At 36.9% G+C, this 144,179-nt stretch overlaps 1 protein-coding gene across 3 annotated transcripts; it reads left to right on the top strand.

Annotated features, from left to right (window-relative positions):
- Nucleotides 1-29,343: 29,343 nt before the first annotated feature.
- On the top strand, nt 29,344-119,903 carry FUT9 (fucosyltransferase 9). Of its 3 annotated transcripts, none has more exons than XM_032683650.1 (2): nt 29,344-29,537; nt 117,895-119,903. In XM_032683650.1, exon 2 carries the CDS (start codon nt 117,903-117,905, stop codon nt 118,980-118,982), a length of 1,080 nt encoding a protein of 359 aa, XP_032539541.1. In that variant the 5' UTR covers nt 29,344-29,537; nt 117,895-117,902; the 3' UTR covers nt 118,983-119,903. The 3 variants fall into 3 exon arrangements, with proteins under 3 accessions (XP_032539541.1, XP_032539537.1, XP_032539540.1); XM_032683646.1 differs by lacking the exon at nt 29,344-29,537 and adding an exon at nt 30,311-30,362; XM_032683649.1 differs by lacking the exon at nt 29,344-29,537 and adding an exon at nt 96,025-96,098.
- Nucleotides 119,904-144,179: the final 24,276 nt, after the last annotated feature.

Raw genomic sequence — 144,179 nt, 5'->3', positions numbered from 1 at the left:
CGCAAAATGAGAGCATAGGTTCAGTTTTAGAGGAAGGATATTTAGCCCGTTGCTGAGTTGTGGAAGAGCTAGTTGTTGCATTTAATCCATTGCAGAAGATGTTGATGGGCTAGTCTTAAACATGCAGCTGTTGGGTCACTGACTCTTTATTGTACAAGCTGTCTATATGTCAAGTTTAAGTCTCACACAAAAAACAGTGACATTGATGCTAAAATCCAGCAATGGGTAATGTGAACTAAAAGTTTTCATCCTGACTCAAAAGAATTATTTAAATATCTATTCAGAAAATAACATCTTCCACGGGATCTGAAAAAGCAGCAAGTGTGAAAAGAAAGGACTAACAGAGATGCCCTTGTGCTTTGCTCAAGGAATAGGAGTTTCTCCCAGATGAACCCAGTGAAAAACTTAGCTTATTTCATTAAAATCTGAGGCGAATTTGGAGTTTGGAATTGTTGGGTCCCATTCATTTGAAACACCCTCATCAAATTGTTATCCCATCAGTGAGTGTAAGAATTCCTGTTTTACAGATAAGTCACTTGTAAAGCGTTTCATATTTGGCATTTGTATTATAATGCACATTTCAACATCCTCTTTTCCGTAATAGTAGTCACTGACTTCCTGGAACTTCGTGACTTCTTTTGTTAGAGGACAATATGCTGTATCTTTTTGCTGACACCAAATTTATCCTTGTTAGAGCATTTTAATTTTTTCTGTAACAAAAGAAATTTAATTTTTTCTGTGGTCACAGATAGCCTCTTAGCTACCAAGCAAGCTTCATGGACATAGCCCAAGCAGATGGGTCTCCTGAAAATTGAATTATGTTCTTAAGTTATTGAGTAGTAGTGCTTTTATAGTAGTCTAACGGCACGAGAGAGACAAGGTTTATAAGGAGAAGCAGTATTTTCTATCAGAATAATTCATGTAATGGTGAAAAAAAGTGATACACTGGGGGCTCAGAATGCCTTAAAATAAATATCTTTGAATGACCAGTAAAGAAAAGAAGAAAAATAGAAAAAAAAATAGAAAAAATAACAATTCTTAAGAAGAAATATGTTAAAAAAAAAAAAAGGAACACTAATATGATTCATCTGTCCTTGTCTATTCTACTCCCTTACGCTGTACTCATTTTCATGATATATTGGAACCTGTGTTTAGTTTGTCAAGAAATAAGACTACAAAACAGAGGCATGGAACTAGATCAATCCAGGTCACCAGGTCCAGTCATCATTTTGTCATTTAAACCCTTTCTTAAATGTATCTTGCCTAAAACTGATTATCCTCCTTTCTTCCCCTTTTCCAGTCACAAAAGAGTGCCACAAAGTTTAGAAACTTGCTTCTAAATTCTACCTCAAATTGAATGATAGGTCATTTTTGACACATTTATCTTGTGATAACATAGCTGAAAATGCTTTTGCCTTGCCCAAGTTGGTGGTTGACTTTCTTCTGTACTTGTAGAGACCAATCATATCTGGCAGCATTTTGCTCACCTAAATAATCCAAATTTTTATCTTTATCTTCTTGCAAGAAATACATTAATTTTCCTGATTGTCTCACAGCCTGTTGCTATGTCTGCTGTACTTTAACATAATCTTTATTAAACATGGGCACCAGAACTGGGTATGCTACTGCTGTCTCTATTGACCTCTTACCTATCTGTCCTGACTTGCTGCATCTTACAACTTCAATCGTCTTTTTTTGCATGACCACATCACATCAATGATTCATAGTCATCTTGTGATTACTAATACGCTCAATATATTATACATTTGTCATGTGTTGTTTGTTCATGCTCTGAGTCTTTTCCCAGGAGGAGAAGCATGTCCAGAGATGTGTCAGGCTTTAGTGGCATTTTACTTTTTATGTTTTACCCTTTGTTCTGTCGTATGTGTCACTGCATGTTTTTATAATTGATGTCTTAATTTTTCCATTTGAATGAAAAGGTGAGGACATGGGTAATTGCTGAGAGTTCCTGAGCAGTTAAATCCAATGTCTCAGACCAACCACACAGAGATTTCTCTTTCACACAGAAAAATTTTGTCCCCAATGCAGAGTGTTGAAGAAGCACACTTGTTGACCATGGTCTTAACCTGATATCCTGGGATGGCCATTTAGGTACTTTGGCAATGACGTGTCACCAAATTCTCGAAGATATAGACAGAGATCTAACATGAAATAAATACTGTTACAGCCCACACAACAGCTATGAGCTGCTCACAGAAGCTTTATTAATGTAGAAAATAATATGTAGTATTTCATACCACCTGTGAAGACTTCATACCTTATACTCCAATACAGCCATATTGCCTTGATACAGTTAAGAGGAGAGGAATGCATAAATTACTACAGTTAAATAATTCTGAAACATTCTGAGACATTTTTCAGTCTCTTCGGTGAGAACTGATATGGTTGGTCACGCTTAAAGAGGTAGATCATTGATTTTGGCATGAGTAAAGGTTACAGAAAGAGGACTCTGTTATCGACAGAGAACAATGGCACTTCCTGTGCCATAGATAGAAGAGTCAGATGCTCTGAGCTCCTGGAAATGTAACTGAGAATGAAAAATGATTAGTTTCATCTTTTTTTTTTTTTTTAATATAAACCTCTGTTTTCAAGGAACATAAAAGCTAATCAAATTTTCAGATGATCATCAACTCTGGAAAAAACATGAACTTTGATATTGATAATGAGGGTATCCATGCATAGAGTTCTTAATATATTTTTAATTGAAAAATTTTAAGTTGTTTCTGGCCAGAAAGAGGAGATTCACTCGGAAACTCAAAACAAGTTAAAATATGCAAAATAGTAAAAAAATACAATGATATGCAAACCTAAAATGAGATTATTTTAAAAATAATGAGCGAGGGGAAAAAAAAACCTCTTTAAAATGCCTTGACGGGTTTGTTTTAAATAGTGGGTGAATTATGCAGCCTGTTTTCTTGTTTTGTTAATGAAGCATCAGGACCTAAAATATATTTAGTGTTTCATGAATATGCAATGAATTGCTAAATATTTGCAATGAGGTTTGTCAGTGTGAACTTTCCTGAAAACTTACCAACCTGAACACTTAAAAATACTTTAAATCCCTCAAGAAGTCAAACACACGAGCTGATAAGCTGCTCTCTCTGCCTCAGTGAAGGATTTCTAGTGGTTTTTATTTTTTTGATCAGACAATGCAGAAGAGCAGCTACCATGGATGAAAGAGTTCATGACCTCAGTCAAATAATGTCTTGACCAAGCAGTAAATGGAGGTGTTCAAAGGTTCCCCATGTAGGTTGATAGGCTGATAGAACCAAATTGGACTTATTATTATTATAAAACACAGTTTCTTGTTTTGCAACTGCCACCCAATATGGGACCTTTAGTGCGCTCAGTGAGTTTGGAAACATTTTTCAGCTCGGTTAAACACCAATTTATTTATAAAAGACCAGTCATAAGTAGAACTAGACTAACTGCAAAACACTGTAAAATGGAAGCAATTTTGCAAGACAGAAAGAAAAAAAAAATCAGCCTACTTCATCATCTGGGAGCTCTTCCTTTTTTTTGGAATTATGACCATAGAATCAATGAATGGCTTGGGTTGGAAGGGACCTTAAAGATCATCTAGTTCCAACTCTGGGCAGGGAACCTTCCACCAGAAGTTTGCTCAGAGCCCCATCCAGCCTGGCCTTGAACATTTCCAGGGATGGGAAATGTTCTCCTCATACATCTTCCCTAGGCAACCTGTTCCAGTGCCTCACCACTCCTACAGTAAAGAAATTCTTCTTAATATCTAATCTAAACCTACCCTCTTTCTGTTTGAAGCCATTACACCTTGTCCTAACACTGCTTGTTCTTGTAAAAAGTCCCTCTTTATCTTCACAGAATCACAGAATATTCTGAATTGGAAGGAACCCACATGGATCATCAAGTCCAATCCTTAGCCCTGCACAGGACCATTCCCAAGAGTCACACCACATGCCCGACAGTATTGTCCAAATGATTCTTGAACTCTGTCAGGCTTGGTGCTGTGACCATTTCCATGGGGAGCCTGTTCCAGTGCCCAACCACCCTCTGGGTGAAGAAACCTTTCCTTATATCCAGTCTAAACCTCTCCTAATACAGCTTCAGGCCATTCCTTTGGGTTCTGTCACTGGACACTACAGAGAAGAGATCAGTGCCTGCCCCTCCTCTTCCCACACAAGGAATTCGTAGACTGCAGTGAGGTGTCCCTTCAGTCTCCTCTTCTCCAGCCTGAACAGACCAAGGGACCTCAACTTCTCCTCATACAGCTTCCTCTCACCATCTTTGTTGCCCTCCTTTGTACGCTCTCTAAAAGCTTAATATCTTTCTTATATTGTGGCACCCAAAGCTGCACACAATATTAAAGGTGAGGCCTCACCTGTGCAGAGTAGAGTAGGATAATCACCTTCCTTGACCTCTTCCTTGTAGGCTCCAAGCTGAACAGCTTCAACTCTATCAGTCTGTCTTCATAGAAAAGGTGCTCCAGCTCATATCTTCATCTTTTCATAAAAGGCCAACCCAAAGAGAATGCTTTTTGCCCCATCACTTGTTCAGCTCAATGCAGCACTGAGTCTCTCCCACACTTGCTTCAAAGAATGGTCAAAAAATTATCTGGCCTCACTCTCATTAGTAAAACTGTAATCAAAGTCTTTCAACAGTAAGTATTATAAAGTCACAGCAACTATATTTCAAACTGCTGCTGGTAGAAGTATTTTAAATTAGGTTCTGAGTCATATCAGGGCTCTGTGTAGCCACTCTCCCGGAAAGAAGCAGGTATAGCTGCGTTGGGTGCACTTCTGCTGCTGAAGTGTGCAGGCTGCCTCCTTATTCCATGCTCCTGACAATAGCTATTTATAGGCTGCAAATTGCAAGAGCTACTTAGTTACACTGCCGAAAGGGTGGGGAGCTTTAAGGAGAGCTGGAGTGGGGAGCAGTTATCCTGTCATCCATCCCAACCAAATTCCTCTGGGCACGTGAGGCAGGGCTAGAGATGTGATGCTACACAGGACAGTGCAATTGCTTAGATGACTGGGTAGCAAGTAGAAAGCTACCAAAAGAAGCTGCTCAAATGGCTTCAGAGTGTGCACTCCAGATCCAAGACCGGCATCCACCATTAGACAACATGTATTATGTATATCCCCTTTTCTTGTGGTGATGCCAAGTGCTTCATCTGACTTGGGAAGATTTCAGGGTTTTTCCTTTAGTGGCCGTGTGGAAAAGAGCAAATTTCATGGCTTTCTGTAAATTTCTATTTTTTTTTTCTTTTGCTTTCGATTGACTGGGTTAGCAAACATGAAGATATTAGGAGCAAACAAAAAAGATGGAGTCAATATGTCTAAGCCCAAGTCTCTTAAATATACGTAGAAAAAGAAACCAGCCTGAAGCCACAGCAACCCACTGTATCACAATCCTAACTAATGTTTTCAACCACATATTAAAAGTATGGAGACTAGCCTGTGATGAATCCCTAGCATGTCCAAGGGATTAATGCAAAACCTGCCATGTGTCACTGTTCACATCTGAACCTGATCTTTGGTATCCCACTGAGATTTGTACTGCTAAATTAGATTGGTTTTGATAGCAAATAGCAAACAGATGGTGAAAAAATCACCATACAGTGACTGTATTTAAAACTATTTATTCTTTAGTATGCTGTGATAGGTCTAGAGCTGTCAGTCGGGCATTTAGGGTACCTATGTACAAGCAGCTGTATAATCTATAATCAAAGGATATTCTCTGATGTATAGAGAAAATACACACAACAAGCTGACTGGAAAACAGTAAGAAAATTATGATGATGATATTGTAACCTGTGGTTGTAGCTTTTTGCAAATTGTGTTACGTCTTATCAGACAAGAATAATTTCAAATAGCAGAAAATATATAATCCAAATCTTGTTAGAAGATGACAGATGAAAGATAGTTAGTTGGTTTCTTTTGCATTCAAAGAGAATTTCAGGTTGTTCCTATCTGAGTCACTAAAATTTAGGTTTCTTGACACATACGACATCCTGGTAGAAGTCAATATCAAAGGTATTCGAGTGAAACCTTTAGTGCTTTCTCTTTCTGAACAGCCAGGGCAAATGATCCTTTTCGCATTTTCTGAGATAATTCTAACTAAATTTAGAGCCAACTCAGGTCTCCTGAATTCAGACTCAGAAGATCTGGTGGAGGAGAAAATACCAAACAACACCTGTAGACCGAATGAATTATCAGCATAGACCCTGATCCCATAAAATGTTCAGTGACATTGGTTCCTGTTTTAAATCACAGTAAGCTGTGATTGTTCAGTGTAATTGGCCCCAGGTGTCTGAGGCACAAGACTGCCCTCTAGTATGAAGTATTTCCATTTTGTCAGCACTAGTGCAATGCTAGAAAGCTGTGTAATTCTGTAGCAGCTCGATTCTTTGTACAACAGGAAGAAGAGAATGCTAATTCTTAGAAACTTATAGAGATTCAGGAACTGTTATAGTGGCGTTGGAAAAGAGTGTATTTCAGACTGAAAATATTTAGAGAGAGGTATCTATTTTCAGCTTTCTTTTCTTTTGGACAGTCTACCAGCATAAATTGCTGTGTCACAAAATTCATCCAGTTTATACACTAGTCCCCTAAAGGATATGGGAAAGATTGTGCCTGCTGTCCCAAAAGCTGTGAGCAAGCAGAAAATATTAGACCTCTGTTTTTAATGGGATGCTACAAATTGCCTTATATAACTTTAAAATATTCTCATGTATGAATCCATAAGCACTTTAAATATTTCAACTAGATTCCAAAAGTTAAAAAAAACCCCATGATTTCCTGTGGTTAAGTAATGTTTATTTGCAAGTCTGAGGGTCAGGGGTTGAAGGACAAAGTGTCAAAGGATTTACTTGAAAAATAGCATGTGATTATAGGCAATTTCCCTGAATAATAGGAATAAATACAGTAACTATACCACAGGAATACTCCCTTCTTGTTTTCAGGTATGTCATAAATCTTACTGTGGTACAGAAGCTTATTAATCAGAAAAAAACTAATAACCTCAGTGAGCATAGCCACTCCCCCTTGAATATCTGAGTTCAGATGTGATCAACAGTAAAATGAGTGGTCTTCCCTTAGGAAGAATGATGTGTGAAAATAATCAAGAGAATGATGATGGCATGCTTGTAAGATGTTTGTACCAATCACACCTGAGATTTAATTGCTTCAGTTTAAAGATATGAGGAATCTCACTGTCACTAAGGATGAAAAACATAATAATCACTAGCTGACAGCAGATCCTCATCAGATGTTTGCTATCATAGTGCTGCAGCACTCATTGAGGCACGTATTCAGTAGGAAAATCTTCCATTTATTGTTTTCTTTCACTGTTTCTGATTAGGCTTTCCCTTAAAACATACTTTGGTGTAAAGCAGGTCTTAAAAGAAATACAGCTAGACTGTGTTCTGCCTGGGCTCAACAGACCTGTGTCTTTAGTATTGCTAACACAGTTAGGCGAGTCCAGACTCTGAGGCAGATTGTTTTGTGATAATTGCCCAATGCACTGTGCTCCAGTGTGCCAGACTGGTAGATTGTCCATCTACAGATGAGATGCAATGACTAGAACTTGAGATATGGTACAGTAGTTTTGGAAATTCCTTCTATGCTGAAGTCAGATGTAACTTCAGACACTTTGAACAGTATGAGGAACTGCTGCAGTTTTTTCCATCTTCCTGGTGTATCCTGGTGCCATTCATCAACTTTCCCTTTGTCCTTTGACAATAAACTCTGTATTTTTTCACTGTAATGTAAGGTAGCGCTTCCATACAATGCCATCAACACCAAAAATTATTTCTCCTTGTGGTGGGGTATATTATAGTAGTCAATTATATTGTAGCATTCAGGGACCATTAGGAAAGATGTATATCCTTCTCATGTCTAGTTCAATACTTTGATTTCCAAAAGGTGCCAGAACCCTGCTTCACATAGGGAAATTATAAGTACTATGCCTATGCAGGGAAAAAAAAAAACAGATAAAAGATACTAAGAAATTTAGGGGAAAACAGAAAACAAGTGAAACATGAAAAGAAAATTTTACGTTAGGTTTTCCACACAGTGTAAGCAGGGAAAATATACATAATGGATTATTTTCTTCATCGCAAGCTTCTTATAGGAATGTCATGTATCAAAGCAGGAAAAGTGCATGCAAACATAACTAAAAAATAAAACTGCTAGACTGAGTGAATCAGTTTGGCAGAAAAATTCAAAATAACGGACAAACATTGCACTTGAGTCTAAAGATGATATAGGGTGTTTTATCAAGCATAAAGAATGCATCTTAAAGAGATGGAGACTAGTAAGATTTCTGTCCAACCAGGAAAAATTGTCTGAGCATGACCAGGGCAGAACTGTATGAAATCCTTATAACTATTTAACATTAGCAGTCAACAAAACCAGAGCAATAAAAATTACTGCTTCCCAGCAGGTGGCATTGAAGTTAGTGTACTCTAATTCACCTCAGCATCCTTTTGCAGTCTTCATAAAGATTGGTGGATTTTCTTACTGGAAGGTTTCCTCCTTCTCTTTGTGGAAGGTCTCTATTGAAAACCTCAAGGAACGAGAGAACAAAGTACGGGCTGACAGAAAAATTTCAAGATAAAACAAAATAGAGGCCAACAGAAAAATTTCAAGCGTTACAAAATGTTGCCACTCGACACTGTCTGGCTAAAAAGAGCCTTTTCTTTCATAAATGCCAGAGAAGGAAATTGTGCAACACAACAGAAACTTGGCTGTATCTTCTTTGCTTCAGAAGTCATAGCTCATGTTTTGCTGCCTATAAATCTGCTGAGAACTTGAGGGGGTTTTCTCTAGTTAGTGCATTCAATCTGCTTTTCTTGAAAAGCTTTGCAATTCTTAATAAATTCACCCTTTATATTTTCAAATTTATAGGAAAAATATTAACATGACAACTGACAAAGCCCCTTTAATGCTGTTAGTGTGAGATATATGGTGCAGTCCTGTGAAAGCACAGTGTGATAGATGGATACCGCACAGGCTTACCAGCAATCCTGATTTGTATGCAGTGATTCTGTCCTCATTCTGAGACTCCCACATTATGTCAGGGATTATGATTGTTCTGAGACTCATGATCCCTAGGAGAGGCATGCAGAAAAATATCTAAAAGTGCTACAGTGAGGCAAAGTTATGAAGGAACAGCTGGAGGGACCTGACACCAACAACAAAACAGGGAAAAGACAATCCCATAGGCCTCAGAGGGATAACTGAATGACATCCTCTGTCCCTAGCATTTCTGGTAATCTACCATTCTTTCTTTCTTGTCTATGCCACTGCAAATAATAACCCTGTCCTTAATAACACAGAAGAAATGTGTATTTGACTATTCTAATGTTCTCTAAATCATTCTACCTTCAACATATGTTTACTGCATCCTTGAAATTCTACTAGATGCTGAAAAATCCTGTTAGCTGACATGACCTGTTGTAAAGAAATCTTGTTTTTCCTTTGTGTTTGGTTAAATTTTAAAGTAGTTGCTTTAAAATGTGACCTGTATGGCTGTCACATAAATGGAATTGTTTAAATTTTAAAAGCAATTTACAAATTACTCTTCTGTACTCTATGCATTAGCTCATTAATAATGGATTTCCATGTGATACTTCCTTATTGCTTTGTTAATGGAAGAAATTTAGCCAGTTACTTTTCTAATTGTGACTTGATTATGTTCCAGTTTTTACAATAGACTTTCCTAAACTGAAATTAAACACAATTAGCTCTCTTCAGTGTCAGATCCCCTGAAAATGTGTGTCCAACTAGTATGGAAGGACTGCTGCTTGTGCATTCACACAAGAAGCTGAAAGCAGTCCAGCAGAGAAATTATGAATTTGGAAGGCTGTGTTTATTAGAGGTGAATACTGTAAAGTAGCCAGGCATACTGGCAAAAACTGATACTTTAATCACAAAACAGATCAGTGAAAAATATTTTTTCAAGGTACTTTGAGAGAGAAACAAAAATTGCGAAAGCAGACAGAGTTTAATTAACAGGGGAGTCTAAAATGTAGCTGTTGGTAAAAGTTAGCTAAGGCTAACTTCAAAGAGAATACAGAAAATTGCACAGATATACATATATTCTGACCAAAATTCTCTGCTAAAAATATTAAAATTGCAAATCAGATTTTCTCAAAAGCTAGGAAGTGATATAGATAAGGTTTCTGGTGGAAGCCTGTGTATATATTATTCAAAGGGTTTTCCTAAAGAAACATGCCTTATGAGTCTCCTCTTTTCACAGGATCAAGAAGGGATTCAGATATGCAGCACAGTGCTAACTCTAAGGCTTAAAAGGAAAGATTAGGCCACCACTGTAGAAGGTTGTTCTCTTCTGTATGGGTCACCATGCAGAGAGGGACAGAAATATGCAGTTGGCAGCTTGGTAGCAATTTGTAGCATGGCAAAGGAATATGTAGCTGGGTGATCAAAGAATTGTTCAGCTTCTGAAGGAGAGTGGTTTTGAGCTATTCTCAACTCATCTTCTGTTTAGTGTATCTTTATTTCCTACTCCTGTTTCTTCTGTCTCTTCCTTTCCTCCTCCTTGTCTGATCTCCTTTCAATTTTTAATTAATTTAATTTTTAATTAATTTTAAATTAATTTTTAATTCCCATCTTCCCCATGTCCAGTCAGTTAAACCTCTTTTCTATAGTTTTTCCTCATTACTCAGAGTTGATTGCAAACATGGGAACTCAGTTGCAGATTCTGGAGCCATACCACCACTGAAAAGGAAGGAGCAACAACAGACATTGGAACTTACAAAGAGGAATATCATCCTAAACATCTGAGTCCCCAGGAAAGGGGGAATATATCTATGCCTGGATATTTGAGGAGGCTGGGACAGAGACAGGGTTATAGCCAGGAGGCAACTAAGAAGCAGACTGAAAGAACAGCATATCTTCAGAGGATAGAAACAATGAGTTCTATCAAGCTTCAAAAGCTTTATAGTGTATTCAAATTAGGAGAAGTTTTCATAAAATCAGCAAAAAAAAAAAATCACGTTCCTTTTACCTCAGAAATCACCCTGACAAATGTCAAATTCTTGCTCCATAGCACAGAGACCTAATGAGATACCTTTAAATTGACTATCAAAATGTCCAAAATAATATGTCTTGTCCTCTGAAAATTACTGAATTATTTAAGCTAAAACTCTCCCAAATAAAGAAACACACAAACCAGCCCATTTGTAATATGAACACAAACGTTTAAAGTTTGTTGATATTTTCTACAACTAGAATGAGTCATAGGCCAGAAATTATCGGGAAACTTTTGCCATTATCAGGGGTATAACCTTGCCAATAATGCTGTAGAGGGAAAGGATTCATTACTAAAAGATGCAAAAATAACAACACCTCTATCTGTAGTATCTGCCTATCCTGCAGGACAATGCCTAACCCTCACTTGTAAAAGTAGCAAGTATCACTTTTTTTAGCTAAGCATCTGTCTTTTAATATTGATCGATAAAGACCTTTCTGATGTTGATGGTAAATTGTTGATTACTCTGATGATTCCCAAGCTCTAGGAAAAAAAAAATGTTGTAGAAGGGCTTTGTATGGTCCAAATTACAAAAAATTGCAAATCATAAAATATCAATGTATCTTTACATTGACATGTTTGCCAACAACACTCTCATTCTTTGATAAGTGCCAAAAGGATTATTTCTTTTTCTAATTATTTTCTTCATAATCAAAAAGATATTAATGCTACTCAACACAAGAAAAACAACCTTTGCTTTACCCAAACTGCTGGAACAGTCCAGCAGGTTGGTTTGTTATGGGTTTGATTGGCTGTGGTTTCATAGCTTTGATCAATAAACTAATTGAGCATTGTCAAATTGGTCTTCTGGGCTTTTACTCCTATTAGAAGCAATTCATACTCAAATTTGGAATGAACACACAGAGGAAAAAGGCACAGTGATGTCTCCTCTGTGAACAGTCTAGATGTACCACAGAGCTTCTCTGTCATTTCTCTTCATAGTTCATTCTGGAAGGATAAACACAATTTCTTTCTACAGCTTCCACTACCCTGATGTTGCTTACATTTTTACATGACTGTAGTGAAACTCTCTTTTTAGCCCTGCTACAGTTTTATACATGCTGTCCTGCTCTACTAGTGTTTGTCACCTACTTTTCTGATATGAATCCTTCATTGCCTTCCTGAAGCAGTGTCACATTTTTCACTTTCATTTACGAGGCCTTGCAAAACCTCAGTCCTCTGTTGTTTTCACTGTATGTTATTGTTGCTATACTATGCATGTGAAATCCAAATATAAGGATCAATAATCTTTGAATTTTGATTAAAAGGTCCAGGGGAGAGAATCATGTACATGAATTTTTTTTTTCCTAATGACTTTCTGTTGCATTGAGGTCTCTGAACTGCATTTAGAAGATTTTATGGGAGACTCTGCTCCAAGACTACTAGGACCTTTCCTTTCAGCTTCACTGTTGACTTAGTGTCTCCAGACCCTTACTTTAAAACAAATTCCAGCAGGCATGCGCAAATTGTTAAGTTCCAGTAACATTAAAAGTAAATACAACACCTTGAAATGCATATATCAAGGAAGGAATTCATATATACAATGTTGTGCCTTCAGCTGGTTCAGCATCTGTCTAGGTCTTTTTTCGTCCCACATACAGGTTTTTCTCACATTACCACTTATAACCATACAGAGTAAGTTTCTCTTGAGATATGCAGTCCATTGCATACTACTCAGAAGCTCCTTTGAGAACCATGTTAAAAGCACAAGGGTCAGGATCTGGGTGTGTATTTCCCTTTCCTCTGGTCCCCATTAATTCTTTTCTTGTCTGGGGAGCCTTCTGCTGTTTTGCATCAGATGTACACAGAGAGATTTTCAATCCAAAGAATTTTGTGTAGTACCGCAACAAAGAGCTATGGGCAGATCCTGCTTAAGTAATCAAAATAACAGCAAGATGAAACTAACCTTTAGGAAGTGCTCCATTAGCATTTACTCTATTAACAGCAAGAAGTTTTGTTCCTATGCTCAGCTAAGGCTTTAAAATACGTTAATTTTAATAATTATGCAGCAATGCTAAACTTTTTACGCTGTTCTAATGAAATGTGTGTTCTACTGCTGCTAATTGTGCAAACTTTCGAGTATAATATCATTAAGACTTCAGTTAATAGAGATACATGTATTAAAGAAATACATTGTATTTGTGTTTGCAAAGGTTCCTAGGCTTTGATGGTTAAAAAAAATATGCAATGTTGTGACTTCCCTGACAGCAGGAATAGTTCTTCAAATTATTTTGTTTAGGGTTTTGGGGTTTGGGGTTTTTTTTGAGAAGGAACATAATCTTTTGTAATTTGCACACTAAAGTCATGAACTTGCTGGAAGTTTCTTTTAAGATCACAGTTAGGAGGTAAAACTACTTCCGCAACTACCTTTTTTATCCCTCTGCTGTGCTTTTCAGGTGAGATAAATGTGACATCTAGCAAATGCACCCTGATGGTTTTGCCCACACTTACTGACTCCTCCACTAAAGAGTTAACTGGGGCTTTTGCCAGTCAGTACTACTACTATCAACAAATAATAACCTTTATTTTGCCTTTAGAAGTGATGCAAACCTAGAAGGGTTGTGATGGGAAGGCCCCTGAGTTATGCCCTGACAGAAGCACATTTACCATGAATGGAGGACATGAAGAAAATCAATCAGCTGTCATTACTTCTTCAGAAACATCCCATAATTCTTCCAAAGAACCAATAAGTTGTCCTGTAATTGACCCAATTGATGGGAAAAGATTCATAGGACATTTTAGACAAATACCAGTAGACTCGACCATCAAGGCATGTAAGCAAAATCAATGAGAACGTGGAAAAAATTTCTTGAGGAAATGCTTAAACCTATAGTAAACTAAACTATGTTGGTGCCACTCACCCAGTTTACTCTGCATAGGCTTGTAGACTGGCTGGCTGTGCTACACTTATTAGTATTTAAGCATCTTAGTAAGTATTGGCCAACATTTATCAGACTTTTCTCTTTGAGCATCTGGCAGCAGCTGATTAAAATGACTGAAGATCGGCATCTTAAAGTCAAAGTAGCATGTAATTGTCAAATAGGACATCAGATTTAGGAGTATATTAACACAACAAAGAGACCCAATGCATTGTTTTCTGTATGAGCTCAGAAGGCCTATATACTGTTCCAGCCTGTTTTTCCCCCTGCGTTGGGGAGGTGGGGTGCTTGATAGGGATAGCAACCAGGTAGGATTCAGTTGTGAATCCTACAAATCAGGTGTTTTTTGTTTTATTAATCACTCAAATCAACTGATAAGTAATATTAATAGAATAATTCTTGGAAGAATTGAATAAAATTATAACAAAAACAGACTGTTGCATATTTTGTATCTAAAACACATATTACATTTTTCTAAAGAACACGATGTTACAACATTAATCTAGGTGGATATTTCTCCCATAAGTTTAGGATTACAACCAGTCTCCAGTCTCGAGCTCAATAAGCCTGTAATGAGAACCAGTGTAATGCCCAACATATTAGTAAATCCATAGTTCTATCCCTTCTACATGTGTTAGCTCTTTATTAATGCATCAAACAGTTTCCCCTACAAACTGTTAGAAGACCAATAATGAACAAATCATTCAAGTAAGCCTTGCAGCAGAGCTTTGTGTTAATGATAATCATCAATACCTGATTTTCACTCGAGAAGAAATTCAGCCTATAAAGTTACTTGATTTGGGAAGCATTTGGGCAGCAGGCATTCTTGTTGCTTCAAAATGACAGCAGGGAGTCTGAAGCATACTGTTAACACCCTCTTGAGTAGACGTGACTACAGTTTCAACCTATTGAAATTCCTGCTGTGTTGCTTTGTATTTAATCACAATCTTTATTGGTATTTATTCATTGTAACTGTATTTTATTCATTTATTCACTTAAATGTTTATACAAAATTGAATATATAAAACTGTGGTGACATCTTTTATGAGCAACAAATAAAAATTAAGCCTGCTTGCATTGCATGTGCATGTCTATTCAACAGATGCCCTGTTATTGTTAGATGGATGTTTGTGGCAGAAAAAGAGCTAGAAGTATATTCTGTTTATTTCAGAAATAATTGGTTCTTAAAAGATTTTCAGTTTTCTATTCATCAGATACACACACATATGTTTATGCATACCCTCATTTTATAGTAAAAGTGTCATTTGTACTTTCTACAGTCAAGAATTCTAATTATTTGCCACAGTCAGAATTCTGATTAAAAGGAAGCATGAAAGCTCAGAGTCTTCATTGCTAAAAGTCAGACTATTTTCACTTCTGCCAGTCATAGCTACAGACTAGGGCCAGTATGGGCTGACTGAGAGTATGGCTAGTGTTTCTCACAATTCCGTCAAAAAAAAGAGTAAGTTCTTAAATTTAAATTACTTTGTGTGTGTGTGTGTGTGTGCGTGTGTGTGTGTGTGTTTTGTTTGGTTGGTTTTGTAATTTTTTTTCCATTTTCTGCAGGGAAATAAAACCAGCAAATTCTACTTGATGAGGCAGAAGCTAGTTTCCCATGAGTCTTCTTAAAGAATGAAAGGTCACAGATGTACTATCCCTTTTCGAATCATAGAATTCCATTTCTTTCATAGAATCATAGAAATCATTAAGATTGGAAAACACCTCCATCAAATTCAACCTTTGACCAAAAACCACCATGTCAACTAAACCATAGCACTAAGTGCCACATCCAGTCATTTCCTTAACACTTTCATGGATAGTAACTCCATTACCTCCCTGGGCAGCCCGTTCCAGTGCTTTATCAATCTTTCAGGGAAAAAATTCTTCCTAATGTCCAACTCGAACCTCCCTTGTGCAGCTTGAGGCTATGACCTCTTGTCCTATCACTAGCTGCCAGGGAGAAGAGGTTGACCCCCATAAGCAGTCAGAATTGTATTTGTTCGCAAGTGAGGTGGTCCGCTACTGGTAGGACTAAATATCGCCCAAAGGCATTTGGTCTTGTTACATCGAGAGCAGAATGTCTTTTTTTTCTGCCAGCCAATGTCTCGAACTGGTCAGTGGAGAGGGAGAGAGCATAATGAGACCCATGAATAATTTTTCTGCATGCAACTCCAGAGGCTTTTCTCTAACTTCTGTCATCTGGGAGGATGTGTCTGGGAATTGTTTCTAGCACAATTATTTCCTCTTTGTAGCTGCAGCACTCTGGCCCCTCATCAGAACAGACCTAGTACAGGCACAGTATTTATCTCATGTTTTATATGCTGACCTTAAAATAGATTTTCTGGGGAAAAAAATAAATTCAAGAAAAGGGGGTTTGGTCAAACAGCCTCTTCAGGCACCTAATTTTGAAATTGCCTTTTAGTAATCACTTAAAGACCCTCCTTTTTGTTAGCAAAACCTCTATAGCTCTTAATTACTTGCTTCTTGGCCACAGTGAATAGCTCTGTGTCTGTTTTGTGCCTAAAATACAGTGGGACACACAAGTATCATTACTGTTCCTTAGCTGTGGCGTTCTGATCTAAAGCATACAGTCTAACCACATGGCATAAACCCACAGAAGAAGACACCCCTGACCACTCAAAAGTAAACATATTCACTTTGCACTGGCTTTGAGCCAGGAACAGTACATATGAACTAATAGACCATAAATCTGAGCATTGGCTTCGAGTAAATATTTAAAGTATTTATAAAAATACGAATGACATAATCACCAGAGACTAATATTAGTATGTAACATCATATCCTATAGCTTGATAGCAAAGACGAGATGGCAAATGAGGGTCTGAAACTTCCACCTGCTCTATGAGTGGCTTAGCCCTTTACAAAAAGTTACTGACTTCATTACCTAAACCTGGGAAAAAATTAATCAGTGCACAAAGGTGTGTCTACCCAGATCGGATTTAGACATCTCTGTATCACAAAGAAGGAGGCTTGAAGCCAAGTTCTTCACTTCAACATCTCCTCCTAATTACCTTAGAAGTTCTGTACACTGAGTTTTGTGAATCCTGTTCTGACATACCTTCCCAGTCACTAAAGTATTTCTCTAATCCTTGTGTGGAAATTGTACTTACCTAACCTGTGGCTGAGGATGTTGATAAGTAGAACTGCAGATGTAGTTTGGCTCACTGGGAACCAAAATTCCCAGTGTGAGTCCAGGCCTAAGAGATTATCATTAAGCAGGGAAAAAAATCCTCTTTAAAATTCATGCAGTAATTTCAGGCTGATGGAACTATTTCTGAGAATTATAAATTTCTCCAAGTGATGGCGACAAGGACTTAAATGGCAATTAGAAGGAAGCTACACACTCATATTTTAGGGCCACTAGGGACCATTAAGCTCATCTAGTCTGACCTGCTGCCAAGTGCAGGCCAAATAATTTCACCTAATAGTTCCTGCAATGGACAAAATATTCTTTGCTACAGCAAAAGTTAGTGTTACTTTTAGATGAACAAGAATAATTCCTTTTCAAATTTAAAAAAAAAAAAGTTTTCACACTGCTACTATTTGGAAGATATAGTAAAAATATTATCTATAAAGAATCCGGAAGGACAGTAGTTTTTTGAAATAAGAAATTGAGTTGCACAAGAGGCTGTGAGTCTAGTGTCAGCCAAAGATGCATTTCTATACATCACTGAGATTTTAAAGTAGGTTAATTCTGGAGGTTGAAAGGGTTTTCCTAGTGATTTACAACAATATAACTTTGGACATATTCCAAAACCATGGCAACTAATATATAACTTTCACTCACTTAGTCATGCTTTGGAGCCAACTCAATGTCTAAAACACTCTCTAAAATACTGACCCACACAATGGACTATAAGGTGAACCTTTTATGACTAATATTACACTTACGAATAACTAAGTATTAAAGGTAAGAGATATCTTGAAACTCAATTTATATCCTACAAAAAATAAAGGAGAAAATCTTAACCTTAATACCTGGTACCTAGCTTTATAAAAAGAAGCTTTATTCTGCTGACACTTACACTGAAAGAAAAAAGTAAAGAAAGGAAAATGTTAGGATAATCAAAGAGTGATCATAAAATGGATCAAAATCATATTGCAAATATATATGTGCAATACATACAGTAGCTGAATATGAAATAATAATGGAGCAAATTTTATATTAGCACTTAAGTGTCTCTCAGAGGATCCAGTGCATAGGTCTGTGTCACAAAGAGATAGTCAGGAGACTGTTTCAGATGAGAATTTGGTCTATCAAACTGATTTGATGAGAGGTTACATGACGAAAGGATCAAAAATAATTGTCAGAGAAAAATTGCAGAGAAAAATGCTGAGGTCACTTGACTCCCTCCTGGAATTTGTTCCAATAAGCTGAGAATGAATGGAGTGTCAAAAACTTAGAGCTAACATAAGAAAATCCAATTACATTAAAGAAACTGTTGACCCTTTCTTACCAAAGCTTAAGGCTCAATTCTCAACTACCATATTGTACTCCTGTGAAACTTCCCTCATCAATAGTCTGTGGTAGGATAGAAGAAAACTTCTACTAAGTAACTCCTTTGTCACTCTTGATTTAGTCCAATGTGAATAACATAATACAGGAAGAAAAATAATTAATACTAAGCACAGGACCTTCTATCTTTGATTACCTTATGCATGAAGTGGTTTGGGGCATAAATTACAAATGTTACTCTCAAAATAATCTCTGGTCTCACCGATCAGTGAAACTGTCACCCTCCCCCATCCCCATCCTTGGTTTCTGATATGTCATAATTACCAATGGAGCTCAAAAGCTGTCATGGAGTATATTTACGAAAATTTCAAATCAAGCAAAAAGTCATTTGTACGGATGTGCCCTGCATTGAGACATCCAATCAGGTAGAAAGAAATGAAAAGGAGATGGCACTAAACTTTAGACAAGCTTGAAAAAAATTAAGTATGATGATATTTTGTATCAAAAATGTCTCATGGTTTGGCTGAGTAAAGCAGACTAAAGCAAAACTAGATTGCTTCACTGTGGAGTAGTGTAGTTCTGAGTAAAGTATGTGCATTTAGTGCATCATTGTTCTGTGGTAAAATGATGAACTTCTGTTGAGTAGATTTGGTTGGTAACAGAAAACAGTACAGTGAGCAGAAGATCCAAAAAAAAGTTCACAAAGAACAGATAATGTTCAATGAATGTCGATAACAGCCTTCTTTCTTTGACAAAAACACTAGTTTGCCTTTCTGAAATGCATCGGAAAGCATTCTTTCACTGTCAGCAGCCAGGAACCTAAGCTATTTTCATTGAGGCTTAATTTGTGATATGAATATTTTTTGTTAAAATATGTCAAATGAGGAGGAGAAAGTGTTATTTTCAATCCTCCAAAAACATCAAGAAATTTCAAAGCTGTTCCTCCAGCCCCTCTCATGAAGAGATTTAAGAGATGCCTGCTGAGTAGTTGTCTCAAACTTCCAAATCTCTACTCAGACTTGCAACCTCTTCATAAGGACTTACAATAATTTCTCAATAATCAGTGCCTACTTTAAATCATATTTTATTACTACCATGTATACCAAAAGAGTACTTTACAGTTTCACATCTTTAAAGATAACCTTCTTTTATTCAGGTGGAACGTGTAAAAACACACTTTTTAATGTTCCTGTGTACCTCCTGCGATATCTGTTCATTACTCGAGAGCAATAAATATTACATGCCTTGTATAGTGTTACAGCTCAAGATGGTATACAGTCAATGCCATCAGCTGGAAAGTGTTTGATCCCAGCTCAATGGTTTGCTAGGGATTGTGTGATCTTCAGGGATTTTAGAGACTTGCAATATTTGAAATACATAGAAGTTTTACAGAGTGCTTTGTCATGCCTGCTGAGTATTTTCCTGCATGTTGCATCAATTCACCACACTAACCAACTTATGGCAGTAAACAAGAGTCATTTAATTACTATTAATTACCACTTTCTTCTTCTGGATACAGATAGACAACTGCCAGTGACTTTAAAAAGGGGTACTAGTCTGAGCTTGAGTCTAGGATCTAATTCTGTGTAGCTTGGTTTTACTCTATTCCTTAACGGTTTGGCTGGAAGTCCAAGAACCTAGATCAGGTGTCTGTCTTTGGCTCCAGCAAAACTGTTTTATCAAAATGCTCTATCAGCATCCTCATGGCCTTATCTCCCAAATGCAGATGTTTTCATATACTGGAATACCCTCAGCATACTGGAGGTCAACATCAAAAAAGAAAACTACTCCATTCCACATGCAGCCTGGACAAGACTACACCTGGGAAGATTCATATGGCAGATCCACCAAATCAGTCTGCAAGATAGAGGTAACACACTAGAGCACTGCACATGTTGCTTGGTTTTCCTCTTTTAAATTTTGCAGTGCTGGCAGAGGTCACTATATACTATTATACACTATGGTCACTATGCATATGTGGAGCCAGAGTCTGCCCACACCATACCAAACAGGGAACCTATGTACCAGCATAGCTTACACTTCCCCCAGCAAGTTGCCTAGCAAAGATCTTCTTTCTCTCAGTTTTATGGCCCAAGCTGCATTTTTCTATTAATTTATAGCAAAGCTTGGGCCAACATTAGCCAATCAACTGAATCCTTCCTTTGAGTCATGAATTTAGACTAAAACTTAAAAAAAAAAAAAAAAGCCAGTCTAGTTGGTGAGATATAAATTCCATCTTGCAACTTCTACAGTAGGAATTTCACTCATGGAAATTCACAGGAAATTATTCAACATTAGAAATTAAAATGTTGGAGAGCTCATTATACTTTTAGGATTTCAAACTATATTGGATATTATGATTGGTACAACCCAAAGAGCTCTAAAGCTGTATCTTTACCATGATTAGTATGACGGGCTCAGGAACAGTGCTCCTCACCATTGGTAGCAGATTAATCATAGTGTGGTTGTAGCCTGGTCTCCAAAGATTAGATTCACCTAATCTAATTCTAGATTGTCAACTGGTGTGTCCCTGTAGTCAAGTAATTGCAGTATCTCCATGGCTAGTAACAGGTTACAGGCTTGTTAATAACTGCATGGACACAGGATGAGGCTTTTCAGACTCTCCTTGTCTGCTTTGGCCTTTGCCAGTTGTAAGGTTTGTTTCAGTTTACTTAGTTGAACTTGCAATTGCCTAATGACCAGGTGGACATTGCCTAATTTATTTTAACCTTTCTTAGCTTCGTATAATTTTGTGCTGCAGCACCTACTGCTGTTGTAGTGTTGGTATATTTCTATAAGTAATATGTGTTGGTCACAGGTAGCTTATTCTAGTGGTTAGTCTGTGTAGAATGAAATATCTTTGACTTCAGAATAACAATGTGGTGTAATGCAGGAGGAGGCATGGGAGCATAGGCCCAAGCACAGAGGCTTCAGGGCTCTACACAACTTGCCTGTTATCAACTTCTGAGCAGTAAAGGAATGACGCCTCTGGACCTCAATGAAACTGATTTTAGGAGCAACCAGTAAAACAAGTATCTGAAATATATAATATGCACTGTATAGAATAAATTCAGAAGTACTTTAAAATTGCAAGCTGACAAAGAAAGAGCTAGGTGTAGGATTAGTTAGAAAGACAAAAAAGCCCCAAATTTACACTTGATTGAGGAGGAAGAAACCATCAACATGGTTCTCCTCCTGGTGAAGGACTTGAGCTGCTGAGTACAGAAAAGCAATGGTATACAGTGACTGAGGAAAAAAAATTAATGAGTACAGATATGTTAGAAGAAGGAATTTTTGTAAATATTCAACCCAAGATATATGGGGACTGATTTATAAAAGTACTGAGTGCTCACATTTTTAAGTAAATTGTACTTGAGCTATGTTCTGGCTATACAAAGTGTTATAGCGCTAAGTATTCTGAAAATAAGCCTGCCAAGGGCCATCTTTTAAAGTATATTTGGGAACCTTCAAGTGGACCTGAGAAGTTGGATGCTTAACACCAGTGAAGAGGAGTAAGCATCTCCTTAAGCTAATGATCTCCTCCAACTAAATTGCCTACTTGCAACTTTAAAATTTCTAAAAAATCTATCTCCAAGTATGTGAAAGTTGGCAACTTAAAAGTATTTATATATTTGAGAGGGTTTGCCTAAGTCAATCAATCTGCGCCTCTCTTTAAAAAGGATAATAATACTATCTTGTGTCACAGGGCTTTCAGGAAGAAAAATTGAACTACAGGCTTTGAAGCATTCAGAAACAATAGTGAGAAAATTATTGAAACATCTTAGCATCTGATCATGGGCAGGTTTATCCCACAGCACAGTGTTTGCATAATACAGACAAAACATAGCTCAAGCTATAGGTAGTCAGGAAAATCAAGCTTGTGAAGAGGATTTTGAAGGATGAGATCTGTGTTTTTATTTTTCTTTTATTTTTTTAAGAATGTCTGAGTACAATTAAAACAAATTATGAAAAAAAAGTACTGATACCCTTAAGAAATTCTTCCAAATGTCACATGATTATCTGAGCCAGGGTGGTCTCAGCACCTTGAGAGACTTATTGTCAGGTTTGCTATCCTGATTCACAACCTACTTAGGTGTATCAAACTGAAGTTTAAAAGGTAACTTGATCACAATTCATAAAAATCCAGAGGAAAAGACTTTGGATATTTGGAACACTTTAATCGGAGAGACAGCAGCATAAAAAGATTCAGTTTCTGGATAAGTTGGAAGCAGAAAAGTAAAACTTAGGAAAAAGCCAGATTTTAGGAAGGACGGTAAATAATCATTGTCGCAGCCTACCAAGGTAAGTGCTGAATTTCTCATAACTAAGTCTTTAATTCTAGATCGAATGACTTTTCAAAGGATAGGATGCAAACAATAAATTTTAGTGCCAGATAGAAAAAAGGAAATAAAATTCCTACCTGCCAAGGAACATTGTTCTGTGATACACAGGCATCCAGACTAAGTCCTTGTCATCCCTGGGCTTAAAATGAATGTACCTATACTTGGCTGTCTTTCATGATGAACCAGAGATGGGCACATACCACAAGATGTACAGCATGCAGTCACTGAACTTAACATGCAGCACCTGTCTTTGTGCCATGTAGTGTGTGGGGCTTTTTTTCAGGACAATTAATTACAGGTAATTACTATGTATCTTTTTTTTAACATCATATATCTGCACTGCTCCTTAATAAGTATAAATTAAAACATTGCCCTAAACTTCTGTTCTATCATAAAATAAATAATAAACAGATCAAAGAAGAAGGAAAACTACATTATAGTGTGAAAATTGTTTACATTCAAGTTTTTCTGGTTTTTGCTTCTGTTGTCTTTTGCTTGCATTTACTTTCAATAATTTCAAGATGTATGAAGGTTTTCGATGTTCCAGAGACTATATTCCTCAACAAGGGTAATATAAATAATAAGAGTAGATTTTGTAACAGACTTTTTTTCCCATAATTAGACATAAATATATACACATATATATAAACGAATAATTGTGTGTCATTCATTTTGAAGGGATTGAATCCTTTTGTAGCAATCATAACTTTACATATGAATTTGTATATTTCTACAATTCAATGCAGCTTAAAAGATGGTTCAGAAACCCTGAAAGAGAACAAGTCACTTTATATTGGACATTCCCTCTGGGACATTCTAGTCAATTAAGAGTGGTCATAATTGAAATGGTAGCAACTGAAAAAAGGGGAAGAGAAATTTCTTGTGCAAACCACTTTGAATATATGGTGTTTCAAAAATTCACGTATCTATTGGTTTTCCCCTGAATAAAATTCCAGAGGGGAATTTAGAGTTCATATAAATTCAGTCAGTGGCATCTAGACTCTGATTGGTAACACATTATTCAGTTAGGTGTTTAGAGAGAACATGACAGGACCTAATCTTGCCACTTGTTATTTGTGCTGCAAATAGTCCTGTTGCATTCACAGGACTCAGATTCATCAGACTCAATATTTATATTCTCAATATTATTCAAATAAAAGGGAGGAAATAAATTGGAGGTGGCAGGGGAGTACTGCTTCTTTTCCAAATCCATCAGTTAGTTTTGCAAGAGAGATTTCCTCTCTCCACAGACCTTGCCTCTCTTATGTCCCTAGATTATCACAACCACAACAGCAATTATGTAAATTAGTACCTCTTTATTTTAATATTCTGGTTCATCTGCCGGTTTGGGTTTAGTAGTAGTTTCCTCCAAAGAGTGAATTAAACTGGAATATTGACATCCAGTGTGACTGATCATGTAATGCACCAATGGAGTTTGTCAGTATTAAAAATACATTAATTATTGTATGGATTTTACTGGAAGGGGTCTTTGTGGCAAAAATTTTAATCACCGTCTAAGCTGTTCTTCAATCATATGCACTCAGGAAAAGCTGAAACTTTTCCCAATACATTTTCTTAGAAGTTTCAATTTGTTATAGGCAAGTGGATTTTGTCACTACTCTTTCTCCAATGATTCATAAAGTATATGAGTGATTTTATGTATTTAACTTAAACCAGCATAAACAATTCAAAATACTCTCCTACTTGCTCTGCAAACTTGCAAACAATATTTAAACATTAACTTACCATTAACTGTCATGAAAACCTTTGACAATATGCATACTTGAAGTGGAAGTTTCCAAAGCACTAAGCGTTCTTTTTCACCACATCTCCTGCAGTCAACACAAAGACAGCTTCTCAAATCCCTCTGTGGGCTACTAACTCTGACTCGTCTGCATATACAAACTTTTCAGGGCTGCTTCCCACTCCGTTGCATATTTTCCTTACATCAAATGAATTTGACGCTTTCCACATCTCCCAGCTGTCTAGCCTATGTGATTACAGGATTTAGAGCTGATGCATTACCATTATTACTGGCTACTATTTGGAACCGTACTGGTGGACCATGACTCTGTTGTCCTATATACTCCAAAGTGTGAGAACAAAAAGATGGTTTGTGACTTCAAACATGTTATGGTCCTTTCAGACAAATGACTGAAGCCAGGAATCTTGGAGAAGAATGTAAAAGAAAGGTTAGATCTATAATTAATCATTAACAGTTGTAACAAATACTGAAGAAAAACACTTTGAGAGAACAGAGGATTAACATTCACATGGGTAAAAAGACTTCTAAAGCTTAATATGTCCCTGCAAGGACACTGTAAAATGAGTCACTTTGGAGTTTAGTGCTTTTATTTCTCTCCGTTAGTTTGACCACACATATACACATCAGCCTGGTCTAGTGGAAAATGTCCCTGCCCAGGACAGGGAGGGTTGCAACTAGATGATCTTTAAGGTCCCTTCCAACCCAAACCATTCCATAATTGATGCTATGTTTCAAATAGAAAACATGTTCATTTTTCTAACTGTAGACTCTGCAGAGCCTACAGACTCTACCAGACCTGCAAAAGGTGTATTTATATTCCCCCCAATGTTAGCAGTAAAAATGGCCAGAACAGCTGGGAGCTGGGATAATTTCTTCCAGTAATGCACTGACAACAGTTTCCATATTCTGCCACCTGAATCATCTGAAATTGAGCTTATGCCTACATTGTAGACTTCTGTGAGCATAGCTTTGTGATCCGCTGACATGAAAATGTCTTACAGAAGCTCCTGTTATAAGCATACTTGCATTTAAAAAAGAAAAGCTAAACAAAACCACCCACAACAACAACCCAGAGCTTTTATCTGTTAAATTTGTTCAGCTGTTTAGCTTGTTTAATTCAGAGGTAGTCAAATAAAGTATGCAATATATAGCTTTCACAAGATAAGCTGCATCCTTATTTGGAAAGGGTTACTGCAATGGTACGCTACTGTAGGAATAACTTTAGATCACACCTAGTGAAGACATGGCCCTTAGTGAAGAATTCTGTTGATGACGCACAAAACAGACTAGAGTTAGTTTGCAGTGTAGCTGTATTGACTTGGTAGGTAATGTTTGAAGAAATTGGTAGATTCTTTGTTCCAAACCCACCAGATTTATTACTGAATTAATAAAGAAACAAATCTCTTGATGGTTTTGTGCTCTTTTTTCCCCTGCATTAACTGAAACATATATATATGTATATATATAAATATATATATATATATGAAATATCAATGATATAGTACTGGTGCACAAAATAAGAGTCAAGGCAGGAAAACGGCAGGAGAAATCTATAATTAGAGTTTCCTCAGTACATCCATCTTCATTTATCCAAGAGGCCAAAGTCATTATTATTTACTCAAGAATCTCCTTGGAGAGTAGAACTGTAAAGATTTACTGCATATTATGAGAATCTGTAAGTATATTGAAGTTCCCTTGTTCAATTATTTGTCCCTTTTACATTTGATTAAAATGGGAAGAAAGTTATACCAGTCTCTATATGTTTGGTTTCTGATGATATCTTCCCTCTCCTGAGTTGTTCCTGTAATGGAAAAGGGATAACTGTATTTCATTTCTTCTCTCACACTTTCCTTTTTCACCTGCTGATATAAGCTTGCCTGCAAAGTTCCTTGCATTTGGTAAGAGAAGATGATCAAATCTGTTAAGAAATTCATTACAGGAAATCTTAACAAGACAAGTTATACTTTTCCCAGTCATCCTTTGGGCTCAGTGGGGCTCGAGGCTTGGATGCAGCAAACCGTGTCCCTTTAAAGATAGTGGTACCCCAGACAAGTCTGGATTCAAGAATGAAGTCCTTACTTTATTTTGGCCTGCTGGAGCAAAACACATTTTCAGGAGCAGTCCTATGAGTCATAGCGAAAAGGCATTTAATTCTAAATTTTAAATCTGATTATCCTATGTAATGTGAAACTGCTCTTTAGCAAAAAGTCTTACTCAATAAAAATGCTACTGTACACATACACACAAAAAAACCCCAAACAAAAAACAAAACTAAGCCCCAAACCACCCTAGTTCACCGTATATTACTTATTCTCACTTAATCTTTATATATCCTTGATAAAACATATAGACCAAGCAAAATCTATTAATAAAAAAACCTGTAATAAAACTCACTATCTATATTTCCATATGGAAAATATTTTATTTTATTTTGTCCAAAATAAACACATTAGCAGATAGTATAAATGTGCCTTAGAATAGAGACTTAAATCACTCAGGTATCAGACTTAAACGTGTTCGATCTGTTGCAAAGTAAAAACTGAAAGCATACAGTTCTATCTCAAATTCAAATACTATTAACATTTTGTGTTATTTTTTAAACTTAATCATACAGAAGGCCTTAGCCAGGATTCAGTTCTCATTTTACAACACAGTTCCCATCAACTACTCCTTGTCCCAGAACTCTGCAAACTTAATCAAGCCACTGCCACTGCTCTCATCAAGGTCATTAAGGCTGAATGCACAGCTCCAGGTACTGGTATTAGGCAATCCAGCTGCAGAAATAGTGCCAAGTTTAAGGCAAGCCATAACTAATGAATGTCAAGAACAGTAAGTCAAAGGATGATAGATTTTTAAATGATGCACTTAACCCTCAAGCCAACAATCAATTACAAATAGTGAAATGCACAGATTCTGAGTCCTCCAAAATGAATGCAGATGAAAAGAGAAGTCCTACCCCTGCAAACACTGGTGGGACTAAGTTTACGGAAACAACATCAGTGGAAGGGCACACATTTCAGTACTGAATGTAAGTTTTTGGTAAGTGCTTAAATGTTACTTTTAAAAAGTCTCACATAAATATTCAGATCATGTTAGGTAAAAAATATTTGTCTTTTTTTTACATGATTTTGATAAATATCTACTTTTGGAGATGGGGAACTGCTTGGGCAGAAGATTGTTTCTTTTGGTTTATTTTTTGTAATTTTGTTCTGTTTCTTTTGATCTTTATGGTATCATGCTTTTTACTTTTAAAATACCTATTAATAGCCACATGTTTTCCATTATGTGAATAAAACCTATTACTGTGCTCTCAGAAAATATTTTGGAACCTTCAGAAAACATCATAAGCATATTTCCAGTCTAAGGTGGCAAGCTCAGCAACCAACTTTTGCAAAGGCAGTTTATATAGGAATGGTATAATCACAAAAGGCTTACATTTTGTCTTCAATGAGAAAAAAAATGTTTACTGAAATTACAAAGGTTTTATAGATGAGATGAAACCTCATATCTAAGAATAAACCAGTTCAGTACAATGACTTTAAAATTTAAGGGTTAATATTTGTATTCTCTATAAGGAAAATGCTGCTATAATTTAGAAACAGATAAATCCTTGTACATAAACATAAATACTTGTACATATACATAAAGAGCATGCAAGAATCTGAAGCAAGCCCTGGAATTTTCCGAAGAACTGACCAATTTCCAACAAAATAATTTTGGTAAAAAAGCAGTTCTGTGGGCATATATGAGCTTGCTTTGATGCAGACTAAATTTGTAGTCAAAACTAGGAAACCTAAAGTCATTCATCTGAGAAAAGACAGGACCTCAATGGTTCATTTCCTATCCTGAATCTCAGAGAAAAAGTGTTTACACTCAGTCTCTCATTTCTCATTCTAACTACCAGGCTACTATTAGATTGAGCTCAGTTGCCCCTGATGGAGCCAGGTACTACGAACTACAGTGCAAGAGAGGAACAACTAAAAAAAGTAACTATGTTAAAAACTACATTAAATATACTAAATCCCTGCATTAACTATGTTAAAAAAAATAGAAGCCAATTTCTTTGCCACTCACACGAGATAGGTTGATGTCATTACTATACAGAGCCCAAACCTTTCCCACTGCCCAGTTTCCCTTCCCTTCCCTGACTACTTCCATCTTAAATGGGTGCTCAGATCTAATTCAAGGACTGTGATCAGAGAATAGAAAAACATGGAAAATTAAATTGTCGAGTTTCCTTGCAAGCAGTAATGGCTCAAAATGAAACACTGAGTTCTCCTACTGGCTTTACAGATGTCCAAAAATGGACCTGTAATATCCCTTCCCTTTCCTACTGTATTTGGTAGCTTGGTTGTGGCTACAGAGACCATAGGACATTCTCTAGCCAGGGGCTGTAACCTGCCTTGCTGTACATATTTTTGCCAGTTGTTGCAGGGAAATGGAGACAGGTCCCTGACCTTCTCTCAATAATTTTATGAAAAAGATGCACATTTTAGTAATTTTTCTTATTCCTAGGGAGTATTTTTTCTTGTTTCTGGGGAGTTCTTACTAACTCCTACTCGCTTTTACTAGAATAGTGGCACTCAGAAATACCTTCATGCCAACAGCGAGTGAACAGTGTTTTGAACCAATTCCCATCATGGTTACAGAAATATTCATATTGTCTTCAGTGAACTTTGGGTCAGGCCTCTCTTACTGAGTAAACCTGTTAGAAGACCAGACCTACAGTGACTACGGCACTTACAGCAAATCAGCAGTTTGAAATGTGGAGCTGTGTGGAAATCTACCCAATCTCTCTCTTCCCTGTCTTCACAAGTGGGAGCTGTTGATACCTGCAAGGCTTTTGGTACAAGGCAGAGCAGAAGAGCATAGTAAGTTAATCCGCAAGCCATTCAGAAACGTCTGGGACAGAGACACTGACACCAGGGAATCATATGCCTGCATTGAACATTTAGTAATTTGTTTACTTGGAGGGCTGGTAAGAACTGCACAGATGAACCTTGGAAGCAACTACTTGTAAGGTAAGGCTACTAATGTGCTCTAATAAAAAGCGCTACATTCTCGTCATTTCTATATCTTTTCCCCAAATGTACTCGCAGCAGTTTATCAAAATTATGTAATGCAGGGAGAGTTCAGAGGAACGATAAGGAGTTGATAGCCAGCTTTTGGTGCTCTTGTTTATTTGACTCACTTGATTTACAGGTCTACTCTTTACACAATGTACTCACTCTAAGCTGTTTTTTTCTTTTATTTTTAATGTTCAGATACTTAGCCTTGATCATAAATAAACATCCAAGAAGTCCTTTAGGTTTCAGGAGCAGGCTTGAAAGATTGCTTTTAAGAACTAATCCAGTGTATGGTTTGTTTTTCATATAGTCAACGATTATTGTACTCTATACGCTTTCCTCTTGTTTACCCGCCTTTTTTTTTCCTACCACAGCACCGTTTTGTTTCCTTCTGCCGCGTGGGGGAAAAAAAAAAAAAGAAAAGGAAAGAAAAAAAAAAAGAAAGAAAAAAAAAAAGAAAACGAAGAGCAGGATAGGAAAGCTCTAGCAGCGCTTTTTCTTTAGAGATTGGGGGAGGGAGTAGGAAACGGGGCTGGGGACCTTCTGCCCTTCAAAGAAGCAGGTCGCCCTTCCCGGGGGGAGGGGGGTCGTGTTGACTCGCCGTGGGGGCAGCATCACGCCTGCCGCGGTCCCCGGGCGTTCCAGGGACACTCTGCAGGGGAAGGCGCGGGGAGGGGACCGCGGAGGGACGGCGGCTCCGTGGCCGGGGGAGCAGAGGAGCTGAGGAATGGCGGGACGGATGGATGAGGGATGAAGGAGAACGGATAGAGGAATGGAGGGGTGAGGGATGGACGGATGGAAAGATGGAGGTTGAAGGAGGGACGGATGGGAGGATGTGGGATGCAGGGACGAGGGATGGAGGGAGAAGGGGTAGAAGAATGAGAAAATGAGAGCTGAGGGACGAAGGGATGGAAGAGCCGAAGGACAGAGGGCTGCAGAAGCCAGCGACGCGCTTCCCAGTTGCTCCCCCTCTGCCGCGCGCCCCCGCGCCGCTCCTGGTCCCCCCCTCCCCGCTCCGCCGCTGCGCGTGCCCGCGCCCGGGGCTGACTCTCCCTCGCATCCTCCTCCGGCGGCGGCGACGGCGGCAGCGCCGGGGATGGGCAGCGAGAGCGCGCCCAGGAGCAGCCCGGGCCCCGCCGCTCCCCCCTGCTCCCGCGCCCGCTGCTGCTCCTGCCCCGCCGCCCCCCGCACTCCAGGGGCAGCGCTGCCGCCGCGCCGCCCGCAGCCCCCGCCTCGGACGGGTGAGTCACCGGGCCCTGCGCCCCCACCCCGAAAAGCACCTGCCGTGCATCCCCCCGCTTCCTGCCTCCGCGCCCCCCGTCCCGGAGCGGCCTCGGGGATGAGCACTGGGGGAGCGGAGGAGTCGGGGGGGGGTCGCGGAGGGGGGCACCGCGCCCGCCCCCCCCCCCCCCCCCGGGAACAGAGGGTCCCGACCCGCGATCGCGCCCTCTCCGCGGGTGGGGGGTGGCTGGGATGTCCTGGCGGATCCGCCGGGATGCGGGGAAAGGAGCTCCCGCGCTGCCGCCCCTCCTGGGAGCTGCTGCCCATTCCCACAGGGATCTCGGACACGCATTGAAGCATAACATAGACACTCCGACAGCCGCGCTCCCCAGTCGGAGCCAGGAGACCCCTGAACCGCATTGCCCATACTCCCCGGCGCCAGGGGCGGCTCGGGGCGGGGGCAGCGCCTTAACTTGTGCAAGGGACTATTGGAAGGTGGGGAGGGAGGACCCAGCTCAGCAGAACTGGCGACTTCCCCTAAATCGCCCCGGAGGGAGGTGGTGGATAGTCCCGGTTTCCCTCCCGGGGCTGCCGGGTGCGGTGGAGCGCAGCCCTTCCCGAGGGAAACGGGGGCGGCTTCGGGCAAGACTCAGCGCTCAAATGGACTTTTGTAACGCTCCCCCCAGTAAATAATTAAATAAATAAAGTGGCGGTAGGGGACTAGAAGTCTGTGTTTGTTCTGCTTTCCCTGCCCAGAGTGCAAATGACGGGATGCTGTGGCTGAAAAGGGTTTTCTGGTTTTTATGTGTCATGATACAGACTGCTGATGGTAGCTAGTATAGTAACTATCTGTATCCCAATAGTTCCCTGTCGAAGCGTTGTTATGGCAGCAGCGCTCCCCGCTTCATTTATTGTATATCTCTAGCACACAGTAATGTTAAAGACCTGGAAACTGTCTAAATTAAAAAAAAAAAAGGCAAATAACCAACAAGTATGAACATAAGATTCACACTAAATCTTCACTCTCTTCTCCAGAAGCTGGTGCTGTGATAACACTTATGACTGGAAAATATCTTCCACACACACACACACAATTCCTGCTTTTTGTTAAATTTTGTTGGAATTTTTCCTCAGTTTTACCTCGTGGTTTTCTTCACGTGTTTCATCTCTACCTTTTCATAGTATTTTTTTCTGACTTACAGAGAATTCCTTAATCCTGCACTACTCTGGGTAAAGGGATTCACATACAAGGAATACACATCATTTGCAAAAAGGGAAACCTGGTAATTCTGTAGATCTAATTTTCTGCACAGGATGATGAGTTTCCTTCCTGTGATACAGAGAGGAATCTGTATGAGACTCATCAGAATGGTTTCAGCATATCTTACCTGCCACAGCTGATGGCAGTCGGAAACAATAAGATTTAAAGGTTATTGAGGAAGTAAGTTTTTCTGTCACCTTTAATGGTCAGCCTGTTCTCAGTCAAAACACCTATAGCTGTAAGGGGAACAGGCTGATTTTGATTTCAGTTTAGTCAGTTTTTTGAAAAGTTTAAACCCTTAAACCTTTGAGGAGGATGGATGTTAAAAACACATGAAATTGGTAAAGGGCTATATTACTTTTCAGTTTTTACTCTGCATTGTATAGGTACCATTTGCTGTCTTCAACCAGAGTTTGCCTGGGGAGAGATTGAGTAAATGATAAGGACACAAGATTCTGTCCTGGTAGTTCCTGCATTTTTATTTCTATCAGAATATGTGCAGACTGATATTGATATTGCAGAATGAAACGTTATTGAATTGAGGTATCTTGTTTTCACTTGTACATTTGAAATAAGTTTGGCTTATCATTAGGAAAGCAACATGAATGTGTAACTGTTCATTTAAGAATGAAAAATTACTGTCCCAGGGTGAATCATGTATTGAAACGAGAGGTTCAGGTTACATAGGTGAACTAAAATGATGTGGTGTAAATGATCTGTAACTAATTTTCATTGCTTATAATGAAAACAGGCACTCTTGTTATCTTCGAGTTGGAATATAGAAATGCTGGAAGAGAGGTGAAGACCAGCAAAATGTATATATTTAATGATGCACTAAAGTCTTGAATAAACATAAGATAATTCTGAGGAAATGCAAGCACATTTCTTAGTATAACTGGGGTCATGATTCTGGTCTCAGCAAAAGCAGTATGAGATTCTCTCAAGGCACTTCTGTGAGCAGAATCAAAGATATCTCTGCTAACCATTTTTGAGGAACCAGGACATGAAAAGATCATTTGTATTTTTCCCCATTGCCACAGCTGGAAGGATTTATTTTGTGTCTCGTATGGAATATTCCATACCTTACCCTTCCAAGCAGTACTCAGGCCTGTGGTTCTTACCTACCCAGACAGCTCAGCTGAGATGATTCTTTTGAGAAAGAATAATATATATATTGCTAGGGACAGTTTTATTGTGACCAAATAGTAGTCATATTTACTGGAAAAAAGTTTTGACTTTGAATGATATTTTCATATCTGATACCATTAATATCTCATATTAGGGGTTGGGAACAGCATGTTCCTTAAAATGACATTATTTGTTTTAAAGTTCTGATATGAAAGGACTAGATAAATTTAATCAAGTGGGAAAATAGATGTTTCCATCTTTAGTGATTTAAAAATATCCTTAGTGATTTAAAAATAACCTTAAGTTGTAATGAAGAAAAGACAAATTTGGACACTGAAGAGGGTTACAACTGGAGTTATTTGATACAAATGAACCAACAGATTGCACTTATTTAACACTAGACTGAGGTAAAATGGAACAAAAAAGAAAGCTGGCAGAAACCTGTCATCATAGGAAAAAATACAGTATAAAGCCTGAAAGACTGTTCAAAAATTACCCAAGAGACTCCAGCTTTAAGGGTTAGACTCCCTCTGAGGGGGCAAATGGAAAAAGCCCCATTGGCTTCAGTGAGCATTAATAGCTTGAGCATATTCTAAGAGAAGGGATTCAACTAAGTACCACAAGAATTTACAGTGATAGTTACTAAAACCAGATTAGAAATGTGTGGGTTTTCTTCAGTTAGAAGGAAGTCCTGGCTTCACTGAAAATGAATTGGAATCTATTTCTCTGAGGCTAAAATGTCATCCTGAGAGTAGTATTTCAAGTGATTTTGAAATACACTGCATGTTATATTTAATCTGGTTTTAATTTGTCTGATATTCTATTAAAAGAGGTTACCTTTGCCAAACTTGAGTTATTAATTAGTTATTAGTAAGCATTTCCCCTTTCTTTTTACATTTTTTTAAATGTCAGTTTTTCAGAAGTGGCAAGAAATACAAAACAGTCTTTCTGCAAGAGTACACTCAAAATCTGAATAATTCAAAGCCTGAACTGTCATTGTGCAATCAACTTTTTAATATGATCCTGTCAAAGTCATAAAAATAGAAAATCAAATGTGACATCATAGAAGACAGTCTATATAGCTGACATGACATATGAATGCTTTAATTTCTGCACGTTATATTTAGTGGTTAATGAAGATAGACTTCTTACTTTCCTCTGAGGAAACTCCTAACACAACACATTAAATGTTCAGAAAAAAAAAAAAAGGTATATTTTCATAAAAATATATATGAGTTTTGTGGAAATAAGTCCCTAATGTAAAAGAGGTGAGATCATTAAGGAGATAATTTAAAGCCTTCACTGGGAAACATAGAACTGAGATAATTTGTAGCTGATAAGAAAAATTATTGTCAGACAGAATTTCTAAAACATGGTAAGTTCTGGTAAGTTCTTGTAAGTTCAAGTAAGATCTTGACAAAGGACATTTTATTAACTGTTCCTAAGTAGTATGTACCTCTGTCTAAAGAAAGAGACTAAGCCACTCTTACCCTCAAAATATATAGTAATTTCTGTGACATCTTTCTGCTGTTCTTCCTCCTAAATTAAGTATATTTAATGCTAATAAAAAGTACCAGATTGGCAGAAATGAAAGATAAAACTGTTTTCACCCATCCTTTGTGGAGCACAAGAAGCAATAGTGCAGTATGGTGATTCCAGAATGAGCTACCATTTCAACCCAGCTTGGCTGAGTACTTGACATGGAGAAAATATTTACCCACTGAGATCTTCCAGGTGGCTAAGGACCAATTTGCTCCAGGTGGTCAACGAACTGAGGAAATTTTTCTGGAATGGGATTTTAATTGATAGCCTCAGCCTCTGTCATCCTCAAGGAAACCAGCCCTGGTTGTGACTCTATGGGGACCTGACTGGTTCCTATGAGGAGCTCAGCATCAGTGCTTTCAGAAGTGCCATATGCCTTTTCAAGATCTTCTAAAAAATGGAGTGAAATACCAGTTCATTACGCACAGGCCACAAACCACCTTTCAAATCTCAATGATTTTCCATCACTACTGCATGTTGGCTGTATTTGAATCAGTGAACTAGAGGTGAAAAGCTCCAAAAATGTGATTACCAGTCCCCTGAGACATTTAGTTCTTCAAGGATATCTTACTGGAAACACTTATTTGTATTTCAGAAACTGGAGCAGAGATTAATTAATTAATAACATACACAAATATTATTCTTTCCTAAAAAATGTTTTTACACTTTTTTTTTTTTTATTTTGTAGATATACTGTTAATTTCATGTTGCCAGATATTTGGTTCTGGTATACGTATCTGATCGATGAGCAAACAGCCTCACAGATTGTTGGTATTTCTTTAACATACAATACTGAATTTTTGATCCAACAGTACACAACGATTTAACCATGCACTCCCATACCTGGCTGAACTGAAACTCTAATACTAATGTTTGCAGTGTTGTTCCCCCCCCCCCAATATCTGCCACTAACAGATGAAATAAAAACATAAATGTAAAAATAAATATAAACGAAATAAACTTCTGTTATTTATGATTTATTTTTATGTAAAATGGCTTATTTTGTCTAATTTAAGCCTACTACTCTTTTGGAAAAACAAATCAACTTGTAACTACTGTAGCTGTTTTATACTACAGTCTAAATCTACTATGTAAGTAATTCTATTGAACTAAGAAAAGCCACCAACACTGAAAATGAATACTTAATTGATAATCCAGATGTTTTCTTCCTTTTTGTTTGTCCAGGACACAGCAATTTCAGACTGAGAAAGTGTGTTAGAGCTGAAACCACAGGAAAGCCTGTTTTCCCATCCCAGTGTTAGGTGAGAGGAGGCGAGAGGTCTAAACTTTGAAGGTCATTATGACATAAAACATATGCTTCCTTCTAAATTATTTCACTCATTGAGGCAATGACTGTGGGCTTTTTTAAATATGGAATGTTAGGGGGTTTTAATTTGTATTTGGATAGAGCCTTTATTTTTGTTTTGTTTAACTAATATAACAATCCTAGAAGATATTTTCTGCACTTTCTATATCACCTTCCATCACAACATTAGCTAACATTACAAGATTAATCATAATTTGTCCTATTAAAATGTGTAAATTAAAAATCTGAACAAAGATGGACGTAGACTTCTTTGTGATTAGCAAAAAACGCTATTCACTTTTGCATAACTCTTTTATTTGGCTGTTGATTAGTTTACTTTAATGCTCTAGAGTGAGTGATGTTTTAATATTCTTTAAGGAAATAACTAAAAAGCATAAATCTAGTCCAAGATTAAATAGAATCATTTAATACTTGATGTCATTCTTACAGATTTGAACTATGATTCAAGTTGAAGATCTGAGCTACTTAGAATGAAATCTGCCCATCGTTGTGATAAAGTAATGACTGAGGATCTTGTTTACATTTTTGTCTTTTGCATTTGCCCACAGTTCCTCCTGCAGCTTTTCTTTACACACTTTTTCACCCCAGATGAAAATGCAGGGTAGGAGTTCAAAATATTTTAAAGTATCTTAAATAATTAAGCTGCATTAACTGCCTAGATATATTCAAAGACTTTCTTCAAATGAGTCACCACATCTTATGAGGTCAGGTACCAACAGCAGTACCCAGAGCAGATTACTAACCAAGGACAGATGGATGCAGGTGGCAAGCAGACCATGCCAGACACCATGGGGTGAAGCAGACTCATAAAGCAACAAAAACAGTTTTCTCTGTTTATCAGGGTGACATTTCAAAGGTTTTTGAAATTTCAAATATCTCCTTTCGAAATGAAAGACAGAAATTTAGAAGTCCTCAAAAAAAAAAACCGTTTCTTCCACAAATTGTTTTGGATAGACCGAAATGTAAAACACTTTAATACACATACCAACATATCAGAAACAACTTAAGTATATCTTTTTTGGAGGTTTTTCTTTCAAACTAAAATTCAGCAAAATTATTTCAGTTTTGAGAAGCATAGTGATTTTAGTGGAACTACACATTCTGACAGAATGGGATTTCAGCAAAGTTTCTTCAGTGGCTTTACCTACAGAAAAAAACACATTTCTTAAAATGAAGGTGCTGCATGAGGGCATCAATCCTGAAATTGTTTATGTAGATGGAGAGCTTGAGGAGTGTGTGTATTCCAATATATTTGCTGATTGTGTACATCAGCTTACTCATGTGACAGGTACTGTGACTTTATCAGAATTAAGTCCTTGCTATTCTTTGGCAAAGCAGTGAAAGTCTTGGCTTAGAGGGAGCGGGTAGAACTGATGGTAGAAACTGGTTTGGAATTCTCCACTAAGGTTATTTTTCAATAGATATAATTAACACTTTGAAATTAGAATTGACATTAGTATTGGTCAATAATAGAAAATCCCTAATTTAATTTGAAAAACAGAAAAAACATAAAATTTCAAAACTAAGAATTTGAAATGGGAAATATTTTACGGTTATTACTGCTGAGTATTGTATTTAAATGGAATGAGAGAACATCCAACTACACTTAGAAAGCAATCAAGTTATTTGCTGTATGTTATGCTTGGAATAAAATTTATCACCCAAGGCTATCAACCTAGGCTATACCAGTTTTATTTTATTTTATTTAAGTTGACAATAGAAGATTTACACAAACTAGCTGCTTGAGACTGTTATTCAGCTGTTCTAAATATCCATAGATTAAAGGCCAATGTTTAAGAATAATGAAGTAAGATCGCTCTGACACAAACGCTAATTAGTTTCTTGTAACTACCAGACAAAAATAATTTTTAAGCAACCTCGTTTAGATGAATGGAGAAAAAAAATGCAATAGTATCCAGCAAATGCCATTTAGGAGCATAAAAAGTTTGCTAAGTCTAGAACTTGCAGTAATTAGGAGAGTTTCAAGTGCAAATGTCTGCCACAAACAGCATTCACCTCAAACAGCTACATTAAGAGACAGCTGATGTCTTACAGTAAGTATTAGGACTGATATTGTTGCAAGATAGGAGCTCAGGGAAGGGATTGAACTTCCCTTCTTGGATGGTCTCCACGCCTCCCCTACAGATCCTTATCAGCCAGCCTTTCTGCACAGCAGCATGCCTGGGGAGCAAAGGAATGACCATCTGCCCTCCCAGCAGAGCTTCCTGGAGGACATAGCCCAAATTCCCAATTGTTTGACCTTGCTGAGCCTCAGTGCCCTGGACGTAGCCTCCTGACCTGCTGGACCTCTAGCACTGGCCCGCGTGCCCACCTGCAGCAAGCTGACAGTATTTGAAGTTCAAACCAAAGAATATTTAAGAAGAAAGTAATGAGAAGATTTCAGAATAATATTTAAAATATTTTGACAGTTAAAATCCACATAGCCAGATGAAGTGTGCTTCCATAAGGCCCCATTGAGATGAAAAGTCTTTCCACAGGCATCCTACGGAAAGCAAGTGCAAGCAGATGACAGCATCTGTATTTTTTAAGCAGTCATAAAAAAAAGTATTAACAGCAATAATTACATCTGTGTTTTAGATCTTTCCAGACCATAGAAGTTTAAGACTTGCATTGCAAGTGGTATCAATGTATCGATGGGAAGGAATTCCAAATTGCTTGCACACTGGAATGAAATACAGCAGCACTGCTATGAAACTCAAGGCTGAGAATTTTTATACAGTTCATAGTATGCAGCATGAGCTTAAGAATAATTTAATTTCATGAAATCAGTGGAATAAATAGGAAGATCACTGCTATGTGTGTGTGCGTGTAAACTACAGTATGAAAGAATCAACTCCATTCAGTAAAATGTCTGTTGCACAGTTATCAATGAAGCACTCAGAAATATGAAAATATGGTTTTGTTTATGGAAATTTTGCAGTTTCACCACTTTTCTAAAAGAACAAAAACATCAATTGAATGTTTCTACAGATTAAGAAGTGGGTTTTTTTAAAGTCAATGATTCTGCTTTTGGTCAGTCGGGTTGTAGATAAATTTAAAAGACTGATAAAATTTGTTACGTTTTATGATGAAAAAGACACTGCAGTCAGAGTAGAAATTTGAAAAATATACCTTTTCCAAAACAATTTTTCTTTAAATTTGACCAATTCCAAGAGTTGTTTTGGTGTAAAAATATCAAATTCTCTCTCCCCTGAAAAAATTTTCACACAGATCTAGATCTACAAGAAGTATTTGATATTCTGTTGCATGTTACTAGGAAAACCTGCAGCTTTCTGCATTAAGGTATATGAAGGCAACAGTCTAATCTGCTGATCAGAAACCCTGTGTCTTAACCATATAATACTTTTAGTGCATATGTATATATATATACTTATATAGTAATATGCATATATATACGTACATACACATATGTACTCTGGGTCCTCCCAGTCCACCATAGCAGTTGAGCTCCTCAGGCATCCTACATGGTTAAAATCCTCCACCCTGGAAGTCAGCTGTCAGGGGTTTTTCCTCCAGTAGAGCAATTTCCTCTGGTGGATTTATGAATTGATTTTTTTTCTTGAGCTTTGTTGGACTGGCCTAATTTTTAATTATTTTTCTCACATTATTATGCAGATATTTGTTTCTTTAACTCGATTGTTATAGAATAAATAATTTTGATGTTTGTGCCCCATTTTTCTAAGTGCTTAATGCTGTCCAATGGTTATGGATAATCTATAGTTTTCAGTAGGTAGGAAAAAATTACTCCAGAATTATCCCTCCCTGAAGGTTAGAAATGTACAGCTACAAATGGAAGCCAATGCACTATGTTCCCAGTCCCCAGCCGTGCTTCCTCGTATAGTACAAAACTGGTTTAGCACATATTTTCCCCGAAATATGGGCAACAGTTTTGATGCCATGAAGAGAAGGTAATATGTACAATCACTGACTATTTCTGCAGCAATGAGAAAAGCCTGGTATAGACTTGAGAAGATAGTCACTGATCAGTCTAGATAGCAACTACACTGTGTACTGGTATGTATATTTTTAAAGCTTTCTACAAAGTATTGCTTCAAAATAGTATTTTCCTCCTGCTCCATTACCACCTGTTTTCCTTTCTAGTTTGTTCCCTCTTAGTCATTACTGATCTTTCCTTAATTCTTGTGAAACTTTCTTCCTGCATTTTATTCCTTGTATTTGCTTTATTTCAGTTCTGAATTTCTATCTTGTCCTTTATATTATTTCCACAGTTATCATTTCTTAATTATTGAAATGTTATTTTATTTGCCCATGGGGAAAAAAAAAAGTGGAAATTTGAAGTTTTCACTAACAATTATCTGTGGTGAATGAGGGCAAAATCCACACAGAGACTTATAGCTCTGTTAAGGGTTTTAGGCAGCAGAAATATGACTGGGATGTTCTTGTCCGTATTAGCAACCAATTCAGCACAATAGGAGCAGAGCAGAAGATCAAAGCATCTGGTGTGGAGGTCCTTATATTTAAGTGTGTGATCAATATGTTTTACCACATTATAGATCCAGTTTGTTGTCTCAGACCAAATGTTATTACCCTGAATGGAGTTTGAGGCTATTCGAAGGGCCAATTAGTTCAGATACTTTTGTCCCCACTGCAGGTTATAGTACATTTGGTACAGACTGTAAGCAGAACTTCCAATTTACTTTACTTCGATAGAAACCTAATCCATGCACATCAAGGCTGCTTTGTATGATAGTTGTACATACCAATATATGGTAGTTGGGATTCACTGCAAACCCACACTATTTCTCCCAGTCAAATGGCAGTCTCCTAGGTCCTCAACAACAAACTTCACCACCTTGCCCTGAAATTTCACATTCCAGTTTTTAGTCTTCAAATTTTTATTTGCCTATGTCCCCAGAAGAGCCTTGTCTTCTGAAGACTGAACAAGTTCAAGGACTGTGTAAATGTTTCACTGTTCTGGCTCATGGACTAAGAACTGCACTCAGGTACCCATTCCTTGAGCAGCTGTGTCAGGTACTAGGCTAAAGCGTCATTCACCACCTCTGTGCAGGCAAATAAATACTTATTTTCCCCATTTGGACCATATAATGACATGGTTACTACAGGTGTGGTCAGTGTTTCATCTCAGAACAGTTTCTGGGAGTAGTAGATTGCAGTGCCATAGCTAGAGCAGGGAATCAGCAGAATTGAACCCCGACTGCCTACACTTCAGGTAGCAAATCTAATTACAGTGTTTTTAGGAGAACATCAACATATCTCTTATCTTTTCATTTTAAAAGAAAGCTTTATTCCATTTCTTTTTGTTTTCCCTCCAGTTTCTAAAAATAAAAGTCTACTCTGCTAACAAAATCTGAAGCCTGAACAGATAGATGCACATCCTTCTAACATTACACATGGTGTTTAACTTCTGTCCAAGTAAAATTTAAAACAGACTCTGTGGTTAATATTTCCCTCTCTATTAAACTACCTTTTCAGTGTCATGACATTACATAGTTCTCTGGGTTTCCCACTACCCAGTGTGTAGCACTTAACTTCCTGGGGAACCTCCTTCCAGCTCATAAACCCTTAAATATGGATGCTTCATCTAACATGGGGGCAAGACACCAAAAGTGGTGTAGTGAATAGCTCTGACTTTTAGCACCCAAATGTCTTTTTGGATGCAACCATCATTGTAATGTCTAACTGACAGGTACTTTGTTTATAAAGACTGTCTCGACCCTGAGTTAGAGGAGGAGATAGATGGGTAAGAGGGGTAACCAGAGAAACCATCAAGCAGAAGGAAGGATAGCTTCTAGGAAATATGGTGGGACAGTAATACATGTACAACCCACAAATTTTTTTGCTTTTGGCACTGGGGAGGTCTTCACTCTCCCCTGAAAATAAATATAAAAGCTAAATCTACCTTTTCTGCAAAATTGTTAGAACATGCTGCTAATTGATGCCCAAATGTCCCGTAATTAGAGCACTTACCATTGAGGTGGATGACCTTTTAAAAACATACCAAACTCCTGAGCTGATAAAAAATTTCACTCGCAGGAACTTTCTAGTCAGAAATGTGCCCTAACTACTGACTGAGTGGTTATTTTGGGATGAAGTTAGTGACTTTCTTCCCTTGAAACGTTGCCAGTTTGGATAATTGATTAAATAGCTAATGGAGCAGGAACTTAAACCTGACCCCCTTTCTTCACAGAAAAGCAGACTACCACTGGTCTATGGATTCAATAGCTTGCTATTTGGCTGAATAAATATTTAAAAGCAAACTGGACAGTTCCAAGAGGGGAAAATTAAAAAGTTGTCTTGTCAAATAACGAAGACTTTCTGGTTAATGGGAACTTCCTGGGAGGCAGATAGTCTTAAGTCTTATACTCTCTATAGATCAGTTGAAGTGTGGTTATCTGTTTCCCAAGAGAGAATTTAATTTTCTGTGGTTTCAGAAAGTCTTGCTTCCTACCTTTTTATATTTTTTGCCCCATGCATGTGACATCTGCTCTGCCAAGCATGTTCTCAGAAAACATACTGGTTCTCTCTGGGGTGAGACTGCTGCCTCTTGCAAGCAAATTCAGGGTCCAAGAACATTGGCAGGGTCAGGGCTTGAGGGACCTGGTGAATGAGCACCATGAGCTTGGACATACTGTGCTGCATTTGTGTGAAGGCTGGAAAGTGTTAGTGGTGTCTGATTTGCTTGACTCAGTATTGTCCAAAGTGGCAACTAAATCCTTTGATAGACTTTATACTCCATTTTAGGGCATTAAAAAGCAACACTTAGGAATCTTCAGAAATACAGAAACATACTAATAATGGAAACATTCGGTAAATGTAACATTTTAAAGCTAGTGCTTAGTATCCAGTTTGTGGAGCTAAAGCTCTCTCCTTTCATGTAAGAGATATAGTATAATAAGTGATAATATAGCTTTCCAACATTGCTTCATCACTTGATATCCAAAGGAGTAGAAAAATGTTTTAATTCAGGGAATCAGACTTCAGACAAAAGTAAATATCACTTCCCATAGATACTCATTTTTGACAGACTATTTACTCAAAAAGATCTTTACCAGTCCTTTGTTTCTCTTCCTATTTAAGGTTTTTAAGTCTTCATGACTCCTGTGTCCTTGAAAACAGCTGTGTACAAACACAATAGATCAATTTAATCTAATCTAGCTTTAACATTTTATTTTATATAGGTTTCTGCAGCACTAAAACCGGTTTGCTGAAGTCCTTAAAAATATGATTTATTCAAGTTGAACTAGGCATTCATACTTTAAAATCTGATGGCATTATTTAAGACTATAAATGATATTTCTGTAAGAGTTTCAATTTTCCAGTGTCATCATCTGTGGTTGACTTGGTTTATGCGTAGACATCAGGAAAGAAGCAAGACGAGCAAGCTGTGCTACCCTTGCATTTGGGAAAATGGAGGAGTATGGTACAGGATATCTGAGCTGGCAGCACAGAAGCCATTGTGGAGCAGCACAGCTGTTTTCATGCAGCACTGCACATTGAGTTAAGAAACACTGCTGAAACCAGCTTAATTCTTTGATAGAATACATAAATTTATTGTTTATAGCAAAGAGACTAGTAGAAAAGTCTATATATTCAGCAGGTTTCTTCCAGGTTACCACAATCTTTCAGTTTCCTATTTGGTTTTGAACAGACCATCACAAACATTCAGCAAGCTTAAGAGACATCTCATACAAGCTATTTGCTGTTACAGAGTATACACTCCCTTGAGAAGCAATGCAATCGTTCCTTTGCTCTCCAATTTCTATATATGCACATCTATATTAAGGAATATGTTAAGCAGGAAAAAGAGTGAGAATATCATGATGCTCAGTTCTGGAGGAGTAATGCAACTTAATTTAATTACAGAAAAGTCCTTTCATTAATTTTTGTGAATGAATGCAAGCTGAATGCTAATAGAGAAACGTATGTCATTAATTCTCCTAAAACAAAAGGATACATAATCTAAATTTTGCAATAAATGCTTACAGCATTATTCCAAATAAAATTTTCTGAAGCTGTTAATGACATATCAATACTTCTTTTAGAACTGCAAGATACGGAGGATAAAACTGCAACCTTTTTTGAAAGCCAAGCAAGTCTGACTTTCTGTACAGTTATTATCATTTTACCAGCTTAATAGATGTCATTTAAGTTAGACCCTGTAATATTAGTGCTACATAGGATTTTGTAAGGAAAAGTATTTTGACTGGTTAAATTCAAATTTGCATTTGCCGAGAAAAATGTCTTTACATAGGGATGGAAACTGCTTTCCATTTTGGTTTATTACTCTTTTTCACCAGTATTACTCTGTGTTGTTTCACCTAAAAGTACTTCAAGGTTGAGAAATGACCATCTCTGTATAAGAAAATCCTAAACCAATAAATGTAGGACTCAACTAATTTTATGGCTGTCATTCTCAGCAGAGATGAGCTGGGAGCTGATCTGCTGAGAGGGAATTGTTAGTGTCCTTTCCTGAGAACTGTTAGGACAGCATGAGCATTTGAACTTGTTATACTTCACTAAGTTGCCTTTTCTCCAGGAGAAAAGCATGGAGACAGCAGGTTTGAGATCCAGCTCTGCCTTCTTGGAGCAGGAAGTTGACTTCAATTCTTTCACATATACACTGGTATCTTACTGGACGTTTGAGTTAAAAGTAACAAGGCACACAAAATAAGGGAACTAAAACTGGTTTTATAGCACCAGTACCCTTACATTTGCTTTACTCTTACAAATTCACTGCTTAGTTTCCCTACCATTTATGGGCACAAAAAAGGCTGGTGATACCTAATCTTATTTTGTATTATGTGCTATGATATTTTTTCTCTTGATGTTCCAACTTAGAAAATAAAAGCATTGCACGAAAATCTCAAATGCCACTGGACAGGAAAAAAAAAAGAGAGAAAGCTAGAAATATGCACAGTAACAGTACACTTTTTATGCAAAGTCCTTTCCAGCTTCTAAGCATATTATTCCCTTCTCAGTTCTGTTAGCAAACAGATACTATTTAAAGTATTTAGGTTAGACTAGATGTTTTAGCCTGAAACAAATCATGGGCAAGTTATATGAGCGTATATTAATGTGAGCAGTTGAACTTCTGGATCACAGAAATTATAACTTTCAACTGATGGGACAATGAGGATAGGTACAAGGTAATCGAGTTAATCATATCTGTAACCAGAGGAAGATGAAGGATGATGTGATTACAAATCCTTGTTTTCTAGGTATCATGAGTGTAGATGATACCTTCAAAATGCATCCCATAGGAAAACAAAACAAAGAAATCAACCCAAACCAAAAAAGTAAGGTGTATTTTACAAGCATTCACATGTCCTTCTTTTTGAATCACATAATTTTTGAGCACACCTCATAGTCTCATAGGTTTGACTTATGATTTTTTTTTTGTCAGTTCTGCAAAAAACCCTGTACCATTGTGACAGTTCAGATGGAGCCCAGAGAGTGGCAATGAGTTTGATTGAATCCACTGAAGTTGGATAAAACTGTGCTTCAAAAATGAGACAAGAGACTTTTCTACTTTACACATACTCTTTTAATGATTTGACAAATCTTTAGGTAAATTTTTTTCTCACCTCTTTTGAGAACTATGAAGTTGTGCAAAAATAAAGACAAATTTTTTGGCTTATAGAAATTTTACTCCTTGTGATAAAAAAACCCAAGGCCAGTAGGAATAAAACCACTCCAGTTCTACATAGAATAGTTTTCATGGAGGAACCATTAGAAAATTATTTTTTTGTTGTATAGTTTGAACTATCTTAACCTTGGTGAATCTTAGTCCCAATTTACCTCCCATACTTTGATGATCATATACTTAGGCAGGCAGTACTACTGACATCAGTGTGCCCACTTATCATTAGGACTATAAATCAGGGTGAGTAATCACCATGGAAATGTCTGATGATATAATCTTTCACAAAGTAGTAGTTCCCTTGACTGTCTGTCTTGCTTCATAACTGAATGCTCGAATCTTTGGTTAGGCTGCGTGTTTTTCTGTTATGGAATAGGATGTGGGGAATTGGTGATGCTGACTCATTATGACTGATGCCATGAGCTGCAGCTTTCCCAGAGCAGCTGCTTTTTCTGATAAACATAATGCTCTACACTGGGCCTTTGATTTTCTGCATATTTTGCTTGCTCATTAGGTCTCACTCTTTGTATGTTACTGCTTCATTCATCATACTTTATTCTACTGTATGTTCCAAGATGGTCAGGCATTTTCATCTGTGTTTTCTATTCTTCTCTAACAGAAGTTGCTGAAAGTTTTGATAAGCATGAGTGAATGCAGCTTTAAATTATAACTCAAGAAAATAATGGGAGAAAGGTGTCTGAATCATTGGGTGCTAAATTGTAAAAAAATGGGGGGAAGGGCAGAATACTAGGGGTGTACACTTTTTCTACTGCAGTTTTGAGAGCTAAATCAGCATTAAAAAGAGCTAAAAGTCTGCTCATAACCACATGCCACTTATTCCTCTGACTATCACTTTCCTTTGGAAAATACTCAGGTCCTTGGTTGTGCGCTGCCAGCATTCATTCTGAGCCTTCCATATGGACAGAGAAGGCATTGTTTAATATCTTCTGTATCTGAAGAGGTTCTTGTTTGAGTTTTTCAAAATCAAAATGTAGTAATAGTTCTATCACTTACACTTCATGTTTACTAAGTAATTTCTTTTATCATTAATCATAAAGGATTTTATCCGAGTTTTAGCTTTCTGTATTTTTACCAGTTTTAGGAACTGGTAACTCCATAAGAATTGGATTTTCTTCAGGTATTATCAACACTGTGCTGTAATAGATTAAATATATTATCTACTTAATATTTTTAGAAATTAATGCATTTTCCTATTTTTCCTGATAATACCCACAAGTAATAATAATTTTCATTTTGAATTTTATTCCCATACTATATTCTAGACCATGGTATTCTAAAGACTTATAACATCAGTTATTTCATGGTCATATGAAATACTGTATTTTTAGGAAAGCTTTCGGTTTGATGTATTTGATTAAGATTATTGAATTTTAGATCCTACTGTTTTTGATTTTTGTTTGGGGTTTTTTGTTGCAGTCTTATTAAAATATGGTCTAGTTCACAGACTCTTTTTTTGTTTTGACAAATGGATTTTGAAAATGGAAACCCTCAATTCATTTAAAGTGATATCTAACTACTTTGCAGCCCAACAGTGTATCCTCTACATGACTCAGGATCACTATGCAGATAAATATAGGGGGTTAGATAAATTTCAGCCTTTTACCTCTGGTACAAGACTGATGAAGTCCTTGAAGAATTTTGAGCATTGAGTTACTACCCTTAAGAACCAGTTCTTTTGCCACTGGATGAGATTCAGAAGAGTAATACAGGAGGCCAGACTTCAGAGAACTGAGACAATGTTTGGTTTGGATACATATTTTGGAAGGCTTAATCTTCTTGTTTGCTAGCTGTGGTCTGCAGTTAACATAATTTTGCTCTGGACATTGGCAAATAGCATTGAAGGAAATGTATTTTGCTTTGTACTTTTCCTGTTGTTTCAGTTTAGTATTCTTCCATTCAGGGAGCCTCACAAACACCTAGAATGAGTACCAGGCCTCTAGAAACACCCTCACAGCATCATTCCCACTGCTCTGTATGACCCAGTTGCCTTGTGGAAGGTCAGAGCGTCACAGATGTGTTGGAGCATCCAGAGAAAGAAACAATCCATGGCGATCTGAGGACTTGCTACTCACTGCTGCCATGAAGCTGGTAATGCTGGGTCAGAGCAGCCAACAGCAGCCAGCACAGCTCCCCAGGTACCCTCCAGGCTTCTCTGCAAACACACATCAGCTGCGGAACTGTCATGGGGAACTTACCACACAGATAAAGTCTTAACCTCGCAGTCCTTTACTAACATCATGGCAGGCTCCCAAAATAGTCTTGGAAGATCTGGAATAACAGATCTTCTTCACAGGAACTACAGAACAAACCCTGGTATATACACCTGTTTCCAAATGGAGTGAAAAGGCTCCTTTAACACCCGCCCTCCAAGAAATCCTGATCATATACTGTTCACATCTGCTGAATAAAGTTGTTTTCTAAACTACTTTCTAATTAAGGAAATGTATTTTTTCCCCAAAACAAAAGAAACCCCATCCCCAAAATATTACACATTTGGCATTTGTCATAATTTTTTAAAAATGTTTAAAGAGACTTAACTGTTGCATTCAATGTAATTTGATTTCTGTGTATTACAGCCATAATATAGCTATCTGTCCATTCTCTAGAACTTGCTAATTCTTGGTAAAAGGAATAAATTTCAGTCCTTGTAAATGAAGATTATTTTTATGACTGTGTCCAGATGCATAAATTGGATTTAAAAAGTAGGCTTTTTTCATATAGTTTCATAGTGATGGTAAATGAAAACTGATTACGCTGATTATACATATATTTATTTTAAATAATATGTAACTGCATATCATTAGGTCTCTAATGCTAATTTTAATAAATTGCTTGGGTATGGTCAGCATAATCTATTTTTTTAATCAACACTTCATATTTATACTGCTTTTGATTCTTACTATGTCTTTACAGCAACAGTCATTTTTATTTATTTAAGAAAGTAATTAAACTCAGTTCAGCATATATTTTTGGAGGTAGTATAAAAAGCTCTTGCTGTGATACTAAATGCGAGGCTTCTGTTTTCTGGGTGAAATTATTGCACTAATGATTAAGAGTCCATTTTTCGACTCTAACTTTAGAACTTGATTATTTATACAAATAGCATCATTAAAAAAGAAAAGATAAAAAACCAGTTTCTTAACGAGTTCCTTTTGAATGGAGAAAGCTTATTCTGCTGTTGACACAGGCTGTTTTCCAAGACATTTAAACTCACTTACAGAAAAAAAATAGATGGAGCTTTGGTGTTTAAAAGAATGGAACTTTTCTTACTCTTTATCTGTCCCTGAGAGACTAGGGGGAGTGGGTATGTGTTAGCCTGGGCTTTTTTTCCGAGGAATAGAACTTATAATGAATAAAGACAAGTTTATGATGTGACCTCAGATCTCTGTACTTTAACCTGGACTCCTAAAATTTTACCGTAGTTAAAGGATTATGAACATGCCTGCACTGCCATTTCCCCAAGAAGGGAGCATTTCCCTGTGAACCCAGCCTTATAAAGGTTTGGGTTGGTTTGTCTGCTTTTTAAGAAAATTAAGAGAAACTTGGTTAATAAATGATAACTTTATGTCCAAGATTTGTCTCTTTATGATTAAAGATTTTTATCAGAAAGAAAGTACAGTGAACCTATAATTCAGAGCAAGTAACTTAATGATCTTTCCATGTTTTGCTAAAATGTAGGGTCTAAAAGGTTTTTCTATCAACTGACAATAATGGTAGTATGTAACAAAGCAAAAATGTTCATCCGGGGAAGGGTCTTAAGGAAAACAATTAAAGACAGAAAAACTTAAACAAAACAGTTTTATACTTAGGAAAGAAATATTGAAGATTGCAACATCCCTTGCAGATAAATTGTTGAAAACTCAATAACTGAATTACAAAAATAATTTATCAATGTGTTTCCAGTTAGAGAAAGAGAAATTACCTTTAATATTAGCAAGAAAGGAAAGCAGATCTATAAAAATTCAGTATTTTAATGTAAATTCTAAGGAACTAATGATTTACAAAGAGATAGGTGTAAAATATCTGGCTTATGCAGCCTGATTTCTTAATTATACAAGTGCAAATTTCCCCCAAATTTCATCAAAAATCTCCTTCTGAGCATAGTCACATACTAAGTACTTGAAAAGACTGATCTGGACTTTGGAAAAAAAGAAAAAAAAGAAAACCAGTGCGACTGGCAGCAAAAGTGGTCATGTCCATATCAATGTCATTTATGGCAGATTCACCCTGGCTACCTCCTTCTATGGAGGAAATTTACTTTCCACTTGTCCTTCCCACTTCTGAGAATGGGATCATAACCTGCATTTTTTCCCCTAAGATGTGCATAAGATGACACATTTCAAATATTAAAGAATAACTACCTTGCTTTATATATATTCCTCATTTCTCTTTTTCAAGGGGAAAAGTTAAATCTGTTTTATGCTAAAAGTAGGTTGTTCTTCTTTAAGAAAACATGAAAGTGGGCACTGTCAAGGGACAGGACTACATATAATTTCCAGTTAGATATCCATCTTTCATGTCTATAGATATGGACTAATGCCAACTTAAAATGAAGGCTGTTCTGTAGGCATGCACAGAGTTTGATGAGCTAAAAATTCCACACTGAACTTCTGTGAGGACCTGCAGTGTATGGAATCCAGTTATGGAATGAAAAAGACCTTCCAAATTCAGAAATGCCATCACAGGACTCAACATATTTCTTTGTTCTAGAAAATCTAATAAATCTTGTATATTCAAATATATTTAAAGAAATCATGCATATTAAATCCAAAATTATTTTAGTAAACTTCTGAAAGTAGTCAAAGATATCACTTTATTAAGGGGATTAACCAAATTTTCAGATTCTATGCCAAAGTGCTGCTAAAGTATCATATCACATAAAAACAATGGTTTTTGTTTCCATCATTTTGATGATATTAACATTGAGTGAAACTTAAATCACTCAGATAAAGTTAAATAAGACGGTCTTTTCTCTAGAGAATCTATGGAATCTGTTGAAATCTGTTTATGCTTTGGTTAAGGGATCATCACTGCCAGGCAGCAGGTATACTGAGAGTTGTAATTCTTGTGTCTTGGTCATAAGCACAAGGACAATGTTAGAGTGGCTGAAGAAAGCAGAATGAGAGAAAAATCTTCAAATAAGGATCATGTTTGACCCTGTGAGATTTTATCCTTGAACTCCTTGCAACACCATTTAACTCTATATGACTAAAGCTGTCCAAAATTAATGAAAAATAAAAACAAGTTCCACTAGTTCTATTTAAAGCCAAATATTACAGGTGGAGAATTGTTTCTTTTTAATCCTAAATGAGGAGCCAAATTAGCTCAAGGTGGAGGCTGTATTTGGATACCAAATTAGGAACAATAGTAATTTCTATGTCTTGAGTTATTAGCAAAGACACATACATTTTTTCATCCTCATTTGAGTCTTGCTGATGTTCTTACTGGGAGGGAACCATCTGTTTAATGTCTCTTCTGCAGTTATGACATTTTCAGTCTTTCTTTTTCCGTACTTTTTAAAAAATTATTATAACATTAAAACTAAGAGAAAATATCACATCATCTATCTGAGCCTGTCTTTTTTACGGATCGATATTCAGCTTCATTATCTCCTACCTTTAAAGGGTCAGTGCTGGAGCCTGTAACTGATCCCACACATTTCAGCTTGGGAAATCTGAGGTGCTGTTACTGCATTCAGTTTTGTTCTGTTTTGCTGCCCTTAGTTGTCACCAGGTAAAGCATCTCCTATTCCTAAGAAACGAAGTGCCTCCTGTGAATAGTTCCCTTATACAAGTACCCTTTGTCTGAGGTCTTCTCACTCAGCAGAATCAGCAGTATAATAAAATTGTCAGTTTAAGTTTTAGTGGGAAATGCTTGACTTTTTTAGCAAGAGAGGAGCACTCAATGTTGAAGAGGTCATGAAAGAAAATCTCTTTTCATGACCATTGAAATCAGAGTACAGGGACAGTGAGGGAGAGAGCAAAGGGTAGGAAACTGGCTTTCTTCCAAAATGAGAAAAAAATACATTTAAGGACATAATTCAGTGATTTGGCATTACTTTGAAGAAGTAACATAGCATAACCTTTTTAAATGAATAAAAACCAAGTGTATAATTTCAATTCATGGCCAGTCTTCGCGAACGAAGATTTGAGAAAGGTCGTTACCCACATTTGTTACAAGCACGCTGGTGATACAGGGCTTTGCAAATGCGGGTAAGGCCTTCGAGCCTGTGCAATGGATTTTTTAGGTGAGACACAGTGTGCGCCTAACTGAGCCCACCCTTTAATCCTAAGGTTCATCTGCTGGGGCCGAGCAAGCTTGGACAGTGGCAGTGAGGTCCTCAGGATGCAGGTTTGTTTAGAGTGACCTTCTCTTAGATGGATGGCCTTACAGGGCTGAACGAGCTCCATCTGCCCGGGTTTGGAGTTGTCCTTCTCTTCTGTGTGTTCCAGGGCTCCCCTCTCAACTCCCACGATGGCACTGTCCGCACAGGCAAAGCTCCCATTCTCTCTCTCCTTTCCACACCCGGGGCCAGGCCCCAGCGCCCGGGGCTGGGCCGCCGCGGCGCACTACATGTGTAACAATGATGTGAAAAATATATAAATTAATGTTTGAAGCATTAATGGATGAATTTACAAATATTTTAAACTGGGAAAACGAGTGACAACAAAATTGCCATCTGAGTTTAGAACTACAATCACACACACAAGGCCAATTATCTTCAGCAAAGTAGCATTAGGAAAAATAAATGAGAAAACTTTAAAAAAATTAACTTCTTGTCAGCATGCTGACTTTACTGCTTGCTTAATAGAAAAGTCTGTTATCAGTTTTATTTCCTTTGAGGATAGGGAAGCAGCTATTACAGTGAAAAATCCCATGTGCCTATGAGAAAAGAGCTGAAAATAGATTGAAAAATGTGGAAGAAAACCAGGAATAATCAAAATTCATTGCTCTACAGGAACATTTCCTTTTTTTTATATCCCAGCTATTGATACATTTTACACATTTTTCTCTTTACCTAAAGAAGATACTTATCATACTTTATGTAAGCACAGAAAGGAAAAAAATTGAATTATAGATGCTTTGAAGAGAACACCAGTAATTGCTGTGTAAATCATGCTGAAGCATATTCAAATCCAATAAAAAGGGGCATTCTGATAAATACTAAACTCTAATGGTGTCTAATTAACAGAGGATCATAGTTGAATGTATGACATACCTCAAAAGCTAACTATTGTTTTGTATGCCTAAAACCATTTGTGGGAGGCAAAAAAAAATAAGAGCTATTCATCACAGAGGCATAGTGAAACTTGTCAATAACAACCTTGCAAAGGGCACAACTTTCATAATCTTTATATCCGATGGCTGCATAACGTAGGATGATTAATGTAAGGCATGTCTCCTGGGAATTGGGGTTTGTAGTGACAATAGGTAGAAGTGACTATCAAGTAACTGGCAATATTTATCTTATTCTAAGACATTTTTCATAATCAGGCCTGGCATAACTGTGTGCTCCAAATATTGAAAGCCTGTGTGATACCCAGACTTGAGAGCGACAACATCAAAACACATTTCAAAGGGTGGTCAGCACCAAAATGGGAATTTGGGTCTATATCAACAAGGAGGCAGAGATATCTCTGCTGGTCATTAGGGCTTTTTACAGCAAGAGTAAGACTAGGGTATTGAAGAGATATTTAGCAAGGAATGATAAGGGGAAGGATTTGAGATGTAATAGAAAGGCACATATACCAACAATGCCAAACTCATTGTTCCCAATTAAGCCTTTTCACTTCTTCCTCCATGACTTTCTACATGAAGAAGTCAAACAAAACCAACTGGCTTTATCTTTAGTTTTTGTGTTATTGCCTTGATTACTTCCTTTGACTGCTTTCTCCTTCTCTTGTATTATAATGTATTTTCACTGCAAACTTCACAATACAAACCGCAGAAGGATATATGACATGAAAAATGATTGAAGAGCTGTTGGCAATGAAGAAGGGAACAAGTCAAACTAGCACAGGGAAGAGAATAAGCAGGGAAAACTATCCAAACAGCTGATATGTGTCTTATCTACTGCTACTGAATAAATATCCTCAGAGAAGGATTTGGTTGCTCTTTTCTAAATAATAAAGTATGAAAATACCACAAATGATTTCCACTTTGTAACTTTTATTATTGCTTTGCAGGTGCTCATAATATGCTATATTTGTTTTCAGGTTAGCACATAGTGACTTTTTGCTTTAGTCTGTTGTAGTAGTATGGCAGCACACTCCTTTTGTTACCAAGTACTATATGAGATGAGTACATCATCTTTGACCCAAATTACAATTCCACTGATTCTCTGACCAAATCAAAACACTGCTGGATATTGTAGAATCATTTAGGTTGGAAAAGACCTCCAAGATCATTAAGGTCAGCCATTAATCTAGCCCTACCAAGTCTAACGACTAAACCATGTCCCTAAGTGCCACATATACTTGTCTTTTAAATACATCCCCGGATCAATTCCACCGCTTCCCTGGGAAGCCTGTTCCAATGCTTAACAACCCTTTCCACGGACAAACTTTTCATGATACCAAATCTAAACTTCTCCTGGCACAACTTGAGACCATTTCCTCTTCTCCTATTTCTTATTACTTGGGAAAGGAGACCTCATCAGTGCCGAGTACAGGGGATAATCACTGCCTTCATCCTGCTGGTGACACTATTTCTGATGCAGGACACGATGCCATTGGCCTTCTTGATCACCTGGGCACACTGCTGGCTCATGTTCAGCCAGCTGTCAACCAACAGCCACAGGTCCTTTTCAGCTAGGCAGCTTTCCAACCACTCTTACCCCAGCCTGTAGTACTGCATGGGATTGTTGTGACCCAGGTGCAGGACCTGGCATTTTGTCTCGTTGAGCGCCGTACCAATGGCCTTGGCTTATCAGTCCAGCCTGTCCAGATCCCCCTGCAAAGTGTTCCTATCCTCCAGCAATCAACACTTCCACCCAACTTGGTGTGATCAACAGACTTGCTTAGAGTACATTCCATCACCTCATCCAGATCGTCAATAAAGATATGAAACAAGACTAACTCCACACTAAGTCCTGAATGGGCCACCAGCTGGATTTAGCTCCACTTTCTGGGCCCGGCCATTCAGACAGTTTTTTACCCAGCAAACAAAGCACGCGTCCTAGCCATGAGAGCCAGTTTCTCCTGGAGAATGCTGTGGAAAAGTGTGTTAAAGTTTTTACTAAAGTCTAGATAAACCACATCCAGATCATCTCACATCATGAGATTTTCTCTCATCCACTAAGTGGATCAGGCTGCCTTTCATAAACACATGCTGGTTGGACCTGATCCTCTGGTTGTCCTCCACATGCCCCATGATGGCACAGAAGATTTTTTTTTTGTGAAGAGAAGCTCTTCAAATGAACCAACAACATTGCATAGTTAATCTAAAAAATTTAAAAAGACCAGAAAAACTGTTTAACAAGCAACTATCCTCTTCAAAATGCCCTGAAATTTTCCTTTTCCATACTTCATAGAAGTCATCCCCAATTCACTGGCAATAGAAGCAATCATGTCTTAGACAGAATGTTATAAGATATATTCCCATCCATAAATATCTCTGTAGTACATTGTCAAACTTTTGGTGATTAACACATATTTTTAGGCTTATATAGTCCTGTTTTCTTATAGCCTAAAAATCAACAAAAGTTAACACAAAAATATGGCATCTTTATTACTCAGTTTTCAGCATCTTCTCCAGCAGAATGTTACCAAAGGATCTGTTTTGATACTGGAAGGACAGGGAGCAAGTGGTGTACCTCCCATGGATTTCGATGGAGTAAGATTTCAGTTTTAGAAGTACCTGAATTCCATTTCAGATATGTAATATAGGAGAGGATGTGTACTCTTCAAAACCTGCAGATCCTATTGCCTGAGATAGAATGAAAAAATCTAACACTTCCCAACAATCTTTTTCTCCTTCCTTTTGCAAGATAAATTTTCTGACAGATATGTCTGCACTGCTTGCCTAATAGTAGCAATTTTCTGTGTAATTGGGAGCATAAAAAGAGGTGGGTAAGCCTTTGAGGAAAGCCAGCTAAACATGCAAACGCTGCTTGTAATTGGTTCATAAATTTAGATGATCTAGTTGCATATGTATTTCCTGCTTAATGATAATATTTAAAAGCCTGATACTTGTTCTGCTTCCCAACTCTCCAGGCCCTAAGCAGTGATTGTTCAATGCATTTGACTTCACATAGCTTTTACAAGACCTTACACCCAAAATGTATTCTTATAAATGCTAAGAATTATTTTATCCATCTGCCTTTTCCCACAAATAATAATAATTAAAAATTAGGAACAATATGTTTGTATGGAACAACACTTTGCAGATAATTCACACTATTTTCTCTTGTGTTGTTTCAAATTTAGACTTGAGCTCCACAAATCAATTTTTTCTGAGCCTTCTTCTGCATAAAATGGTTTTGAGGATAGACTTGACCACTTATATGGAACAAATCCTTCTTCTTCTTCAAAATTCAAGTTCAAGGCTACTTATTCCCATAATTTTCCTTCACCCTTAACACAAAGCAAGCTTAAGTGGTTTGTATACTCAGATTTCAAGTTTTTTCAGGATTCTATTTTCATCAGTTAAATATGCTTCATTAGTCCACTGAACTCATCAACTTTTCCAACAATAGCTCATTTATATTCTGATGGTAACTTTATTTAGTTCAAACTTTCTGGAATCCTATGTCCTTCCATTCTGTCCTTCCATTTAAATAATTAATTAATTATTCTCTGTCCTTCTTATCTGTCAATTCTTCTGCTTCCATGCTCTTTCGTATTTCTTCTAATTCCTCAGATTGTCATCATAATGACTACCTACATCTCTCAGTACTATTTCCACTTTATCCAGGTCATTGAATTCTGTTAAGTCTCAAACCAGAAATTATAGTGAATCCTAGTCTGCTAATGACTAGTAACACCCCCGCAATGGTAACGTGATTTCTGAGGCAGTGACTGCAGGTCTGGCTCCATTTCTGGGCTGCACAGTTAAAGCACTTTCTGTAACATTTTGAAGCACATGCAAGGAAAAGCAATGTTTTGTTGAAGCTGAACCCAAAAAGAAGATAGCTTGCTGTTAGCCAGCAATCTAAAATTGTGTTCACACCTTTTCTTATTGAAACTGAAGACCAGATATACTGTAGGAGATTTGCAGAACCATTACTAAATTAGGATGCAGTCAACAAGTAAGGTAACAGTGCTAATGACCACTTTTATTACTAGTTTTTTTACAGGTAGAAGTAGTTATGTATTTAGTCCCCATATTTATAACTTTTGACTGTAATTGTCTCATTTAGTTTGTGTGCAGGTCTTAAATTAAGACATTATCGGTTGATGAATAAATGTCCCACTAATATCTCAAGTAAATATATTGTCTCCCCATGCAATCATGAATATAATTATGTGCACAAATAGTTGCATTGCAATTAATTTGTGTGAAAACTGGATATCTTAGAAAAATAACAGAATGCCTGTTGTTTTATTTTACTATTCTTCACAGCTATTGTCATTCTAGGAGTTTGGACTCTCCAAGGATTCACAGGAGTTTGTTGTTTATAGCATAGTATGGCTTTACCATTTGATTTAAAAAATATCTCCATAGTACTTGATTGTAGCATACATTTTAATGTTCTGAATGAATAATGTATGTATCTATAATATCTTTCAGAAAGTGTGTGGGAGAAAGGAGCAAGACATATACAGGACTGGTAGTAGAACTCTTTATTCTTAAACAATAACAAAACACAAAATATGTTATCATTAAGAATATTTGACTGAGTTCATGCAGGGGCTTATTTTATGGCAAGAGGTCATGAGTCAGGTCTGAAGTTACAGCCCAGTTCTCAGCTGCACAGAGAAGAAACCTGGAACCTCAATCAACAGAAAGGTTTTTCTACCTGAATTAAGGATGTGATAGGTTCCTAGAGGAGTTCATTTACTAAATTATCATTCTTCAGTTTAAGTATTTATTTGTCTCCCATTTTTACTATGATATATTTAATCAAATGTCACTACAAGCCTTCTCACTCTCCTCTTTATTAGGCCACTTAACTTTTCCTAAAGAACAAACAACCTGCTTCAGATCATCATAGTGGGGTTTTTCACATCCTTTTTCAGACCAAATAAATTTTACCTAAATGGGAGGAATGAAAATTTCTACCAGATTTCAAAATGTGTGTATGATATTTTACCGGGGAGAATGTTATTTCCTGAGAGAGAAACAGTTCATTATATAAATAAGGAAAAAAAAAATCATTAATTGTTTTTCAAACTGGGACAAATATGATGGCAAATTTTCTCATGAAAGAATCAGACCTGAAGATGATGAACAAATAAACATGTGAGGTCTAGATGGTGTCAGATGTTATGCAGACATTACAATAGGTGCTATTACAAAACGATTTTGAAGGTGCACATTATAAAATATACCCCAGTACAGATAGATTTCTCTGGGATTAGTCCTCTGAGACTCATTTTGCTACAACTGGTAAAAATCAGATAAGAAATAGGAGAAAATTGAAAAAAACTTATTTACATTCATTCAACTGAGAATGCAGTTAAGTATAAAGGAATACCAGAGAAGAGGATAGTCAAGTAAGGAGAAGAACAGCAGTGGATTTCCAGATTTCCTATAGACTTTTTTTTTGAAGGTGGAGTGCAAAGTAATTTTCACTTTTCCTCTTACATTTTTACCCAAGTAGCCATTTTTGCTGTTCAATCCTGTGGCCCACAGCAACATTATTTAATTAAACCATGGGATCCATCTGCTATACTGTGGTAAATGATAGGTCATTCACTGTCACCATTTGATTTACTTGTAACTAGCTGGTGAGATGGTTTTAGAGAAAAACATTTTCCTACATAAAATTATATTTCTCAGTATAAGAAGATGTGCAAAGGAGTCTTGATTTGCCTTCATGTATCCCATTGATGCTATTTTTTTAAACACAGGACACAAAGAGAACATATTTTTTTTTCTGTATTATAGTGTAACGGACAAAGGTTTATTTTTATATTCTTTCAAAAAAGCAGATATTTCAGATACAGTTCTGAGAAGCTATAATTAATATCTATTAAAATATAAAAGGAGAACAGAGAAGAAAAAATATTAATCTCTTAGAAGAGATATAAATTTTTCCTGGAAAATACCTGTAAAAATCTAATTGATCCATTACTCTTTTGTGTTTTAAAGATAATAAAGCTAGTTGTAAAGAAAAAAAATAAAATATAAGAATCTGTTTACCATCTGAAAATGAAGGCAAATAAGACTGATATGCATTAACAAACACTGATCCAATCATTGCAGCATGTAGGCAGTTTTTTGCTGAGTTTTCTAACATCTGCTGAAACTCTTTGTTTTCAGTTTCACTAATATGCAAATCTTGAGCCTCATGGCCGTTCCAGATGTTCTAGGCTGGGCACATGGTCCTGATTTCTGTAAAGCTCATCTCCAGGAGTTATGTCACATCTTCAGGAGTCTTTATGATAGTGCCTGTTACCAGGAAAGGCCTTGTTATTGCTCTGAGAAACATTATATTCTCTGAAATATAAAATATGCAGTAATGACAGTAATACAAATAAAGTATAAAAATACTATAAAGCATGAAGTAAGAATTTTATGATGAAATTCTACCATTTATAGGGTACATGTTAAGATAAAGATAAAACTGAAATCAATATTTTTTTTATGCTTTCATTTTACAAAATTGCTTGCCTCTCACTACAGACTTAGCAGAGCAAAGGTTTAAAATCAGAATATATTGACTTGTGATTCATGGCATTAATTAACTATTAAAAAATTCTACATTATATTGAAATTCTTCATTATATTGAAAATTTAGGGAAGGTATGTCTTTCAATAGTTCTCTGCAATATATCAAAACAAACAAGACAACAAATTCTTTCTTTTCCTTCCCAACTATTATTTTCTCCAGCAATTGGATTTTTCTGTTGGGGTCTAGATGCTTCCAATTCTTATATTTTTCATATTCAAAAGATTCCTGCACAAATAAGCATTACTCCCAAAACATATGCCATCAGAAACACACTTTTGATAAAAGTCAATCCTGGTTACCTTTACAGATCACAGCAACACTGTGTGGCAAGAGAAACAGTCTTTGTGGCAGTAGACAGGTGAACTGAGGGGAATTTCAAATTCTTCCAGCTGACAAGCATCTACTGTAGTTTATAGAGTGTTATTTCCAGGCTCACCAGCTACTGAATTGGATTCAAAGTTGCACTGGGTTTTCAGTGGCCAGGACCCAGGGTATTTAAACTGAAGACCCAGAATGAAAACAGTGATTGACGATTTTGTTCCACTGGCAAAGGGAAACCTTTCCAAGGACAGTAAATCTTATTAAATAGAAAACACTACTTTTGCTGGGGCCAGTCTGAAACTGAGAAATCGACTCCTCCAGGAGGCAAGGACTGGCACAAGTTTGAGTGCAACCTTCCTTTCCAAGTGCAAATTGGATTTTCTTAACCTTTCCTTCTGCAACATAAACATTTAGACAAATAGTCAGACAAGCAATATATGTTGTAAAACAAAACACTGCACAGTAGACACATCTTCCCCTGGGGAGAGAAGTGAAAGAATAAACATGTAACAAGCATTAGTCACATTGCTTAATGCACTACTGAAAGACACTCAAATATTCATTGTATGCTATAAAGACATGTATGGAGTATCATAAGTGTACTATATAACTTGTCAGGTAATCTACTGCACTCAGAATCAGCCCAAGTGAGAATACGTTTTAAGAGTGGTTCCATATACAGTTGAGAAAAGCAGCAAAATCTTGTTAAAAAGGTAGTTTTGCATTTGTCTTACTACATGCAGATATGAAAAGCATTCCTCATCTTTTAAAAATGTAATTTTTTAGCAGCACCTGCAATTGATAAATTGTCAAAGACAATCTTGGTTGACAAACTGTGGAGAAATATTCTGAATAAGAGAGACCAGGATACTGACCTCTTCATCATCATCATTTGGCTGTTTCCTAGCAGCCTTTCAGAATCATCTCAGTTATATTTCCATTTCCATAGGGATTGAGACAGGAGCAGTTAACAACTACAGCACATAGATACAATCTATCTAGGAACTGACAGCAGCCGCTGGAAGCTGAACAGAAGGAAATCAGAAATTACCTCTGTGCTCAGCAGAAAGTTCTTGGAAATACCTGGGGGTCCCTTCCAACTTTGGATATTCTATGATTCTATGACTCTATACACAGGTGAAGCTTCCATGGTTGAATGTTCATATATACAGTGAGTCACTTGCAGTCTGTAGTTTCTAAGCACTACTTTTTTAGAATAGAATAGATATTTCAGTTGGAAGCACAGATTAGTTCTTCAGACATATGAACTGGAGATAGTAAAAAAAAACAAAACCACACTATCCCAAGTCCCTTTGTCACACCAAGGCAAATTGATGGTCTCAGGTATGGTCAAGATGTGCATATTGAAAATTCTTCAGCAGTTACAGATACACACTGTGGTCTACAACTGTGCTGTTAGAATTCAATTTTCTGACTTGATGGTAAAGCTGGTTTGTGCTCAAAACAGCAGGTTTGCAGTAACTGGGTTCTAAATAGAGACAGTTTTTCTAAATGTTTTTATTTGGGGGAGGTTCTTTGTTCACTTTTTTATTTTGCTTATATGGAATATTTCTCTATTTCTCATCATGTCTTACCCCCTGGCACGGGATTTTCAAACTGCATTAGGTGGCAGTCAGCTCTGTCAAAATCCTTCTTTAGACCAGTCAGTGGTGAAAGGTGAAGCATATCACATCTTGCCAAGAGTGAATCAATCTGTCACACTTTTCTGCTTTTCCTGACACTTGCTAATATGTCGTCATCTTGAATAAAATTTAACTTCTAATGTGGGTTCCACTACAGTCACTGGAAGTTGTTTAGTATCTTATTATCATAATATGTAGCTCATGACTCAGATCATGAGCTGTGGCCAGGACTGGACAGCAGTTTTGTGCAGACAGGTCTGAAGCATGCACACAATTCTCTGAGCATTTCTGCACACTCTGCAGCATGCTTGGGACAGAGACCTAGTCTTATGACTGCATAGTTTGGGGGCCCACCTGTGTTTCATAGATCAGAATTGCGGAATTTTATGTGGGATCTCCAATGTCCATTTAGATTTTGCTCATTTGACTTTATCGAGTGGCTGAGGAGGCTTGGCAGAGATATCATTGATAAGGAACAATCTGGATATATCATGCAGCAGTAGTGCTTCATATCAGTTCTGATTTCTATAGGCTGTGTGTTCAGTGTATTACTCAGTATTGTGGTGCTAAGGGTGCTATAGTGGTGACACAGGAGTTTGTACAGACTAGGCCAGAACTTGAGGCTATGGAAGAAAAAGAGTAGATCAGCAAGCATACTCTCCACTAGGGAAGATGTACACACTAATAAGAGAATTTAAAAATGGAGGGGAATGGGAAGAATCAATTCATTAAAACATTTGCAGATGTACTACAGGAATTTCAACAGATATGTGAAACGACTCTTACAGAGTAAGTTATTTACTATTTTGCAGAGACTAAATTATGCAAAACTGTGAGAGACAGTGCCAAACCTTAGACAGACTTCAGTGGTTCCAGGATTTAATCAAATCATCTGAAGCACCACAAAATTAATGTTTCTCTTTGAAAAGCAGCAATTCAGGCTTTGAGTAGGTAAAACGTTAAACCTCTCACTTGTAATGCATTAATTGAGGCACAAATTCTAGGCTTAAGATTACCTTTCCATTAGTGTTAAATCACTATTTATCTGTATACATTATTTATATTAAAGGTGCAAATGTTGAGAGTGAGGTTTTGTACAAAACAGAACCTTGGACTTCTCTCTTGCTCCTTGGACAGTTCTGTTTTTATTCTTCTCTTTGGCTTTGCAGCACACCTTTGAACTGCCTCTTGTCCGGAATCACTGAATCCTTTAGATGGGAAGGGACCTCTTGAGAACACTTAGTCCAATTCCCCTGCTCAGCTTCACTTTCCTTTGCCATAGCTGTGGTCACTTTCTACACTCTGAGCATAGCAAGTACATCCTCCACAGCCATCTCCTTAGCCTTCTTCCATTGTAAAGGTTTGCGACTCGGTCACAGACAGCCATTGGCTCCACATAGGGAGTGATCCAATTTAGAGGCTTTCCTGAGAGCCAGAAGGAAATACTGCTGCAGCAGGCTGATACTTCTTGTCCCCTGGGTAAAGGTAGGGGACAACAGATATCAACCATATCTGACAGAAAAACTCTTGTACCCTTGTCAGCGTGGAAGGGTTGGGGGTGGTGTGAGTCAAGGGAAGCTTTGAGTGCAGAGCTGAAATCTGGGGGACAGCAGGGGCTGTGGAACCTCCAGTCTTCTTGGTGCACAACTCAGGGCTCAAGAAGGTCAGAGCTCACTGACAGGGTGTAGTGCAGCATCCTCAGAGCCAAGGTGTTGGGAGTCAAGGGCAGCCATCCTGCAGGGAGTCAGTGCCCACACTATGGGTCCTGCCCCACAGCACCCAAGGCAGTTAAGACAAGCAGTGGTGGCAGCAGGTCCTGATGACAGATCGATGAACACCAACCAAAAACTGGGTAACAATAGAAGGTCAAGAACAAGCCAGGATATCCAAATAATTGCTTGAGAACAGGGCTGAAGACCCCACAGCATCTCTGGAGGGTGCTAAAGCTGGATGCTGGGTTGTGCGTAGGTTGGGGACAGCAAGGAGGGGATAGTCAGGTCCACAATGCTCTCACAGTCCTGAGAAGGTCTCTCTTTGGCACCCACACCACTTTAGGATGTGTTATGAATAAAAAATTATAATTGGCTTCTGCAAAGTAAAAGAACATTCACTCAAGCTGAGGAAAATTGAGCAATACCATTTCATTTTTGTTAATGAAAATAAGCAGCTGAGAAAACGTGAATTATAAGAGAATGTCTTGTACTGGCAAAATAGGTGATGTCCATGGAACTGCAAAGTGATCTCATTAGCAGCATGATATTGTAAAGCTTTGCATAATAACTTCTTAAAGACTTCTAATATTATTTAGGAAATTCAAACATCTATCTCTTTAAGTCCACTGGATTTTGCTTTAATAGTGTATTCCCTCGGGAGCTAAATTATTTATTGATTTGTTAAGGAGAACAATGATCTAAATGCAAGAACTGAAGTGTATGTAATTGAGATCCAATTGGAGCGATTGAAGTGTAGACACTTAAATTGGTCCAAAGATTAAAATAAAGTATTTTTCTTTCCCTACAAGAAAGTACATTTTAAGAATGAAAATACTTTGTTGAAATTTTTTTTAATATCTCATTCTAAAATTAGCAGAGCAACAGAATATATTTTTAAAATGACCCAGTACTTGCCTATTTAAGATTACAATCTGAGACTGTATTTTAAGTACTGCTGTAGCTATTATGATTCACTGGTGTAGCTTTCCCAGCATGTCACATTAGACCATAAGTTCCAGGAGAGTAAAATTATGAAGAAATCTCAAGACCTAGGAAGAAAATGTCAATCACTATGTTTTTTAGTCTGAGCATTGGGAGAGTTCAGCACATTTTGAGTTTCAGCTACAGTCAAGAAAAGAAATTTATTGTAAATGATATGCCATTAACCTTTAAAAGTAACTTTTCCTTTCCAAGAATTGTGTTCTACCAGCATCTTATTATACTATCAGTTCCCCTGAGTAATTGAGATTGTTAAGCTACCTCTTAAAAATTATTTTTTCTTGCTTATAATGGGAGCATTACTGGTCTCCAAAAGAATAAACTTGAATTGACTAAGTGTGGAAGTATTGCCTTTTTTTCAGTGCTATGTTTTGTGAGTAAACAGTGAAAAAACTGTTTGAGCTTTTAAAAATAGAAGTGTCCTCATCTGTTTGACTTCTTCAAGATATAATTATCTGAATTTCTAGTCTGATCACTTTCTTCACTTTCACTGTTTATAGTTTGGTATAAATTGCTTGTGAGCCCTACAAGGATGCTTACTTTGATACAGCTTCCAAAACGACTAGAATGCATCTAAAGCAGTACTCTGCATTATTACATAAAGTTTCCATGTCACCCGTGGACATTTATCTGGAACTGTATGACTTTGCACTGGTAAATGATAGGCTCATATGAATGTTTTCAGTGAAAGAAAAGTCACTTCACAGAAGTCATTAACTGCAGGCTTAAATATACTGTGCTGTATAATTCTTCTCTGTATTTTCATCTGCAGTTTCATAGGTCATACTTTTAAATGTCTTATTAGCAAAAGGAAAAAACAAATATGAGCTCATAGTATAGTGTTTTCATATGCTTCCCTGTTTCTAACACGTATTCATTATCCCTCCATCTCCCTCCTTTCTCTTTCCCTCTTTAAATCTACACCTTGCTTTGTGCTCTTATGTGTCCTCTTTTTTGCCTTTCTCTCCATATGTTGTTTTCTCTTTCCTTTGTTACTTTCTATGTCTCTCTCCAAGGTATCTAGTGGGAAAATTTATTAGCAGTATAATTCAGACTTACTCAGCTACTTTTGCTGTCAGCTTGACAGAGATATGTGAAAATGTCCTTGCGCATGATCACAGAAGTGGTCATACTTTGTTCTGGTAGTTCCAGCTCTTGTTTTTAAAGTATTAATCTCGTGTTTATTTGAGGAAAACAAAATGAGAATTAAATAGAAACTTGGGATTCTTACAGTCCAGACCCAAATTTAAAGCACACTTGTGTGTGATGTAATTAACAGATATTTAATTCCAGATGGTCTCCCATTTATGGTGGATTCCTGTCAAGTTGCAGGGCTTTCCCTTATCTTTAGTAAAGGATAAAAAAACTTGTATATTCCACAGGTTAGAACTTGGTTTGACTGGACAAAAAACCCTGTGGTCTCAGATCTGGCTATAGGACTCATCTGAGAAGATTTCTAGTGAATGTTGAGACAGACACTAAACCAAGATATATTATGCAGAATTTTAAGAAGCGTGTTTTTTAAAATTAAATCAGAAAAAATTCAAAACAATATATTAGTTGATGCTTTAATTTGTAGATATCTAGATATGGGATATTTCTTTATTTTGCTTTATTTGTGACTCTTTAACACACTCCTCTCAAGATGATTTTTAAGCACTCGGATTACAAGATCAGTGTTGGATAATGACATTCTTAATTTTAAAAGCCAGTGGTTAAAGGATACTTAAAGCAAAAATTTTGTGACTTTGCATGTTCAGTATACAGTATAGTATTTTCAATTTTGAGTGAGCATGGAATTCAGCCTCAGGAACAGCCCTAAAGTATCTTGCTATCTACCACACTTTGACCTTAAAATATCTAAGCCTATCTTAGAGATGATATCAGAGCCTAGGGCCAGAATTGCAATCATCGCATCCATACCTGAAAGACATTCTTCCCTCAAGCACTAAACTGTTTCAGTTATTTGGTTTGATCACCTTTCAAAAGGTGAGTCCACTTTCCTTTTGCCCTCCTCTATTCTCTGCTTCTGCACAGTACAGTAACGGGGGGGGGGGGGGTGGGAAATAAATGGTAAAAAAAGCCCACATATTACTGACTCTTCTATAGAGCAGTCCACTAATATTTACTGCCATTTTCATTTTAATGTTAACAGAAAACATTGGGATTGTTGCCCTAAAAGAAAAAAGTATTTTGAAGATAAAGATACAAAACTGCAAATATAAGCAAACTGAGATTTTTTGTCTTTTTTCCTTTACTTTTATCTCACTTACCAAGATTATAGATTCCAGCACCCATGGCAGGGATTCAGGATTCAACAATAAGAATTGTAATTTATTGGGAATATCTAAAGAAACATGACTTCCTGCAAAGATATGAAGAGCTTCCACCAAACTACAGACCAGCTCTAATGAAAATATATCTTACTTCCTTCAGGATTAGTTTGCAATCTGCTGGAGATTCCTTGCCATTCTCCATTCTGGAACAACCCCTCCTAAAAAAAAAAAGTTCTTCTGGCCAACCCTATTAACAATTGATTAGTTTCAGAAGGAAAAATTCAGATGTCTGTGATTAATGAGGTCTCCTGGTTCCTGGTGAGATATTTTAAGAAATGTCCATCCTTTTTTTGCTTGCTCTAGAATTTTTCTGCCTTAGTAGCAGAAGAGAAAGTATATTATCTTTTTGTGACACCCTGTGGCTCAGCATATCATTCTAAACTGAGTGGCTTTTGTGTTAGTGTCATAGATTGTGAACTGTGGCAACTCAGAGGACAATGCACTTTCACTTTTGTTATCAGAAACAGCTACCAGTAGGCCAATACTTGTAGGAAGACAGTAACATCTTAAAAAGCCACTGTTGACCAGTTAGAGCCCTGACTCCAGACTGGTATAATGATGAAATGAAATGAAAATAAGGCTCAAGTATCTGTTGCAATTGTTAATTATTAATACAAAGAAGTCAGCATGAGCAGCAAAGCAGTAAAAGACCCTACCCATGAATGATGTTTTCATTAAGCCGAAGATATTGGGCATCTAGGACCAAAATTACTGTGAGAAGAAGTGGTGCGTGTCTCACTTGCATGAAACCAAAAAAAGAGATAACTTGAGAGGGAGAAGAATTATCTTCCAGTCCATCCAGCAGTACGACAGCTCATGAACTGTGTTACATGTGGAGAACCTCAAGTAGTAAGACTGATAGAGAGATGTGGAGAAAGAAGGAGCTTTCAGACAGATATTTTTTGTCACCAGTGGGCTTCCTGAAATCCTTGAATATCTCAGCTGAACTGTTATTTTAGAGGGGACTGTTGCCAACTGCTTTCATGAACTATCATAACACATATATGTATTAATTGCCAAAGGTGTTATATAAATCATTCTGCATCTTGGCTTTCTTACATATGACAGCCTACACAGAATGTGTTTTTGCTTTGTTATAGCCTACTATACTTCAAGTGAAATAATATACTGGGTGTGTGCCATTGACTTGCACCCTATACATCCTACTCATGCCAGTAGATTTATACATTACTGACAGTAGGCAAAGTCCATAATCATATATTTCCCCCTTTTATTTTAGTGGAGTAAAATTAATGCATCTGATTAAAATATCTGCACAGACTGACAGGGACAGCAGCATCAGTACAAGGGAGGTTCTCATTGCGTTTGAAAATTACCTGAGGGGTTTCAGATGGTCTTTTAATTAATTTATAATAACTTCTGAGTATAAATGACAATATAAAACCAAATTATTGAAACAAAATGCCCACATGACATTAGAATTTTATTCTGTAATTCGACAAGCCTATTGAATTGGGATTGCTTCACCACATGGCAAAGATTCAAGAAAATTCCAACATAGATTAAATGACTGAGATGGCATTTTACACATTACAGTACTTGAGACAATAGTCTATTGGAACATATGTATTACTACAGGCCTAACTTTAAAGAATGTGTGTTTGCACTTGTTTTATCATTACCTGTATATGTGAAAGATGATGCCCAAATTGCCATCCTGAGTACATTTACTGGCAGGTCTTTACACCCATTTTGGACATACTGAATGTGTCTTCACAGTGATATCAGTATAATTATACTCTTAAAGCAAATAGCAAAAATGTTACACGCGCAAATTTATTTTAAAATCAGATTTCTGGCAAGTGCATGAGAAAGGATTGAGAATATGTTAGAATATCTGAAAATAATTGCCACTAAATTTAATCAGTTATGTGAAATGTGAAATCAACTCAAGGTCACCTTAAAAAGGAAATGAACATTTTAAACAGCTATTGCACAGAACAAGATGGCATGACTAGGAGGTTAAAAACAAGAAAAGACAGAGTTCTTCTAAGCTGTGTAACTTTTTAAATGTATGCATACTAGAATCCTGTAAATGAAAGGTTCACTTATTATTTACAAATTAAATTTACTAATTTTATAATTGTGGAAAAATTGAATGGAGATAAGAGGCTTAAGATGCACATTTTTTTTTTATATATTCCTATGATTAAGAGGTCCGTATCATTTCTTTAAAGTTTTTTATACTGGTCATAGACATCTCCAGCTCTCCAGGCTCTCCCTAGTCATTTCAGAGTGTAAAGATCAGTCAGGCTGCATGTCTGCTGCTGCAGGCTCCTTCTAGCCTCTTCAAGGCTGTTTCCATTTTATGTCCCTTTAGCCTACATTTTAATGATAGGAAAATAGTCATCTAAAAATTAAACATGCATAATTTATCCTTGTCTACCAGGTTTCCCTGTCAGACTATCAGTTCCCCTTGTTGTGTTCATCTCATCATCTTACATCTGTACTCCAGACTATAACTTTATATTCCTTAAAACTACTCTTGACTTTGCTGTCGCTTAAGGCACTTGTCTTTCGTGACACCAAAGGACATTGCATTTGTAATTTAACTACTCTTCTATTAATTAATTAATAGCTCATAGTCATAAGGGGCTAAAAGCCAAATGCTAGTCAGAGGTATCTTTTAGAGCATTGGACCTGAAGCCAAGTACTGCTTTGGAAGTTAGCATAGCAGATATGGGAGAAATAGGCACTGTTTGAATAAAGTGTGACCAGGAGCACCATGGTCTTTGATTATTTCTTCTGTAGGATAACTCAGGATTAAGGACTCCTCAGAACATTTCCAGTCCAACTTACTGTTTCCCAGGGCTTTACCCAGCTGGGCCTTGAAAACCTCCAAGGAAGAAGGCAGCACAACCTCTCCACACAACCTATTACACCTTTTTGCTGTGCACAGCAAAAAATCTCTCCATATATCTAGTCTGAGTCTCTCTTGTTTCAATATATATCCATTGTCTCTTGTCCTTCCACTGTTCACCAAAGTGAAGACCAGCCCCACCTTCTCAATGACCTCCTGTAGCTTCTAGTGGGCTGCTGTTCAAACTTCCCAAAGCTGCCTCTTCTCCAGCTATCTCCCTCAACCTTTCTTCAGAGGACGAGTGCTTCAGCTCACTAAGCATCTTGGTGGCCTCTGCTGGGCTCTCTCCAGGTTATTGGTGCCTTTCCTGGAATAGGGGGGTTGAGGGATGAGGAGAGGAGAAGTAAGAGCCTCAGATATGGACACTGTATCTAGATCTGTCTATTAAATATTGAGTAAAGGAGGGGTAATTGCTTCCCTTGATCTTCTGTATGAGTTCCTGTTATTGTAGCCTCCAATGCTGTTGGCCTTGGCTGGCAGGACACGCTGCTGTCTCATGATCAGCTTGCTGTCTTCCTGGAGCACCAGGTCTTTTTTCAGTGAGCTACTCCCCAGTCAATCTCCAGCCTATGTCATCATCATAAGGGATTCTTCCTTTCCAGGTACAAAGCTTAACATTTTCATTAAATGTCAAAGGTTGCTGCTGGCCTGTTCCTCCACCCTCCGTTCCTCCCTCCCTCTCAATGGAAGCCCTGCTTTCAAGCGAACTGAGTTTGGTGCCATCCGCAAACTCAGTGAGAGTGCACCTCATTGCCTCCTCTGGGTTGCAGATAAAGACGTTAAGGAGGAGAGGTCCCCATTTAGACCTCTATGATGATCACTTGTTATTAGCCTTCATATAGACTATGACCTATTTAATGCCAGCCTCTAACACTCCAGCCATCTGTCTATCCTTACAATTTTCAACTCAAACAGTCATAATGTCCTTACTTATATGCAATAACACTGTTAGAGGCATTCAAAAGCCTTGCTAAAAACCATGCTAATGACATCCACTGCTCTGTCATTGTCCACAGATCCATTCACGTTACTATAGAAGGCAATAAGGTCAGTCACGCATGATTTACCACCTGCCTCCAGGGACTACAAGTTTACATGCATTGCTGCCCAGATTAGATGCTTTTATACTGCTAAAATAAGATTAAACAATTCCTCAAACTGGTCTTTTATAGTTCTATGAATTTTTATTCACACTGTCCTTTGTAAACAGAGAACTGTTTTCTTCACCAAGTGTTCAAACACTGTCTATCATCTCTCACAGGAAATTAAAGAAAAAGTTTCAAGTGATAAAAGCATAGTATTGCTGTAAAAAAAGAAGAGCTTCTGATAAACTGGATGGTAGTTGCAGTATCAGGTATCCTGTCATTTTAGGTTGGCTCCTCAATACAACTCAATTTGGGAAAGCTAGCATAGACACAAAAGTTGATTAATGATAGTTAGATTTTTTTGTCAAGTTTGCCATTTTATCTTCCATTAGAATAATTGATAAATCTTCCATTGCCTTTTGTGGAAACTAGGTTATGCTATGAGAACAAAATTCAGGATGTCTCATTCCGTTTTGAGATGCTAGACATTGGAGGCTTATACTGGAAATTGGGTAGTTCTGAAAGGAGAGAGAAAACTTTGCTTAGAATGTTCAACATCTAGAAACTAGTTTCAAATTCTAGAATAATTCATTGGCCCTTGTGACATAGGACCTCTACAATACCTTTGAGGATCATATAAGGACAGAAAATTAGCCAGTGCATTGATTCGAGGAGTTCTTAAGAACTTTTCAAGCTTACACTTAATTCATAGCACTTAATAGTACAATAAACCCGAACAAACAACCCCCCAAAAAGCCAACAATTACAGTGAAGAAAAAATTACATATTTTGGCACTCACCTCTTTCGTTTTGGAAGTCTCTGTTTTCACAGCCTGTTGGATAGTTCAGACTGGTAAGGAAACCCCTTCAGACTATATAACTTGAATATAGCTTAAATTCTTCATACTTAGCCATCTGTAAGTGCTATCCCATTGGCCAGTCTGCAGGTGCCGTTTCCCTATTAAGATATATATTTGCAAGATCCACAATCATCTTCATAAGATTGTTAGAACAGATATTGGTTTACATCATTTGTACATATGCATCTAAGTAGTAAATAAGACTCAAAAACTTTTATTGTCTGTATACATTAAAAACATAAGGTTTGCAGAATGAATCGTGGGTCTCAAAGCCTCCCTCAGAAAGAAATATTAGAGGAAGCAATCTATTCATCAGGGAGAAGGTAAAGGGACTGACCTATAACATAATAACAAGTTAGGAGTATGAATAGGAGAGGGCTAATGGGCGTCATGTTATATATAGCTACAAATGACAGTTTACAGATAGGCACATTCAAAGCAGAAGTATGAGACACGTTTCTCTCAGTGAGAGACTCTAACCACTGGGTCACTTTATGAAGGAAAGTAGTTGATTTTCTGTCCATCATACAACATTTTAAAATCAATATGCGTTTCTTTCTAAACACGTACTGTATTAAACCATAAATTATTGGTCATCGTGTAGATGTTAATGGGTGAGGTCTTTCCGCCTATGTCACATCACAGGTCAGACTAAATGAATGTAGTGTTCTCTTCTGGTCTTAAAATCTATGAAGTGATCAATGGTTGTCACAGGACCACAGCCATGGAAAAAAAGCAATTATTACTCATGGTCAAAAGGAAAAGAAGACACCATGTGACCCAATAGGCCTAGTCAGTCAGTATGAGCCTATGGAGACTCCAAATGCTCATAAGGCAGAATGTGACTATATCTATCCACCCTGTACCTTCTGCTTTTAGATTAAAATTCAGTATTTTGTCATTTTCACTCTCCTGCATAGAATGTAATACATTCGGGTAAGATGTCATTTCATTTCATAGAAAGACACAAGTGTTCAAATGAGACTGGCATTCTAATATATATAAACAATGGGTCCCCTTCCTTCCTGTAATTTGTGATTGCTGCTCTATTTTACCAGTTTTCTGACCTGCCTGTTTCCATCTAAATGCCATTTCTCATTTTTCCTCCCTGCTCCCCCTGCCCCAACCTTGGACTAACACATAATTTACACCTTTGTATTTATTTATGATTTAAGAAAAAGGTGGCTGAAAAAATAGAAAAAAAAATATTGATGATTGAATTACATAACTCAGCAGCAATAAGAGTACGTTTGAAATTCATTATTCTTTGCTTTCCTAAATCTTTTGCACATATTGTGACACAGAGAAGTACTTTTTTTAAAAAAGAACAAAATTAAGAATTAGTATCTTGTTCAGACAGAAAAACTCTGGAAAACCACAATCTGACCTTGTATATTATCACAGAGTCACAGAATTGCAGAGTGATTAGGGCTGGAACGGACTTCTGGAGATCATCTAGTCCAACCCCCCTGCTAAAATAGGTTATATAGGATCGTGTCCAGACAGGTTTTGAATATCTCCAGAGAAGGAGACTCTACAATTTCTTTGGGCAGCCTGTTCCAGTGCTCTGTGAGCCTCAAGGTAAAGAAGTTTTTTATCATATTCAGATGGAACTTCCTCTATTTCAATTCGTGCCCATTTTCCCTTATCCTGCCACTGGCAGCACTGAAAATGTGCTGTCTTAATTCTTTTGTGCTATTAATAATGTGCTATCTTAATTAATTTAGCTGTAAATTAGCCTTCAGAAATCCTGTGCAGTCTTTCTAAAAGGTCACTAGAATACTAATGAATTCTCTTGTCTTCTTTAGATGTTCTGTGTACAAGAGGCTGTGTGGTGAGAAGTGACTGAACTTCCATTGAGGCATTTAATACAAAACTATTTTTCTTGTCATAACTATGTAGGACATGAAATTTAAGGAAAGTGCATATTTTAAAAATATGAGTAAATTTTGCATGCTACTTATAAGGAACACCTATTTTGTTTTCATTATGAAAATCAGTTTCTCCTATTGAGGGCAGGGTACTGTCACAAGATGCTAGTGGAAGATGGATTATTTATAGATAGATATAGATATATAGATATGGATATATAAATAGTTCCAGGATCCTGTGGGAAAAGAGGACAGTGAGACGGAAGGAATATTTCATAGCAGTCTGTGACATATTGCTGGGTGGGGAATACTCTTCCTGTCCCAATCTCATTCAAAAATTCTATTTCAAAAATTGAGTACATGGGCTACTTCTCTGACTTGATGCCTTTTCATGGTTTGTACTTCATAAAAAAAATTCACAAGCAGCTGTATAAAAGGATCTTGTACATACATGGGAATTACATTATAAGGATTAAATTCTTATTATGATGAACAGTTATAACAATCCCACCAAAATGCTATCCATCTTAAAAGAACTGACAATTCAGCCATGATTTATAGAAGTGTGGGTAAAATACTACAATCTTGTTCTCTGGCATTGTATCAGTGATGTGTAGATTAAATGATTCTTAATAATATGCTTTGCTATAGTACAAGGTGACAGGTCTTATAAGAATTATGAAGAATTGTATGACTCCATGATATGCCTTTAAACTGCCAAAGTACGATGTAGCTTATCTGCCTGATTTTACACCAAAATAATTCATAAAACTCCATGAAAATTTGAGCAGAATCATTTTGCCTTCATTTAACCTTAAAGCTTTGTTCTTTCCACAATATGAATTTGGGGGGGAAAAACAAAAGAGAAAAGAGGCATGAAAAAGCTACATAAAATGTTGTCTTTGTTCTGGTAGATTATAAACCCGTATACTTCAAATTCTGAAGGACTAAATTAAAATAATAAGCTTGAGTGCATTAGCTGATGAATCATGCCATATTTCCTTAAAGTTTTGTTGGGAATTATAATGTTACTTAGTATCTGTAATAATGATTTGGGAAGAAAAATAGAATCCAAAAGATATCTTCAGAGCTCTTGCTATCAAGGGTACCAAGAGAAATTTAAAACCTAAACCTCGTGCAACTTGCTGAAAAATACCTAAGAAAACATCATCACAGATAAGAATACTTAGTAGTAAGGAAATATTTTAGAAGCTGTGCAACCAAAATACACATTTTTAAAAAGTAGCTTCACGTGTGGATATATCCCTAGAAGTAGTACCTAAAGGACTAATTAGAAAACATTGTCTCACTATAAGCACAAGCAGTAGCATCAGCAATAGCACCAGTTTAAACCTTATAACTTATTATATCCAAAAAGTTTATTTTATATGTATGATTAATATAATATAGTAATTAGTATATAATTTTTATAACTACATATAAAAGCTTAAATAATTTAAGCTTCAAGTTAACCTTTTAATTTAAAAATCAATTTAAACCTTGAAAACCTTATGGGCTTCATATTACTTTCAGTCCTGAGTGTTTGGTTACAAAGACACTGGTACTCAAAGAAGAAAACAGCATATGCACCCTAGTGCTGTAGGGTAGCCATCTGTGTTGCAGTGTTATTTCAACCAACACCAGGAAGAGTATGTCTGCAGCTCACTGATGTGTCATGTAGAGGCTCCCTGCTCCAAAAACAAGCTCCAGAATGGGAAACATAAGAGAGGCAGAATTGATTTTAGCCAAGTGCCTGAGTAACTATCATTGCAAATCAGGAAAGTGAAAACACCTTGGGGTATTCTCTGCTATTTAAAGCATCATAGTAAGATCACTAAATAAAGGAGAGAGGTGAGTCACATGGGTGTTTGATGACTTGCCATAGATTTCTCTATAGCAACTATCGAAAACTAAGCTAAGGCCTTTCTCAGTACTGACCTTACTTTGGTCAAAATGAACATCACCATTCTTCTCTCCTGCTTTATATGCTTTGTTGCCAGTGCCTTTTTACTCAGGGATTCAGAGTGATAGTATGGAAGTGCTATGCTGATCTTCTAATGTCCTTTTCTGTTAAGAGGAAATATTTACATTCTGCTGAAATTCTGAAAATAATAACCATAAAAATGAAGGGAAGACTGGAATGCAGGACATTAAAGCTACATCAGCACCAGTAAAAAAAGCAAGTTACAATCATCACCTTACACTAGTTAGTTTTTAGTGTGTTTCCTGGCTTGTTTTTCTCTGGTGCTAAGAAATGCTGAAACATGGTTTGGAGTCTCACAAAACAGAGTTAATTCATCTGGCTGTATTGATAAATCTGTCCCACTTCAGGAGAAATAGGTTTGTGCATAGCCATGTGGGCGTAAGCTATCCTCAGGCTCTGGCTTGGGTTTTGGTTTATATGAGTGACCTTAAATTCATTGCCATCAGCCATCTTTCTTGAATCAAATACTTGAACTAGATCTTCGATATCTGACCTTAACTCTGCTGTGCTTGGCTAAAGATCATTTAGAGAGGAGGAGTCTGGTCATACTCATGGGTTTGACCAGAAGTTTCATTAAAAATTTCAGAGCACTTCTGGAAAAAACAACTCGTTGAATTTGTTGCTTCACCAGTTTTGCTTCTGAGAACTCATTATTTTCTTATAGAAAAATATTGAATAAAAATATGCTCCAAAGAGCTACCTGTTTTGTTTCAAGAGCAAAACATTATTTATATTTGAATTATAGGTTTTATTGTGAACAGGAAGTAAAAATTTATTTTACACCATTTCTATTTTTGACTCATGCATTACAAAATTATTTTAAAGTATTATTGATCAGTAACAGCTCATAATTTTGAAAAATGAGACAAAATACATAAAAAAATAACTAATTTTATGATTTAACATTCATACATATCCAACAGTCAGAAGCTGGCTTTCAAAATTGTTGGAACGCTATCACATCTTAATTTAAGGCCAGGTTTGGTGAAGCCATAGATGTATACTTACCTGTGCACTGCCAAATATTATTCTAATGTAAGAAATACTAGTCCAATCCATCAACTGCTTTCATTAGTCTCCTATACTAAAGTTAGGGCTCATTCCTCTACACACCCCTAGTGCTGAGTTAGTGTCTAAGGACAACATATTTATCTCTCAGTATTAACAATAGACAGCATCTAAAACAGAGTAATACATTCAGTCTCTCTGATGTCTCTTTTGTTCACATGATCCAGTATTTCATTTCTCCTCCAGCAGTTCTCATTCCTACGTTTCCTTCCTTTTTTTCTACTACTTCTTTCCTCTTGCTTTACTAGGCTTACTAGACTGTAGTCATGGCAAGTCTTGTTAAAAATAGTTTAGACATCACAAAAAATTCACTAGGTTGTTTCTAAATCAAGTTTTACCCTTCATAATAAAGTCACTTTACAATTTAGATCTAAATCTAGAACAGATCTGCAGTGGATCTATAAGATCTCCAATCTAGATCTAGTTCCAGTGAAGATGCCTCAGAATTCCTGGGTTGCCAGTCAACATTGATCATAATGCTGATTCTTAAGGAACACCTTTCCTCCTCCACTTCAGGAGATTATCTTCATTCCTTCCCAAAATTTCCACAAACCTAAAAGAAAAACTTGTGGTTCGTTCGACTTGCATATTTTTTTTCTCAGTGGATCATCATCAAGTAAATGCTACTACCACTTTGGAGTAATTTTTCCTTCAGCCTCTGGTGTCTGCCTCCTTCTGTTCAAACTGAAATCTTGTCCCTTTGAAGTGTCTTTATGGATAAAAGTAGTGTCTTTAGAAGTCTTGGTAAATAGATGCAGTTTGACACAAGTAGCATAGCATAGCATAGCTATAACAGAACCTTATGAACTTTAATATCCTCATGAGCTCTGATACTTCCCAGTAAAAATATCATGGAATTTACATTCATACAGGGCTCAAGGCTTTAGAAAATACCCAGAAATAGAGAACTATGGACACATCCTAGTATCTCACATTTAAATTCCAATCCCATCTTTATATTCAAATGGTATTTACCAGTACACATACCTTGGTTTCATATTCATGTCTTTTACAGTACACACATTTGCAGAGGGTATATCACAAGCATAAAAGAGATCAGTTCTTAAGTTAATTTATTATTTGTACACTACTGAGACAAATGAAGTTTTGCCTTACTTAGAGAATTGCTCCTGAGAGCAATTCTGTAGGCTGTCTCAGTTAGTAATTGAGGGAAAATGAGAATTCAAGTTACACACCAGAACAAGTCAAAGATTTCAATGAGACTGAGATGAAATAATAAATAATGCATTTTAGCACATCAGTTAAGGCAGTAACTTCATTCACATCATATTCATACAACTACAGCAGCCTCGGAAGTATTAATCTCAAATTTTTACAGAATAGAGCTTATGTTAAACTTAGTTATAGCTTAAATTTTATGTATTTCTCAGACTGCCAGTTTATTTGAAATTTAATGGTAATATTGCAGGAGAGAGCTGTCATTGATAATTACATGTTGGTATGAATTATTTGAATAAAAACCTTATTTGTCAAAATAAGTGTTATGAAATACAGTGTAAATTAATCCAGATATGTTACACTAATAGCTGTTGGCTCTGAACTGGAAGAGGACATCAAGAACAGTAAAAAGAACAGCACTGGATATAGAATACACAACACTCACAGAGTGAGATTTAATTTTAAAGGATGAGTGGTTTCTCTCTCTGTTGGTTACCCTTCGGCATGTTGAACTAATGCACTTCCCTCTCTGCCTGCCCCTTTCACTGTTCAAGCTTTTTCTCCTGATGCAGAATGAAAACTTTAAGGCTTTTTGAATAGTTAAGTGAGCCTATTTGACAACAAGTCTAAAATAATTCCCAATAATCCATATTATGCAGGAGTCTTATTTCTATCAAGTTAAAACCAAATATTTTGTATTCTAAGCAAAATGGAATTAGTTTCTGAAATTTTATCTAAGAAACAGAATTTAGTAGGCATTTAGCTTAGTCGATGTTAGGCACTTAAATAAAAGAAATTTGATTATCATCCAAAATTAAACTCTATCTGAAAGGGAGGTCTAATTCTCTGTCTTCTCCCTCTCTCTCTCTCTCTCTCTCACACACACACACCCTGTCCTGTCAACTTTGTTAGCACATGTGTTTACCAGTGCAAAGTAATTTCAGCACAGCTCTGATGTTTTTACACCAACTTAGCAGACTTGTGAGAGGTTCATTAGATGTAGTACAGTGAGAACAATCCTAAGATTACCAGGTTGCATTATATCTTGTGTCATTCAATAAAAAGGCAATAAAAAATAAGACCTGCCATAATTATTACCATTACTATTTAGAAACTTTATGAAAAGTCTTGAGGCTTCATGTTTTGAAGCTCAAACAAGTGTCTGTAAGATTTGGAGAAAAGACCTAACTGAGGAAAACACATATATATAGAAAAAAAACAGCTATAGGTGTTTCTAGAAATCTTTCTCTAAGCACTGGTTTAAAAGAGGCAAGAGATTGCAGTAGAGTGCCTAGAAATCTGCTACAGAACATTAATTTCTGCTTCATCTGAAAGTGCTTCTGAAAGAGTTGTAAAGATAATTTTTGCATAAAGAATGTGAATCAAATAAAAACTATAGATGTGAATTGAAGATGAAGGATTGACTCCTTATTTAATGAACACTGATTTAATTGAAGCCACAAAAAATAAAATGAAAAAAATCTGGAGTCAAATTGCAGCAACAGGTCAATGTCATGGAGCGACAAAATAGAAAAGTTCAAAGGTGAAAAAGGAAAACATATCTTTTCCAGCTGAATTACAAAAGCAATATAGACAGGAATTACCCATATGCAAATTGGCTGAGACACTGATATTAAATTCATAAAACTCAGCCTATATTGAACCTCCTTCTGGTTATTGCTTTGCTTGTTTTTGCTAAACTCATTAGCTAGACACTTGAGAAAATTTGCACTCAATAATTAAGTGCTCAGTAAATTGCTCAGTCCCTGTGACATGCTATGGTCCAGAACCGGAGTTAAAGAAGAAATAGAATTTTGGAGCTTTGGAGCAAATAAAATTCTTTAACGATGTTATTTCAATTAATAGAACTTACTTGCTGGAACCAAAGTTTCAGGGCAGGTGCACAGAAGGCCTGGGACAGAAACCAGGCATTCACTACGCACTAAAGCAAAGGTGATTGTAGAGGCCAGATGGGTATGAAAATGCTTGTTTGCGTTCACAAATTCAGGCTTTTGACTTGAAAGAACACAGGACTGTGAGCCTTTGGTTTTTTTAGGAAATAACACAGCCCTAGAGAAAGTCTTTTCTAAGTTACTTTTTAGGTTGATGTTGTCCTGTAAATTAGCATAGAAAATGAAACTGAAGTATTTGAAATTAAATACTGCATCTATAAAGATTCCATAGGGTGCAACTACTCATACATGCCAGAATTACTGCATTACAAGATATGTGTATTCTTGTAATGCTTTGCTTTTGAGTAAGATTGCTCAAATCAAACGTTATTCCAGGCACTATTTCCTCTTTATCCTATAAGCAGTTACTTGTGCATGTTCTTGGAGGACTGTGTTTTATTTCATTCCCAGTAAACTATTTCTGTGGAAAACTTCAATAATCAGACTGAAAGTAAAGCACAACTCCAAGTCACTACATGGATCTGCAACATGGTGTCTGTATGACAGCACATTTTAACTACAATGAGCAATATGTTTAGAAATAAACTGTATTTGCTCCAGGAGCTGTTTTCCTTGACACAGCTTTCTTCTTAAAACATGAAAATTAAATCATGTTGTGTCTTTGCACCATTTATTTCTGTTTCTGCTTTTGTCATACAGATTAAAAATCAACAAGGGTTTGTCACTGTATTTATTGTTACTCCTTCGCTACTAATTCCTCTTTGCCATTCCCAAGGTTTGTGCTCTTTTTCACTGCCATTAGTATTATGCACGTGAGTAGATTCTGTCCATTTTACTTGCCAATCCTTCAGTTGCAGAATGTAGTGGTAATTCTGCTAACATGCTCTGCAGGTACCTCAACTGCTTCAAGGTGGGTACTTCAACCTCAAGTTCTTATTCTCATTTCTCCCATGACCCTTATTTCCTCTATGATCTGCTTATACGTCATTCTAAAAACAGCTACAGGTCTCCTACGCTTCCTTTAAATCCCTTTGAATCAGCCGATTCTTCTGTGAAATTTGCAAGAATCTCATCAGTCATATAGCTGCTTAGATATGTTGTATCTATTTATCTAGATAGTGTAATAAATAATCCTGACTTGGATCTGTACTTTAAAACATTAGCAAAGTTGTGAGAAAATCCTCTACTTTTACTGTTCTGTCCTTCTGCCTTCATTCCTTATTCACATAATCATTAAAGTACATGCAGAATAATTTGGCATATTTTCTTTGGGTAAGGTTCCTTGTGGTTCAGCACAAGTATTTGATCATTATTGAGAATCAAATTACAATATTAATTGAGGTTTTACAACCGGGAACACAAACGTATGCTAACCTGCAAAGACAAAAATACACTTTCCCTATATTTGTATTCCTCTAATTATAAATATCATACTAAGAATATATTTTAAAATACTTTCCGTTCATTAAATACCTTAATAATACCTTGAAGATTGTATTCAGTACTTGGAGAAAGTAGTATCTGCTATTTTCAGTCTACAGAATAGGCAGCAAAGTAGCAAATACCAATTATATTCAGGCTTTGAACTATACAAAAAAGAGTTATCAAACAGTATATTAATAGATTACAAATAAGATAGGGATTTATCTGCTAGAGATAAATATATTCTGCTAATGGTGTAATAAATGTGCACAGTGACAATCACTGAAACACATGCATGAGAGCATAAAAGCATGATCAATATAAATCACAAAAAAATTGTGGCTCAGTATAAAATGCATTTAGAATAATGAAAGATAACACCAGCCTAAAAACAGGAATAAAAGGAACTAATAGAAACAAATGACATAATTACAGCATCATCTAGCAGGGCTGGAGATACAGTAGTATTTTATCTGGGAAATGGCATGTGATCCTACAAGTGAAGACACCTATCATGGCAATTCTGAGAACACTGTGAGAGTGTTAGCATCTAACTCCAAAAAAAAATGATTCAAAATGTAAAAACGCTTTTGAAGCACTGCTTCATCTCATGGAGATTTTTCCCTTGTGGAATCACAAAACCCTAATTAAAATGTCTGTGCCTACATACTCTCCAAAATGTGACAGGAATATAATTTTAAGGGATAATTTTGTTTAAGTAAAGTGTGTTTTGAGTCACACAACAAATACATCTGCTCTTACTTTTTGGCTGCTTTTTGGTAGCAGGGACTATCACTGGGATGACTCTACCAGAATCTCTTATCCAGACTGTCAGGACCTGCCCCTTCCTCCCCCGCGTTCTCAAAAGTCTGTGTTATCCCTAGTGACTATGAGGGAAGAAACATATGGAAAGAGAGGGAAGCAGATATTTTGGACTATCATACAGGCAGTAGCCCTTGTTAGAATATCAAAACCCCATGCACAAACAAGTGAAAGTGAGGAAGCCGTTGAGAGTCTGGGATAATTTATGTGTGACAGTGCACATTGATAGCTTATTTCCTCTTACAGAAGGATGTTCATAGAATATTAATGAATGAAAAAAAGAAAAAGGTGGCTGTTAGAGATCTTAAAAACAAGAGCTGAACAGCAGATTCAAATACCGATCTACTGTAGACTAACTTGGAAATTCAAGGAAGTCACTTCTTTAACCTGCGTACAGAAGATACAGATAAACTATAGATAAACAGCTGTAGATAAACATACTGAGATCTAGGAAGTGTCAGCATCAAGGCTGTTTGTCAGCTTCAGTATACCCTCATTTGAATGTGCATAGTAGATCTTTAATTACGTAATCACACACTATTTTTCCCAAAGGATCTCTGACTCAGTCATCACAGAAGTTTGAAAGTTCTCAGTGACTGGTGAAAACAAAGGATCAGCTATTCAAAAGGCACTGTTGTACTAAAAGAAAGCTGAAGGATTTTTAGCCAATAGTATAAAACTGATACAAAAGAAATTTATTTTTCCTTTATAGAGATGAAGTGTGTGAATATGTAGGAGTGGTATCAGAGTGTCTAAATACCAGTAAATATTTGACATGGAAGTTGATTGGAAGTATTCATTTTTCTTAAACTATTTTTAGAATATTTAAGTACTTAAATTGCAACAAACTTTAAAAGGACCAAGCTGTTTGACTTCTATTAATGTTAATAGTAGGTGCCCAAATAACTTCTGCAACACCACAAGTTTACCTCCTTATTGCATCTTATAATAGAGATTATAATGCACAGTTTGAAACAAATTATAAGACAACCCAGTTACACAGACAAATTATAAATAAGTAAATAACTTTAGCTGTATATAATTGCTAGTCAGTAGAGCAGCTGGAGCAAAAAAAAGTTATGCTAATTTCAGTGCCAAGAAGATAGCAACAGTAAGATAAGAATATTGTGTATGATCAGGTAGTTTCAGTATGTGGAGCATAACTGGAGGATTATCAGGGACAGGAAACCACACTGCTCCCATTCAGTCCCCATCCACAATATTTTTGTCTGATTATGATTTATTGTCTTTCCCAATGAAGATTATTCACCATCTAGAAGAGTCTATAGATGACCAAAACCAAGAGACAGGAGGCCAGACCTGAGGAATAATTTCAAATACTTGGCTCGCTTACTCCAGAAGTTGGATAAATCAAAAGCAATCATCCCATTACCCAGGATTTTTGACAATGTTCTGAATGCAAAAAACAAAGGGAAGCAGTGGCCTAAAAGTCATCTTCCAAACTCACAAGGCCATGTTATTTATAATAGCTAGAGCTAATACTTGATATATTCAGGTAAAAGATTTTTTTCAGTTCCTTGCCAATTTTTATCATTTAAACTGGATTTTTCTGTGTCAGATGTTTCAGCTCATGCATGCTCAATTTCTATGAAAAAAAATTGAGTTAAACTATAAATATCATATGCCAGACCTGTACAGACTGAAAAGGACTTTCTCCACAGTTTTTTCTCTCAGATTCTATAGGTCACTCTGACACTGGAGGCAAAGAGCACAAAGACTGTCTCTCTTGTGCGTAATCTTCTCCAGGCAAATAATCAAATTGCTGATCAGAATTTAAAAAAATAAACAAACAACCAAGATTAATCCACCTTCTATTATTATAGTCTTTCCATAAAATGGAAATTTCTTGGTCATTTCTAAGCTAGTAGATGCTATGTTGTCCAATAAACCTCACTTCCATCTGGTTTTAACTTCCACCATAGACAGGCCTGGTAAAATTGATTCATGAGTGCTGGACCTGAAGTGTGACTACTTTGCCTGCTGTCTACAAAGCAAAGCTCCCTAATCAGAAAGTCAATTTTAAAGGCACTGACTTTTCTGCATAGAAAACCAGTATGGTATGAATGCATGAAGTAGATCTAAATGAAAGGAAGAAAAAATCTTCAGAGGCGAGACAGTCATTTGGTAAGATCCATGCAAGTAATTTAAAATATAAGCCACACAAATCTCATTGGGTTGTCTGCATTTTCAGATTCTATCAAAGGGAAACCTGGAAACTTTTTCACTGTGTGTTACTCCATTACTTATTTTATGTCCAGTGATGGAGCTATTTCAGACTGTTATCCTCTAAGTTGAAATAGCTAGGCAATCTTTGCTTTGTGCAATTCATAGGTTCTTAATCTGCAAGAAAACAGTTTTATTTCTGTCTTTCCAGTCTCATTCTAAGATTTTTTTATGTGTGTGTGTTTAAATAAGTCTCAAGTTCTAGGTATCGCTACCTGACCTGTTCATTTGACTTTATTTTACCTATAAAAATTTTTACCTGCTTTATTTATTCTGTGGTTTTGTGTCAAAAGCAGCATAGTTGGCCTTAGTTTTATCTTGATAAATTGCTAAATAAGTGTGGGTTTGAACTACAACTTTAATTATGGTCAAAGCGTAGAGGGATAATCCTGGTTTATGAAGATAATGAGACTTGAGTGGTGTGACTACAAAAAGGTCCAAACCAGAATTTCATGCATCTGCTGAACACTTTAGATGATTAATTTGCATCTTAACAGTGTATCATGAACACCGGTGAGTTTAAATCTATGAAGAGATTACCCATGAACTAGCAGGATTTTTTTAAAATGTATTTCATGCTTTTATTTAAAACTAAGCATTCCACCTCTGAAAGAGGTGCTGTTTATAAGTGAAATTGCAAACCTGAATCATAGGGACCTTTACTGTTAGTTCTTGTAAATCATGTCTTCATCATTTTGCAACTTTAAAATTGAAGATCTCTAAAAAATATTTTAACGTAAATGTTAAGAGGTTTATGTATTTATTTTATTTCCTTCAGTACTCCTTTTCTCACCATCTGCTGCCAGATTATAATGAAATACGAGTGTAGTTCTTTCTCCAAAACATTAAGGAACACTTTAGTGCTTTGTTTTTTTTAATTATGGAAAATGTCCCTTACCTATTCCATTCCTGTATTTGTAGTTGGACTCCTCTGAAAGGCAATCATGCCTTCTTTGGTAACACAAAAGTGTCAAGTAGGACAGTTGCACAGATTCATTTTCAGTTTACATATTGTTTGAATATTCTAATTCCTGTGCATAGGTGCAGAAAAAAACTACCATTTTTGCAGTGCAACTATTTTGATTGGATAAGTGTTCAAGTCTCCACTAGCTGTATCGTTCATATCACTCCTATGTGGAGGACACACTAACAAAAGAACAAACATGAGCTGGTAAGAACTGCCCATTTGCAACATTAAGAGCCTTTCACTTCAGAGAAAAATTCCATACAATTGGATTCAAGCATTTTATAATTCTCTGGAAGAGAAGTCTTCTACATATAAAATCTATGCTATATCACTTCATCTTCTTAGGTGGATGAGAGGGAAATGCAGCAAAAACTCACTTATCTTGTGCTAGTTCTAATACTGCCAACTCATGTGTGTCAGTTTTAAGGAATAATAACTGGAAAGAGTGAGCAGGGAACAGCTGTGAGGAATATAGTTTGCCCTAATACATACCGATGAAAATTCTGGGGCCAACACATGTCAGGCTTGTACTGTGTAGCACTGCAGAAATATAGCAGAAATATAAAGTTGCTATATATTCCCGAGACAACAGTTCTCAAATTCTAAGATAATATTTTCCATAAATCTCAGCCTGTCTTCACTGTTTGTGTAGAGTATTCTTTCCCTCTGAGCTCCTGTAGCCTTGGATAGTTGCCAGCCTGCTAGTAAATAACCTGATCATGCAATCCTTATCCAAAGAAATCTGTTGTTGATTTTTATTAAACCTCTTCTGTTATCTATCATATTTACCTACATGTAGCTACAATGTCTTCAAAGGACACAGGATACAGACATATGTGCTGGGGACAAAATTCTTATAAGTCTCGATTTGGGAATTGGTCGTTAACTTTTCAATCAAACAGAACTTCCAGAAGAAAATCACATTTTTTTAATATATTATGTAGCCAAGCTACTATGATCTTGTCCTAATCTAAGCTAATGTTGACTTTTTTTGTTTTAGATTGAGGCACCAAAAATTTTAGTACTCATATGTAGGTGTGAAGAATGATGTGCATGTGTCTGGATTTTGCCTTTTGCAAACCAAAAATGGGGCACTTGAATCCAAATTGTTTCAGAACAATATTCTCTAAATAACTACACAAAGATGATTATTGACTTATAATTACTCCTGTGAAATGTTTTTTCATGTGCTTAGCCTTCACACGTGAGTAACAGTTGGTAGAATTACCAACATGGATTCATGTAAATGTTTTTTATAGTTCCTTTAGAAAGTTAGTACAATAAGGAATACTAACATCTTTACAGTATTTTGAATTGTAGAGAAACACAGAGTGATTCTAGTTATTAAATTATACCAAATGTCTGGCTTATATTGCAAATAATATTAAAATCTATTTTGTGTCTTTAAGTAGTTTAATTAAGAAAGTATAGATAAACTGCCTTTTTTGTGAGCTGAATAGATTTATATCATAACTAGTTAGATAAAAGCCTATGAAAGAGCATAAGAAAAATCATATTATCAGTTAAGAAAATAGCAAAAAGATCACTTCTAGGAAAAAAAACAACACCACTGGGATCAGAATAAATTGGGACAATGGAAAAGAGGCAGAAAACTGACAAAAATACAAAGTCAAGTTAAGATTACCCATGGATAACAACTGCAAAAAAAAAAAATAGATATGGGGAATGCCATTTCCTCTAGAAAGATGAAGGAAATTATCTGATCTTTTAAAAGTAACAGAGAAGAACACATAGTGGAAATGGCTTTCTCAGCTCTTTCAATGAGCAAAGTGGATTGACTGTCAATCATCTTAACAATGCAGGAAGAGAAACTACATGAGGTTGAGCAGCAGATTTATTTTATAAAAGGACTAGAGATTCACTTTGATAATTTTTTAAATTATTTAACTTTATATATGAGCTGAAATTATAGTCAGCAAAAGAAGATAAAATGGTACATAGTTGCGAAACATTCTAGTTCTTAATAAAGACAATTATGTAGTATATTACACATTTTTTTAATAGAGCACAAGTAAATTTTAATCTGTATTTCAATTATATTTAGATGCTTACTGGAGTTTACAGAGGTGCTTATTGGTATTTTTGTGCATATATGAACCATGAAAGAAATTATTAACAACCAACACTTTAATGTAGGAGGGCTTTCACATCTCGAGAGACTAGTCCCATTCTAGAGAGTATCATGCAGCCTGATTCCCATCAAGAGGATTTAAATAGTGTCAACGTCAATAACGAACTGGCTTTCTTGGATGAAACTGGAGAAAGTTTAAAAAGGCTTACAAGACTTACAGAGTTCTTTCCTGAAGAAAAGAGGGCTCTCCCAGCAGATCAGAAGCAGCTAGGGGCCGTGTCATTTAGAGCCAAAGTTGCCATGCTAGTTGTATACTTGAGTTAGCAGGTAAGGGAGATAAGTCTATACTAACCCAGACAAGTGCTATTGAAAATCCCAGTTCTGTTACTGAGCATCATATGTGGTACTCTGTGTCCATGGCCATCCAAATACTCTGTCTGTTCTCAGTGTTGAAGTCATGAGTAGTTCTGCTTAGTTTCAGTGTGAACATTCAGAAGGCTCAAATAGAAAATATAATAATTTCTGAGTCTAAGTTCAAGGTAGAATCCAATCTTCCCATGTGGCTGCTTCTGCTTTGAAGATGAGGATTTTAGGGCAACATAAGTACTCTGGCTTTATGCCTGCTCAACACAGGGAGAATTTACTTCTTATCTTTTCAATTATCTCCAGGTCAAACAATATATTTACTGAGTACATACAATTGAGCATATTGGCTGGAGACCTCTAGAACACTCTTTCTTAGGTGAATGTTGTAAAAACAAAGCTCTGTGCTCCCAAGATATGCAGGACATGAACCCTTCTGGCTTTGGTTTCAGACTACCTCCATGTCTTTCATACTTTTGCCTGACAAGTTGCAACAGGGGAAAAAATAGAAGTTATCAATGTCTTTCCACAATGAGTTACTGCTTGTTGGCCTGGTCGCTCTTCACTGAGACTACTTGCTCCTACTTGAACTTGATGATCTTAAAGGTCTTTTCCAACCTTAACTCTGAGTGCTGTACTCTACAGTCATGAATCCTCTGCATTATAGGAAGAAAATGTCAGTTAACACCTTATTTGGTAGCCAAGTTCAGGAGTTGGGCTTCAGAGCCTTTATTCTAGTTTCAGAGACATGACTACCTACCACCTGAAGATGCCTAATCATAAGAGAAATGGAGATGTAGATTCACCCTCCTCTGGACTGGTTTAAGCATGAAAGTGTTTCACCTGCTGACAGGTGCAAATCCGTCTTGTGCATATCTAGATGTCCCATTCATTCAAGGAAACAGGGACACCTGACTTTGTATTGCAAACCCCACCCCGGGTGCTCCACTTCGCAGTAGCACAGTGCGTTCCTCACTGCAAACATTACACTTGGCTCCAAGTGTGTGAGTTTCAGGCATTGCAGCATTAAACTGTAGTTGCCTGAACCCTTTCCTAGTTCTTAAGACAAGTGACCCTGAGCACTGTATTCTCTCACTCTCCAGTTTCCTTTCATTAGAAAAAAAAATAAGTACAAAAATTGCCACTAGAGTTGGATTATAATTGACCTTCTACAGAAAGAAAAAGCATAATTCTACTGAGAAAAGCCAGAAAAAAACCAGCCACTCTGCTGCCTGCAAAAATGCATGGAAGATGTATATGACTTCAGAGCAGAAGAAATTACTCTTAACTCCTATGCAGGATTTATTTCAGAAAGTGTTTAAGATTATTTCACCTTGGAGATTAATGTTAAAAGTGAAGTGAGTAGTTGCAGGACGGAAGGCTGATTTGTGAAATGTAATCTGGAATGGAAACTTTTAGTTTAGGTAAGAGTTATAGTATTCTAGGCTGATGTTAGGGCTATTTTGCATTTAGATAATATATTTGTGGTTTGATGGAGAAAAATGATGGGAAAATCGGTAAGGAAATTATGTAACTCAGGAGCAATGCAATTATTGAGACATAATTCACAGAAGCAGCAACCTGTAATTGGCTATATGCGCCTGTTGGCTTCTACTTGTAGAGTATAAATGCATTTTATAAAGCTCCCTTCTCATCTGTGCTTTAAGGGTATATATCCTGTAGCAAAGGTCTCTTCATTAAAAGAGTCAAGGAGACAGCAGCTTCATTGTGGTGGCCACACTACAGACGGGGAAAGAGAAGACGATGCTGGCCTCCATGGCAGCCCAGACAGTATCCGCTCAAGCTCTTAACACCTCAGAGGTTATGTGCAAAGTTAGTTGTCTACTCAGGAAGATAATAAATAATGCAATTTATTTAAAGACTTCAGATTGTTCAGGGTGTTCATTAAGCACAGGGCAAATAGAAATCAGTCTGGAGACTGAAGACCGTGCTGAGAAATATTTGCTCTATAGAAAAATCATAAAGCACACTGGAAAGAAAGGGAATAAATTGAGGAACAGCGGTAAGAACATTGACCTAGTGTGTGAACACAGGAATACTCTGTGTTTTTCTTACCGAGATGATCCATCCCTTTTCACCATCACACTGGATTGCCATTAGGCAGTACTTGCAGATTGTTCAGGCAATCCAAATAGTATGAAAACCAGTGACCCCTTAGCTTTGCAAGGAAAAATTTTAAGTTCCTCCCTTTCCATTGCCCTTGTTGCCATGTTAGACCATGTTGTTCCTCCAAAGCAGTTTAAATTGCGTTTTCTTGCTATTGCTGCTAAAGCCCTCATCTGCTGTCTTGGCGTTTTAACCAGGCTTCTCACTGCACTCCTCTGCTCATATAAAATACAGCTGCCAAAATAGCCATGTCAGTTGTTATGACAGGCTTGCCTTTGCTCTGAAGCTCTATTTTCTTGTCCTGTTTCCTAGTACATCAGAGCCAGCCTTTATGGTTTTGCCATTGCATTCACCTTGGAACATGTCCATTTTTATTCACTTAGCTGCTGTGGTCGCAAACACCTTTCAGGTTCCCTCTGGGTAAACCCTTTGTGCTACAATAGGTTCCTCAAATTAATCTTCCCAATAACAGCTAAGGAAAGAAAAATAAAAAAAAAGACCAAAAAGGGAAAGTTACCAAAAGAGAGTACTCTGATATGAATTCACCAGCAAATTGGATGGCTGGTACAGATCTATTTTAAGCTTTCTAAAGGAATTGAGACATGTGTACTTAAATGCATAATCTTACTTCCGTTATTTTTGTCTTATCATTTTTATTTTGTCTGCCATCATTTATTGTATTTTGGCTCAGGAAAAATACTTCTTGTGGCAAATTTTCCCCCTGCAAGGGAATGTTCATAATGCAAATACAATTTAATTTTTTTTCTGATGGATTACTCCAGGAACTTGAGAAAAGATATGTTGTTACTATGATATTTTAGAAACTATAACTAAATGGTACATGATCCAGTTAAAGTATATCTTTATAATGGAGTGGGTTCTGTGGAGATATAGTTTTGAACTATATTAAAGAAGTTTGAGCTGCCTGATGACCCAAATCAACTCATTTATGTAGCAGGTTCTGTCCATCATCTATTACATAAGCACGACATCACTCCTACACAAAAGTGCAGGGCAACTTCCACTGAATAATAAATAAATATAAATAATAGTAAAATATATTGTATAAAAAAAAAGTGTTTCTGATTTCCAATCTGAGCAAAAGTGACCATTTTACTGATGATATATAGCCTAGATTAGAGCCATCAGGAAATAACTTCCATTTACAGTCTTAACCCTACTATTTTTCACGTGTTCTATCGTACAACCACCATTCACATGTATTTAAGTATTTGTCATGTAATGTAATGCACTCTAACATTGCCTTTCTATATATATTAGCTAACATTTAAAAAAGAGTCTTTAAAATAACAGCAGAAAAGCATCTTTCAGCCCAATCTGAAATCCCAGTTTTGCAGATACAAGAACCTTACCTTTAATTATTCCATTTATGATCTATAAGAGAATCGAGCTTGCTAATTAGTCCCCAAGCTCACATTTGCAGGAGGAAACTCAAAAACACCTGAAAAAAAGGATACGTTAAGCAACCTGACCTTGACTCTATACTCCATACATTATGCTAGTGATGTCTTTGTAAACTGTTGTTTCAGCTGGGCTAATGAGTACAATTCCTAGACAAGATCAGACAGAGCTCAGGAGAATGCAGGTGACTCAGAGCTAATGGGATATCAGATGGAGAAAAAAAAAAAAAACGAAGACACACACTCACTTTTGATTTCCCTGAGGGGGTAAACTGAAACACTGAGAGAAAAGTCTCTTGGAAGAGAGGGAGTGGAAAAAAAAGTTGTTGGTAAGTATAGAGAGTTAAGAGGGTTTGTGCTGCTATGCATTTTCAATATTTTCTGTAAGAAACTGCTCAGAGTATCCAGAAGAGTGTCTCATTGCAGCAAGTAGCTGCTAATTCCATTTTAAGTTAGTATGTATTCCTGCAGTACAGTTTTGGCCTTATAAGCACATATCTAATGAATGCTCTAAGCCAAGTGTTCTTCAGCTGCTTGAAGGTAAAGGTGTGCAGCACAGTTGTTATCCTCTGGAGCTGCACTCAAAAGCCTGTTGTGTATTTGGCACAGGCCTGGCTATATCTTTAGCAGACCAGACAGTTTTCATGCAAGCTACAATACTTAGTTGAAATCCTTGCCCTACACAGTGGCAAGCTGGGTCTATTCAAAAGGCTTTGACCTGAGTTTTGAAGCATACTGGCATACTCCAGACAAAATCAGGGGCGAATCAAGAGGCATTTTACTGAGATAGTCAATGATAGTGAACTAAGAGAAAATCTTTTAGTGTGCACGAACCAGATAAAAATCAATTTTTTGCACATTTGTTATCCTTAAAACACAAGAAACCTTATATTTGTCTGAAAATACCTAAACTACAAGTGAAATATTTAATGGGTTCAAAATGACTAGGAAAGGGCAAAAAGGCTATGAGTTAGCAAAAGAAGAGACCTCAAGTTTTGCATGTTTGGTTATTTTTCCTGGAGGTCAGACTGGAGAGGTGTGACAAACACAGGGGAAAGTTAGACAGAAAGGAATGCAAAAAAGGGCTAAACATGTTGTGCCTTTTTGGTACTCTATTTGCATTTCTTCATTCTGTTGCTTCAAATCACATCTGACACTTACTTAGTTATATTAATCTGATAGATTGCAAATATGTATCCAGGGCTGTAAATGTAATTGATATGTTAAAAATATAAGCTGAAGCTTCTGAATCCTGCCCTCATAAGGACATTCCAAATTTTTTAACCTGTAGGTCATAAATAGCGGGGATTTTTTACTTTGCATTCTTACTTTGCTCAACACATTATTCAACATTATTATGGTTCCAATCTGTCATTTTCACTTGTCATGGCCAGTGGCTGTGATACCCATAGCTGTCATTCAATAATATGAAATTGTACTTTTTTCCTCCTTGTATTATTTTCTGTGAATTTAAGACTGGACGCACTGATAATTATTTTATTCTTTTTGAGCCAGACAGATTATGATTCTGTCCTGAAAAGACTGTTTGTCACAGTAAAACTTATTCATAGTTCTCCTCAAAGCCCCATCCAATCTGACCTTGAACACTTGAAGGGATGGGGCATCCACAGCTTCTCTGGGCAACTTATTCCAGAGTCTTGCCACTGTGATAGCGAAGAATATCTGCCCAACATCCAGTCTAAACCTACTCTCAGTTTAAAGAGAGTAGGTTAATCATCTTCGTGGTCCTGCTCTGGACTCACTCCAACAATGTCCTTCCTGTTCTGAGGACCCCAGACCTGGACACAGTACTCCAGGTGGGGTCTCACAAGAGCAGAGTACAGGGACAGAACTTCCTCTCTCAACCTGCTGGCCGTGCTCCTTTTGATGCAGCCCAGGATGCAGTTGGCTTTCTGGGCTGCAAGGGCACATGAAAGGCACAAGACTGGAGTAGCTTCAGAACTATTCCTTGTTTGACTCTTTTTCATGTTATAGAATTAGCAGGACTTTATTTGCTCATCAAGGCAAATAAATACAAGCTTCCCCAGGCAGCCAGGCGTGATGATGCTTGCTTACTACTGGGCAGGGTCTAGGGTTACTCAGAAACAAAGTTTCCAACTCCAAAGCTGATACAAATACGAGAGATTCAAGCCACCAGTGAAGATCTTTCCTATATGGCATTTATATAGGTTAGGGTATTTAAAACTGTCTATTTTTACACTGCCGCTGAGGAAATAAGAGAGGTCATTTAGACAGTTTATTCAAGCTTCAAGAACCCAGACAGCTTGCACATAGCGTAATCTGCTTGTAGTGTCATTGCAAAATCATAGGCTAATTCCTGTTTGTTACCCCTGTGTTAAACACCATAGTGGATGGTGTCCCAAGGCTCATCCAACTAATCTTCCTTTTACAGGGGACATCTTTGTTCGTGAAGACATGAATCAAATGCATTTGTGAAAATTTGCTATTAAGCTTTGAGGTTGATATACTCCCCTTTTAGTAGCATCATCCTCAGACACTGGAGTAGCATAACTAAAATCATTGTATTTCTCACTCTTCTGTTCTAAATCTGCTGGGTGCCTTGCTAGGATATAATGGAATCTTGCTTTCTCTTTTTCCTCCAAAGTAGTTCCATGAGCTCATTGTTCTCCAAATTTTACCTCAGGTCTACAGCTAAAATCACTTTTCCTTGCATATATGTAGGGAGAGACCACAGCTGAGCTGTGAGCTAACCCAGGCTTTGCTGTGTGCCTGCCCTTGATCAGAAGCAGATGTTGGTAGAAAGAACTCATCAGATAAGACATGGTCACAGGGATAGCAATCATGTACTCAATGCCTCATGCCTTTTATAACCAGAAAGGATGTATGCACCTTCTTCCAGGTTGTGTTGACAAGTAAATAAGGTGGGAAGTTCCGCTTGCTCAGCTGCATCAGATGTTTAAAGTTGAAGACCTTTTTCACCACACCTAAATTTAAAGTAATAATTCATGAAGTATAGCCAATAATGTAAGGAAAATATTAGAATCAAAAACACCATTCACCCCTGTATACTGAACTACGTAGGAAATTTTTAAAGATATTTGTTGTCAATTACTTCTTGATTCAAAATGGCAGTACAGTTCATCACGAATATTATTCTGTAATTTCTCTGAACAATTAGTCAGCATCAATTATAGTGAATTTGGTACACCTTTGGAGCACATATGTAGACTTTTTCTTTTAACTACTGCTTGCGAGGTTTGCTGAATATGCTATCTGAGGCAACTAGATTCAGCAGCTGTGTGGGCCAGACTTGTGCTTCAGGACCTCATCATCTTCAAAACAAATCTTGTCTGTTACCCATGAGTATATTCACCAGCTTGACCAGAACCAGAAAATTGTAGGGTTTTTTTCAGTCTCCAAGACCTGCATGCTAAGCCTGCAGACAATGTGCTCTGTGCTGTTTTGGGGGGTTTTTATACTGTAAGATTGTGGTAAATATCTGGAAGGCACTCTTTACTCATCCTTCTGTGGAACTGGCAAGTACAAGCAATGAAGGTAGACTTGAACAATATTGTTCTCCACTGCTTCTGAGAGTAATTTGGGAATGAATTAGATTTAAGAGACAAGAGAAGGACTTTACATTTGTTACTCGATACATTTCAGGCAAGGTAGTTCTTGGATGCAGGACTATAAAAAGTAAAGATTTTTGTACAATAAAATACCCAGGGTCAAATATCAAAGCTTTGTAATAGCAAAAGAATATTAATTGGTCCTCATGCTCTGCAATTCTATCTGTATTCTTTCAGAAGATATAAATGTTAAACAAATAATGCCCACAATATCTCAGCAAGATGACTGTCATTATTTCCATTTTATAGAAAAACTGCAGAGCAGAATAATTAAATACTTTGGTTAATGTCAGAGTAGGTCTGCTGAAGATGTGCAAATATAATCAAACTGCTGATTCTCAGTTTGGCTTTTTAGCTGAAGAACAGATTTTTTCAGCAACACCTCTCTCACTCATTATACATCTCTTGCATAGTCTAAATTAGGAGTATCATTAAGAAGTCAAGATAATCACCTTGCCTCCTTTTTAAAACTATTTGCTATTTTATATTGAATAGATTCAAGCAGTTTTCTCATACGATTATGATGGCAAAAAAATCTAAACACAAATCTGAAAATAATCATGCTGATTCTCCATGTTTTCATGCTATAAACAGACAATAACACCCACAGCAATCTTATTAAGACAAAGATTAGCAAATACAAGGGCTAAATTGTATTCTGTTTTCAAACATATCAAAGCCCTAAAAGACTAGCATTTACATTCTCCTTTTTTACTTTTTTTTTCCAAAGACATTTTAAACAAACCTTTTGTGATGAAAATGAAGACACTGTTTGAACCAACAAAACCTCTACATTTTTCTAGTGAAATGAGAGGGTAGTTTTTAATAGCATGATATACAACAGTTTCTAAAATCTCACTTTCAAATGTGATATGAAGCATGTAGAAGGCATGGAGAGGACAGAATTTGCATGTAGAAGGGATGGAGAGGACAGAGTTTGAATGTAGGAATGTAATCACTTAATATAATCCCTAGGAACTTTATAAAATTACCCCTGGCATAATTTTTGAATTTTTAGGTTCTGGTATATAAGGAAAACATTTGACCTATGGGCACTTCTGGAAATATTTCATATAGAGCCTAAAGAGTCAAAGTCTCATTGGGGATGACTTAGCCAACTACTTCATGTTCTTAAGTTCAAACCTGTGGGTCATTATACCCTCTCAGCTGCTATGCAGCATTCCCATCTCTGGAGATCCCTGCACCCCTGCACCCAAGCTGTCAGTGAAGTCTTCAGCATAAAAGTCTACATATTGGCTCCTGAGATCTGATGAAACCACACACCTTTCTACTGTGACTGAGCTTTCAAAAGCCCAGGGACATCCTATCACCCTGCTAGGATTCTCAAATCAAAATGTGTTCTCCCTGTACTACCTCACACCACCATTTCTGGAATGTGACTGAGCTTCACTAAACTCAGCATGGAGAGAGAGGAAAGATATCTGTTTGACATGTAACTGAAAATGTTAACATATGATGTCACAAGATGTGGTTAAAATGTGTTTTGTTTCAAGTTTTAAAACATATATTTAACCCTTCTGCAGTCTGTCACATGAAGCTGCTGTATTCTAGGAAGCACCACAGATGGAAGACTTTCCACAACCACAGTGTTCAGGTGAGGTTCACTTTCTGCCACAGTAGTTAAGTATTCAAGTCTCACCTGTGATGCACAAAGACCTTAATTTCTACATTCCTCCTTACAGCTTAGTTGTTAGGTTTCTTTCCTAGAAGATAGGAATCCAAATCAAACACAGATGTTATTTGGATTTGATTATCCTGTTCTTCAGAACAGCATTATAGACAACTGCTTCTTACATCCCTACCAAACCAAAAAGAATTGACCTTGCTTCATCCACTTGCCTCCAAAAGAGAATGAATAACTCTACATCCCCCCAAAAATAAGAAATAAGCATCTACTCTCCCTCCCAAATAGTTATTTTATGAATTACTTACTGAGAGGTGTCTCACTTTTTTAATGTGAAAGTAGATTATACAACCAGCTTAGAAGACACCTGACTTTTAGAATATTGAAGTCCCAATTAAAATGCCTAGGTTAGTTTTGAAAATAGTGATGGATTTCCAATGCATGCAAATGGCAGGTGCTTTTACAAAGTGCTTTAGTCCTTCCACTAATAGTACACTAATGAATTTCACGGAGCTTACTGTTTTAACTTCCAGAATTCTGCAACATACAGCAATAGCCTAAACTATACCTGTTTTCAAAACCATTAGAATGTATTAAATTAATGTGGCCATCACTATGAGACTCAATTTGTAAGAGTTAATAGTTTTTTTCTGTATAAAGGAGTTTCATTATAATTCATTATATTTGTTTAATTTTTAGTCTAAAATTAAGTGATTTGTTTATACTTCATGTAAAACAGTTATACTATGTAAGAAGCTTTCAAAACATACTTTTATGTATAATTCTTTGAAGAGGGAAATGGAAACCCTTTCTGACCCTTAATATTTAATCTTCTCATTGTCACAACTTCTTTTTTTCTTAGCTCTTATTTTTTAGCTCCCACAGAAAAAGAATGCTAAAAAGAAATAGAAATTAGAGTCTTCATTTATCCTTATTATCATTATTACTAAATTTATAAAACAATATTGTGACTTTACTAAGAGCATATTCTTACAGATTTTCAATGGACAACTTCAAAGTTAAGATAGAGAAGAAAGAATTACCTGTGATCATTGCTGTAATTCATATGTCATTAAAAAGATAGCTCTGAATTGGAAATCATGTTTTGGGGACATAATCTGAAGTAGCCGAGAGAAGAAAACTAAAGCAGGAAGTTGGGGTAACTTTTGTCCTAGAGACAGTGAAGTCCATCACAACCAAAAACTTTATAAAACTTCTCAAAATATTTCTTTGTTAATGTATTTCAATAGCAATGTGCCACAATGGCATAAATACATCAATAACATGGACTAAGAAATTAACATGGGACAGATCTCCATAACACTTTTATTTTCTTATGATTAGCTGCTGCAGTCTTATTGGTTTCTTTGGATTTAGATCCATGCCAGCTAAAAAAACATTTGAAACATCTCTGAAAGTAATGAACAGATGAACAGAGACTGCTAATACTTTCTACTCCTATATTTCAGATAATGAAATGAAAGATTGGACCATTTTCCTTTGAAGAATATATCTCTGCTTAACACTTGCTGTTTTATAGCATATCGATTGATTTTTCACCAAGTGGCTAAACATACAGCATACAAAGGGAGAGAAAATGTAAAAGTAGTACCTCTACTGCATATCAGCCAAGGGTGCATTTTCCTCTGTACCGATCAGTTCCATCTATCATATCTTCATATCATCTTGAGACTAAGAACTGCTTTTTCTGGGCATTGAAGTCATACTAGAATAGAAACTGTGTTTTGCCAATCTAGAAAACTTGATGTCAATAAAAGAAAGTGAGCAAAGTCTTTGCGCACAAGTGCTATGCAGTGTATATGCACCTGTACGTGCCTTCTGTGAGCAAAGTGATGGCCTCATTGCCATTTTGTGTGAAGTGATAGAAGGGCTAAGGAACTGTGATTCATAAGGACTGTCATAATGTATATGCTGTATAAAATCTATGCTGTATAATGGCTCTGGCCATGCTCAAGAAGTGAACCAGCTCTGCTCTGCATCAGTGCAGTCAGCACTCCCATGCTGAAAGGTTGGGTGCATTACCTCAGGTAGATTACAGATTGTGCTCACATGATAACTGAACTAAACTGGTGTACTTTGGTCTTATTTGGAAGGCGAACATGTTCAGGTTATAATCCAGCAATATGGACCTACCAGAGATGCAAATCAGAGTTTCTTCTGCAATCAGTACAACCTACTTTATACACTTGACATGACACTGAGATTAGGAAGAAATTTGATAGATAGCTTTTTGATTTTTAGTTTTCCAGTCTGCTGAATTTCATCTGCACTGACTTGCAAGCCCAAAGCTGTCACAGATCACAATTACTCACTTAACAGAGGATTCAGTCAGTACAAGAGAAACAGCCTTGGTTACATGATAATTTCTGTATGTACCTTCAGAAGGCTTTACAAAGAAGGCAAATCTCTTTAGCTTCATTTTATGTTTGAGGAAAATAAATCAGGCATAAATCTGACTTGCCAATGTCCCCATCACCTGTCCCACCATTCAAGCAAATCATATACAATGTCATCATCTCTCCAACTGCTAATAGGTTGCCCATTTCTAATCTCTGTCAAAGTGTCATCATAGCTGCTCTTTTATGGTGGTCTAAAGTATGCCACATATGTAAAGAAATTAAATGATATTTTGAAAGTGTAAATGAGTTTACACTGAAATAAACTTCTCCCTTTTAGTATAGAGGGAGTTTTTATTTATACAAGATAAATCTTTCTTCATGGTAAAATTTAACACCAGTTCAATCATTATGTTTTCCACAGTTTCTGAAAAAAAAAAAAAAAAAATAAAAATGCTTGTTTATAGGCAGCAGTGCTGTCTGATTATACCAGCATTCCCAAACCCATGGTGTAACAGTCAACAATCCCTCGGGAGCAATGTTAAAAACTGATACATTGATTAAGTAGTAAGATTGGCAGTCTAAGGAAAAATCTGTGGAAGGGACTAGAGTGTGAATGTAAAATACGTGTACATTTGGGATGACTTGCTGCAGATCAATGTCCTGTTCAGCGTAGACAGTTCTGATGGCTGAGGATGAGGTTTTTGCCCAAAACCAGATCCTAGATCTGAGAACTCTGTAAACGTGCCATTTTTTTTTTTAATAGAATAGAAAAAGAGACACTTTATTTTTTTTTATGTTTCAGTATATCTTTCCCCAGCAGAATAGAAGTATTCCATGTATTTTTGCAGTTTCACAAAATAAACCCATTCTTTGTATTTCTAACAAGCTAGGATTATTTAGAAATGTTGTTCTACTTCTTGATTGCAATAATGCTACTTCCCTCATCAAAGACATTTTGATTGGAAATCTGCAGTGAGAGTCACAAAGGACAATGTTGGTGTAATTAGGATGCTAAAGTGACAGTGGCAGAATGTTGGTTGAGCTGTGGGAATGACACTCAAATACTGGGTTTCATACTCTGTATTTACAATGGCAGTACACCTTCAGACATGTTTTGTGATAGCAAACATCTGCCACCGTTATAATAGAGAAAGCAGGGCTTAGTATTCAGGCAGTAACAACAACTTTCAAAGCTGCCAAGCAAAAGGTAACGTTCTGATGACTGGGGACCAGGAAAGCCCACATTTGTGGACATCTACCCGTATCTTTTTGCCCTTAGAAAAAAGTCCTTCTGTTACCCTTTCCCAAGCCTCTCTTTGGAATTATTCTGCTTAAGAGACTTTGATGGAAAAGTTAAGAGAGAGAGAGAGAGAAGAATTGCCTTCACGGTATCATTTATTTATTAACCTTCTCTTACTTTGATTTATCTAAGTGATTTTTCTCCTTGGCAGTGACAGAAGGAATTACTTTAGTGTGTTTCACTCATTTTGATAATAGTTATTCTTTATATTATTCTGTGGCTTTGTTTATTATGCTGCTTTTTACGGCATCATAGCTTGACCAGTTTGGAGTACAGATATCTTGATAGCTTAGTGGTCATATTTACACTGTGGCCAGCCATTAGGGAAAGTTTGAGAACAGTGTTTCCCAATTCTATAAACCTATTGAAAATTTACAAACATGTATATATATATATATATATATATAAAATATGAGCATATTGAAAGTGGGCTCCAGTGTGGAGCCCCACTAAAAGTAAGAACAGGACCTGAGCCAGCTAGATGTCGAGCCAGAGCAGGGCTCTGGATCAGGCATACCGAGGAACGTGGAAAAAAAGCAGCTTGGTGGTTCAGAACAGCATTGTTTGGTGACACTGCTGTCACCTGCCAGTGTCTTCCAGATGATGTGAGAAGCAGGACAGAGAGGGAACTGGGGTTGGGAGCAGATAGAGCTGAAAACAGTCAGAAGAATATAATGCCTTTTATTTCAAATTAGGTATTTGCACAGTACTCTACACAAAGCCTGCAATCATAGGTCCAGACAGTGTATGCAAAATACCAGTGTTATAACCAAATTCATGGGATTTTAGTAAATGCTCATTAACTGGATAACAATTACACCTGAAAGTGTCAGTGATCTAGATCCTGCAGTCATTTTTAATTTGGAGTGTCTGCTGCTGAAGGAACGAGGACTAACTCTAATCATGAATAATGAGCAGAGCGAGGCTGGTATGAAATGCATGTAAGATTAAGGAAGAAGTCTATAGGAAATGGCAGGGATGTAATGCATGCTGCACCATGTCTACATGAAAGTAACTAGCACCATTAGTGAATACACTTGTAGGCATGGAAATTAATTCTGCATGGTAAAGAATATAGTAAAGCCATGACTTCTCCAGTTCTGATTTGATAATACAGAATAAATAGCACAGTAGGACATCTATATAGTATGTCTTTAACAGAAAAGTAACTATCAAGAAACTGCCTCTATTCTGACACCTTTACTCTGGGCGAGGCTGGAGATCCTGTCTCTCCTGCACACTCTTGAAGTCTTAAGGTTTCCAGTTATTTAGCATTACTTGTCTGACTTCTGATAATATTTTCCCTTTCTCAGAGGAACAGTACTAGGAGAAAAAAGATGCACTGCTTCAAAGTCCTTTTCTCCCTGTCTTCTCCCAGGTCCTTATTCCACCAATTTCCATGTATGTAATAATTGTTGCTGGATTAACACGCTTTGGCCTATCAAGAACACTCAAAATTCTGTTGATATGCCATAAAATAGGTAAATGGACAGAAAATAGCAAACTCTAAATGATGACAAAGGATAGGAAAAGCAACATCAGTAGTGTTATTTGGATAGTTCAGTAAGTCATTAGAATGTTGCTGGAGCTGACAGATTTTCTGAGTTGTTGCTAATTCTGAGAAATGGAAAGGGAGTAATATTGCCCCAAAAAGAAAAGAAGTAAAGATGAAAACAGGGTCAGAAGAATGAGGAAAAAGGAACAGCAGAAGTAGAAGGGAAAAAAAGAAGAGAGGGGCAGTCAAGAGAGGGGGTCAAGGCTGTTGGTAGGAACCGTGATGCCTGAGGCTGTGACCATGAGGAGACTCAGAAGCATTGTACATGTGCATGCACATTAGGCAGGTCCTTAGAGGTACCCTTACCTGGGAAGCATGGTACTCCTCTGGGTGCTTGCTGCTAGAGTAACAGTTGCTGGATTGTCTCCTGATAGAACTACTAATTACTCAGGCTATGTCTGTATCAAGGTGAGATGCATTTCTCCCACCCTTGCTTTCCTTTAGAAGGTAGTTCAGTTGTACAGCTTATGAGAAAGTTGTGATGCCGCTGTCCTGACAGCTTGTGGCATGTATACCTCTCCTCCAAGTCTGAAATCTTCCAGCCATTTAGGGAACCAAAAATTGATAGCTGGAATGACTTCTTGTCCTCTGCAAAATTTTTAATGCTGCAAATGTTCTCTTTCTGTTCAGGGCAAAATTGAACTCTTTCAAACCATTCACTCCCTAATGAGGTCCTCTGACATTAAAGCAGCTATGGGCTTTCCTGAAAATTTGTTTAAAATATGACAAAAATACATGCCTGAGAAAATGTTAACAAACCCAAATTTCTCAGGGTAGATTTTTGGTTTGACAAACTGATAATGGACAAAAAAAAAATTAAACATTTTTTGATCAAGTCTCTTTGAACTTTCATAGATCAAAATATAGTTTTATGCACAATGCGTCAGAATTCAAAATTGTTTGAGAACCAGTTTAGGAAGAGAGAATAGGAAATGAAGGACACTTAATTCATCTTATCCAATGAAAATAAGAAAGTAATTTCCACCATAGTTTATAGCTACTGTCCAGTTTCTTCTGAGTTTGTTCTCTGCTAGCAGAGAAAAACAGGTTATACCCTGCAGAATTTTGTAAAAGAAATTTTAAAAAATTGCTCTGCATTTCAAATAATTATAGCTGTGGGAAGGTTTTTATTTTTCTTAAATTTTTTAAATCAAGCTATTCCAAAGCTAAATTCTGTGCCATATTTGCCTACACACTATCCCTTTCATGTAATTTCACTTAGAAATAGCAGCTAAATAAAACAGTGATGTAAAATCCCAATGGAAAAATAGATCTAGCTAGAGTAATCATTTTATCAACACATCAGCTCTGCAAAACTCTGTCTTGCTTCCTTGCACAAAATGACAATTTAAAGTATCTTTCCAGAAGTCTCCTGGGAGATTATCGTATTTTATTCTCTACTTAGGAAAAAAAAAATCATAGAGAACCTATTAGAAGTCTCCTAGTGAAATACTTACAGTTCAGTTCAGCATTATATGCCAGTCTCAGAGAAGCTGAAATGTAATTTATTTCGTTTTACTTTCATCAGCAAGTAAAGGTCATCCATCCCAAACCAGCTTTTCTGGATGCACACATTTCATTTGTTATCATTTTAAGTAACACAGAATGCAGTCAAATTCCAATATCTGTCAATCTCATGCAAGTTCTGTTAAATAATCTTTTACTTTCTATTTAACTGCTTGTACCTTGAACATTGAATAAATGCTTGCTTGGCATGCAAACAAACAGCTTAAAGCAGAAAGACTGCTTTTAAAATGTAAGGAATTTTCTAACTATTTAATGATTAACTGAAAACTACATTTTCCAGTTATTATTAAATTATTTGGAATCTATAAATCTTCTGCACATGTAGCTACACCTCTACACATCCAAAGTAACTCAATATTTAAAAATACCCCTCTGATAGTCAAACATAGTCTTTCTCCTTCTCTGTTGTAACAATTACTAATAACAGGTGTCATTGAGAGCTCACTAGGAACTACAAACAAGCACAGAAATAATTTGCAGACACACTAACTATGCTAATTAGGCTTACAGCTAGTATGTCTTGTCAGGTTATTTCTGCTTCTTTTGCAAAAATACCAGGTCTTGGCATATTTAGTTATTCTTGTGACTTTGTTGCTATGGTTGTCTGCATTAGTGATCTGCTTTGGAATCATATTGCAATTCTGAAACAGACTCCCTGGCTACTTCCCTTGTCAGTCTGGTGGTTCAGTTCTTTACATAATTTAGGTGTGCAAAAACTATTTTCCTTTCCAAGATGAAGGAGTGAGAGGCATGGTTTCAAAACTTCTGCAAAAGTTCATGAGGATATTCAGCTCCAAACCAAGAAGAGGGCTGGGCCACTCTGGAGTCCTGTAGCATGAACCCTGCCTGCATTCAACCACAGAACTTCTAAAACAGCCAGAGCTCCTACAGCAACCTGAAAAGGTTCTCATACTTCATAAAGGGCCATCCATTTTATAACATGCTATATATGTTTTCTTCTTCACTACAAGCTGCCACCAGAAACTACATCTTCAGGGTGTTAGCCATTTCTTCACCATGCAAGAAATAAAATCCTGAATTCACTTCAAATACATGCTCAAACAGATTGACATAAGGTAGAAATGACATCTAGGTTTTCAATCTCAAGTTTCTAATTAATATTTCTTGCTTCTAACAGTTTGAAATAAGGAAATTTTTTGTGCTACATGTTTAAGGGAAGCAAAATACATTCCGTTACTATGTATATTACTTGTGGTGTATGTATCTATTACGTAAGCACACATTAGCTGCCATCTGTTGATTAAACCAAAAAGGAAAACCAAACCAAATTACAAAATCTCCTCCCACCTTCACATATATTGGTACAATGCCTTTGTTGTTCTGTCTTGGCCAAACTTTCTCTAGTGGTAAATCAGTCTGCAGGATGAATATATCTCTGGAAAAAAACCCCACCTCTATTGCTGAAGGTCCTGCGACATGATCTGGTTAGTAAGAGAGTGATCCTACACAGAAGCTGTGTTCTGCTGCAGATATATTTTTCAGCCAGGCATCCAGTCTCAGCACTGCTAAGGAAGCAAATTGGATGCGTTCAGGTCCTTGCCTCACTCTCACATGCAGAACAGAGCAAAACAACTGCCTCTATGAGTACAGAATCATTTCAGTAGAATAAATTCCCACGTATTCTACTTACACTTTAATCTTCCCTTTTGGCATTGCCAAGCATAATTTCAGAACAATAAATAACAAAACCAGATGCTAAGGTGTCAGGCATGACATAGGAACCTGAATAACTCAGAAAATAATCAGAAAATATGTAGAAAAAAAATCTTTGAAAGACTTTATTCTAGCATGTCCTTAGAATTTTTTTAACACGCTCATAAATCTTAGACCTTTTTATTGGCTGCTAAAATTAATCTACTAGAAATAGTTGGTTGAAAACAATTATATCTGACTTCTTCATGACTCAAAACCTAAAAGCGAAGAAAACTTGAAAGAAACTGACTGGTAATAAAAAAGAAGCTGATGATAATTGCTGATGCTGAAAATGCAAAAAGGGACGGAATATGAATGAAAACTAAAATGGAATTTTATAATCCTTTATCTTTAAAACTTTCTATTCATATAAGTTACGTCAATAAACATGCTTGTTTGCTTAATGGGGAATAAATCCACCCCATTCCCCCATGACATATTTCGTCAGCATTCTAGTCTGAGTGACTGCCTTCTTTTCCCTGATAGAGTTTTTCTGAAAGTCTAAAGGCAGATTTCCCATCTCCAGTTACTTATACAGAGGTCTCGTGCATCTCATGAGATGCAATCTTCAGGATTGCAGGGTTCGGCTTGCTGCTGTGCTTCTTGCTAAAAGAACTATTTGAGAACAATGCCTTCTTTCTCACCCTCTCTGATAAAAGGGTCAAGATATATAAGAAAGAAAAAGATCTTATTTCTAATATAATAATCCCTGTCTCCACTTTCTGCCTCCTTTTCCCATCCACTCCTCCTCGGCTCAGTGCCTTAGCGAATTCAATGCTCTGTTTTCCTCTATTCTAATTGCCAGGATGGCAGTAATAGTCACTCCATTGCCCCCTGCACATTGCAGAGCAGTCACTATATTGCTGCTGTCACATTGTGGCACATCTCATCAGGGCAACACAACAGGAGCACATCTCATGAGGACCACTGCCTCTCTCCACAGCCAGCAGCTTGGGCAGTGGTGCCCGATACATTCATAAGGGTATGTGTGCCTGTGTATATTCCACATATGCACAGGTGTATTTAAGGGTGTGGACACAAAGAAATATAAAGCATAATTGATAAACACATTTCAGGGAACCTATGTGCTACAAATGCCATATAAATAGTGTGTGTGTATATGTATATACATATATATAAGTATGTATTAATATTTATAAAATGTTGCAGGTGTGAAAACTGAGAGTCATTTCTAACAGGTGATTAAATCTTTCCTGAAGTTACAGACTGTGTGTGCCAGTGTATTTATCTGTATAGGGGAGAGTGTTTATTATTTATACCTTGTTCAGCATTTAAATTCCCTGAGCTCTGACTTACATCTCTTTTGTTGTCTCCTGGGTGGCCTTAGGTTTTTTACTTCTAAGTTAACTTTAATCACAAAGGAATAGCTTTTGAGTCCTTTTTTTTCTCTTCTTCCATGTTGCTGCCATCAGCTGAAAGAACAAAACCTTAACCATACTGAAATTAGTAGAACTTTTTCCAGTGTTTCTGTGAGCAAGATTTTATCTCTGATACTCCTTATCTTTCAGCAAATCTAGCTTTGTTGATAGAATTTCAATTTGTAGTTCTGCAAAACAGATGTGGTTTTTCTTATTTTAAAGATCAAGAGGTCATTGACTTTAATCTGATTAAATCTCCCATTTCCCTATACTAATTTGCCTCATCAAGAAGGTTAGGATGTGTTTTCAGAGATTTGAAACAAAGATACATAACAAAGATATCCGATATGAATAAATGTAATATGACTATTTTCTAGTGAAGTTTGTTTGAAGGAAAATATTCTGTCCCACAAACTCAACTGTTTTGATGCAAATTTAAGTCATAGTTGTCAAATACCTGTTCAAATTTTCATGATACTGCAAGAATTACTTTGTCTTTCTAGGACTTGATTTCCACCCCTTCTTTACTCCACATAAGGCAGTTTCACTAACAATTTTGCTTGTAAAACTCCAAAAGATTCTTTAGGAAAAGGCATTTCAAAAGTGAAAGTATTGTTATCACTAGAGCAGCGTTTTACTTTGCTTGCATGGTTCTTTCAATTGGTACAGATTTTAAAGTATTTTATTAAAGAAGGGGAAACTTCATTACTCTCATGCCATAGGTATCTGTGAGATATAAAATGATAAACGCCTAACTCAAATTAAATTCCACTCAACTAAACTCAGGTTAAAGTGATAGAAGAGCTGGGAAGTCCTCCTACCACTTTGTTGTCTGTCCTATGTATGAGACTCATCAGGGTACCAGAAGGCTCTAATTGCCCTGGTAAAACTCTTCTGTCCTTCAGCAGACCAATGTGCTTGTCAGTGAGATAAAGAATTCCTAACATTGTTATTATTGTTTTCAGTTAAACTCTCTTTATGAGAACTTATGATAAATATATATTCTAGCAGGAATTCTATTTACTTTGGCTGAGAGTAAGTCTTTGTGGTACTTTAACATTTGTTTTGTAGGACATTTGACCTCAACTGACCACACAGACCAAAGGCTGCACTCAAAAACTAGGTTTTTGTGCTGAGCCTTAGCAGGTCTAGTCCTTAGCCCAAAAGCTTCATTAGGATGACTAGACCACCTATGTAATGTAGGAAAGCAGATAGGCACACACCACAAGCAGTGGGAGGCTGTCCAGAACAGGACTGGGATGTGTATTCTTCCATCCTTCAGCAAGACACATACAGTGCTCTGAAGGAGTGAATCCTCCTTGGAATTCGAAGCTGGGAATCCTCACTTTAGAGTAGAGAGTTAGCCTCTTCCTTTTATGAAGAAATTGGGGAATTACAGCTTTTGAAACACAATCAGAAAAGCACTCACACAAAATACAGACTGTTTTTTGTGATCTTTCCAACAAAGGAGATTTAAGCTGCCTCTTCCACCATCTCTTTACAGGGTTATAAACGGCGTAGGGAAGAAAGCTGAGTCTACGCTCTACTGTTGCAGATGTGCCCTGGGCATAAATCATTAGGGAGTCAATAGGCAGGAGGCAGAAAGAGGTCAAGGGAAAATAGTAGTGCCTTGATTAGCAACTAGGCCACCAATGAGGAGGAAAGGATTCCTCACCTCTAACCCTAAAGCTCATCACACATTGTAAAATCAACATCCATTGCTGTCTAGGAGCTAGAAAATCCTTAAGAAAATTGAAATATCAAGCCTGAATCACTCATGCTGAAGAAAGATTCATATCTAATAGGTAATAGCTTCAATTGCTGCAAAAAGGACTTCATCCTATGCCTGTTTCTTTTAAATTCAGACCAAAAAAAAAGCAGCTGCTACCACTGCATTTAGGATGGAGTCTGTTCTTGCAGGCACATCTATATCCTTAGGCCTGAGAGCTGGGGTAATAGCTAGTTTATCGATTTTGAATGGCCCTTCCCTGTGAAGAATGAGCCCCTTCTGGGGATATGCTGACACCAGGCAGCTAAGAGCACAGGAGTCTGTAAGGCAGAGGGCCAGAGAGAGTTTAAGCATTACCAGCCCTAAGAAGAGAAGTTTTCAGGGTTGGATTTTCAGAACCAGATATCAGAATTTCCCTTGATCCCTACTAGTAGTGCCTGTTTCTGATTTGGGGCTTCTTAGAAGCAAGGATAGCCTAATCAACCAGGAGTTTAGGTCCCTCATATTCTTTTAGTCAAATTAGTCCTACCCACGTTTGCTAAACTGTGTTAACTGCATGGATTCATAGGCTGTTTGAAAAGGCCTGCCATCAACTTTATTTACACTGGTGTCCTTAAAAGAATGCAGAATTAAGTAATGCTGACCTGGTTTTTTTACACTTTTTCAATTTATTTCCTTTGCTCCCCTGCTTTTTCCTTCTATTTCCTCTTAGCTACCTCTGCAGACTTTCTTTAGAAAGTTACATTCTGGGGAAGATTGCTATACAAATTCTTCCTCATATATTAAGAAAAAAGGAAAACTTTCTTTCCAGTTTTTAAATACCTAGTTTTAATATGTACAGTAAAGTTGTACCAGAGAAAGACCATGGGCTGCAAACCATAAGATGGAAAAAAGACTGCTTGGCAAAAGATATAGTAAAAAAATTTACATTGAGTTGTTACTGTAGTGGCAAAAATTTTGCTAATTCATTATGGATTTTTTTCTCTTTTCAGAGTAGAATAATATATGACACTAAAACCTCGTAATTGAACATTAGAATCAACTGCTTTAACCTAACACTGCAAATATTTAACTCCACTTTATAACAAGCATAAAAGGAAGACATCAAACTAAGAAATAGCAAATAGCTTGAGTCTTTTCAAATGAAGTATAATCTCTGCACTAACTGCTGTTCTGCTTTGTACAATGTATTGTCAATAGCCTGTGCAGAATATTCTTCACTCTCATATTTTAACCTTGAGAGTTGCTTTCAGAGACGTTGGTGTATATGTTAACCCAGATAGGAAGTAGTAAAAAGAAAACATCACCTTAGAACACATAGAACATGGTTGTAACTACTGGAGGATTTTTTCAGATATTTGTTCCTTCAACCCATTCCTCTTTCTCGACTGAAACGTTTCTTTTTTTTTCTTTCTTTTCTATGGAAAAAGTCTTTTCAGTGACTTTTGTTAAGCTTTACATTTCTTAGCTTGTTATACTAGTAGTTCCAGCTCTCTGACCTTCCTTTTGTTATGCACACAAAGAGACACTCCAAGAAATTAACAACTGGTTTCTCTCAACTGCAATTTTGTTTTCTCAGAAGAGTGTGCAATTTGAGAGGCTTAGAGATTATTTTTGTTGGTTTTATAATGTATACTATCTAAAATATGTATTATTTTTAAATATGCTGTCATTCTTGTTATGTTAAGTTTTAGGTTTGGGGAGATTATATTTTTGCTTCTGTTTGTGTGCATGCATACCTTTAAAATTCTTATTAGGAATGTTTCTGAATTTACTTTGTGGGCACTTGGATCAGATTCTTAAAACTTTTCAGTTCTTGTTTTCAGTGTCCAAACTTGACTAATCTTTATAGTGAGTTACTAATTTGTTTGCTTCAGAAAGACACAGCATTTCATTTAAGAGTCTTTGTTTATAATCACCTTCTACTTTACACCTACGGCTTATTTCTTTGAACTGTTTAGCACTACCAACACAAGTCAACTTGAAAACTAAACTATTGATACAAAATGGGAAAATGATTGGTGCTGGTTTTCCATTGTTTTAATTTAGTGTTAGTGTCCTTACACTCACAAGTGCTTTACAATCCATCACTGACTTAGATTGCACTTTTCCCAGATAGAAAATAAGCAACCATTGGTTTAGGCACCCAGTATCTTATGATATGGATTTGTATTCTCTATACACAGACTTTGACCTGAAGTCTTGAGTCACTGATGGGCTTTCAAGAAAGCTAGAACAGTGAGGAGCTCTGCTCAAGGCATTTAGACAACAGTGAGCAGAACCTAGATAAGGACTCTTGGCCATCCTGAGTCCTGTTGATCAACACTTAGTTACATCTTTGTTCAGAATAGTCAAGAAACACAGTTCTGTTTGTAGTATTTGTAAAGCAAATGCTCATCTTTCCACCCTGTGAGGAAATAAAAAAATAAAAAATAAAAATAAAAAATAAAAAAATAAAAATAAAAAAAAAAAAAAAAAAAAAGAAAAATCTTATTTGCAAATATGGATATAATTTTTAAAAAATGGCCTATAAGTCATCACCTCTCTTCTCCACTTTGACTATATTAGTAAACAGCATTCTCACTTTCAGCCACAGGGCAAACTGAAACTAATTTGAGCACTTCAGTTGCTTTCTTTTCTCTCTAGGGTAGTTCTCCCTCTAGCATCTAGTATCCATGGCACATAAGACTTTGCAAATTAAAGCAAGAACATTGACCAGCATCCTAAAAAAACAGTTACATCAGTACAGATCCCAAACCCAGAGGTATAATGAGTTTCTTGAGGAAAAGATGCTAAGCAGGCAGAGAAGTGAAATGTTAAATAGAGATCAGATTATGGGGATTTTATGGTATTTCATAGAAGCCTCTCAGGCTTTCTTTCTGACCTACAGAGCCATCTCAGGAGTTATGTTGCCACTGGCAAAATCCTCCAGATCTATGCAGATGCATCTGCAAAAAAAAAAAAAAAAAAGCAGCATTAAATCCCAATCAAAATTTTGGGCTTGCTTATGCAGCAAGATAGAGCAATGTAACTGCACACAGCCTCTAATCATATCTACACAAACAACTGGTGCTTAGAACTCCAAAAGACTTGCTTTACCACAGAACTAATATACTCTCCAGTAAGTGTTCAATATTATAAGCAGGTATCCTCTGCTCTTTCCTGAGTCTGATTTGTCTGTTTTGCATGAGAAGGTGTTTTTCCATTGTACTGGGGAACTGTGTATTAGGAAATCAAAAGCAATTGTGATTCTTGGATGAGGAGTTTAGCTTATGTGCACAGGAATACCTATGGTTCTTCTGCAACTTCATGCTCCATCTTGTTTGGCTTAGTTCTCACTATTTTCACAGCTACTGTGAGTTGATTAGGACTTTCTGATGGTCTGGTGGCCATCACATATACATAGCTTGCGTGCAGGTATGTTATCCATATTTAGTTGGCTAGCTGCAATTTTACAAGCCAGTCACAAAGCTACTGAAGATCTCTTTCTGCAGTTCTGGCAGAAATAGAGAGAACAGCAGTTTGCTGTTCCTAAACCACATGGAAAGAAGGGAGGAAGAGACCACTTGCTTTTGGAGCAGCTTTTCTTCGATCAGCTTGATTTTGTGCAGAGTCTTTTCAGAGCTTTTGAAAAAAAGCACAGACCGGCTTGTGCTGCATAACTAGGATGAGCTTTATATTCAAGAAGATAAAAAGCACTTTCCTGGCAAGGCAGATAAAGTTTGCTACTAAGCTACAGTGGTGAAGAACTCTATTTTCATAGCTAGCACAGAACTGAAGGCCACCACCCCTTTCACAGATTACCATTGATCATAAACTAGCTGTGATGCGGACAAGCAAACGTGGAAGTTAAGGTAAAAAAGGTTCTGTCTCTGTATGTTACCAAGGCTGGCAATGCTGCTGAGGTTCTGATGGCTTTGCATGTGTTTCTTTTCCATTTGTGCCAGGGAAGAAATGAAGAATGCTTATGTACCCTCCGAGACAAACTTAAAAGCTCATAATTAGAAAGCAACACAGCTGCCACACGGAGTGTCCTGACACTAGCACCAGGTTGTTTGGAAAAGTTTCTTGTTGATAAGACTTTTTTTTTTTTTTCCATATGTGGCAGTGGGGGTGGATATTGGGTCACTCCAGTACGTACTGCAGTTCTGTAGCCATTTCTGTCTGCTATTCTGAGAGACTCAGTCTGAGACATTAGTCTCTGGCTAATGTCACAGAAAGAATCCACTGAGCTGTTGCATAAGCAGCTAGAGAGTGACAGTGTGTGACTGCCATGGGGAGAAGGAGAAGATAGATGACAGCCACAGGGGAAGGCTGGGGGCTGCTGAGCCATTGCAGAATGGTGTGTTGCACAGCAATTTGGAGAAGGAAGCTGAGAATAGGGTTTTCTTCAGCAAGGCCTGAGGGGTCAAGACTCAGTCACAAAAAAGCAGCAGTACCCCACCTAGCAATTGATAGGAAGCTTTAGGCTTAGCCTTTGAAAATAGGGACTTTGTTGTTGCTGTTGTCCGCGCAATTTTTCACTTTCCTTCACATTTTCACTGTGTACAGTGTGGCTATTTTGTAATTTGCAAGACAACTTTCAAGATGGGGATATTTTTACTCATTTATTCAGTGATTTTTTGCAGTTTTAGACTGCCAGTTATATTCCTATTAGGTGTACGTTATAAAAATCTGTGATTTTATTAATATTATTTATTAAATAATTATTATTTATAAATTATTTATTCATAATATTGTTATTGCATTATTATTTATAAAATTGTTTATTTTATTAATACTATCACTGAACACAAGGCTGGAAGAAATCAAGTGAGGTCATCTAGTCCAGCCCTAGGACCTGGAGGCACAATCTGATCTCTCATTGCTTAGTGGTGCTTGTCTAACCTGTTCTTACCAGTCTCCAGTGATAGCTTTGGCACCACCCCTAAGGAATCTATCTTAATGGTTACCTGTCCTCGGGGTGCTCTTAGATTATTTTTCTAAAACTGTTCAAAGTAAAAATTACCACTGCTGAATAAAAAGCTTCTAAACTGTTCTCAAAGTGCAAAACTGGAGTCTGAGGAATTGAACAAATAACCCGAAAACAAAGGAGGTGGAAAGGGGAAGAAAAAGAATGTTGTAAACAATAGAATAAAAATATGCAGTCTGAGATCAGCAGCTCATTCAGCTTTTAGCCTTTTAACTGTATGCAGCTCTGTTTAGCCTTTTCATACTGGGCTGTTTTCAGAAATCCGTGGACAGGCATGGAAATGTGTGGAAGCAAGCCTGTGTCTGGATAGTGGGGAGGAAAAAATCCACCATTCTGGTTGTGACAGAGGAGGCTTAACTGAGAGTAGTGAGAGTTAATTCCAATAAAGGGAAGCACTCTTCAGTCTTGGAGACCTAAAGCAAAAGCAGTTTGGAGCATGCCCATACAGCAGTGACTTGGAGATAAGAAGTCACGGGATGGCTATCCTGAGACAATCAAATTTCCTTTTAAAATGCAGGTGAAAAAACTCCAGCTAATCGGGAGCATGGTCGAAGAAAATACAGCTCTTCACATAAATGCAGATATGCAATGTCCAAGGCTGGTAAAACATGCCAGAGGACAGGGAGAACAGTTTCAAATGAGCCTTCTTCTAACAGTAACAATTGTTTGCCTGTCAGTCCTATCAGTTCCCTCTGCATTCAACTGTCCTTTTATACTCCTGGAGTATCTACCTAGCTAGCTGTCTACTTCTGAATGGGCCTCTGACACCTCTGTTATCCTCAGTGTCCTTCTGCTCTTCAATCAAGTCCACCTTAACAGAAACACCCACTCTGATCCCGGGAGTCATCCTCAGACACTATCGTGAGGTTGTTAAGTATTTCTACTTGAGTGATCCTGAGACCAAGTGATGATCAAGACAAAAGCTAGCCCTGAATGCTTAAGAATTCTAGAATGAGTAAAGTGGTGATTTTTTATTCATTATTCAGTGTCCATGCTTTCAAGAATCTTGGCTTCAGCTTTCTTTTAAAATACTGTCCTTTTCCTTTGGAAAATCTCAGTATTAGACTAGTAATGAATGTTATATGTCTGCAAGTAGTGATGTATCTTGGGCTACTGGAAAAACCTTGAGAAACCAGGGAAATTGATGTAAAAATATACCAGGGGCATTGATATTATTGACCAGCAGTGTTGCATTTTCTCCTGCCTGCAGTGTTACATAACCAGAAAAAAACCCATAGCTCTTCTTTCTGGAATGATTGAGAAGTCCCAGTTGCAATAAAGACATGATAAAACACTTTCCATAAAATTCTGTTTTGTTTCTTAATGAACACAATGTATTCAGAAAATAGACATATTTTTGCAAGACTTGCCCGGTATACTTGGTGTTAACATTGCTGGTACCCCATAACTATCTCCTAATTTTTGTTCCTGCTAAATGGAGTTGCTTGCTGATGGAATGCCAAGTTTTGCACTTAAAAGGAGCCTTGCTAAGTTTTGTATGGAGAAAAACACTCTTGTACTGATGAAATACTATACTTTTAACTTGGGAAAAAAGCACCTAGAAAATACTTGCTATGCCATAACACTCTGAAACATACTTTATAACAAAACTATCAAAAGCACCGAATTCTTCCAGCTGGCAAAAGTCTTGGTAAACACGTCTCTTTGACAAGGTTTTCTTTTCAGAGTCTGGCACGCATGGGGGAGGGGATCTGCAAAAAGGAAATTTGTGATTCTGTGGTAGAAGGAAAGCCATGAAAGAGGAAGGGTGAGCTAAGGTTACTTGGCTGGATGTCTTGTAACAAATGTCTCCTCAGTGTCACCTTTATAGTGAGAATTACAGTGGGAGATTGATCATTATCTTGGGCAAAAAAAGAGAAGAAGGAAATAAAGAAATATGGAAAAGTCTTCAGATTTTGGAGAATATTATGAGAAAATATTCTACAGATTTTAGTGGACCATAACCTATATGTCCTAGCAGTACAGACAAGCTACTTCTCAAGAAAATCCCTTCTAACCCAAACAATTTTATTATGCTGTGAAAATAGTGTTTCTTAATGTTTACCACATACCTTCACTATACTTAACTGCTTCCTGTCTGTGTACAGGACTCAGTCCCAAAAGCTATGAAAGCAGAGTTTGCTGTTCTATTCCAGAACTTCCTCAGTCTGCCCTGTGAAGAAACATAGGCCCATGAGTTCAAAGAACAGCAAAGCTATGAGAGGAAACCAATCCATAAGGGACAAAAATAGGTAAACCCACCTGTTTAACATTGTGAGATGTTAATACTGGTACTCGGGGTAGCAGAGGCAACAAGCATTTATCTTCACATTGGCACTACAGTTCAAAAGCTTCCTACACAAATGCAACACTCTGGACACACTAGAATTTCAAGCAGAGAAAAGTATACGTGATGTCTGGTCATTTTCTATGTAGCAAGAATTACCATGTGATTATGCAGGGGGGTTTATTGGTTAGAAGAAGAGCTTAGTGTAAAATAATCCCTATCAGAGGGACTTGAGTCAAAAGGCTTTTAACTGGAGGGCGACTATGTTACAAGGTACAATGTTAAAGTCTTTCTCTGATTTTTCATCACACTTTTCAATTCCTAGAAAATGATCAGTCCCTGTGAATAGACACCTCTCCCAGTCTATTGTCAAAACTCAGCTCATGCTATCTGTTTAGTGAAAAGCTGTACCTATTCTGTGTGTTGTTTTCAATAACACAGAAACAAAGAACAGCATTACATGAATATCAGCTAAGCCTCATGTTTTTCTTTGAGTTTTATCTCCTAGAGTTGTTCAACCTAAATCCATTCTTCCTCAGAGATCCCATTCTTGCTTTCACTGTAGTAAGGCAAGGAAGCAAGGAAGCAGTCTTTGGGTCTCATAGTTTATAACCTCCCTTCTAGACATATTTGCCAGCAACAATCAACATAGGCCAAAAAAAGCCAATGTGATCTTGCTGTAAAGCCACATATTTCATTCAGAGGGATTTAAACTGATGATGATAAGTGGAAAAGCCACGGACACAAAAGTTCCCCTTCTTTACTCGCCTCAGGATCATTTTTCTGAATGTAGAGAGGACCAGCTAAACCATGTCCTGAGAAAAAGGGCTTAGACAAAAGTACCAAACTCAACATACCACTTACATTTTATATACCTGTATTAGCTGTTTGTACCCAGGTGCTGACAGTGGGGACTGCCAGATGACCTCTGTGGAGAGCAGCCAGGGCTGCCCCTGTGCCATACATGGCTAATTCTAGCATGCTCCCACACAGCCACTGTAGGGCACGGCTATGCCCTGCAGCCAAGGTGGTTGCACCTCTGGGAAAGTGTGGGAATGAGGGGAAAAAATGTGAGAAACAACCTTGTGAGCACCAAGGTCAGAGAAGAGGGATAGGAGGAGGTGCTCCAGGCACGAGAGCAGAGATTCCCCTGCAGCCCATGGTGGCCTGGGGAGGACCCCATGCTAGAGCAGGAGGACATACAGTGAAGGAACTGCATCCCATAGGGAGCCCAGCTTTTTTTCCTGAAGGAACTGTATCCCATCAGAAGGACACATTTTGGAACAGGGGAAATGTGTGAGGAGGAAGAAGCAGCTGAGAGGAATCACTGCAGACTGATCACCAACTCCCATTCCCCATCCCTGTACACTGCTCAGGGGCAGGGAGAAAGTGGAGGAGATACGAATGAAGGAGGAATTTGAGCCTGTAAAATTGAGGGGGCAGATATTATTTTAATTTTTGTCTTTGATCTATTTTAAATGGCAATAAATTACATTATTTTGCCCCAAGATGATTCTGTTTAGCCTGTCACAGTAAGTGGTAAGTGATCTCCCCGTCCTTACTTCAATCCATAAGAATTTCATCTTATTTTCTCCATCTGTTTTGTTGAGGAGAGGGAGTGAGAGAATGGTGTCTGACAGCCAGAAAAGGTTGACCCACCACAGTAACTAAAACCAGGATTAAGAACATTTACCTTCCCAAAACAAGGGGAGATATTGTGGAAAATTCCCTTTTCCTCAAGATACAGTGTTAGAGTAAAGCTAAGCATGACATTCCCTCCTCTTTCCTTTTCCTCAACAATGAATGTGAAAACATTTCCTTTGTAACTGTAGTCCTACACTCACATATTAGTTTTTACACTCAGAAAAGCAGAAAAGTTATGTGGTATTAATAGATCTCTGAATCACATTCTACTATGTCTTCATTCTGAATTTAACTACTTATTTCACAGGTAGGAGGAGATGAGTTATGAAACTGGTTTAAAAGGCCTGAAATTCACTTTCTGCTTTCTGTGACTACATTCAGGAGCAAAGGTTAGAAATAAACAACCCCTGACTTTGTTAGCTTTCACAAAAAACATATGGAAGAGAAGTTCTGAAAAGAGATTGATCACTTGTCTCAGGAAGAGACAACCGGAGAGAGGACAAAGGAGGCTATATAATAAAGTCCTCATCTCTTTTTCCCTGTGGAAAAAAACAATACCTCACAAAGATGCAGCTATTTCCTAATTTTTAACACATTTCCTAATTTTTAACACAGGACTGTGGCATAAAAACTTAAATATTTAAGGACATCTTCTTATTCTTTTTTCTTTATTTTTCTCTATGTGGGAACTACGTGAGGCTGCACAGGGGAAGCCTGTATTGCTGCTTTCCTTCTCTAGTTATTTTAGGAGTCCTTTGGAGAAGGCATAGATGTTCATCCCTATGTAGCCATAAGGCATGAACTAGTTTTCTAATAACAGGCTTACTGATTACAGAATTAAAGTTCTAGTTCCTTTCGTTTTCAATCCTCTAATCCTATATCCTCCATATACACAAAAATATGAATGGAATGCCGATGTGCAGCATGTTATTCCTTACACAGACACAAAGATAGAATCAAAGGGTAATTGTGTCTGTATTGTGTGTCTCAAATGCTTGGCCTAGGTTCGAAGCAAAAAAAAAACTTCTCAATATATATACTGATTCACATCAAGTATGAGATGTATTAAAATCCTGGTTTCAATTAGTGTCAATGATCTTTTAATGTGAATCATCACTTTGTCATGAATGGCAAGAAAGAACTCATGCCCTCTCCATTCAAAGGAAATTTCTGAGGTTACAGATCATTGCTATAGAAATTCTATTCATTTTGATATCTGATTGCTTTAACAGGACATGTATATATGTAATTTAATACCTGATATTATTTTATCTCTTTCTCTTCCTCTCTTTTTTCTCAGAACAAATTATGACATCGACATCTAAAGGAATTTTCCGGCCATTTTTTATTATCTTCATTGTCCTTGGTTGTTTCATGGCATTTATATTAATTTATATCAAACCAACAAATAGCTGGATTTCTGGTCCTATAGAGTCAGCCAGTTCAGTTTTGAAAATGAAGAACTTCTTTTCTTCCAAAACTGATAATCTTAATGAAACTACTGTTTTGATCTGGGTTTGGCCATTTGGCCAGACATTCGATTTAACATCCTGCCAAACAATGTTCAATATCCCTGGGTGCCATCTGACTATTGACCGCTCGCTATATAACAGATCCCATGCTGTTCTCATTCATCACAGGGACATTAGCTGGGATCTGACTAATTTACCTCAGCAAGCCAGGCCACCGTTCCAGAAGTGGATTTGGATGAACTTGGAGTCTCCAACTCATACTCCACAGAAGAGTGGCATTGAACACCTATTTAACCTGACCCTGACTTATCGGCGTGATTCAGATATTCAGGTGCCTTATGGCTTCATGATGGTTGGTACAAGTTCCTTCACATTTGAAGTACCAAGTAAGGAAAACTTGGTCTGTTGGGTTGTAAGTAACTGGAACCCCGAGCACGCTCGAGTCAAGTATTACAATGAGCTTAGCAAATACATTGAAATCCATACCTACGGACAAGCCTTTGGAGACTACGTCAATGACAAAAACTTGATTCCAACTATCTCCACTTGCAAATTCTACCTTTCCTTTGAAAATTCAATCCACAAAGATTACATTACTGAGAAACTTTACAATGCTCTTCTGGCTGGATCAGTACCAGTTGTACTGGGCCCTTCCAGAGAAAATTATGAGAATTACATTCCAGCAGACTCTTTCATACACGTGGAAGATTTTCTCTCCCCCAGAGAGCTGGCAGAATATCTTTTGATGCTTGACAAAAATAACAAGATGTACCTTAGTTATTTCAACTGGAAGAAGGATTTTTCAGTGCATCTTCCTAGGTTCTGGGAATCACATGCATGTCTTGCTTGTGATCATGTGAAAAGACACCAGGAATACAAGTCCATTGGAAATTTAGAAAAATGGTTTTGGAATTAATTTGTGTGTGTGTGTGTGTGTGTGTGTGTGTGTGTGTGTGTGTGTGCACTTTTTTGAAGAAGCCAGAAGGATCTTCAGTCCAAGTGGAGAGGAAAGGAAAAGAGAAAAAAAAAAGGAAGGAAAAAAGAATATTTTGTCATGATTTATCAGCTGTTCCCTCTTGGCTATCCTATTTATATTTTGTAAGAGATTTTAAAAGATCAGCAACAGTAGTCATCAATACTTAGTTTCAAATCATAATAGACATACTAATTATGTGCACTGAAGAATATTTGATTGTTTATTGTGAATTTAAAACAAAATTTCCCACATTTGCTGTGAAATATGTCCCAGTCTTACACTCCAAGTACTCATTTTTAACAATTGTTTTTTATTTTTACATTACATTTGCTGTTTAACCTATTTGGAAAATGAGGAAACAATTTTTAAATGCCAGAGAAAACGTTAAGAACATAATTTGCTGTTCCAGTCTAAAATGTGTGTAATATATCAAAAGACAGTAAAGTTTCATATGTTCATTTTACATTTTAAGAGCACAGTAAAGTACAATACCTAGCATTACTCAAGTGTCATTAATTGCCCCCCTTTTTAAGGGTAATGAACTATAGTTTTTGAAATGTATTAGAATAGTAGACAGTTTTGGTTTCTAAAAATAAGATGTTTCCTAACAACTAGTCCCATTAAGTTGCTTGAAGAATATATCTGTTCTTACTCTCTGAAGAAACAATAAGTCAGATACAGAAAAAATGACCAATCTTAGAGACCAAAGCCCAGATTCATCCAATTTTTGTTTTCAAATGCAGCATGCCCGTAAGCCCTATTGTGTCTCAAGTATTAATAACGTGAACCAGGGCTCTAAGTGGTGTTACATCAATACAGAGATAAAAGGATTTTAATAAAGTTGTTTGATTACATCAGCCTCATGAACTGAATTCAGCTGGTAATAATGGATTTTTGAAATAGCTTGCTGAGAAATTTTAGTAATTTCTCTCGTATAGTTTCTTGAATAATAGTGGATTTTTCCCCAATTCTGTAAAGACCTGTTGAATTTTAATTGTAGCAGAAAATGTGATGTTATGACTCATGAAAGGGGGATAAAATGACTAAACAGCTAATTTTCTGAAAGAAATATGTTCAAATTCAGTAAATAAGCTATCAGGCTGACACATTCAGCCTTTTAGCTTACTATGCTAATGAATTTTGGGGTCTGAGAATATTTTATATGAAAAAATGCACTATTCAGAGCAACAGTTTGCTATCAATATTTGATAATATGAATAGGTTCTTAAGTACTAAATTTGCTCTAATAGCAAATACGAAATTGTGATTATTGTCATGATTGTTTAAAATGTCTGCTTTTAATGTGTCATTTGATTTTAATCCTTCTTTATTTCAGCTAAGACATGAATATATGATTGCCATATATATTTATACGTACAAGGTTGGTTTAATGACATAAATGTATGGATGTGTTTTGGTATCAAATGAAAGCCAGTTAGCTTGGATTTTCAGGTCAAAGTGCTACAGATCACACCTTCTACTGGAAAAAAAGAAAAAAGTTCAACTGGAAACGCTTCAGCTTATGAGATGTATAAGAACTTGATCAAGCACAGTAGTTAATCAAATATCTAAGATTAAACTTGCAGACAGCAACATTGGTGAAGTAAGAAAATAAGGGATAAAAAATTATAAATATTTAGCAAAAGGTAAGGTGACTTGTCAGATTTATTTTTTCACTCCAGGCTGGAATAAAAATACAGAAGGCTGTAAGAGTAATGTAATTAAATTTCTAAAACTCAAAACCCCATGGAAAAGTGATAGAATCACTTCTCCTCTCCCTATGGCTTCAAAAGCTGTATTCTGATCCAGATATTTGCTTACACTATTTATTGCTTTCTTTAAAAGCTAGTTTTCAGTAGGATGTGAATCACCAGCATTCCAGAATGAAAAAAGATGAGCTTACACTGAAAATTAATGCAATACAACGAAACTGAATCTTCTAAAAATGAAGTGTTGACATGGATGCAATGTGAGTAATATTTTATCATTTCGAAGGCAAGTGGCTATAGCTCACACTCTATCCTAGATGGGGAGGACTGAAAAATTCTGTCACTGAACATACCACTGGTTTGGCTCAATAACCTGATTCCCTCAGTGTGCTGGAATTTGGAAGTTCTTTGCACTGATCTCACTGGAAGGTGAATGTGCACAATCCTTAATTTCATTCTTCATTTCAGATCATGGGAGTTATGCTGTGTAAGTCCTTAGGTCAAATCAGATTGGCTTCTTGGCAGCAAGTTCAGCTGATAAGTTCTTATAATAATAACAAGCAAGCAAAATAAGATACATGACTCATTGCTACAAATATGGATTAGTGTATACACAGGAAAGTTATGAAATATACACTGAGTTTTAACACTGTAAGTAATGTCTTTACCTCTCTAAGCACAGGATCCAGTCAGTATGGTTAATCTTCGGCTGAATTTCAAGAAGTATGAAAGTCTTTTGATGAAACTGGAAAGAGAGTTGTTCTCTTCACAGAAACTCCACACAAGGCTTGTATACACTGCATTCAGGACACACTGCTAAAATTGTTTCAAGGATTAATGAAACAGGAGAGAAATCTAATCCAGAATTATGGAGAAGAATCATGATCAAATCCTAAAAAATATGAATGATCCTGATGCCTCACTGACATATTGAAGAGTGTGGGCTAAAACATAAGTGAGACAACTGTTTTATGAAGATTTTAAGGTGATCTGCAGGTATCAAGCCTTAATCACTTCTGGATATAAAGAGCTTTGCTGACAGAAGATGAAGCATTATCAGGCACGTCCAGTCTATGTGGTAAATGATGTGAAGCAATGGATGTAAAACATCTGTGCTCCATGCATGCATGCATAAAGGCTATCTACCTAGACCTACATGCTTAATTCACTCAAGATTGTTTCCAGTCCATATATGACATTAAGATTGTTTCCAGTCCATATATGACATTCAGCATTGTGAGGTCTGTTCCTCTACAGTGAGCTACTCTACAGGAACAGCTAGCATAAATAGACTCAAATAGCAAATCCCTGTGAAGGAGAATGAGCAAAATCAACTAATTATGGGAGGCTAAATTATATGGAATTAGACACACAATAGAGAACAAGATATTATGCTTTGATACTATTGGCAAAAGAAGATACTTGTACCAGAAAAGAGAACTAGAAGATAAGAAATCACACCAGTACTATTTTCTCAACAATTTTGTTTCAGACATTCAGTTTATTTTACTTGCCAGCCCACAATAATCTTGCATATGCACTTGTCTCAAGTTAACTAGGCAGCCACTGAAGACAGAAGGTAATCACTATTTTTCGTTTGCAATGGCTTATTTTGGATGGTTTTAGGGTCTCTGTTGTGCACTGAGGTATCAATACTACTGCCTTTCTCAGTGTGAAAAATAAGACCTAAATACTAACTGCAGATGCATTACTACCCCACTAAATGTGAATAGATATCAGACAAAACTGGCAGTAGATCCTTTTAAAGCAGACTTTTCATGTCATTTCAGACACTCAGTGACCACAGCAGCTCTTGCTCAGTATGAGGTCCCCATTCCTTAGTGAATGCTGTTGACAGTTCCTCTGAATGCCTCTTCCCATATGAGATGGCTGTCCTCACAATGACTGAGGCTCACGGAATGTGTGAGACATCCAGCAACATATTTGTCTTTTAAGGAACAGATGAAGTAAAAGCTGGACTGAGAAAGTAGGAATGTAGAGTTCATACAGGCTGAGCAAGACATGGAAAATTAACACTACTGAGCACAGTAAACAACTATTTACTCTTTCTAGCTGCCCATGTTTTTTTTCACAAAATAGGCTTTAAAAAACACTGTAATTTTCTCCCATCTCTAATTAAGGAAGATTCAGTTAAATGACCAATGACTCTTCCTGATTATTGGAGAATGGGACTCCTGTTGCCCTTGTATTATCTTTTTCATTAGACAGAAAATAACTTTCGGGTGCAGAGTGAAGTCTGTCAGTAAATTAATCATACTTCTTATCTAAATTCAGGAGTTTCTATTCTTTCCGTTTTTGATTTTTAAGTCCTAATGCAGCAATACCCTCTGGACTTTAATCAAGAAAGACCTTAAGCACATGCAGATGACCATGAGACTTAAAAATTTTAAGAACATCTTAAATGCTTTAATGCATTGGGGCTTTTATTGCCTTTAGGAATTGTTCAAAAGAGTGCAATCTATAGTCAACAGAGAGCAATTTGTGTGGCTTCTTTTGCATCATGTGCATCCATCCAGTGAGTAGACTGACTATTCTACACTGCATACTGTTTGGCTTGATTCTGGCTTAGTGTCTATACAATAAACCTTGGCCCTACTCTTCTGCTTCAGCAATATTATATGTGCCACCACTGCCTCATGCTACCCCTCAGCACAGCACTCCGACCTACAGCCTGTCTGTGCTATGCAGGGTGACTGAACTTCCATGGACATAAGGTGAGAGTAGCTGAGGCTTACTGAGATAGTATTTTGAGGACTGTCCCAGGAAGAAAGCATAAAACCTGGTCATGTGTGGACCCTTTTAATCTGGACTGTGTGTGTCAATCTTAACGATATCTGATTTTCCTTTTGGAGGAAAGTATTTGGTTCAGGCTAGGTGAGGCTGAATAATCATTGTGTGTGCAAAGGGGGGAAAAGGGATGCCTTTGACCTATTTAAAACTAATGAAGACTGAAAGTTAATCAGATACTTAAGTGTTTCCTTGGTCAAAATTAGTACTTTGTTGAGAAGAGAGTCTAGGGGAAGTTGTATATCTACCAGCTGGTGGACTTTTTCATTAATTTTGCTGACAGTTCTGGTTTTGCTTTTTGTTTGTTTTTAACAGAAGTGATTTTTAAATGTTAGAAATCAATCAATATGATTTATACAAGATAGCTATTTCAGCTTCATCTTTTACTCCTTGCTTGGACAAATCTTCCACCAGAGTTAGCAGATGATTTGGGAGATTCCTGTGCTAGTAACAAAGGACTGAGCCAAGGGTGGAAGGGCTTGGGGAAAAAAAAACATCTTATTCATGGATATTTCCCTTCTAATATTTGAATAACTAGCCAATTCTACCTTCAGACAGCTGGTGTAAAATGCAGACTGCTTAGATATGTTCATAAAAGGAACAGAAGTTGCAATAAATTGATTAAACAAACCATGCAGTATTAATTTTAATTCATGGCACAATTGCCACAGAATTATACAGATGATAAAACCATGGAGTTATGAGAAATAACTAGGCCTACAGACATCACCCTGCAGTTTTCATACTGGAATAAGTCAGTTCATTACTCTATTGCAAACCTAATTAATTGGTAATCTTCTATGTCGCCACAGTCTCTACACAATTAACCGAAACCAATGGTCTTTGTGCAGTGAATAGTTCAGAGATTTGCTCACGTGGCAGTTTAGAGATCCAGTTGTGAGCCTTTCACCTTCAGGTTAACAGCCCAAATTATGGTACAGACCACTCTTTGGCAACCTCTAGTAGATAATTCAGTGGTCTCAGGTTTTTCATTCCTGCTTTCAGCCAAGGAGGCAAAGAACCGACCTGGGACTCATCTGACATATGTATAAATTTGGGATAAATTTCCTTTAGAACCTTGAAACTGTAAATAAACACTTTAGCAGTCACAAGGTGAAAAATGTTCCCATCCATCCTTCTCTTTATAATATGATAAGAAAAGCCAGTCTGATATATGTGGTTTCACAAATAAATTAACTGCAAAATCTACATTTTCTTTGACACTTTGTAATGCACATATTATAAGAGCTGAGATTAAAAAATTTGGAAAGTTAACTCCCTTGGTGCAATTTAATATTTTAAAGATTCAGTGGATATACTGAAGAGAAGCAAGTAAGAAGCTTTTCAATCTATACAAAATCCTGATGTGCCAAACCCTTTCCAGTCAATGAAAAAAACAGATAAATATACTGACTTTGTATTAGGATTTGCAAAATCTTCTATTAACGCACTGTAATTTTGCACTATTTTGTAAGAAAAGGAAAAAAAAAGGAAAAAGAAAAAAGAAACTGAAAAAGAAACAGAAAAAAAGTCAAAAAATAGATGCCAAATGGATAGTTTGTATAATACTATTTTTCTGATATAAGGTGTCATCACATTGTGAATCTCACTGTGTTATTGTAAACTGTGAAAAATTTGATGTTCCGTTGTGACACAGCCTACCAAGGGCCATTTCTAACATAGATTAGTCACCTGAACTTGTTTATATGAAGCATATTCATAAATCTGAGATCACTTTTATACTTATTTTTTGTAGACTATTTTTCCACATTTGCAACACAACTGTTATTTTATATCAAACATTGATTTTGCTTTAAAATATTATTTGAATAGGTGGGTGGGTGTCTTAAATGTGCCAGATATTCAAAACTGTAACAGATAATTCAGAAACTATTCTTTGCCAAACTGTAGTGCTACTAAAATCAATGATGTTTTGTTGAAAAACAGGCACACTGTCAATAACGATAGTTTCTACCCCATGATAATGAAAATGTTACATTTCTTAGGATAAATTCCTGGTAGTTATGAGCTGCATTTCCCTGCTGTCTTTGTATGTGTTGGGAAAACAAAACTGTGTGCCATAGCTGAACATCACAGATATTCAGCCACTCACATATTGTGTGCCATGGATTTGACTTCTGAAACACATTGATGAGAACTAGGAGAAATAACCAAGCTGCTTGTCCTGATTGAAACTCACTTTCTGTGGTGAATCACATGAAAATGGGATGGTTGTCAACACAAGACTCGTATGATCTCAGTAGAGACAGTAAGTTTTGTACATAGAAACATGGGGACTACAATTATTCTCTTAGTGCAAGATCAGGACCAAAGTCCCTTTCTTGTATGTTTGAACTTACATAACATTCCGTGGGATCTGATATGAAACTTCTTCATGTTCTCAGCTAATGATATTCCGTATACTGACAACTTCATCTTTTATATGTTTTATATAGTACGTATAATGCATAAATTCATGTGTGAGAAATAGCAACCATGGAAAATTTAATTTTAATAAAAATAATGAAAATCATTCTTAACTGCAGGCACATTTTATGATGCCATATTAGAAGGAGATCTTGAAAAAAAATGTATTTTTAATTTATTAGTGACTGTATATTTTGCCCATGATCTAGACATTTTATAACAGGACATTTTATAACAGGCAGTCTACCAAAAAATGGTTATTTGTTCCCTTTGAACACTACCATCACCCTGAGATGCATCTGAAAAATGTAGATGTCAGCCACTGATGTTTTTTGGTATTTTTTAATTTGATGTTGTTGTCGAACTTTCTTCTGATTGTCTATAGCTATGTTCAGAGTTTTCAACATAATTTAACTGCAGTTCGAAGATACCTACTGAATGGATCTACAGGTAACTGTAACTATTTCAAGGACTTTCACCATTTATGTGAAATTAATATTTCAGAACACTGATTCCAAGATGGTTAACAAGCAGCTCATTGACTCTTACTTATTGAGCACTGGAATTCTCCCCAAAGGATAAACACTGAATCATGTAAATAATAGTGCTCTATATAAGGCTAACAAATTACTGTAATAAGTATATTTAAAATAAAAAGAGAACATTCCAAGCGTACTATAGTCTTTGATCATTATTTTATCGGTCTGATGTCATCCTTTTTGTTCTTGCAGTAGGTCTCATCAAGAGTCTTGTCTGAAGATCGTTACTAGTCATAACCGTGACTTCTGGCAGAGATCTCATGAACAGAATTTTTGTTCTTTTTAAGCTGTTACACATGAAATTTCTGTAAGTGTTCAGGGTCAGACAGAATTCATATGGACTGTAGTATGAATTTGCTATGTACAGGGGGTAGCACATCTGAAGCAGCATGGTCCTACAATTGATGTTACTTTGTCTTGGTTTTAGCAACATAATTATGTAGCACTCCTTGAGAAATCATTTGATTTTCTGAATTAATAAGATATTTTTTACTGGAAAGGGGGGCTTATTACATTTATGTAATTTTACCAAAAAGAAATTATCTTTAAAAGTTTTCTGAACATGATCATTTATATGATCATGTCACTGCTTTATCTACTGTACAAATAATTTACATTTGCAGAGATTAACTGTATCTAAAATAGCAAATGATTAACACAATGGTCTCAGTCTTATTTTAAATACATATGCAAAAAATTGAAATTTCCAGCTGCAACTGAAACAAATGTAATAAATAATTCAGTATTCCGAGTAGAAAAGATCATTTGGTCCCAACAATTGCAGTTTATCCAAGCCAGATAATTATGTGCAGCTTGAAAAATAGGTTATGGGTCTTAAAAAAATTTTTTCTTTTCTATCAGGCAGGCAAATTTACATTCCTCCTGATCTAATAAACCTCTGCTAATTTGGATACATTCTTTAAAACATTATTTAATTTTTACCATTTACTCAAAGCAAACTTAGCACCTTGAACTCATCTTCAACAACTACAGAGACAGACCAATTTGTCCATAGTACGTGCTGCTGAAGTCCCTTCCGCATTTCGTTGACAGGCACTCCCCCCCTTTTCTCATTCTTACATTCGAATTCCACATAAAAAATTCAATCTAGGACAGAACATACAATTTTCTGTCTTTCAAACAGAACTTTTTTTCTTAAATTAACCATTTCTTCTTCTTCACAAACTTCCCCTGGATATGCCAACCTACTGGACACAAAGCCTTGTGTGTTTGGAAAGCCAGGTCTCTGCCCTTGAATGTCAGAAGCAGGCAGCTTAATGATATGTTTCTGAGAGCAAAGAACTGAAGTGAAACCTGGAGAAAAAAAAGGGTCAGGCATAGAAGGTGTGCAGGTTTCTAACACTGACAGCAATAGGGTGCTATTACAGTTGCTGAAACTACATCTGTGGGTGATAAGGCACAACTTCCTCATGTAGTGAAACAAGCAATAAGCCCTTAAAGCAATAAGCTTTACACAGGCTGATCCTTCAGCATAAAACACTTCAGTGAACCAAACGTGCTGCCAGTGTGAGTCTGAGAGTAGGCTAGCACCTCTCAAAATACAAAATACTCCATGTCAATTCTCACACTGATTAAAACAGAAGCCTCCTCTCAAGAAATATGTCATCTCAACATATATTTTAATTCTAATAAAATCTTTGGATATGATAACAAAAGTTCAGGTGAAAGACCTAGTGGTAGCCTTAGATAGAACAGGTTTCTACATGTAGTTGTATAGAGGTGCACTGAATTCCCGTATCCAGTATATGTAAGTAGTCACAAGTTTAAAAAAGTAAGTGGAATCTGAAAGTAACTCAGCTCACATGCTCAGGGTGTCTTCATCTTTAATCCCATCTTAGATCACATTAAAAAATAACTTAACCAGCAGTTCAATGACAATTGTTATTATAGTTGATTTTGATGTACAATGAATCAGAAAAATGAAAGAAAAAAAATAGCTTGTATTGAAATGTGAAAAAATATCAGGTTTCATTTTTTCAGTCAAAATTAGTTGTTTGCGATGTTCTAATTGATGCTTTTATGAAAGATCAAAATCACTCAAAATTTTTGCCTTAAAAACATAAGATTTTAGTAATCGCTATATAATTTTAATTTGATAAATTGCATACTAATTTTAACATTTTTTTCTGAAATGTTTCTTTTTCCTGAAGGAGTCTATTTTTCTATGACAGGATTCCTGAATGAGGAAAATGTCATCAACTCCATTTTCATTCTTCTCTTGGCTTCTGTCATCTGAATTCTCTCATGTGTGAAGAACGCATACTCAGTGGGATATAGTTAATCAAAATGGAAGAGTTGCAAAAGGTTTCCAAAAAATTTCCGTATAGTTACAGACTTGTTGCCATACCACAATCTTGTTATTCCTGCAATAGGAGCAATCATTTAATGGCTGATTGCCATCTTTCAGACACACAACCTCAAGTTATGAGGTTGTTCATCTGCTTTTTAAGCTGCTCAGTCCTGTTACTACAGGTTCGGGCATTTGTTGACGTTGTGTCCACCTTATGTCTATTGGTTTCCTCAGCTACGTCATATCCTGTCCTTCTACAGTGTCTATATGTTTACATTCTTTGTTAGCATTTTGACATTAAAAAAAATCTATTTCTGGCTAGAATGAACCAAGTCTCTGCAACCTTGAACTAATGAGCCCTATACCTTCATGCCACTACCCCTTCATTGTCACTAAATTATATTTAATTAACATTAAATTTAATGCACTGAAATGAAATGTAACAACTTACATGATCAGGTATTTTTTAATTAGTTCTGCTTTTCAAATAAATATATTGTACTGCAATCAACCAGATATGCCAATTACATCCAGAGTAGTGGTTTTACCCTTGAAACCTCTTATTCAAATGTAGCTCCAAGCTGTCATCTGGTTATACCACACTAGTCCCAGTCCTGAGCTCAAAGACAGCAAGCAATACTGAGGGGACAGACCAACAGCACAGGATAACCGTTTAGGCAGTTATTCAATATTCTCTGATTAGTAGGAAAAAAGCCCAAACCAGGTACAGCTAGACATGTAATATAATTTACTGCAGTGATATCTGCCTGCATAGGCTCAGTTTTTGTTCAGCAGGGTTTATCAACTCAGTCTCAGCACAGCCTTTGAGCCCACATCTGGCTTCCTTCTGGCACTTAAGGCTTCTGAAGTGCCAGGTACAATTTGGATCCACTGAACTCTCCAACACCCTCAACAAGCTTCCCAGAAATACTTAAGTGCAGACACACCTCCAAGCGTTCCCAAGAGCTGGATAACACTGCCCAGTGAGCTGGACTAAGCCTGCAGGCCACCCGGTAGCCATATGAGAGCCAGGTCAACAACAGAGTGTGTTCGAAAGTGCAGCTTTCTTTGTTTTCATCATTTTTCAGTCTTTCATGTTGAATGTCTGAAAAATTCTTTTATTTTCTATTTGTTTGATATTAAAAAGCTCTGTAAGCAATGGCACTCAATATGATCGCTCAAAACCTCTTAAAATATTACAAACCCAAAACTTTAGTCTTTGTAATGATTTTACCTTTTTCCTGAAGGAGTCTATTTTTCTATGACAGGATTCCTGAATGAGGAAAATGTCATCAACTCCATTTTCGTTCTTCTCTTGGCTTCTGTCATCTGAATTCTCTCATGTGTGAAGAACGCATTACATTTTAGTTTGTGTTCAAGATGAATTCATTTTACAGATAAACATATTGTATAGCAAGGCAGAGCTAGTTTACCTTTTTTTGTAAAGATCAAATACGCATTTGTAAATGAAAATATAGTTTATGAGCTCTATTTTATAAGCAAAAATATGCAGGAATGTGCACCATAATGATAATAATTCTCACTGCCCCAAATCCTATTCAAGCAAGAAGATCAAAGAGTCAGTGAAATAGATCTGACCCTTCAGCATCTATAAAAATGTTTTTCCTTGATATTGCAGATTGTAGGCTGAAATTGTTTTGAGACTCCTTCCACACTTATATAAAGCATCTACACAAGTGTTTACAGAATTACAGCCTTTATTTTCCAAACAAACTGGTGCCTTGCATAAATATTTTATTTTAAAAATATATTTTATTTTTACATTAAATGCATTATCTAAATACAAGTGTCATGTTTTCATCTTTGCATTAAAGAGCTGAGCCAGAGTTGATGAATGACATACTACACTTTAGCTAGCTGGTTATCTGCCCAGCTCAGTACAGTCATGAGCAGAATGAACTAGCTCAGCTGCTGTACAAAGTAGATCTGTAACAATACAACCCTCTGTCTGCACTGGTCCAGCAGCTGAGTAAGCTCACTTTGAGCCATTGCAGCTCTGCAAGGGATCTGCTAAACCTTTCCATGCAGGAAATCTCTAGAATCCTCCACAAAAGTTAGAAAATAGGTCTTAGGCCATTTTCTAAATTTCTTAATCTGTAATGAAAGATGTGACTAAGTTACCTGGGAGCAGCTCCCTGTGGTGGATATTAATGTATACTTCTACAGTTAACCACAACATTAATAAAGATGGTTCAGAGATTCTTCTCCTAAACTCTCAGCACAATCATTTTAAGACAACTATAACTTGTCTTGAGTGAAAGATTTAGAGGTTTTGGAAAACCCTTGCTGAAGAGATAGCTGTCTTCTACCTACCAATTATTTTTCTAGTAGCCTTGTGTCTTTTTCCTACGGTTGCTGCCAACATCATATAGAAGATTTAAGACTGGACTGGAAAGGACACGTTGTAGGCCAGGACATCCAGAACTACCAATTATCAGCAAATCTGAGTGTTCTATTCATACTTAAGCTTAAAATTACTTATGAAGCTGTTTTCCTGCTCTGGACTCTTGAGTGTTTCTTAAGCTAAAGCAATCCTTCTCATAGAAGTTCATTTTATCTTGTGAGAGGTCTTCATCTTAAGAGGGAAAATAGTCTTTTCTCTCTCCCTGAAGTTTATGCTCATGATGTGCTTCCACAGTGTTACATCTCGTCTCCATTTTTCATTTGTTATTTCATTTGCTTTTCACATCATGGATTTGCCATGTCCTGGTATTCTTATCTGTCAAGTGGAATGTGTCCTTCCTGAATCTGAGTGACTAGACACCTACACAGTACTTGAGAAGTTTGGTAATATCAGTTTCAAAATCTCAAAAATTATTGATATCTTTTCTGTCTTCCACTCCAAAGAGACATTTATTGGTGATGTCTCTGGTCTTATAGTGGCTTCTTATTGTTCTCCCAAGAGCTGATTGCTTAGTTTGAAGGCATTCTCCAATTACCCTCCTTTAGCTGTTTCTCAGTCACCTATTCCCACTAAAGTAGAATTTCATTCATTCATTTACCAGCTCAACACCCTAATGTTATCTAAAAGCCTTACATAGCTTTTGTTTTCCCAATTTAACATATTAGCATAATATAACTGAAACTGCTTGTGAAGTCCAGAAACATTAATTTCAAGGCATTGTTGATTACATTGTTCTAATACTAGCAGTAATATCTCGATTGTATGATACTACACCCCCTGGACAGAAGAACATATGCTTAATAAGCTTTGTTATCTACTTTGAAGCTAATTACTTCTGTGGGTTTTGATTCACAATGCATTCTGGTTTTAAAAAGTTTCTCAAAACATCCCGCTTCACCATCACTTTTTTAACCTCGCCAACATGTTTCTCTTTCTCACTCTCTTTGCCAAACATAACAATGCCTCTCCACAGTGCTCTTCCAACAAAATTTATCAACTGCCCCATGATCTTAACAAGCATATATTTCTTTTAAGACCTTCTAGCAAAGGAAGCAATGAAGCCTAGTTTATGAATTCAGGTCTTGTAGCTGGATTCTCTAGCATATAATTAGGCATGATGTCTGATTAAAGCTTTTCTCACAATTAGGACACTCATAATAGTTGTCTGCTGTGGATTCCCTCATGTCTCTCGGGGATTGTATTCATAAACCAGGTTTTCTTTCAGAAGGTGGACTTCAGAGGTCTGCTTGAACTATCTAGTTCCTCATTATTTTTATTAACATTTTAAGAACATACTATCTTTGCGGCTACTAACACTGTGAAATCGGCTCATATGATGATAAGATAGGAAGCGAGAAAGAGAGCACAAAAAGGGTAAGATAGGTAGAGACAAGTAGAGAAGGAGAGGAAATAATCACTTAAGCCTCATGTCCTTAGGAAATATCTAAAATATCTAATTCTGATTCATATCTCCTTACAGCATACAGCAGTATGTGCCACTTGCACACATTTAGAGAAACACAAATTCAACCTTTCACCTTCCAAGGAGAAACATGAAAGACAAAGCCAGGCTCTGTGCTGAAACAACTGCTGCTTCACTTTTAACCCAATTTCAAACCTCTTCCTCCTTCCTCAGATTGTCTAGATTTTATAAGAATCGCATGAAACTCTTCTCACACAATGTTTCTCTTCTTGTCTCACCTACAAACCTGCATTCCACAAATGTCCAGATAAAATGTCTTAAAAATGAGAATAATGGCTAAGAGTTTTTGCTAAAGAACAACCATTCCCCAACTGTTCACTCAAACACAAGCTGCTCACAAATAAGCATTCAGCCAAACAGCCATTAAAAAAATTCTTCAGCACCCTACGATACTGCATGTTTAGGCATCTGCTTGTCTCAGTTCTTGTAGACCACCACGCTAAATAGACTCCTAGTTTAACCCAGTTTGATCTTTTTATGTCCTCAGACAAAAGTGCCATGTTGAGCTTTCCATAACAGCATCTCAAAACTGACCCACAGGTGCCAGAGATTTTCATTCCTGGAGACTAATGGCAGGACCACATTCACCAGGCAACTTCTAAAATCCCTTTCTTAGTGCACAACAGTCTTTGTGCACTCTTCAGGCAATTCCAGTGACACCTCTTTCAGTCAGCCTCAGATATAGCAGCAGGTGGCAGACTGTCTAAAGGCATTGTTTATGGCAGAGTAAATCTCTTGAGTGAGTTAATTGAAATCCTACCTGGTTGTACCTGCACTGACTCACAGAAGTGCTAAACAACACGCTGCCAGGGACATGCAAGCCAACTGCACACCTTAGAAGCAGCAGTGTGTGGAGAGAGCTACCTCACTACTACTGTCAGCATCATGACATTGTGGGTGGAATCACTAGTACATTTTTGGTACCATATTTCTCTGTAAAATACAGATATGTTTCTGTCAACTAATTCCAAAGCTAGCACTAGCCTCTTGGAACCACAGATGAGTGAAAGATACAGACCCCTTTGTCTTCTCATAAGTGTCAGAAGACTGGTCCTTGCTTGGCTCTGTGGACTCCCACAACTTTTGCCCCCACAGACATTCTTTCCTTGCCTTCCCCTAAAGTGACTGAAGAATGCTCAAATCTCTCTTAAATACACCTTTGCTGAAACTATGGGTCAAATCTTCAAAGGTGGATTCAGGCAGTAAGACTCAGATACACAAAGTCACTTTTTCTATCATGTCCCAGGCTTTCTAATCTGATGTACTATATTACATTGTTAGAGTGATCAAGGTAACTATATTATTAGAGTGAATGCTGCTTCCACTTATGCTTCAGACCAGCTGCTGCACCCCCAGAACCTGCCTAGCCCATTTCAGGAGTCAACTCATGCTAAGAGGCACTTAATATATGACTATTCTGTTCTGCAGGATAGATTTGACTAGTGTGGACACTGGCTAGTCCCAGAGAATGGTCATGGACATATTTCGCCAGTAAAATGCAATTAAAGGTAAGTACAGATTTAAGCATTTGATACTATGTACTTATTTAAATTCTTGAACCAGGTCTTTCTCATGAACTAAAACAGTATCCCATCCCATCATAAGCTGCAAAAGGCATTGTCATATGCTCTCTGGATAGTAATCATGTTATGCTGAGAGACCCATAAACTCATTTAGGAAAAATCTTTTTCTGTTACAGTTCAGTGTATGATCAATTTGGTAGTGTTCTGACAATTCACCCTCATGTATTTAATGTGAATTTACCCCTTTTTTAGTGGTAATTTCTCCTTAATGAAAACAAAATTTTACAGCTGCTATTACATAAAATGTGGACCTAATTTATGTCTAAATTTTGTGCTATTTGATGACCTTCCTTCTATTGATTACTATGAAAGTCCTCCTGCAGAGTTCAACTGTGTAAGAGTGAACTCGATCTTTTTCAGTTATTTGTAGAATTGATAGCTCTTGATTAAACAGTTCAGTCATTATATCTATTCAGGTAAAAAGAATAGCTTCCATATAATTGAAATAGAAGGCAAGATTCTGTTCATATTTCAAAATGCAAGCTGTGTAGAACAAGAACTGGTAGTCAAGAGAAATAACAAAGCAAGCAGCAAAAATTGTGCTCTTCTGACAAGCATCTGCTGATATTCGTTGAATCTGGGGACACATTTTTTAATTAATAATTTAATGAGGACTGAATATTTTTGTAGAAACATAGGAGAAGTTCTAGGTTAGATATTAGAAAAAGGTTCTTCACCCAGAGGGTGGTTGGGTGCTGGAATGGGCTTCCCAGGGAAGTGGTCACAGCACCAAGCCTGACAGAGCTCAAGAAGCTTTTGGATGATACTCTCAGACAAATGGTGTGACTCTTGGGGATGATCCTGTGCAGGGCCATCCAAGAGTTGGACTCAATGATCCTTGTGGGTCCCTTCCAGCTCAGCGTGTTCTGTGATTCTGTGAGAAAGACACCATGGCAGGTCAGAGGCCATGCATGAAAGGATATTAACGAGTCAAATGAATGTTTGCATGCAAACCTAACTGAACGGAAGTTCAGAGCCCTTTCAAATTCACCTATTTTACTCATATTGCATTTTTTTTAAAGGAAGCTAGGAAATTAATTCATTAGCTAAGTAAATGTTTCAAAAATGTCATACCTTTCAGATAAAAATCCAAAAATAGAATTATAATAATTTGCCATACATTGTTTTGGTTTGGTTTTTTTTGAGGTTTTGAGTGAGGAATGTGAAACATAGTAGATCTAAAAGTCACCAGACAAGAAAATGCAGCGCTAGTGTATTTATGACCCCCCTACTATTTCCTTATGTTCTAATTTTCACGACAGTACAAAAAAATAAGATTTTCCACCCAAAACTCTTGACTGGCACAACATTCTTCTCTAAAGTTGTAATGGGTTAAGCATTGTCAAAACTCAGTAAAAGAAATTTTCATAATAACACAGGTTCCATATAAATATGAGATTTGATTAGAGCTAGCTATATTAATACCAGCTCTTATAAAAAAATTAGGATATGATGAGCTGAATTTATGTCCAGTATCCCAAGTTTTTCTGAATCAGCAGCAAGGTGATACCATCTGATATCTTGCTTAGTGAGAATGAAAGGTGTATATTTTGAAATCTAATGTACTTTTTGTCTTTGCCTCAGATGCCATCTTTCTTCCTGTTTCTGGCAGAAACCTCAGCATGCTGATAAGGCCCTTCTAGTTCATTCTTGGGATGGCAACACTCAACTCCCACACTACTCATAAAACTTGAGGTGATGCTGACTGTAGGGATATGTTCACTTACCTTTTTTTCCTAAATGGACCTTATTCACTGCAACAGGATTATACCTCCAGACAGCATTAAACCCTCATGCAACTACAGGCAACACTGATTATCATAATTCAGCTTGCTTACTTTTTAATTTCTATTGAATTCATCAAGGAAAATACTCTACTTGGTCCCTCTCTTGTATTTTGCCAAGTTCACTTTCCAGGAGCAGTTTGCTTCTGAATCCACTGGTAATATCTACAAACAATTCTTTATCAAGATATTGTGGCCAAGCAGCCTCTTTAGGCAAATGCCTGGTTTATTTACTGAGGAACTAGTAGCTGCTAGGACTGCATACAGTTATCACACACTAGATTATTCAGCAACAGCACACGATCCATGAAATTCAAAAAAGAGTCTGCTGGAGAAAAATCTGTTTTGCTTCCAAAATTATATAAAGCTAATTTCAGTGAATTTTGTTCTAAAATTATGTCAGCATATTCTTTGGTTTTAGTCTTTGTTTTCTAAGTTATTTTGTGTTGATTTTCAATTCATGCTCACCTACGTATTCATTAAGCATATAATCTATTAGTAGAACTGCATCTGCACTTGTATGAGTTCCCTGTTGCACAAAGCACGTGAGTCTGGTGGGCATAAATTATCATTTAATAGACACATAGCAAGAAAAAAAATCCCTCCCCATCTGTTTCATCCTTTAACTAAAATATTTTGGAAGGAAGTAATTCACCTCGGCAAGATTCCACAGTAAATTATGAATGGAATGAATAAGCTTCCATGTATTTCTGTTTGTACTTGCATTGTCTCTCAAGTTAGGACAATTTATATTCATCTCTTTTAAAACACTTAAACACTTTCACAGTAAATGAATAAAACACACGATGTTCTTAAAAACTGTTTTCAGAGGTTACGTTATAGAATCAAAAGCATTTTTGTCAGGGAGAGAACTTAAGAACTGAATGTGGTATCTGGAGGCAAACTGATTCTAACTAAAATATCTCTGGCCAGTGGAGTGCTAGAAACTACCAGGAAGGACATTCCCATAATCCAAAGGAGGAATAAAACTGGTTTTCCTCTGAGAATTTTCCTTGAATCTTCCTTGCTCCTAGGTAACTTTTCTCTTACCTCTGATAACTGTGGAGAATATCCTTATACTAACATCTTAGTAGCCACAGCCTGCAGTCATTTTCCCATCTGTTCTGTTTTCTAGATTAAATAAACATAACTGTTTCCCAAAGGCTTTTTCTTTCATTTAAGTGATCTTTCTCCATTTTTTAATAGATTCTTCTTTAAATGTGTTGCCCGAGTTCCAGTTTCTCACCAGCCCCCAACAGAGGAAGTAATTTGTTCCTTTATACACTATTCTTGCTAATATATCATAGAATAAGAGATACCTTTTTTTCATTATAACATCTCAGTAGGGATTCATGTTTCATTTGTGATCTGCTATGACTCTCACAGCCTTCACTGCAGTATCTCTGACAACTCAGTTATTACTCATTTTGTACCTACACCTTTGATTTTGCCTTCCTGAATGTTGAATTATACATTTATGTTTAATGAATTTTGTCTTCTTGATTTTAAATTATTTTTCAGTTTATAAAGAACCTTTGTGTTCTGATCTTTCTGATTCTTCCAAAGTGCTTTCAAATCATCCAACTTGGCATTATCTAAAATTTCAGTAAGTTTATTCTTTATTCTGTTATCCAAAACATTGAGGATATCTTGGTTCCAAAACTATCGGCAACAGAAAAATGCTGAGGAACACAACCTGAACTGTCCTTCCAGCCTAAAAATCCCATTCCCTGTGTTGTTTCTGTATCACTTGATGTGGTGAAGACTTGACAGTTAAATATGCATTGCTTCACAGTGTGAAATCAATGGACTGCTCCAGAAAACTTAACAGCTAGCACAGACAGAAATTAATGTAATCTGGCCACCTTAGTTGATTGCATTATTATTTATTTTTATGTTATTAAATTCAGCAGATTTTCACTGACAAAAATCAAAACCACTTAAAACTGAAAAACTACATCATGATTTTTCTTTAAAGTTATTTGGCTGATAATATGGTGGGCTGGACTGGGCTACTGTGCATCATATACATTCATCAAGGGATCTATCCTATGAGGTGATCAGTATTCTGGCCTTGATTCAACCCAGAAGATGAGGACATGAATTTAGTAACTCTGTGTGTTGGGAGGAGTGAAACAGAATCGTCACCCATCACTTGTCAGTTTGCAACAGGAAATGAAGCTGAGGAAGCTCATGAGTCTAAACTCAAAGCCTAGGTAGTTTTCAAAAGTGTAGCAGAAGTGGGAATAAGGTTGAATGGCTGCAACATACAGAGAATTCTGTCTACTAACATCCCAGCATGTGGCAAGGGAACACTCCTACTTACCACATCCTTCCTCAAATATGTGAGGTTATGATGCACAGCTGTAGCTAGAGAGTAGACACCTCTTCCTGCAGCACCACAGTTCATCACCAACCCCTGCTACTTGCACAGAAAAAAAGTACCAGTTCAGACTAGAAACAAAGAAATTTCAGTGTCATAGCAGCCAAGCAGGAAATGGGGCAGAATTTCATTGCTCTTCTGGAAGAACTATAAGCAGAAGAAAGCAACACTGGGAAATTGGGTTTTATTGGGTAAAAAGATGAGAATGAAAATGATTGAAAGGTATAGAAGCCAGAGAGGTTCAGAGAAGCATTTTCCGGGGAATTGCAAAGCAACTAAGACCTTTCCTAGAAATTACAATTCAAAATCCACAAAATTTACTATATTCAACTTCTCAGTTCAGCTAGGGAAAAAAAAAAAAAAAAACAAAAACGAAATTAAGTTAAAGAAAGGAATACTTCAAGAGATAAGAAAGACCAAAAAGAATATTTTTCCTGTTTTGTATTGTGCTGTCCAAATAGGACTCTTGCATTTTTATTAATCTATTTCCATTTATTTTCAAGGAATAAATAATAGAGGGCCAGTGCCTGTTATGATATTCCATGCATTTCTAGGGATATTTAAACATTAACTGTTACTGAAATCAAAGATCTTAAAAAAAAAATCTAAATCATAAGCAATGTAAAACATCTGGGTAGAGCTAAGCAATCCTGAAGAGATTACTTTTTCTTAAATTATTACTACTTTCTTATGTTATTCCACAGTAAAAAACTAACTATTCTAACACATCCTCAATTATATTATCTGATGTGAATTTGACTGCCTCTCATCTCAACAGCCAGCAAAAGATTGGCTGAAAATATGCTTACACAAACTGATTTGTCTTGGAAGAAAAGAAAAAATAAAAAGCAGGAAATAATTTGGAAAAGTACAGGAACAGTGACCTCCCAAATGGAATCAGCAATTAAGAACCAACTAGATTTTTAGTAAAATTGCTTTATATCACCTAACTTTAGTTGTCTTAAGGCTGGGCATATAATTTAACATCTACGTCTTGTCACCTAAGCTTTCTCCTTTCAAATATCTCCATGGAATGACTGATATGTGTTTTAGATATACAGGACCAGTATATACTTGAAGATGCCTGTCTCTCTCCATTAAATGTAAATGAAGTTTAGGTGAATGGCTGAAAGTCTAAATATATAAAACCTGGGAAGTTAAATTAGATGAAGCATATCCTACCTTAGAAAGTCCAGCATGAAATAACATCATTTTGATTTGCACAGATTTTTCAGTCTTGAATGATCAAAGAACTGTTGTAGTGTGCAGAGAGAATTAACGAGTGTAAGGGGAAGGGAAGGCATTATGATGTGAGTAAAACAGTGTATTGGAATGGAGGATTTTCTGTGGGAATGTTAATTTTCTGGAGCAAGGGGTAGAATCAAGATGCAAACAGCTTTCTGCTTGTTAGTTTTGAAAGGTAGACATGAAATGGCTAGTTATACCTGAGGGCTATTTGGAAACTAGAAGAATCCACGATTGCAGTTATAAAGTTTAATACAAAGCTGAAATCTGAGAAGATATTACAAAATTAAGCATTTAGGTGTGTTTCACCTTGACACTGTATCACATATTCTAAAGAAAATGGGGTTGGGGTTCCCCTTTGTGTCTCAGACAGACAAATGCAGCATGGGATTTGAAAGTCAAGGATTACTATTACTGGATATAGTAAAATAGCTGCAGGAAAATAGCTGCAGGAAGGCAGTGTGCTCACTAAATACACTCCTTCTGGTGGCTGAAACCAGTTAAGTAGCTCTTCCAGGACCTGCACTGAGTTTTAGAGAACTGACTTCTGTCTTTCCTCTATCATCAGTGATAAAGATCACCTAATGTTATTATCCAGTTTCTGTGTTTAAATTCTTGCCAATAACCACTAAGTTTTCAGAACTGACATTCAGATAGATTAACAGTGATGAAAAGGAAACCTAGCTGTCTTGCTGTACCATTTCTGTGAGGCAAAGTCAAGTCTATCCAAGTTTGTTCTTCCTTGACAATTTTTTTTAATATCTTTGAGATACAAAGATGAATGAGAGCAAATCTATCCATAATTTGTGCATTTCCTCCAGACTTATAAAACTGCAAACAGCTGCAAGCCATACAGAAGAAGGCCATTTTGAAGAGCTATTTAAAAAGTTTGAGTGGCACCATCCTTTGTATGGCATATGAGGCAATAAACATGAGGCAATAGCAACTGATTTTTGTGTACTTCACTTTTAAATTATGAAGCCCTCTTCCTGCAAAGATGGTTTCTGTTTCATTCTCTGTGCTCTAAAGTGTGTGCAAAGCTAAGCTGTCTGCTGGACACTTGACTTTTATTTTTTTCTTCTTGTTTTCTTTGTAACTTAAAATAAAGATAATGTGGAAAGCCTGTATGTGGGAAGGATAATTCCGACTAAATTGAAATAAATAATACTATAATCTCCATTTAATTCTTTTGATTGAAGGGAAGCAATTATAGCTGCTTCTAACTTGAATGATTTTTGCTTTAGCAGCATTCAAAATTTATTGTTATTTTAAAGGTGTATTTATGAATAAAACATTGGAGTTCTAAAAATAGCCTGGCTTTGCAGCATCATGAATTGAGAAAAAAAATAACAATTAATTGGTATGTGTAGAACTTCACCTGATATTTTATGGGCAGAGGCATTACGGCTAATTTAATACCCAAATCGTCTTAACTGTAAGAGTAGCCTTGAGAATTCCACCAATAATTTTGAATTGGCCTGATTTAATTCCTAGATTTCAGTTTAAAGTAGAGAGATTTTTCATGGTCCCACTTCACTTCAGAATTCTATACTGTTAGTTAGAGTACTTACAAATGGATTGTTGGCAGGGTAAGAGATATGAAGTTACCATAAATTAGATATTACAAAACACAGCACCAAGGTTCTTTTGAAAGAATAACTAACACTAGAAACAAGCAGGATTAGGGATAATATGGAGTATTTTCTTTTCCCTTCCTGTAAGACATTATGATTTCTCTTTATTTGATCTTGGAGAAGCTTGAGTGCCTTCAGCTTTAAATGACTTTGAGATGAGATATAGACATCCAACATGTCACAAGATGAAGTCCTTGCTAGCATATGGAATTAATCTCTCTCTCACTGTGCTACATGTGTGCCTCTGGGTTCGGGAAAAGGTGCATGTTGGAATCAGTTTTACTGAAGGCTCAGGATTTCTGAACTCTGCAGAAAAAAATATGGAATCATTATGAGATACAAAATTCCACTTCATAGGGGCCCCTTGTATGGTCGTGCAGAGACCATCAGGTCTGCACCAACATCGTGAAAACCCATGGCAAGGTCCAAACAGTGAAAAGGAGAGGCTAATTCAAACAGCAAACTTATTTGGCCTTATTTGATACTATTTTCTGGTCACACATATGCAACCTAAGTAGCTGTTTCCTGCTTGCAAAAACAGAGCCTGTAACTAATCCTAGCCACATTCAAGCACCTGATAATATTGGATTAACAATGCATATATCACAACAAGTGAACATAAGATCTAAACAACAACCTATGACACAGTTCCTCAGCTTACATATATTACAGTGTTATAAACATGGTGGATAATTCTAAATAGATTTTAACAGAGATTAATTCCTGCACATTACAGTCTGTGCTGAGAGTCAAGTCACACAAAATATTCAGTTTTTCTTTGCAAGTGTTCCTTTTAAGAACTGGTACGAAATTCCACGGATACAAAGAGTGAAGTAGCTCCCAGTTCTGAAAACACCAGCACAGCTAATTGGAAAGTTGTGTATTGGAACAATCCAGGGGTTGACCAACAGCAGAAATTAATTTCTGTCTAATGCAGCAGTTTTCTCTTCAGGTGAAGTCACCAAAGATGCATACACACCTACCAAAGCTGTGCTAAGGCACCTCCTCTGCAGCAGCCACAGTGGATAGTACAATCAGCAGCAGGAGGGGCACTGGACAGGCTCTGCTCTGAATTAGAGCCAGGGTGAGATTTCACCTCCAAGCTTCCAGGTTTGAGGTCCAGACGTGCTGTTACATATTGTACCTGGAAACGATGGGCACAGAGGTGAGGTAGAATCCTACCCCTAAAGTTCATATTCTTACATAACCTTTCTACTAACTAAAAAAACAAGCCATGCACAGACTCCTGTTGCCCACTCATCCCATCAATTAATGTCTCCATTCCCTGACAAAAGCACGTCTCTTTGTCCTCAGTAACTCCATTTTGTTCTTTTCTGAAATGGTGTGTGTTTTGATCTGTGTGGGAGGGGTTTCTATCTGATTTTCATACACTCTTTTGTTCTGTGAGATACTTCTGGGAAAGAGAATATCAAGACCCAACATCAGGAAGGAGAAGGAAAAGGAGGAGGAACTGCTAGGCAGCAAAAGAGTTCACCACTCAAATATGAGTTTCTTCCTCACATATACACTCCCACTCCAGTTCATCACAGTGAAGAGATCAAGCGTGAAAACATATACAACAGAAGATGACTGTATTCAGTAAAAAGAATACATCCACACAGAGTAGAGCTTGTAACTGGTACCTAATTCTTACCAGACATTTCCACTGATCTGGTTTCGTTAAATATGATCCAAGTAGAAAAATAAGTCTCTCATTTGGCATCAAATGCAAACTTTATATTGGCTTTTTTTTTTTTAGTGAGAACATCAAAATAAGCTTATTTCAGTTATACTCACATGCACCTCCTAACTTTGAATTTTTCAGTTTGGCTGCTAAACCAAAATATCAGTTATTCACACAGCCCAAACAGACAATCCAGTAGTTGTAATTAACAGAAGTTATAGTTCATTTGAACATATCCAAATTCTTCACCCACATTTCCAAAATGCCTGATCTTTCTTTGTGGAATGCGTGTATCATGCAAATCAATATTTAACAGATTCTATATTATGCAAGCATATATACAGGTGTCTCTTGAAAAGTACAAAATTTGAGAGTCACCCAAACCCATCTCAGTCCAAAAATCCTTATATGCATCTAATTGCCATTTATCATTACAATAAACTTCTAACACAATGACATCCCATGGTTCCACAAAGTCAAGGGACTGTGAAAGCAAGAGGCCAATAAGGGTAAGCACACTCTACTTACCCCAATAAGGGTAAGCACACACACTTATGTGGCTTACTGTAAGCCACAGTTTTACTGTGTTGTTGATTGTCAGTGTCAAATTGTTAAGCAAGGAAACCCTGGCTCCTTTCTTTTTTCATTCTCTGTGATGCTTTAATATAGGAACATTACTGTGGAGCTTCTGCACCCAGACTTCTGCTTTTCCAGGCTCAAATCACAGAATCACAGAATATACTGAGCTGGAAGGGACCCATATGAGGATCAAGTCCAATGGTAAGGTCTCTTCAAGAATTAAATGCCCTGTTACACAGAGGTATTATAGGATGCCCTAATCTCCTTATCTTCCAGTTATGTAGATGCAGATATGGCATTTTCTCCCACATATGGTCCCATGTGAAGGAATACAAATGAATAGGAGAAGTTTCACTTAATCATATAAGCAAAAGTTAGAGTCAAAAGCGGTTGTCTATATTCACCACTGCGGTGGTGGTTTTGTGAAGGTTTTAAGCTCACTGTTGAATATGCAAGCAGTTAATTCATTTAATTTGGGACTATTTAATGTTTCAAAGTCAAGCAGATGTCTAACTGCAATTTTCACAGAGCAGTAACAATGCC

This window comes from Chiroxiphia lanceolata, chromosome 3 (genome assembly GCF_009829145.1).
Source record: "Chiroxiphia lanceolata isolate bChiLan1 chromosome 3, bChiLan1.pri, whole genome shotgun sequence".
NCBI lineage: Eukaryota > Metazoa > Chordata > Aves > Passeriformes > Pipridae > Chiroxiphia > Chiroxiphia lanceolata.
This window is presented reverse-complemented; position numbering and strand designations above follow the sequence as displayed.

Excerpts from the sequence above, each read along its gene's own strand:
- FUT9 (XM_032683646.1), top strand. The coding sequence starts at position 30,326 with ATGAGGGATGAAGGAGAACGGATAGAGGAATGGAGGG. Across the intron at positions 30,363-117,894 it reads ACGGATAGAGGAATGGAGGG|AACAAATTATGACATCGACA; the intron begins GTGAGGGATGGA and ends CTTTTTTCTCAG.